Source organism: Hypanus sabinus, chromosome 18, assembly GCF_030144855.1.
Source record: "Hypanus sabinus isolate sHypSab1 chromosome 18, sHypSab1.hap1, whole genome shotgun sequence".
In the NCBI taxonomy this organism is placed as follows: Eukaryota; Metazoa; Chordata; class Chondrichthyes; order Myliobatiformes; family Dasyatidae; genus Hypanus; species Hypanus sabinus.
The window spans coordinates 38,369,550-38,493,917 of record NC_082723.1 but is presented as its reverse complement, the minus strand read 5'-3'; the positions used below and the strand labels follow the sequence as shown (position 1 = coordinate 38,493,917).

At 42.9% G+C, this 124,368-nt stretch overlaps 2 long non-coding RNA genes across 4 annotated transcripts; one reads left to right on the top strand and one right to left on the bottom strand.

Annotated features, from left to right (window-relative positions):
• Positions 1-38,225: 38,225 nt before the first annotated feature.
• On the bottom strand, positions 38,226-103,711 carry LOC132407521 (uncharacterized). Of its 3 annotated transcripts, none has more exons than XR_009516499.1 (6): positions 103,492-103,711; positions 86,474-86,635; positions 63,492-63,645; positions 53,191-53,286; positions 46,226-46,481; positions 38,226-44,576 (listed from the first exon to the last, which is right to left on the bottom strand). It is a non-coding gene; the product is annotated as an uncharacterized LOC132407521 (long non-coding RNA). The 3 variants fall into 3 exon arrangements; XR_009516497.1 differs by lacking the exon at positions 103,492-103,711 and adding an exon at positions 88,398-89,323; XR_009516498.1 differs by lacking the exons at positions 38,226-44,576; positions 46,226-46,481; positions 53,191-53,286; positions 103,492-103,711 and adding exons at positions 58,566-60,170; positions 88,398-89,323.
• A 116-nt stretch (positions 103,712-103,827) lies between these two features.
• LOC132407520 (uncharacterized) lies at positions 103,828-119,358 on the top strand. The gene is made up of 2 exons (XR_009516496.1): positions 103,828-104,003; positions 116,205-119,358. It is a non-coding gene; the product is annotated as an uncharacterized LOC132407520 (long non-coding RNA).
• Positions 119,359-124,368: the final 5,010 nt, after the last annotated feature.

Below are 124,368 nucleotides of genomic sequence, written 5' to 3'. Positions count from 1 at the left end.
CATCTCCCATCCAGCCACTATTGAATCCATTTTACTACTTCAACATTAATACCTAATGATTGAACCTTCCTAACTAACCTTCTATACGGAACCTTGTCCAAGGCTTTACTGAAGTCCAAATAGACAACATCCACTGCTTTACCCTCGTCAACTTTCCTTGTAACCTCTTCAAAAAATTCAATATTTGTCAAACATGACCTTCCACACACAAATCCATGCTGACTGTTCCTAATCAGACCCCGTCTATCCAGATAATTATATATACTATCTCTAAGAATACTTTCCATTAATTTACCCACCACTGATGCCAAACTGACAGGCCTATAATTGCTAGGTTTGCTCTTAGAACCCTTTTTAAACAATGGAACCACATGAGCAATACGCCAATCCTCCGGCACCGTCCCTGTTTCTAATGACATTTGAAATATTTCTGTCAGGGCCCCTGCTATTTCCACACTAACTTCCCTCAATGTCCTAGGGAATATCCTGTCAGGACCCGGAGATTTATCCACTTTTATATTCCTTAAATGCGCCTCTTTAATCATCTTAGTTTCCATAACTTCCTTACTTGTTTCCCTTACCTTACACAATTCAATATCCTTCTCCTTATTGAATACTGAAGAAAAGAAATTGTTCAAAATCTCCCCCATCTCTTTCGGCTCCACACGTAGCTGTCCACTCTGATTCTCTACAGGACCAATTTTATCCCTCACTATCCTTTTGCTATTAATATAACTGTGGAAACTCTTTGGATTTATTTTCACCTTACTTGCCAAAACAACCTTGTATCTTAGCTTTTCTAATTTCTTTCTTAAGATTCTTCTTACATTCTTTATATTCCTCGAGCACCTCATTTACTCCATGCTGCCTATATTTATTGTAGCTATCTCTCCTTGAAAACCATGGCTCTCTCAAACTTTTAACCTTTCCTTTCAACCTAACAGGAACATAAAGATTCTGTCTGTACCCTCAAAATTTCACCTTTAAATGACCGCCATTTCTGTATTACATCCTTCCCATAAAACAAATTATCCCAATCAACTCCTTCTGCATCTCCTCAAAGTTAGTCTTTCTCCAATCAAAAATCCCAATCCTGGGGTCCAGTCCTATCCTTCTCCATAATTATATTGAAACTAATGTCATTGTGATCACTGGACCTGAAGTGCTCCCTAACACATACCTCCGTCACCTGACCTATTTCATTCCCTAACAGAAGATCCAACACTGCCCCTTCTCTAGTCAGTACCTCTATGTATTGCTGCAAAAAACTATCCTGCACACATTTTACAAACTCCAAACCATCCATCCCTTTTACAGTATGGGCTTGCCAGTCTATGTGTGGAAAATCAAAATCTTCCACAATCACAACCCTGTGCTTATTACAAATATTTTCTATCTCCTTGCAAATTTGCTCCTCCAATTCTTGCTTCCCATTAGGTGGCCTATAATACACCCTTATAAGTGTTACTACACCTTTCCCATTCCTCAGTTCCACCCAAATAGTCTCCCTAGACGAGCCCTCTAATCTATCCTGCCAGAGCACCGCTGTAATATTTTCTTTGACAAGCAACGTAACACCTCCCCCTCTTGTCCCTCCAATTCTATCACACCTGAAGCAACGAAATTCAGGAATATTTAGTTGCCAATCACACCCCTCCTGCAACCATGTTTCACTAATAGCTACAACATCATATTTCCATGTATCAATCCATGCTCTAAGCTCATCCATCTTTCTTACAATGCTCCTAGCATTAAAATAAATGCATTTAAGAAATTCTCCGCCTCCTCCTCTCTGTTTATCTCTAACAGTACAAAGAACTTTACTGTCTTCTTTTTCTTCCTTCTCCCATACATCTGTTCCTATACTCTGGTTCCCCTCCCCCCCCCCTCGTATCTAGTTTAAATCCACTGGAGCTTCTCTAGCAAACCTACCTGCAAGAATATTTGTCCCCCCTCCAGTTCAGATGTAAACCGTCTCACTGGAACAGGTCCCACCTTCCCTGGAAGACTGCCCAATTATCTATAAATCTGAAGCTCCCCCTCCTGTACCATGCCTTCAGCCATGTGTTGATCTGCATTATCTTACTATTTCTAAACCCTCCTGCATGTGGCACTGGTAGCAATCCTGAGATTGCTATCCTGGAGGTCCTGTCCTTTAACTTGGCACCTAGCTCTCTAAACTCACTTTTCAGGACCTCCTCACTCTTCCTATCCACGTCTTTGGTCCCTACATGGACCACAACATCCGGCTGCTCACCCTCCCTCTTGAGAATACTGAGAACTCGATCTGAGGTATCGCGGACCCTGGCACCAGGGAGGCAACAGACCATCCGGGATTCTCAATCTCTTCCACAGAACCTCTTATCTATCCCCCTAACTATTGAATCCTCTATCGCTACTGCTCTCCTCTTTTACCTTCTTCCCTTCTGAGCTGAGGGTCCAGTGTCAGTGCCAGAGACACAACCACTGCAACTTGTCCCTGGTAGGTCATCCCCACCAACAGTATCCAAAACGGTATACTTATTATTGATGGGAATGGCCACAGGGATGCTCTGCTCTTCCTGTCTATTCCCCTTCCCTCTCCTGATGGTCATCCAGCTACCTGTCTCCTGACTCCTAGGGGTGACTATCTCCCTGAAACTCCTGTCTGTTTCTGCCTCTGCCTCCCAAATGATCCAAAGTTCATTCAGCTCCAGCTCCAGTTCTCTAACACGGTTTGTCAGGAGCTGCAGCTGGATGCACCTTTTGCAGGTGTAGCCATCAGGGACAGCTATGTTCGCCCTGACTTCCCACATACTGCAAACGGAGCACTCAACTGCCCTAACTGCTGCCTCCATTACCTACTCCTAAGCTAATTAAATTAATTAAAGGAGCTTACCCAGCCTTACCTCACCTGGAGTGAAGCTCGTACTCAGCCTCTGCTCACTATTTAAATTCTCCTGCTGCCTCACGGGCCGGCTTTCACAGGCTTGCGCAGTTGTGCCCCATTTAAATCTCGCCTCTGCCTGTCCTCGCTGAAGCCTGTTGAGCCAAAGCTGTCCCACTCTGCCTCAGTCCACTCCGACAATGGCCGCTGTATATGGCGGTCTTTCTTTTAAACCTTTGGCGCGCTACGTCACGTGCCTGCACAGTCTAGCCTCTTTGCCCTGATCAGTTAAAAAAAAGCTTCTCTCCAAGTTTCTTTTACCTCTTCCCTCTCCGCCTCTGACTGCGATTTAAATAACAGTTGAAAACTTCCTCTTCTTTTATTATCAGACATGTCAGCACATACAGCCCTGAGATTCTTTTTCTGCAGGAACACTTAACAAATCTATAGAACAGTAACTGTAAACCGGATCAATGGACAACAGACTGCAAATGCAGATATAAATGAATAGCAATAAGTAACAAACATGAAGAAAGATAAAAGAGTTCTTAAATGAGTGCAGTTATCCCCTTTCATTCAAGAGCCTGATGGTTGAGGGGTAGTAATTGTTCTTGAACCTGATGGTGCAAGTCCTGAGGTTCTTCAAGCACTGCTACAGGTTCTACAGCAGTGAGAAAAGAGCATGGCTTGGGTGGTGAGGATCTTGGGTGATGGATGCTGCTTTCCTACGGCAATGTTTCATGTAGTTGCGCTCAATGGTTGGGAGGGTTTTACCTGTGATGAGGGTCAAATCCACTGCCACTGATTTTACATTCAAAGGCATCGGTGTTCCCATACCAGGCTGTAGTGCAGCCAGTCAGCACACTTTCCACCTCACATCTATAGAAGTCTACAATCAGTTCCTTGGTCTTATTGACAACCTCTCACTCAGAGGTTGTTATTACTCCACTCAGCCAAGTTTTCAATCTCCCTCCTGTATGCTGATTCATCACCACCTTTGATACGGCCCACAACAGTGGTGTCTTGTATCCAGTGTTGGAGCTGCGCTTGGCCACACAGTCACAGGTGTAAAGCGAGTAGAGCAGGGGGCCAAGTACTTATCCCTGTGGTGCTCTTGTGCTAATGGAGATTATGGATGTACTGAGCCCTGTGGAGCATGGGGGTTTGAGTTAGGTAGCTGCAGATGATAAATTTGGATGTGCACCACTCCATCCCTTTCCAGGGCCTCTTGGCAAATGTTCCAGAAGTAGGTGAAGGATAGTCTCACCTGCAGCACAGGTACCTTGAAGGTAACACAGCCACTTGAGATAAAGACTTATGGAGAGGGACTATCTCATCCCCAGATAAACAAGGTCCCATTGCCTTTTTGGAAGTTCCGATGGTTAGACATGCTGCCAAATGACTTCAGCAGGCTGCTCAGATAATCAAAATGCTGGATCTGTCTTTTTATTCTGAGGCACCTTTGAGAACATCCTGTGCACCAGTGCCTGATGGACTGGTGACCTTTTCTGCACTAACTTTTCTACAAGTGACAAGTGATGCAGCATGTGGATAACAGAAAAATGGTGGGCTATGAAGGAGGGAAGGGCTCAATTGATTTTGGAGTAGGTTAAAAGATCAGCATAACATCATGTACTGTGTCGTACTGTTCTATGTTTTATGGTTCAGCTGAATGGAACACTACAACGACACGTCCAAGACCATCTCTGAGCAGAGGTGGAACCTCAGCATGTAATTAGAATCAGCACACAGCTTCTCGCAGCCACACATCAAGAAAGTCATCAGGAAAATGGCACTATTGAGTATATTTTTCCGCCACTTCTCTGGAGACTTGTACATCACCTCCCCATGGACCTCCAGAGGAAATGGATGATGGCTCAGGTGAATGTTGCACTGTCTTTCAGATAAGAGAATCCCAGAGTTTCACCATCCCCCGTGCGAATAAGTGTTTCCTCATTTCAATACTACACGGTTTTCCCCTTATTTTTAGACCATAATCCTAGTAAGAGAGGATCAATAATCCCTTTATTATTAATGCTCATCATCTCCACTCCTCCAATTCATATATCAGCCTTTATTGATAAATCCAATTGGTTTACTTCATGAATGAAGTTATAATGGGAGTAGACAATGTAGGTTGGGAGTTAAAGAATAAACATGAAAAATTAGTGTCAGTACTCCCATTGCAAACTACAAATCTTCAGAACTTTACAAACAATAAGTTGAAAAAATTAGTTACAGATATGTATGCTAAGATGTGAGATACAATGGAAGATCAAGGAGCGGTGCCTCAGAAGGCGCTATCCATTATTAAGGACCCCCATCGCCCAGGGCATGCCCTCTTCTCATTGTTTTACTGTTAGGAAGGAGGTACAGAAGCCTAAAGGCACACACTCAGTGATTCAGGAACAGATTCTTCCCCTCTGACACTCGATTTCTAAGTGGACGGTGAACCCATGAACATTACCTCACTTTTTAAAAATTACTTCTGTTTTTGCACTACTAGTTTTAATTTTCTGTAACTATTTAATATACATAAACTTACTGTAATTCAGGTTTTTTTCTATATTTATCTTGTATTGCATTGTACTGCTGCCACTAAGTTAACAAATTCCACGACATGCTGGTGATATTAACCTGATTCTGACTCTATTAAGATTACTAAAGCCCCACTTTCACATTGAAGACACTGTGCCTTCAACACGCTGAGGATCAGATGAATCCTGATTCCCTCTGAGGATCTGTCTTCTCTGAAGGTGCTCCTTAGTAGATTTAATAACTGTGAATGTATTCAGGTTAAATTAATATTTGCATTGAATTTCACACTGAATGATACAATCATTCATTGCAGAAAGAAGCCACTTGATCAATTATGCTTGCCCTATCTCTTTGTGAGTGTTATCTAAATAGTCCCAATTATCTGTAGCCTTGGAAATGTTTCCTATTCAATTATATTCAATTTTATTTAGAAAGGTGAAATTGAACCTTCTTCTCCAAAAATTTCAGGCAGTGCATTCCAGATCACAACAATCCATTGAGGAATAAAGGCTTCTTCTTGTCATTGCCTCTTCTGCTTTTCATCTTGACCTGTGTTCTTCTGATTGTGGTCCTTGTTAGTGTCACACGAGCGACAAAGTGGAAACTGCAAAAAATCATTACATTTGAGCCATGGCTGCCGAAATGGAAAGAGCATCATAATAAGGCTTCATGCTTTAAGAACATCCCAAAGACAGTCATGACTGCTGAACTCACTTTTAGTAATGTTGCATTAAAGTCATGCACATAAACAGCAATGAGATTATCTATAGTGACGCTGCGAGACTTCGATGTAACCCGCTCGTCCAAAATTCAGCAACTCCCGCGGTGCTTCACACCCAACCCTTCGACAGCTTGGTAGTCCTCAACACCCTTCCTTCACCAGGAGCTGTGAGCTCACTCTCCAGAACAGGAGCTGAAGCCCATGATCTGTTGACTCAACGATGAGAGTTCCTCTCCTGAGTTACAATCAGATTGAGGGCATAGAGTACAATGTTGCTCCTCCTACAGTGGGATGGTTAGGTGCCAAGCTGTTGTCAGATCTCCAGGAACTGCAGGTCATTTTTCAGGAAGAAGCTGCTGTAAGAAGAAATTTGTTGGAGTCATAGGAATGTGTACTCACAGTCGGGTTGCTAGAGGATGGGGTTATCACTTCGATGCATGTGGGCGTCAATTTGTGTCCAGACGTGTGGGTTCACATTCAAAGCACAATTCACCCCAAGCTCTATATTGGGAAGGATGCCTGCTTGTATGACACTGTCAGTCTCATGAATCAGAATCAGATTTATTATTACTGACAATGTCGTGAAATTTGTTGTGTTACGGCAGTAGCACAGTGCAAAACATTAAAAATAACTAGAACTTATAACAGGAAATTATTATATATATAGTACATATATAACAAATTAAAATAACTTGGAAAAAGAGAGCAAAAATAGTGAGGTAGTGTTCATTGTCTGTTCAGAAACAGACGCGGGCTCCATGATGTTTACTCTGCTGTGTGCTGAGGCAGTGGTCTGCTCCGGGCTTCGTCTCTGAGGACCCACTTTCATTCCAAATGTTTGTTACTTGCTTACTTTTACTAACTGCATGATTTGTTTCTTCTCTCCCTTCCTCCCCCCGCCCCGCCCCACTCCCACATTGGGTGTCCGTCAGTCTTTTTTTATATGGGGTTTCTTTGTTTCGTGGCTGCCTGTAAGAAGGCAAATCTCAGGGTTGTGTAATGTATACATAGTTTGATAATAAATGTACTTTGAACTTTAAAACATTTAAATCTGATGGCAGCGGAGAAGAAACTGTTTCTAAAACGTTAAGTGTGTGTGTCCAGGCTCCCGTACCTCACCTCTGATGCCAGCAATGAGAAGAGGCTATGTCCTGGATGGTGGGGGTTCCCTAATGAAGGAACCCACTAAGCAATCAGATTAGGAGTGACATCAGCCCGCAATGCCAGAGCAGTGAGACTAGAACTCAGCAATGTTGCAGTTACGTGCTCAGCAAGTTTGGAAGAGCTGGCATCCACCTGTAGCAAGGACCGTCTTCGCATCCCCACCTGCACTCTTTACAGCCTCCTTCACATGCCTGGCAACAGTGCCTGGTCCATTTCTACTGAGCATTGATTCAAATCGGCAAGTGCATGTCGTCTGATGCAAGAGATGTGGATTGATGAGCCAAGAGTTGACTTTGCCTGGACTTCCATGGCCAGAAATAATACTTTTCACAGCCATTCTTCCTGAAGTGCAAAGCGTTACCATAACAGAGCAGCTTGCTGGTAAAAGGAGGAAGATGAGCAGGGATCGTGATCTTCTACTAAGCGTCTTCTAGGGGCTGTTTCAAAAAAGTTGAGCGTGTGTCTTCACGTATCTGCACCTCATCTCTGACAAAGGGTCTCGGCCTGAAACATCGACCGTTTCCTCTTTTCCATGGATGCTGCTGGGCCTGCTGAGTTCCTCCAGCATTTCATGTGTGTTGTTTTGACTTACAGCGTCTGCAGATTTTCTCTTCTTGTCTTCAAGGAAAATGTCTCTTGTGTGTACCTTGATGAGTAAAACTGGGCAAAAAGACTGATATTTTAATTTCAAATCTATTAATTCATAAAATTTACAAAATACATAGTTTGGTACATTGGTATTTCTCAGTTTTCAGTACAAACTATATCACTCCATCTATATTATGTCAAACTTGGTCTGAGTTTTGGCTCATGAATCATCTGATTTGGAAAGCTCCTTGCACTGGGGACATCATTAAGTCTGGACAGGCCACTGATCAAATGGAACTGATCCTTTGGCAGATGACCGTAAGACAGAGGAGCCAAATTAAGCCATTTAGGCCATTGTGCCCCCTCCACCTTTCATTCAATCAAGGCTGATTACTCCCTCTCAACCCCATTCTACTGCTTTTTCCTGTAATCTTTGACACCTTTCCCTGTCACGAACTTATCAACCTCTGCTTTAAACACAGTGGATTCCGGTTAATTGGGCTATAGGTTAATCAGGAAATCCACTTTAATTCTTAAAGAACAAAAACTAATCAAGTAAACAGTCCAGATTCCCTTTGTTTATTTGGGACGCTATGCTGCTTAATTGGGACGGGAGACTTGCGGAAGTTTCGAGCTGGTGATGGTCACGTGCACTTGTGGCTGTTAGACACTACACTGTGCTTGGAGTGAACACTTTTTAAATAGCATCAGTTGTGTGTGTTTATGTTCAAAAAGTGGTGATTTTAGTCACTAATAATCAGAATCAGAATCACCGGCATGTGATGTGAAATTTGTTAACTTAGCAGCAGCAGTTCAATGCACTGCATAATATAGAAGAGAGAAAAAATAAAATTAATGATAATAATAAATAAACAAGTAAATCAATTACACTATACATATATTGAATAGATTAAAAATGTGCAAAAAACAGAAATATTATATATTTTAAAAAGTGACCTAGGGTCCGAGGGTTCAATGTCCATTTAGGAATCGGATAGCAGAGGGGAAGAAGCTGTTCCTGAATTGCTGAGTGTGTGCCTTCAGGCTTCTGTATCTCCTACCTGATGGTAACAGTGAGAAAAGGGCATGCCCTGGGTGCTGGAGGTCCTTAATAGTGGACGCTGCCTTTCTGAGACACTGCTCCCAGAAGGTGTCCTGGTTACTTTGTAGGCTGGTACCCAAGATGGAGCTGACTAGATTTACAACCCTCTGCAGTTTCTTTCAGTCCTGTGCAGTAGCCCCTCCATACCAGATAGTGATGCAGCCTGTCAGAATGGTCTCCATGGTATGACTATAGACGTTTTTGAGTGTATTTGTTGACATGCCAAATCTCTTTAAAGTCTTAATGAATTATAGCCGCTGTCTTGCCTTCTTTATGACTACATCAATATGTTGGGACCAGGTTAGATCCTCAAAGATCTTAACACCCAGGAACTTGAAACTGTTCACTCTCTCCACTTCTGATCCCTTTATGAGGATTGGTATGTGTTCCTTCAGCTTACCTTTCCTGAAGTCCACAATCGGCTCCTTCGTCTTATTGACTTGAGTGCTAGGTTGTTGCTGCAGCACTACTCAACTAGTTGACATATCTCACTCCTGTATGCCCTCTCATCACCACCTGAGATTCTACCAACAATGGTTGTATCGTCAGCAAATTTATAGATGGTATTTGAACTATGCCTAGCTACACAGTCATGGGTATGTGCAGTGGGCTAAGCACACACCCATTCATGCTATTGGATTTCACTTAGTAGGAAGTAATGTCTTGCAAACCCTGCCAGAGATGCCGGACATCTGATGTCGCTTCCAAACTCCTTCGAAATTGCCTCTTGCCCTTGAAATAGCCCTCTGCAAATCATACCTGGTTTTCTGGTACAGGTCTGGGTCGCCAGACTTGAATGCCACAGATCTAGCCTTCAGCAGACGACATACCTCCTGGTTCATCCATGGCTTTTGGTTTGGGAATGTACATTATTGGCACACACTCATCCACACAGCTTTTAATGAAGTCGATAACAACTGCAGCATGCTCATCCAGGTTTGTAGATAAATCCCTGAATACATTCCAGTCCACCGATTCAAAGCAGTTCTGTAAGCTCCCTTGTCCATGCCTTCCTGGTCCTCATCACTGGTGCTGCAGTCTTCAGCATTTGCCTAGAAGTACAGCCGGGTGATCAGACTTCCTGAAGTGAGGGTGTGGAATAGCACTGTAGGCATTCTTGAAGGTGGTGTAGCAATGGTCCAGTGTGCTGTTTCCTTTGGTATTGCAAGTGATCTGTTCATGGCGGTTGCTTAGTGACTGGCCTGGTTATGAAGGTGTTAGGGTGTGCTGTTTCGTGCATGTTGATCCCATTATTCAGATCATCTAAAGCCTGATTGACATTGCACTGAGGTGGAATGTATACTGCTACCAAAATGACCCCGGAGAACTCCCATGGTAGGTAAAAAGGACTAATAATTGGTGAGAAATAAGCAGTAAGACAATTCAGAACTGTTTCGCTCACTGTGGTTTCAAGTATTCAGGCTTGGAGATGCCAGAAATGGCTGGGAGTGAAAATGGAATGATTTCACAACTTCAACAGGTAAGGAACTATGAAGAATTTGAAAGTATCAATAATCATTTTGAATGTTACAATGAAAATAAAGATTTGGAGGATGCAATCATTGATACCGTTGTATGAAGGCAGTCCATTATCTGCACTAGGTGTCTGCACTGATTCTGTTCATTTACAGTCAAACAAAAGAACACAGCAGCGTACTCTGGTTGAATTCCTCTGTCCACAACTATTAGGAACTAATACACAGTTTTATAGTACTGGTAGTGTTCTAATTTGTTCTGTATTTCATTTAAATACATAATTTGTTACTCAGTTAAACAGTAGTTTGTCTTTATTATACCTTTTTAATTATTTCCATTAAACTTCAGCGAATTGGGGCAAAAAGTACTGATCTTGATGTTTCCCAATTAACCAGAGTCCACTGTATGCCCAATGACTTGGCTCCCACAGAAGTCTGTGGCAGTGAATTCCACAGATTTACCGTATTCTGGCAAAAGAAATTCTAACTCACCTCTGCTCTATAGGAAGTCCTTTTATTCTGCCGCTGTACCCTATAGTTCTACACTCTCCAACTACTGGAAAAAACCTCTCCACATCCACTCGATCCATGCCTTTCAATATTCAGTAGGTTTCAATGAGATTCGCTGCCCCCCCCCCATCCTTTTCATCTTTTTCTCATCTCTTAGAAAGTAACTGAAACCTCCTGCAAAAAGGGGAGTCTGCCTCCCAGACAGCTGGAATTCATTCTCTCGCCCGACTGGACAGTTGGGTGATGATGCAGGCTACCTTGGCTCAGTCAGATGGAAATGTCGTTGGTTGCAATTCAAAAGTGAGGGTGCACTGGGAAAGAAAAGAGCGGCAGGTACTGGGCTCACCTGGGTACTTTTCTGGAGGAGGCATTACTACCCCTCCAGCATTATTTCCCAGTGGCCTAATGTCCACTTATGCCTGACTTTTACTCTTCATTAATCCGAAAAACAGCTTTTGGTATTCCTCATTATATTATTTTTTTTATTAGTTTTTTAATACATTTTCTACATAACTACAGATAAAAAAAACAGATCAAAATGAAGAACATTGATACAGTGCAAAAATAAACATACAATAACAATATGATACAAAGAAAGATCATTGAAAAAGCACCCAAATTGAAGACAAGTAAAATTAGTATCCTCCCCAAGCCCCACAACACAAAAAAAACTCCAGACCAACCACAACACAATATAGAGAATATAAATCAGGACAATCAAACCCCCAAAACTGTGAATACAACAGAAGATATTAATGCCTACTACCAAAAGAAAAAGGAGCTGAAAGCAAGGGACCGAAAGAAAAAAAACCTTAGTTAAGAGGAAGGTTATGAAAGTACTCAATAAAAGGCCCCCAGACCTTATGGAACTTTAAATCCGAATTAAGAACTGAATAATGAATTTTTTCAATGTCGAAGCAGGACATAATATCATTAAGCCATTGAGCATGCGTGGGCGGGGCAACATCTCTCCATCTAAGGAGGATTAAACGTTTAGCCAGGAGAGAGGCAAAAGATAATATTCGACACTTAGTCGAACTCAGACATAAATCTGTCTCACCCAAAAAACCGAACAAAGCAATTAAAGGGTTAGGTTCTGGGTGGTGATTCAGAATATACGATAACGTTATGAAGACATCTTTCCAAAATTTCTCCAAGCTAGGACAAAACCAGTACATATGAATGAGAGAGGCCTCGCCCCTTTTGCATTTATCACAAAGCGGACTAATGTTAGGGTAAAATCGAGATAATTTAGATTTAGACATATGGGCTCTATGAACAATCTTAAACTGTAAAAGGCAATGGCGAGCACAAAGAGAGGTTGAATTAACTGATTTGAGAATCGAGTCCCAACTCTCATCAGATAAGGAGGTATTTAAATCATGCTCCCATGCCATTTAATTTTATCCACAGGGGCACGTCGTAAGGCTGCTAATTTATCTTGAATAGATGATATTAAACCTTTACCTAGTGGATTAATGGAAAGAAATAAGTCCATAACATTTTTCTCAGGGAATTCAGGGAAGTTAGGAATTAAAGGATTAATAAAGTGTCTAATTTGGAGATATCTAAAAAAATGAGCATTGGGCAGATTGAACTTAGCGGAGAGCTGTTGAAAAGAAGCGAAGCGATTATCAATAAAAAGATCTTCAAAATGTCTAATGCCCTTCCTATACCAATCATGGAATGCTGAGTCATACGTAGTAGGTAAAAAAAGGTGATTATGTAAGATAGGGCTAGAAACGGAAAAACCATGGAAACCATAAAATTTCCTAAACTGAGCCCATATACGCAAAGTGTGTCTAACAAGAGGATTAACTATTAATCTGGACAAACTACTAGGGAGTACAGAGCCAAGAAGTGCAGAGATAGATAATTCTTGAGTGGAGCTCAACTCCATTGCCACCCAATTAGGGCACTCGGGTTGGCCATGGAAAAAAGACCAAAAGGAAGCGCAATGTATATTGGCTGCCCAATAACATAAACAAAAGTTAGGTAAAGCCATGCCACCCTCTTTTTTAGGTTTTTGGAGATAGACTTTATTAATTCTAGAATGCTTATTCTTCCACAGATATGACAAAATAATAGAGTCTAAGGAATCAAAAAAAGATTTAGGAATAAAAATTGGGATTGATTGAAATAAATATAAAAGTTTAGGGAGAACATACATTTTAACAACATTAATACGACCTACCAAAGACATAGATAGAGGTGACCATTGTAACAGACTCTATTTTATAGTATATGAAAGATTGGCAAAATTTTCACGAAAGAGATCTTTAAACTTCCTTGTGACTGTAATCCCAAGATAAGTAAATTGATTACGAACTACTTTAAAAGGGAGATCACGAAATGTTAATTCTTGTGCTTCTTTATTAATTGGGAAACGTTTGCTCTTATGTAAATTAAGTTTATAGCCAGAGAACTGGCTAAACTGGTCAAGAAGTGAAAACATTGGAGGTAAGGATGTAGATGGATTTGAAAGAAAAAGTAATAAGTCATCAGCATAAAGAGAAACTTTATGCTCAACACCCCCTCTCCAAATCCTGGTCAATTCAGGACAATTTCGAAATGCATGAGAGAGGCCTCGCCTCTTTTGCATTTATCACAAAGTGGACTAATGTTAGGGTAAAATCGAGATAATTTAGATTTAGACATATGGGCTCTATGAACAATCTTAAACTGTAAAAGGCAATGGCAAGCACAAAGAGTTCTATAGCCAAATCAAAGAGAAAGGGACTTAAAGGGCATCCCTGACGGGTGCCACGTTTAAATAACTGGGATTTCTGAAAATTAGTTAAAACAGAGGCAGTAGGACACAAATACAGCAATTTGATCCAAGAGATAAAACTTTGACCAAAGTCAAATTTTTCTAAAACTGCAAAAAGGTAGTTCCACTCTATACGATCAAATGCTTTCTCCACATCGAGGGAAATAACACATTCAGGAATCCCAGTTGGAGGTGAATATAAAATGTTAAATAAATGCCACATGTTAAAAAAAGGAAGACAGTTTTTAATAAAACCAGTTTGATCATCAGAAATAATACAGGGAATAACTCTAATCTATAAGCCAAAACTTTAGCCAACATTTTAACATCAACATTAAGCAAAGAAATTGGTCTATACGAGGAACACTCTGTTGGGTCTTTACCCTTTTTTAATAAAAGAATAATAGATGCCTCATTAAAAGAGGGTGGCAATTGGCAGTAATTAAACGAGTCAGATAATACTGAGAGTAACTCAGTTTGAGTTATTCAAGTCCGGAAAAAATAATTTTACTATGAGAGGTACTTATCCACCATTTTAGAAGGTCCGACCGGGTTCCGAAGAAGACTGGACGGCCAGAAGACTTCCAACAAATGCCTCAGCCTCCTTCACTGATTTAAACCACTTATATTCTCCAGTAGTAAGCGTAGTTCGGAGGTCGGCTGGATTTCGAAGGGAGGGTCTAAGTCCATGATCAAAAAACACTTTCATTACACCTTTAAACTCAGCACGCATCTTCAGAACCTGGGGGGCAAAATCCTCCACAAAACGAATGACTGAATTTTGAAAAGCAAAAGTACCTCTGCGGCGTGCCTCCATCATCAAACGGTTTTTCACCTGGTATTGATGAAAGCACAAAATTACCAGTCGTGGGCGGGAACCCAGAATTGCGCGGGGAACGTATATCCTGTGTGCCCTTTCAAGCTCAGGTGGATTCGAAAGAAATTCTTTCCCAAAAATCTCACAGAGAAAATCGGAAAAAAAATTCACGAGAGAACCCTGTTTGGTGGCCTCTGGCAAACCAAGAATTCGTAGATTGCAATGTCTGCTCCGGTTTTCAAGATCCACCATTTTGGAAAAAAGTTTACAATTCTTCTCCTCTAGACTGGAGCAGAAAGTTTCAAGGTATTGAACACGGCGTTTTAAATCTTCAGAAGTCGAGTCGATGCGAGATAAATGTTCAGCATGTTCATCCACTCTAGCGTTGATCCGATCCAATTTGACATCCAGCTGGTTGAAAGAAGTTCTAAATTCCTTTAAAATATCTTCCCGATGCTGTTCCAAAGCAGCGAGAATATCAGTCGGCAAAGCCGTAGTTTCCTTTTTCCCGGTTTTAGTACTTTTGGTAGACATTATAAGATAGATGTGTTCGCAGGCAAGTAAAAGAGACCTAATAAAATACCTAACTAAAGTTTAAGAATGGAGACATATAGTGCAAAGATAGGGAGAATGACGGAGCAAAAGTTTGGAGCAGCTAAACAATCGCCATCTTACCGGAAGTCCCCCCCGCCCCCCATTATATTATTAACTAGGCCAGCTTCATATTTCATCTTTTTTCCTCATTCCTTCTTTAGTTGCCTCCAGTGGCTTTTCAAAGTTTCCCAGTCTTCAATAGTTTTTGTGTCTTGCATGTCCTCCCTTTTGCTTTCATGCTGCCTTCGATTCCCCTTGTTTGCCAAGGTTGCTCCATCCTTCCTTTAGAATGTTTCTTCTTCTTTGGGATGAAATGATCCTTTGTCTTCTGAATCACTCCCAGAAACTCCCACCATAGCTGCTCTACCATTATCTCTGCTAAGGTTCAATTTTGGATCAATTTTGGCTAACTCCTCTGTCATGTCTCTGTTAGTCCTTTACTCAGTTGTAATACCGATACATCTGATTGTAGCTTCTCACTCTCAAACTGCAGGCTGAATTCTATTATATTATGATCACTGTCTCCTAAGGGGTCCTTTACCTTAAGCTCCCTAATCAAATCTGATTTATTGTGCAACACTAAATGCAGAATGACCTTGTTTGTCCCTCGTTGGCTTGATTACAAGCTGCTCTTAAAAGTTGTCTCATAGGCACTTTACAAATTCCTTCTCTTGGGATCCAGCATGGACCCAGTCTACCTCGGTGCTTAAGTCCCCTATAACCACTGTAATATTATCTTTTTTACATGCTCTTTGTAATATATCCTGTTGTAGTTTGTACCCACAACCTAGATACTATCTGGAAACTGTATGTAACCCCCATTAGAGTCTTTTCATTTTGCAGTTTCTTCATTCTTCCCACTCTGATTTGACATCTTGGTGATCCTACGTCTGTTCTTGCTAAGGATTTGATTTCATTTTTGATGTTTGCCTTCGTACGTGTCCCTGGGATCAGCTTATACAGTGTCTCATCGTGTGTCCTGAACTTGTTCAGGATAGCCCGGATTAACATTTACTGTGTTTCTTTCTGGCTATATTGACAAAAGCATTGTTCTATAAGTATTTGAATACTGGTCTCAACCCCAGTGCAGTCACCTAAATTGAAATGTACAGTCATGAGGAGAAGGTCTGATAGGAAGGACCTACTGAAAGGAGTCTTTAATAAGGACAGCATCACCGAGATATGCCGCATCTTTGAGCCAGTTGTTGTGCAGGTTTGTAATCAATTTCTTCATTGCTAAGTAGGTGGGCTTCTATTGACTTCTGTTTATTGGGTTCAAACCAGACCGGAGCTGGAGATATTACAACATTTTATAGTCCATACACTGGTAAATCATGAATACACTCACTCAGTTCGGAAAGGGCAGAAAACTCATCATTCTGTTTATCAGTGACCAGCAGGTGGAGTCAGCATACGGACTCTCAGGAATCAGGTTTCACTACGGTGCAAGGTGCCATTAACTTCACGCGGGCCACGTATCAGCTTGCAGGTAAACCGGATCGGGAAAGATTTCTGCTTCTTCAATGCAACCATCCACAGTACTGCATTCAGGCCCTGTATTCCTAAGCACAGCTCCTGTGCCATATTAAAATTGGCTGACGGCACCACTGTTGTCAGCTGAATTAAAGGTGCTGACGAGTCAGCATTTGAGAGGGAGATTGAAAATCTGATTGGGTGGTGCCACAACAACGACCCCTGACTCAATGTCAGCAAGACCAAGGAGCTGATTATTGACTTCAGCAGGAGGAAACTGAAGATCCATGTGCCAGTCCTCATCAGAGGATCAGACGTGGAGAGGGTCAGCAGTTTTAAATCCCTTTCAGAGGATCTGTCCCTGGCCCAATGTGCAAGGCAATACCTCTACTTCCTTAGAAATTTGTGAACATTGGACATATGATGAAAAATCTGACAAAATTCTATAGAAGTGTGTTGGAGAGTATATTGACTGGCTGCACCACAGCCTGGTGTGGAAACACCCATGCCCTTGAATGGAAAATCCCACAAAAATTAGTGGTTATGGCACAGTCCATCACGGATAAAGCCCTTCTCACCTTGAACACATCTACATGGAGTGTTGTCACAAGAAAGGCCCCCCTCCATTCAGGCCATGCTGTCTTTTTGCTGCTGCCATCAAGAAGAAAGTACAGGAGCCTGAGGAATCACAGCACCAAGTTCAGAAATAGTTATTACCCCTCAACCATCAAGCTCCTGAACCAGACGGGATAAGTTCACTCGCCCCATCACTGAAATCACTCAACTGTTCTCACAACCTATGGACTCACTTTCAAGGACTCTTCATCTCATGTTCTCAATATTTATTGATGATTTATTTATTATTGTTTTTTTTTCTTTTTACATTTACACCGTTTGTTGTCTTTTGCATGTTGATTGCTTGTCTGTCCTGTTGGGGGCGGTCTTTCATTGACTCTATTGTGTTTCTTGTATTTACTGTGAATGCCTGCAAAAAATGAATCTTGGGGTGGTATATGGTGGCATACATGTACTTTGATGATAAATTTACTTTGAACTTTGAACTTTGGAAGCGGGCTTGACTCCTCTGCAAATCAACACCTGCAACGTCATCATACAATCTAATAGAAGAGACCAGTCTTTTCCATCACTTTGAAAGCTGCCTAACCAACAATCCTGCTTTCCGATCCATTCTGGAGGAGGTCAGCTATACTCAGCAGTTACCTATCTACAAATTTCATGACCTTTATGTGTCTATATGTCCTTGAAATCTATTACTCTCCCCAACATAATTCAACACACCTCCTAAGCTTTGTATCATCTGCATATCTAGAAAATGTGATGTTAATGACTCTGTCATTCATTTATATATTTAGAAAAACAATGGTCTTACATCCAGCCCCGGGAAACTCTACATTGCTCCATCTTAAAAATAACCTTTCACCACTGCTCCCTCTGTTCTGTTCTGCTAAGTAGCCTCTTTCTATTCATGCTGTTACAGCCCCTTTCGTTCATGGCCTTTCATCTTGATGAAAAGCCTGTTAGAATGCACCATGTAAAATGTCTTTGGCAAGGCCTGAAATATTATATCAACTGTATTTCCCCTGTTGACCCTCTCTGTTACCTTATCAAAATAACTGTATCAAGCTAGTTACACACACACACACACACACACACACACACACACACACACACACACACACACACACACACACACAAATGCTGGAGGAACTCAGCAGGTCAGGCAGCGTCTATGAAGGGGAATAAACGTTTGACGTTTTGGGCCAAGACCCTTCATCAGGACTGGAAAGGAACGGGGAAGAAGCCAGAGTAAGAGGTGGAAGGAGGAAGGGGAAGGAGGACAAGCTGGCAAGTGATAGCTGAAACCAGATGAAAGGGGTTGGGTTGGAAGGGGAGGAAGGATGAAGTAAGAAGCTAAGAGGTGATAGGTGGAAGTGGTAAAGGGCTGAAGATGAAGGAATCTGGTAGGGCAGGGCAATGGATCATGGGAGAATGGGAAGAAAGGGAGTAAGGGAAAGGCAAGTTAGTTATACATAATTGGCCTTTCACAAAAGGCTGCTGACTTTCGCTGATCAATCCACATTGGTCCAAAATGACTGTAAAATATTTGCAATTGTTCCTTCAGCAACCATTCCCACATTAAAGATGAACCCCTGATCTTGCACCCTTCTCCGTCGTGGTTCTTGCATTCTCTCTGTTTACCTGCACTGCACGTTTTCTACAGCACCAACATCACATTCTGCATTCTGGTGTTATTCTTCTTTTCACTACCTTGTAATTTATGCATGGACTGATCTGCCTGGATGGTCACACAAACAAAAGCTTTTCACTGTATCTGGTGTCAATAATAACTCTTATACCGTCACTCAGGTTAAAGTGACCAGAGTGCAGCTCCGTTTTGAACTCTACACTCTGCAACTCTGCACTCCGATTTGAACTAGGATGTAACATCGGTAATTTTCCAGTCCTGAATCACTGAGGCTGAATCTAAAGATGCTTGAATGGTTACAGCCAGGGCCTCTGCAATTTCCTCCTTCTGCAGCTACATCAGTGCCTCCATCTGGAGCCAGGTGATTTTTTTCAACATTAAGTGCATCTAGCCTTTCTGGAACCTCCACTTTATTGGATCTTAGCCCACCCTGGATGCCAATTACGTTTTCATTTGCAGAGGCGTCTAAAGCATCTTCTTCTTCAGTGAAGAATGATGTACTTCACTCATTTGGTTCCTCGGCTGTGCTGCTGACCGAGCATTCCTGTTCTAGATGTTCCTCCACTTTGAGATGAGATGACAAGTGCTGTCCTCCTGAGAGACGAGGATTCGTGCTCGTATAAAGAAGGCATGCCAGGCAGTTATATTTCATTAGGAGTTTAAGGAGATTTGGTTTGTCACCAACGACTCTAGCAAATTTCCACAGACATTTCCACAGGGAGTGATGCACCATCAATAACTCACACTGAGACGTAGGCGAGATATCGGCTTTTATTGACTGGAAGAAGGAACCAGGAGTGAGTGTCTATCATACAAGGTCCTGGAGACTGAGGCCGAGCGTCAGGCCGCAGGTCTCCTTTATACAGGGGCCTGTGGGAGGAGCCACAGGAGCAGTCAGCAGGGGCGTGTCCCGACAGGCACATAGTTCACCGCAGGGAGCATTTGCACTAGTTGCATTACTGTCTGGTATGAAAGTTCCAAAGTACAAAATTGGGGGAAAAAGGTCGCTGAGGGTTAAAATTCAGTCAGCTCCGTCATGGGCACTAGTCTCCCCCACATCATGGACAACTTCAAATGGCAATGCCTCAAGAAGGCGGCAGCCATCATGAGGGAAACTCACCCTCCAGGCCAAGCCGCCTTCTCATCAGGGAGGAGGTACGTGGGCCTGAAGACGTACACTCGGTGTTTTAGTTTCAGCTTCTTCCCTCCATCATCAGATGATGGAGGTCCATGAGCCCGACCTCATTATTTGTCTCTCTTTCTGCATTATTGATTTATTATTTACTCTTACTGTGATTTACAGTCATTTTTAGGCACTGCACTGTACTGCTGCAGCAAAATTTCACAGCGTTCATGTATATCAGTGAAAATAAACCTGATTCTGATTCCAAACTGGTGGAATATGGCATCTACTGTATTCATTCACCTTGACTAAAGTCAATGAATTGCTTGTGGCACGGAATCCAGCTAATGTCCTATTTTGGGTGTTTCTGGGGAACATGCTGAGTCTCTAAAAATGCATCACATTTGGTCTAATCAGAAGAAATGAAATTAGGAGGCAGCTAAATGGCCTCTGGAGCCTGAACAAAATTCAGTAAAATCTTGACTGATCTTCCACCCTAAATAGGCTTTCTTACCCAATCTCCATATCCCTTAATGTCAGTGGAATCCAAAAACCTCTTTATTCAACCTTGACATTACTCAATGCATGAGTACCTATAGTCCTTGAGTAGATAATTCCATAAAGTTAGATCTCTCTGAGAAATCATATTCCTCAGTTCTTCCTCAAACATCCAGCTCTCGATCCTGACACTACGAGTCCCCTCTTCCACCATCCCATCCTCCACCCTTACCTCCCAATTCTACATCTCCAATCAGAGAAGGCAGCCTTTTGTCATTACCCTAGTGTAATCCTCTCACAAGTTGGAATATTTTAATAAGATCACCTCTCATTCTTCTGAACTCCAGGAAGGGCAGGCTAATCCTATTTAACCTCTCCTCATAGGATAGAGATCATGAGATCGTAAAGGGGATGAGATTACAGAGAGAGACATCAGTGATTGTGAATACTCCAGTCTCCCAAAGGGTTAGCTATTAACAGCATAAGACCATCAGACATAGGAGCAGAATTAGACCATTCAGCCCATCGAGTCTCCTCCACTATTCCATCATGATTGATTCATTATTCCTCTCAACCCCATTGTCCAGTCTTCTCCCCATAACCTTTGGTGCCCCGATTAACCTAAAAAACCCTGCTTGGCCTCCATTTGTGGCAAAGAATTCCACAGATTCACCACCCTCTGGCAATAAAAAAGTTCCAGACGGATGTCCCTCTATTCTGAGGCTGTGCCATCTGGTCCTAGACTCCCACACTATAGGAAATATTTATCTAGGCCTTTCAATATTTGATAGGTTTCATTGAGATCCCCCCTCATTCCTCTAAACTCCAGTGAATTCAGGACCAGAGCCATAAAAAGCTCCTCGTATGTTAACCCTTTCATTCCCAGAACCATTCTCATGAACCTCCTCTGGACTCTCTCCAAAGCCAGCACATCTGTTCTTAGATAAGGGATTCAAAACTGCCGACAATACTCCAAGTGCAGTCTAACAAATTCCTTTTGAAGCCTTAGCATTAAATCCTTGCTTTTATATTCTAGTCCTCTTGAAATGAGTCTGAACATTTTATTTGCCTTCCTCACCATTAATGCAACCTGCAAGTTAACCTTTGGGGAAACCCTGCAAAGGATTCCCAAGTCCCTTTGCACCTTTGAAGTTTTGAATTTTCTCCCTGTTTAGAAAATTGTTTCTGCCTTTCTTCCTTCTATCAAAGCGCATGACCATACATTTCTCTCCACTACATTCCATCTGTCATTTCTTTACCCATTCTTCAAATCTGTCTGAGCCCTCCTGCAGACTCACCGCTTCCTCGACACTACCTGCCCCTCCACCTGTCTTTGTATCATCTGCAAAGTGAGCAACAAAGCCATCAATTCTGTCATCCAAATCATTAACACATAACATGAAAGGAAGTAGTCCCAAAACCGATCCCTATGGAACACCACTAAGTCACCAGCAGCCAACCAGTGAAGGCTCCCTTTATTCCCACTCTTCACCTTCTGCCGGTCAACCAATCTTCTATCCACACTCGTGTCATTCCTGTAATAACATGGGCTCTTATTTTGTTAAGCAGTCTCATGTGTAGCACCTAGTCAAAGGCCTTCTGAAAAGCCAAGTAAACAGCATTTGCTGACACTCCTTCGTCTATCCTACTCGTTATTTCCTCAAAGAATTCCAACAGGTTTGTCAGGTGAGAATTTCCCCTTACTGAAAACATGCTGACTTTGACCTATTTTATCAACTGCATCCTTAATGATGGACTTGAACATCTTACCACAGCGCCACGGTAGCGTAGCGGTTAGCTGAGACTGCCACATCTCGGGGCACCCAGAGCTCGGAGTTCATTTCCCGTCCCGTTCCGTAAGGTACAGCTGTACATCCTCCTGGTGGAACGTGTGGGTTTCCACCAGGCCCTCCGGTTTCCTTCCAGAGTCCAAAGATGTACCAGGTAGTTAGTTTGTTATTGTCTGGTGATCAGATTAGATTTAATCTGGTTTGGCAGTGGCTAGGGTGGCGCTAAGCCAACAAATAAATAAGCAGATAGATAAATAAGCATACAAACGAATAAAGAGATAGAGAGATAAATAAATAAAACCTCAAGAACCACCAAAGTCAGGCTGACTGGCCAATAATTTCCTTTCTTCTGTTTCTCCCCCTTCTTAAAGAGTGGAGTGATATTTGCAATTTTCCAGTCCTCCGGAACCATTCCAGAACCTAGTGACTCTTGAAGGATCATTACTAATGTCTCCACAATCTTTTCAGCCACCTCCTTCAGAACCCCGGGGTGTAGACCATCTGGTCGAGGTGACTTATCTACCTTCAGACCCTTCAGCTTCCCAGTCACCTTCTCCTTAGTAATAGCAACTACGCTCACTTCTGCGCCCTGACACTCTCTAATTTCTGGCAGTCTGCTAGTGTCTTCTACAGTGAAGACCGATGAGTCTGCCATTTCTTTGTCCCCCCATTACTATCTCTCTACCGTCACCTGAGGTCCAGCAAAGTGGATAGTTTTTCCTTTCATTATTCCATTCCCATCTGACATGTCAGTCCCTGGCCTCCTCTACTGCCACGATGAGCCTTCCCTCAGGTTGGAGGAGTCGCACCTCGTATTCCACCTGGAAGCCCCAAGCTGACAGGATGAACGTTGATTTTTGTAACCTGATACTGCCTCACCCCCTCCGCTTCTCTTTTTCCATTCCCCACTCTGGCTCCCCTCCTCTTCAGCTCACCTGCCTATCACCTCCCTCTGGTGTTCCTCCTCCATCCCTATCTCCCATGGTCCACTCTCCTCCTCCTTCAGCCCTTTATCTTTACCACCTATCACCTCCTGGCTTCTCATTTCATTCACCCCCCCCCCACTGCCCCCTTGCCTTGTTTCACCTATCCCCTCCCAGCTTCTCACTTCATCCACCCACCCCACCTGACTTCGCTGCCATCTGCCAGCTTGTGCTCCTTTCCCTCCCCCCCACTGCCTTATTCTGACTTCTCCCCCCTTCCTTTCCAGACCCGGCGAAGGATCTTGGCCCGGAACACCAACTGTTCGTTCCCCTCCATGAGGGGACCTGCAGAGTTCCTCCAGGCTCCTGGGTGTTCCTCTTCGGTGCTTCCTCCCTTCCCTATTGCCACCAGTGCTCACCTCTTCTTGACTGTATGTCCAGCAATCCCTGATCCTCTTGAATGGTGCCGGAGCTTTCCTTGCATTCATTGTTCTCCAGCTGTGAACCAGGACTCAGGACAAACTGATGTGAATGAGGTCCTGCAGCTAAATTTGATGGCTTTGTGTTCCCCATGTTTCTATATTTTCTAACCTACCTAGTATCATGCCAGGACAGACTACAGTAGGAATTGTAGTGAGGGTGAGGGAAGACAAATGTATTGGATTGTAGGGTGCAGAAAGGCCACTTGGGACATCAATGCCACTTAGCCCCTTTGAAAACAGTTCTCTGTTGTCACACTCTTCCCTCCTTTCCCCAAATCCCTGCATTCTTCCTTATATATTTAAATTCTCTTTGAAATACTAGTATTGTATCCAACACCCTATCAGGCAGAATGTTCCCAATTCTAATCTAAGTTGTATAAAATTATGCTTATCATACTTCAGGAAGGGGACGTCGAGACAACACACACCAGGCCTTATCGAGGGTTTAGCAGTTTCGAATTCCTGGCTGTCAGCATCTCTGAAGATCTATGCTGGGCCCAACATGTTGATGCAATTACAAAAGGGGCACACCAGCATCTGTATGTAGGAGTTTGAGGAGATTTGGTGAATCACCAATGGCTCTAGCAAATTTCTACAGACATATTGTCGAAAATATTCAAACTGGTATCAAGGGGCCACTGCACAATATCAAAGAAATGTGCAGACGGTTGTAATTTCAGTCAGCTCCATCATGAGCACTAGCCTCCCTGCCATCAACATAAGAACATAAGAGATAGGAGCAGGAGTAGGCCAATCGGCCCCTCAAGCCTGCTCCGCCATTCAACAAGATCATGGCTGATCCAATCTTAACTCTAGTTTTCACCGAATCCCACAAGGCAACAGTGCCAACCAACAGGGCACCATGACGCCCATTTTATTTTATTATTCATCCAGCCCAAACCCATGTGATCACCCGGGGAAAAAAAAACGATTTGCCAATTGAGGAGGAAAAACCTGGAAAATTCCTCTCCGACTCATCCAGGCTATCGAAAACTGGTCCAGGAGATCACATGGCTGATCTAAACCTAGCCTCATGTCCACTTACCTGCTCGCTCACCGTATCCCCTAATGCCATTTTTATCCAGGAAAATGTCTATCTCCGTTTTGAATTTATTGAGTGTAGTAGCTTCCACAGCTCTCTGGGGCAGTAAATTCCACAGCCCCACTACCCTCTGAGTGAAGAAATTTCTCCTCATCTCAGTCCTGGAGTGACATCCCCTTATTTTAAGATTATGCCCCCTAGTCCTAATTTCACCCATCATTGGGAACATTCTCCCCGCATCCACCCGATCAAGCCCCTTCACAATCTTATATGTTTCAATAAGATCGCCTCTCATTCTTCGGAACTCCAATGAGTAGAGTCCCAATCTACTCAACCTCTCATCATACATCAACCCACCCATCCCCGGAATTAACCTAGTGAACCTTCTCTGCACTGCCTCGAGAGCCAGTATGTCCTTTCTTAAATATTGTCACCAGAACTGCACGCAGTACTCCAGGTGTGGTCTCACCAATACCCGGTACAACTGCAGTAAGACCTCCCTGTTCTTATACTCCATCCCCCTAGCAATAAAAGCCAGCATTCCATTGGCCTTCTTGACCACCTGCTGCACTTGCATACTAACTTTTTGTGTTTCCTACACCAGGACCCCCAGATCCCTTTGTACAGAAGCACTTTCCAGTTTCTCTCCATTTAGATAATAACTTGCTCTATTATTTTTCCTGCCAAAGTGCAAGACCTCACACTTGTCAGTATTATATTTCATCTGCCAAATGTCTGCCCAATCACTCAGCCTATCTATGTCCCCCTGCAGGGTTTCAATGTCCTCCGCACTCATTACACTCCCTCCCAACTTTGTGTCATCAGCAAACTTCGATACGTTGCACTTAGTCCCTTTCTCCAAATCATTAATATAGATTGTAAAGAGTTGGGGTCCCAACACCGACCCCTGCGGAACACCACTAGTCACCAACTGCCAGTCTGAGAATAAACCATTTATCCCTACTCTCTGTTTTCTGTTAGAAAGCCAATCCTCCACCTATGCCAGAATATTATCCCTAATCCCATGATTTTTTACTTTAAGTAATAATCTTTGGTGTGGCACCTTGTCAAATGCCTTTTGGAAGTCCAAATACACCACATCCACTGATTCCCCTTTATCTACCCTATATGTTATGTCCTCAAAGAACTCCAACAAATTTGTCAAACATGACTTCCCTTTTGTAAAGCCATGCTGACTTTGTCCTATTAAGCTATGTTTATCCAAATGCCCTGTTACTGTTTCCTTAACTATCGATTCCAACATTTTGCCAACCACAGATGTTAGGCTAACTGGCCTATAATTCCCAGCCTTCTGTCTATTGCCCTTTTTAAATAAAGGAGTTACATTAGCATTTTTCCAATCTGCTGGGACCATTGCCGAGTCCAGCGAGTTTTGAAAAATTATCACTAATGCATCCACAATCCCGACCGCCACTTCCCTTAAGACCCTAGGATGCAAGCCATCTGGTCCCGGGGATTTATCCACCTTCAGTCCCATTAATTTATCAAGTACCATTTCCTTGGTGATTTGAATCGTAGTTAGCTTCTCTCCCCCTAGAGCCCCCTGTTTATCCAGTGTTGGGACATTTTGAGTGTCCTCTACTGTAAAAACTGATACAAAATATTTGTTCAGCGTTTCCGCCATCTCCATGTCCCCTACCATTAATTTCCCGGTCTCATCTTCTGGGGGACCAACATTTACTTTAGCCACCCTTTTTCTTTTTATGTAACTATAAAAACTCTTACTATCTGCTTTTATGTTTTTCGCCAATTTACTTTCATAATCTATCTTCCCCTTCTTAATCAATCTTTTTATTATTTGCTGCTGATCTTTAAAAGCTTCTCGATCTTCAATCTTCCCACTAGATTTAGCTACCTTATATAACTTTCTTTTTAGTCGTATACTTTGCTTTATTTCTTTACTTAGCCACGGATAACTATTTTTTCTTTTACACCCTTTTTTCTTCAGTGGAATATATTTTTCTTGATAGTTGTAAAATAACTCCTTAAATATACACCACTGATCAAGTACCGATCTACCCTTTAATCGATTTTCCCAATCCATCTTAAGCAATTCCGCTCTCATACCATCATAGTCTCCTTTATTTAAGCTCAGTACGCTTGTTTGAGATCCAACCCTCTCATCCTCTAATTGAATATGGAATTCGACCATGTTATGGTCACTCGTTCCAAGGGGATCCTTTACTAGGACATTTTTTACTAGTCCTGTCTCATTACACAGGACCAGATCTGAGACTGCTTGCCCCCTTGTCGGCTCAGTAACGTATTGTTCAAGGAACCCATCCCGAATACACTCAATAAACTCTTCTTCAAGGCTGCCGTGTCCGACTTGATTAGTCCAGTCAATATGAAAGTTAAAATCCCCCATAATTATAGCTGTTCCCTAATTACAAGCCCCAACTATTTCCTGATTTATGCTCCGACCAACTGAGTTACAGCTGTTTGGAGGCCTATAGACTACTCCCACCACTGCTTTTTTCCCTTTACTATTACTTATTTCTACCCAAATTGTTTTGTTATCCTGATCCTTTGAGCCAATATCATTTTGCTTTATTGCAGTGATTTCTTGCTTTATTAACATAGCCACCCCACCTCCTTTTCCCTCTTGCCTGTCTCTCCTAATTGTCGAATACCCTTGTATGTTTAATTCCCAGTTCTGGTCACCCTGCAGCCATGTTTCCGTAATTGCCACAATATCATAACCATACGTAATTATTTGTACCGTCAACTCATCAATTTTATTCCTAATACTACGTGCATTCAAATAAAGGACTTTCAAATATGTTTGACACTTATTTCCTACCTTTTCCTTTTGTAGAACTTTAGGCTTATCTCCGTACATTCTTTCCCCTCCTGACACACTCTGTCTTTTTATTCCTCCACTTTTACCTACATCCAAAACCTTCTCCATTGTCTTTTTAATTATTTGCTCTCTAGAATCCTCCCCACCACTAGTTAGTTTAAAGACCTCTCTGCAGCCCTAGTTATATGATTCACCAGGACACTAACCCCAGCCCGGTTCAGGTGAAGCCCGTCCCTCCGGAACAGTTCTCTCCTGTCCCAGTACTGGTGCCAGTGTCCCAAGAAGCAAAACCCCACTTCTCCCACACCAGTCTTTGAGCCACGCGTTTAACTCCCTAATTTTATTTAACCTAGCCAAATTTGCTCGTGGCTCAGGTAATAATCCAGAGATTATTACCCTTGAGGTTCTGTTTTTCAATTTGACCCCTAGCTGCTCATATTCCTGTAACAGAACCTTCTTCCTTGTCCTATCTATGTCATTAGTACCGACGTGTACTAAGACAACTGGATCCTCGCCCTCCCACTGCAAGTTTCTCTCCAGCCCAGAAGAGATGTCCTTAACCCTGGCACCAGGCAGGCAACACAGCCTTCGGGACTCTCGCTCTCGGTTGCAGAGAACCCTATCTATCCCCCTGACGATACTGTCCCCTATTACTACAACATTTCTATTGACTCCCCCCTCTGGAATGGCCCCACTCCATGGTGCTATGGGCAGGTTGCACATCCTCCCCACAGTCCCCGCTCCTGCTCTCACAGGGAGTTAAAGCCTCGAATCTGTTGGACAAGAGCAAGGCCTGCATCTCCTCCAGCCCTACTCCTGGATTCCCCTACTTTCCTCACTCATAGCCACACCATCCTGTGCTTGACTGCAATCTACATTAGTTAATCTATTAGGTGTGGCTATCTCCTGGTACACAGAGTCCAGGTAACTCTCCCCCTCCCTGATGTGTCGCAGTATCTGAAGCTCGGACTGCAGCTCATCAATATGAAGCTGGAGTTCCTCGAGCAACAAACACTTGCTGCAAATGTAGTTGCCGTGTCCCTCAACAGGGTCTACCGGTTCCCACATCTCGCAGCAGTAACACATCACCTGCTCCATGCTATATAGTTAATTTAATGTACTAGTATTAGTTATGCAAGAACCCTTTGCCCCAATATAGCTAACTATCACACTATTTAACAATACTTTTAAAGTTATAAGCGTAAAAGGAAGCAGGACTACTTACCAAGCAACTAGCTGTGAGAGCTCTGCAGCTCCGGTCTTCCTCACCTCACCCGGTTCCGCCGAAGCCCGTTGAGCCAAAGCCCTTAGGTCTCCACTCTACTCCCGGCTCACTCCACTGCCCGCAACGATGCATTGTCAAAATGAGATGCCTCAAAAAGGCCGCATTCATCAATAAGGGCCCTCACCGTCCAGTACGTGCCCTCCTCTCGTTTCTGCCAGCAGAGAGAGGAGGTACGAGTGCCCGAAGGCACACAGGAACAGCTTCTTCCCCTCCAATATCAGATCTCAGATTGGACAAAGAACCCACGAACACTACCTCACTATTTTTTGCTCTCTTTTTCGCTACCTAATTATTTCAAAATACATCTCTCACTGTAATTTATAGGATATTTTATGTATTATACGGTACTACTGCCACAAAACAACAAATCTCACTGCATATATCAGTGATTAATAAATCTCATTCTGCCTCTTCTTTTGCTCATCTCCTCACACCTGTGATCTCTGGTATCGACTCTCCAGCCGTCCGTAATCACAATTTAATCCTTTCATGATATTCAAAACTCCGTCACCCCACCACTGCTGTAAGGGGAACTATCTCAGCTTCTCAAGTCTACATAACTGTCAGATCTCCTTCCTGGAACCACTCTTGTGATCTTCCTACATCGCACTGCCCAGGAATAGACACAAAGTCCAGCTGTGTTTTAGCATAAATTGCCATGTTTTATGATCATTACCTCAACTTGGAAAGTCCTGGCTCCAACACACTCTATTAACTGTTTTGTTAACCCATGTTACCAGAGATTTCTGCACAAGGTTTCTTCAGTATTTCACTATTTTTGAAATTGCACAGTGTGGTTTATATCGTACAGTGTGCCCACCGATATGCATTGTCTAATGTTTGTGGTGAATTTCATCTCCCGTGTGTATGCTCATCCCGCCAGCCTGTCTAACTCCTTTTGAAGTCTAGCACTACCTTTCTCACTGTTCCAAGTTTCAGCATGTTCCCTGCGATGAACCCCTCCCAGAGTAAACCCAATCAGCATTGGCAACTCAATCCTCCAGAAGGAATCAGCCGTGAGAACTCATTGACGGGCTGTGGAATCAGGTGCACTACTCCTAATGCAGCTTAGAGACCTGAAAGTACAGGTGTCACACCAATATAATGCGGGAGAACAGTTGTCCTGACTCACCAAAACCATAAACATTAGAAGCTGGATCCTGTTGATAATTATCACTTATTATATTTTGGAAATAAACCATTGACTTTAATTCTCTCCAACTTTTACCCCAGTATATACATATTTGTCTCTGCTACTGGTTTCCTTTTTTCATGTAACTTGCAAATAACAGTAAGAATTGTTCTTGCATCGGACTTCATTGTGAATAGCAGGGCCCTGTAATGGAACATAAGCCTAGGGGGCTCTGCCTGCTCGGGGAATGATATCAGGAATAATATCTTCACCCAGAGTGCTCACCTGCAGCTCCCCGTATTGAGACTGGAGTTCATTTGCCAATTTCAGTTCATTAGTTATTGTTTCAGGGTCTGTGGGGCCAGACTCAGTGTCCCAGGATACATGAGGCCACTGGGTAATTGATTGGTGGGTCAGATCTGAGGGGTAAATAGCCCATTTCTGTTTGATCCTATAGAATTGGGGAATTTCCAAGTCCGAACTTTGAGAAAGATGTCCTCTTTCCTGCACTTACAGCACAGCCCTGTGTTTTAACTTCAACTACTTACCCAATTCCCTTTTGAAAGTTACAGCTGAATCTATTTTTGCTCTTTTAGCTGGAGCATTCCAGATCATAACAACTTACTGCATGAAAAACATTCCCAGCTCCACTCTGCTTCCTTTGCCAGTGATCTGAATCTGCACCCTCTGTTTACCAACCCCCTTGCTAGTTCGAGCAGTTTCCCTTTCTGCATCGGACTCTTGACAACTTTCAGCACCTTAATCTTCTCTGACGTCCTGCAGTCCCTTTGCTCTTCAATCTCCTGGCAGTGTATTCTGCGCTGTGCTCCTGCCGTGTTTTCCATTTCATTCAGAATTTGTTTCTGCTCTTCATAGCCCTTCTTGGCAGATGTTATCCCACCCAACACGTCGAGAGAAGGAGCCCAAAGCTGGAGCACAGTGCTTCTACCACCTCCAGTTTGAGATAGCAGAGAGATTAAAACCCACTCCTTTTCGACTCTGAGGTTCTCAGAGGTAAACTCGGAGATCTGCCATAAACACCATAGTTCATTTAACCATAAATACCCCATGGACAGACCCCAGCCCAGATGTTGGGCATGAGGCTAGCAACCCCATCCCATAAAAACTCAGAGCTGCGGAAATGCCAACGGAAGCTCCAAAGATCTCATCCCGAGGATCTTTGTCTTGAAGAACTGTGAAGCCGTGTGGGGAAACCAGAATCACAGGGCTGACTATCCTAGGACAGAAGACTCCAGCAAGCTGTGATTGGCAGCCGATGCCCAGTAGGGGTGATAAGTCATTTAACTTTGGAAGTCAGCTATGAATTGTGTAAATGGCTTGCTTTTATATAATGTCTTTAAATCGTCCGAAGGCTCTTCATCGCAGTGCGACAGGACGAATTCTCTAAGTCTACCCACATACAGGGCTGTTGGCCAAAAGGATAAGCTTCATGAAGAATTTTAAAGAAGGAAAGGTGGATGTAGAAGTCAGAGATTTTAACGAGGGAATAACTGAACCTTAGGCTGAAGGCATAGCTGTTGATGGTAGGGTGAACAAGTATGTGGTGTATGAGAGCCCAGGGAAGTGCAGTGATTGGGGAGGTTGTAGGACGGGAGGCGGACTAAGCCCATTTGAACCCAAGGACAGACACTACCAGTGTCAATGACCTGACAACACGGGCTTACACTGACTGAATATTCTCTTGGGTTTTCTCCTGTTCTGCTGACCACCCTCTCATTATAAGAACATTAGACTTGGGAGCTGGACCTCTGTGAGCTTGACTGGCTTTTCATCAAGATCGTGGCCTGCCTCCTACCTCAGTGACACCTTCCCGTACTATCCCTCAATATCCAAGAATCTATCAATACCTGTTTTGAATGAACTTGTTGTCTGGGCCTCCACAGTCCTCCAGACTCTATAGACAACACTATAGATTCATCGCCTGTGAATGTCAAAATGTTTCCTCTCTTTAGCCTTTATTCTGAGAACAGCCCTGGCTGTAGAGTTCTCTGCTGGAGAAATAAACTAATCTCCCTACCTCCACTCTACTGAGCCTGCAAATTGTATTCCCAACAAATCATATTCTGCTAAACTCTGCAAAATGCATGACACCATGACGCAATGTCACTCAAATGCAAACTTGTCACCACAAGAATCTTCATGGGATCTTCATGGAAACCGTTTTTCAGGTAAGGAGACCAAACTGTACACAGCACTCCAAGAGAGCTCTCACTAAGGACCGATATAAGTGCTGGAAGACATCCTTACCTCTGTGGTTAAATCCTCTCATAATGAAAGGTAATGTAACCCAATCATTTGCCACATCTGCATATTTGCTTTCAGTGAACTGTGATGAACATCAGCATTTCCCAGTCTTGTGCCATTTTGTGTTCTGTGAACCGAAGTCGATGACCTCACGTCTTCCCACTATGTGCTCCACCTGCCCCCACCCCAGCTCTTGTGGGGCCTCGGCTCTCATCCCTGTTGTGTACCTCTAATCACAGAGGAAAACCCATTTGATTCCCACAACTTTAAATCCTTGACAATATATTAGCCCAGTTCCACATGATTTAAGCTTGTTGATAAGACTCCTATTTGGGCCTTTATCAGAAGCCTCCTGAAAATCAGAATCAGGTTTAATATCACCGGTAAACGTCATGAAATTTGTTGCTTTGTGGCATCAGTACTTTGCAATAAATAATCATAAAAACTAAATAAAAACAATAATCACAATAAGCATTAAATAAATAATAATGTGGAAAGAGAGGGGAAAATTCTGAGGTAGCGTTCATGGGTTCATTGTCCATTCAGAAATCTGATGGTGGAGGGGAAGAAGCTGTTGAGAGTGAGCCTTCAGGCTCCTGTACCTTCTCCTTGATGATAGTGATGAGAAAAGGTCACGTGATGGGGGGTCTTTAATGATGGATTCTGCCTTTTTGAGACCTCGCCTTTCCAAGGTGTCCTGGATTCTGGGGAGGCTAATGCCCATGAAGAAATTGGCAGAGTTTACAAGTTTCTGCAGCTATTTTCAATCCTGTGTGGTCCCTCCATACCAAATGCTGATGCAATCAGTTAGAATGCTCTCCACGGCACGTTTGTAGAAAATTGCGAGTGTCTTTGGTGGCATTACAATTCTCCTCAAACTCCTAATGAAATATAGCTGCTGTCGTGCCTTCTTTGCAATTGCATTAATATTCTGGGCGCAGGACAGATCCTCAGAGATGTTGATACCCAGGAACTTGAAAATGCTCATACGTTCCACTGCTCATCCCTTGATGAAGACTGGTGTGTGTGTGTCCCCAACTTCACTTTGCTGAAGTCCGCAATCAATTCCTGGATGAGGGCAAGTTTGTTGCTGTGACACCACTCAACCAGCTGATCGATCTCACTCCTGTATGCCTCCTCATCACCATCTGAAATTCTGCCACTCAAATTCTAGTTGTGTCCTCAGCAAAGTTATAGATGCATTTGAGATGTGCCTAGCCACGTAGTCATGGGTGTAGAGAGGGTAGAGCAGTGGGCTAAGCACACATCCTTGACGTGCGCCAGTGTTGATTGTCAGCGAGGAGGAGATGTTGTTTCTGATTTGCACAGACTCCAAGTGAGGAAGTCAAGGATCCCATTGCAGGGGGAGACACAGGGCCCAAGTCTTGTAGCTTGTTGATTAGAACTGAGGCCATGGTGGTGTTGATTGCTAAGCAGCAGCCTGACGTAAAATTTACTCTTGTCCAGGTGATTTAAGGCTGAGGGGAAGCCGGTGGACTGCGCCTGCTGTAGACCTATTGCAGCAATAGACAAGTTGTAGCGGGTCTGGGTCCTTGCTGAGACAGGAAATGATTCTAGCCATGACCAACCTCTCAAAGCACTTCACTGCAGATGTGAGTGATAGTTGCTGAGGGGGTTAACCCTGAACTTCTTGGGCACTGGTGTGAACGTTGCCCTTTTGAATCTCAACAGCAGCAGTGAGGGATTGAAGATGTCCTTGAACACACCCACCAGTCGGTTGGCACAGGCTTTCGGAGCCCTACCAGGCACCTTGTGAGCGTTCACCCCCTTGAAGGGTGTTCTGACTTCGGTCTCCAAGACAGAGATCACTGCATCACTAGATGCTGAAGGGATTCACACATCTAAGTACACTACATCCACTGGTTCTCCCCTACCAGTGATACGGAACTCTTGTGCCAGTGCAAACGGTCCTCCCTTATTATCTACTTGGACACTTCATTATTTATCATGAACACTATCCATCTCACCTTAACCCCTACCGTTTAAGAGCAAACTCATTTTCTTCAGATAGCTGGAGTTTCTCTACATCCTTTCCAAGGCCCTGACACCCTTCCAAAAGTGTTGGACCCAGTGTGTCTTTTTCTTTCAAACTCATACAAGCTTCACTGGCAAAATCAGCGTTTATTGTCCACCCTTAACTTGCCAGATGATGGGGCTGGACTTGCACATAATCCAGACAAGGTAGAAGACAGAATTCCTTCCCCAATGTTCATTAATGAACTCACCATAACTGACACGAGCTTCTTTAAAAAGTTCCAGATGAACACATTACTTAAACTTCCCTGCTGTCTTAGTACAACTTACACCTCTGAATCAATCAACCCAGCCCCCTTCATGCTAGTTCATTCGCCTAACTACCACACGCTGTAGCCCATCTTGACACTAACCAGTGATCTGTAAAGGTTTAACATCACTTCCTTGCTTTGTACTCTTGTTTTGCATTGCTCTCCTATAATAGGGCAAGATGGACTCCTGACCTGATAACCTCCCTCATTATCATATTGTCTACCTCACTGCACTCCCTCTGTAGCTTTACACCTCATTTGCAACACACACAGAATGCTGGAGGAACTCAGCAAGTCAGGCAGCGTCTATGGAGGGGAGTGAGCAGTTGAAGGTTCTGTTGTAAAAGGCAGGCTCTCCTGCTGACCACCCACTTCCCACTTCCATTCGGAGATGTCTGTCCACCGCCTCCTCTACTGCCGTAATGAGTCAAACTCAAGTGGGAGGAGCAACACCTCATATTCCGTCTGGGTAGCCTCCAGTCTGATGGCGTGAGTATCAATTTTTCCAACTCCCCCCCCTTCCGTTTCCATTCCTTACTCCAGTTACCCTTTCACCCCTTCTCCTCCCGTGCCCAACACCTCCCTCCAGTTTCTCTCTGCCTTCCCGTTTTTCCATGGTCCACTGTCCTCTCCTATTAGACTTATTCTACTTCAGCACTTCACCTCTTCGTCCTGTCACCCCTCCCCCACCCACCCGCCTTCTGCCTCACCTGGTTTCACCTATTACCTGCCAGCTTGTACTCCTTTCCCTCCGCGTATCAGTTGTTCTGGATTCTGCTCCCTTATTTTTAAGTCTTGATGAGGGGTCTTGAGATGAAACATTGTCTGTTTCTTCCCCTCCATAGGTACTGCCTGACTTGCTGAGTTTCTCCAGCATTCTGCGCGTGTTGCACAGAATTTCCAGCATCTGAAGAATCTCTTGAGTCTGTGATTCATAGTCTCCCCTTTCCTAGTCGAATGTCTACTTTCTGCAAACTTACTGTTGAATCATTAAACTACTGATTTAAATGTAAATTGACTCGTGTTTTGCCAGCATCTACGTGTTTACATGTGTGTATCCTTTAAGTACGTGTCTGCCCACACTTGCATGCCTGTGGGTCTTTCTGGGTTTATGTACAAGATGCTGGAAATTTTGAGCAACACTCTCCGAATGGTGGAGGATCTCAGTAGGTCAGTCAGTACCTACGGAGAGGAATGAACAGTTGGCGTTTTGGTTTCAGAGCCTTCAGAATCAGGTTTATTATCACTGACGTGTTGTGAAATTTGATGTTTTGTGGCAGCAGTACAGTGCAATATGTTTACAAAATGTTCTAACTTGCATTAAGAAATATAAAAATAACTAAATAAGCAGAGAAATAAAAGAGCAAAATGGTGAGGTAGTGTTCATGGACCATTCAGAAATCTGATGGTGAAGGGAAATTGTTCCTAAAACACTGAGTGTGTATCTTCAGACCCCAGTATCTCCTCCCCAATGGGAGTAATGAGAAGAGGGTGTGCCCTGGATGGTGAGGACTGAGGGTACTATTTTTAGTTGCCACCTTCTTGAGGCACTGACTTTTGAAGGTACATGTGTATATTTATGTACATGTCTGCCTCAGGTAATGTGTGTCTCAGATGTACACGTGTGTGTGTGCGTGTGTGTGTGTGTGCACACTCAGTGTATGTCTGTGTGTCTCTGTGCTTGTCTCAGTGTGCTTCTGTGTGTGTATGAGTGTGCGTATCTGTGTGTCGATATGTGTGTGTGTGCATCTGTGTGTGTATGAGTGTGTGTCGATGTGTGTGTGTGTGTGTGTGCGTGTGCATCTGTGTGTGTATGAGTGTGTGTCGATGTGTGTGGGGGGTATAGGAGTGTGTGTGAGAGAGGGAGAGAGAGTGTTAGTGGTTTGCGTCTGTGCGTTTGGGGTGGGGGGGGGGACAGAGGGAGGAGTCTGGCCAAAGGTTGCAATCACTCAGCAGCAATGTAACTCCGAGTTGGAGGGGGAGGGGAGGAGCGGGGGGGGGGGGGAGAGAGAGAGAGAGAGAGAGAGAGAGAGAGAGAGAGAGAGAGAGAGAGAGAGAGAGAGTTCACATTCTGCTGTGTCTGTGTAATGGAAAATCCCCTCTGGGTGGGATGTGTGCAGCTGTATATCGAGTTACAGCGTCTGATTACAGGCTCAGCTCTGCCTCCATCCCTTCTGTCTCAGGCCTTTGTCAAACCTCAGAAAGCTGCTTCCTTTTGATCAGGGGATGGAGCAACTCCCCTAACCTGTACTTTAAAGATTAGAATAAAAACTAACATTTAATATTGCTCAGTGGCCAAGTGAAACTAATGTGGCAAAGCAGACCATCTGTATGTGATTAAGAATCAAGTCCCCCGCATCTAAAACCCGGGTGCTAGCAGAGGAAAAAATATTTTTGACTGGTTGAGTGAAACGTAAAATTGTTTTTTTTACGCTTGCTGTGACCTGGCATCTTTTCTTTTCTGGCCTTGAGGCTTGCCCTCTTGCAGGGTTTGATTTCCCTCTCGTGAGAATTCCGACGCCCCTCTGACCCACCCCACAGGACGGTTCCCATTCTCTCCCGAAGGTGTCAGCTCCCGCTGGGACTCTGGTCCCCTTCTCATCCGAAGGTGCCATCTCTCACTGAGGGATGGGTTTCAGGTGGAGCACACCTGAAAAAGCAGAGATATTTAGCTCCAGAGAGCCAGAATCACCGGCATATGTCATGAAATTTGTTAACTTATGGCAGTATTACAATGAAATACATGATAATATCAAATAGTTAAGCTAAAATATGTAATAAAAAAACAAATAAAAAAGTAGTGAGGTAGTATTCTTGGGTTCAATGTCCATTTCAGAATTGGATGGCAGAGGGGAAGAAGCTGTTCCTTAATCGCTGAGTGTGTGCCTTCAGGCTTCTGTATCTCCTTCCTGGCGGTAACAGTGAGAAGAGGGCATGTCCTTAATGATGGGATCCTTCACAATGGACACCCTGCTCCTAAGGCACTGCTCCCTGAAAATGTCTCGGATACTACAGCGGCTGGTAACCATGATGGAGCTGACTAATTTTACAAGTTTCTGCAACTTACTTAGATCTTGTGCAGTAGCCCCTGCCCCCACATGATGATGCAGTCAGTCAGAATGCTCACCGTGGTACATTTGTGAAAGTCTTCAAGTGTTTTAGTTGACATGTCAAATTAGCCCTGGACCAGTCACTGCACTGTCCAGAGGTAGGTTCAGCATTGGACACCAGAGCTAACTACGGTCTCCCACACCTGTTTTCCCATGACCAGCTAACTCAGCCTGGGAAAGGACTGAGCAGCTGAACAACAGTCTGTACTTGCTAACACGATAAATCATCGCAAGGCCTTCAACAGACAATTTTTGTCATCAAGACTTGTACATGTCCACACCACCATGTTCAGGAACCAACATGGATAACGTCACTCGCCTCAACTCTGAACTCACTCCACAACCTACAGATTCATTTTCAAGGACTCCACAACTCATGTCCTAAGATAATTTATTGACTGTTACTATTTGCCTGATTTGTCTTCTTTTGCACATTGTTAGTCTTTACATGTAGTTTTTTTAATATATATATACATCCTATTGTATTCATGTTCCTGTAAATAAATGCCTGCAAAAAAGTGAATCTCAGGGCAGTATATGATGACATATGCATTCTTCAGTAACAAATTTACTTCGAACTTTGACTTTGAAGTGGCCGGAACTTGATCACAGCTCTTAAAGGAGCAGAGTTGGAGAGCTCCAGAGATCGAGTCTTTGTGTTTTTCGGCAAGGCTGATAGTGGTTGGGGAACGTGAACGAGGATGATGAAAATACTGGAGTGGCTGGAGGAGTTACTGAGATGTGGAAAACCAATCAATGCCACAGGCAAGATCAGCATTTATTGGCCCCCCCTCGTTGCTTTGAGAAGGCGGTGGTGGGTTTTTCCAGAAAGCAAATTGGACAACTGAGTGGATGATTAAAGTCAGAGAGCCTAGGATTGCACATAGTCCCCAACAAGGCAAGGACAACAGCTCTCCTACAATTTTTTAAAAAGCAAAACTGAATTAAAATTTGTAAATTTCCTTTAAATTGAATGAACAAGTCATCCCATTAGTCATTACACAATATTTAATTGTTTTATATCCATGAAATCCTTTTGCTCCTCAGTGGCCACATCTGCCTCCATATGTAAGTAAGTTAACATTCCTCAACACGTCAATTCACCCCATCACACTGTCAGTCTGGAAGGAATCACTTCTAGTTCAGGTCAGCCTGACCTAAATATTCCTCTCTTTTGTGCAGAGGTGGATTACACTGCCAAAAGTTAAACTGGCAGAATCAAATTTCCATTGGCAATAAAAACAATTCTCCTCAGGAAATCCTCTTGCATTGAGACGTGACATGAACTCTCCTCTCCTGTGCTTATTGCCATCCGCTACTAACTCATTTGGCAGAACGTAGAGACGATATCCAGGAGGATTCAAAGCTCAAAGTAAATTTATTATCAAAGTACATTCAAATCTGGCTGATTGCTGCCACAACAACAACTTACTCAGTGTCAGCAAAACTGAAGTCCTGAGTATTGACTGCTGGGGGAAGGAGCTAGGGATCCATGAGCCAAGTCCTCTTTAGGGGATCAGAAGTTAACTTTAAATTACTTTGAGTCTACAAATCAGTGAGTTTGAATGAATCAAGGACAGTGGCAGTAGACAAACCAACTGTCTGTGTTCTTGCCATGAGATCGAAGGAATAGAGGCTCCCATTTCATGAAGCTACTCTGTATCCTCCATTTTGTGAACTGGTTTTGCTTGACTGAATGAGTGTTTTAGAGTAGACACAATGATGCTCCAGGTAATCTGCTGGACTAGAGATAATTTCCAAATAAGAAGTTATTTGTGAGGTGTTCTTTGGTAGGATATAAGATGCAGGTTTGTGAATGGTGTGGTCTGTGTCTGCCCTGAGTGACTCAAGCTGGTTACTGGTTTGGTAACTGATTTGGAACAAAAGGTCATAAATTACCAGTTGTCACTCGTGGAAGGGGGCAATATACATATGCTGGCTTGGAGCAGAGCCAATAAGTAGGTGACACAGCTTAATCAGATGACCTTGAACCAATGAGATTGAAATACAATATATGAACTGGTAAGGAAAGTGTATGAAAATGAAAGGCTTCAAATGCAAGACAGTGACAACTCTCTGGAGACCAACCATCGTGGGTGTGGAGGACCCTACGTTGCAGCGTAGACTCCTTTCCTCGGTATAACCTTTTCTATTCTTTGACTGTTCATGGAGGGACAGGGAAACTTGGTGAGCACGTAGTTGAGTAAATTCATGTGCTTTTTAGTTAAGACAATAAAGGTAGTAGTCAGTAAATAGAGATTCTCTCTCTGCCTAATTGATCATTACCACCAAGGGGTCATCCTTGTAACAACATATAACCCGTAATGACTTATTTAAATGAACAAGATTGCTGAATCAAACATTTACAATATTACTTAAACACTTTTGAAGTATTAAATGCACAACGGTTTTGAAGGGGAGGATAGTGTTGAATGCTGAGCTGTAGTTAATGCTGTAAGCATCTTCACTGTCCAGTTGTTCCAGAGCGCAGCAAAGAACCAATGAAATAACATCTGCTGTTGACCTGTTGTGACTGTAGTCAAGTTAGAGTAACCATAAGATATAGGAGCAGAACTAGGCTTTTGGCCCATTGAGTCTCCTCTGGCATCATGGCTTCCATCATGGCTCCCGTTCAACCTAATTCTCGTGCCTACTCCCCATAACCTTTGACACCCTGATTAATCAAGAACCTATCAACCTCTGTCTCAAATGTGCCCAAATGAACTGACCTGCACAGCTGTCTGCGGCAATTAATTCCACAGATTCACCACCCTCTGGTTAAAGAAAATTTTCCTCATCTCTGTTCTAAATAGGCGTCCTTCAATTCTGAGACTGTGCCCTCTGGCGCTAGGCTGCCCAACTATAGAAAACTTGATCTCCACATCCCTTTCAATATTCAATCAGTTTCAATGAGGTCCCCTCATTTTTCTAAACTCCAGTAAGTATAGGTCCAGAGCCATCAAAAGCTCCTCATATGTTAACCCTTTCATTCTTAGGATCATTCCCATGATCCTCATCTGAAACACCTCCAATGCCAGCTCATCTTTATTTTAGATAAGGGGTGTAAAACTGCTCACAGTACTCTGTGCAGTCTGACTAATGCCTTATAAATCTTAGCTTCACATCCCTGCATTTGTATTCTAGTCCTCTCAAAATGAAAGCTAACATTGTATTTGCCTTCCTTACTACTGATTCAACCTGCAAGTTAACCTTTAAGGAATCCTGCACAAGGTCTCCCAAGTCCCTCTGCACTTCTGATTCTTGAATTTTCTCCCCATTTAGAAAAAAAATCCATACCTTTCTTCTTTCTGCCAAAGTGCATGATTATGCATTTCCCTACACTATATTCCATCTGTCACTTCTTTACCTATTCCCCCCAATCGGTCTGACTTCTGCAGACACCCTCAATACTACCTGCCCCTCCACCTATCTTCATAATGTCTTCAAGCTTGACCACAAAGTTATCAATTCCTTCATGCAAATCATTGACATACAATGTCAAAAGAAGTGGTCTCAACACTGACTTCTGTGGCTAACCAGTCGTCACTGCAGCCAACCAGAGAAGGCCCCTTTTATTCCCACTCTTTGCCTTCTGCCAGTCAGTCAATTTCTATCCACTGGCACATTTCCCGTAACGCCACAGGCTCTTACCTTGTTAAGCAGACACATGTGCAGCACCTTGTCAAAGGCCTTCTGAACATCCAAATAAACAACATCTACTATGCACCCTCATTTATCTACTCTGCCTGTTATTTCCACAAAGAATTCCAACAGATTTGTCAGGCAAGATTTCCTCTTGAGAAAACCATGCTGACTTTTGCTTATTTTGTCATTTACTTCCAAGTGCTCTGAAACCTCATCCTTAGTGATGGACTCCAACATCTCTCCAACCACTGAAGTCGGGCTAACTGGCCTATAATTTCTGCCTCCTTCCCTTCTTGAACAGTGGTGTGACTTTTGCAATATTCCAGTCCTCAGGCACCATTTCAGAATCTGGTGATTCTTCAAAGATCATTACTAATGCCTCCATAGTCTCTTCATCTTTTTGTAGTCTTCAGCTTCAGACTTCTCAACTTCCCAAGCACCTACTCCTTAGTAATAGCAATGACACTCACTTCTGCTCCCAGATGCTTGCATTTCTGGCATTTTGCTCATGTTTTCCATTGTGAAGATGTTTCCTTGTCATTTCTTGCCCCCCCCCCCACACTACCTCTCCAGCATAACAGTCTGGTATCCACTCTCGTCCCTCTTTTACTTTTTATATACCATATCCAAAAAATCTTTTTGCACCTTCTTTTATATTATTGGCTAGCTTACCTTCATATTTTATCTTTTTTTTCTAATTATGACTTTTCTGTTGGTTTTTAAAATCTTCCCAATCTTCTAACTTCCGAATCATTTTTGCAATATTATTTGCTATGCCCTCTCTTTTGCTTTTATACTGCCTTTGTCCTCCCTTTTCTGCTACTGTTTCCTCATCCTCCCTTTAGAACATTTCTTCATCTTTGTAACGTATCTATCCCGTGCCTTCCAAATTTCCCCCAGAAACATCTGCCATTGCTATTCTGCCGCTATCCCCGTGAGTGTCCCCTTCCACTTAACTTTGGCCAGCTCCTCTCTCATGCCTCTGTAATTCCCTTTACTCCACTGTAAAATGGATACATCTGACTTTAGCATTTCCTTCTCAAACTGTAGGGTGAATTCTATCATATTATGATCACATGCTCCTAAGGGTTCCTTTACCTTTCCCTATTCAAATCTGAGTCTTTAATCACCTGTTTCTCTAGTGGGCGCAACCACAAGCTGCTCTTGAAAGTCATCTTGTAGACATTCAACAAATTCCCTCTCTTGGGAGCCAGTACTACCCTGACTTTCCCAATCTACCTGCATACTGAAATCCCCCATAATGATTGCAACGTTGTCTTTTTTACATGCCGTTTCTATCTTCTGTTGTAATTTGCAGCCCACATACCTGCCAATCTCTGATGCACTACAAGGTCATTCGAATAGAACACCATCAGTCCTGTATTCATCATTCTTTTTGATTTTGGCCCCTGTTATACTATAACTCATCCCACTGACTGCACTTTGGCCCTATCATCTGCCTGTCCTTCCTCACAATCTCACTGCATCTACTTGTATACCAACTGCACCATCCTCAGCCTTATCACTCTGGTTCCCATCCCCCCAGCCAAATTTAAACCCTCCCCCCACAGCTCTAGCAAATCTGCCCACAAGGATATTGGTCCTTCTTGGATTCAGGTGTAACTTGTCCTTTTTGTTTCAGTCATATCTTCTCCAGTAGAGATCCCAATGATTCAGAAATCTAAAACCCTGCTCCCTACACAAATTCTTCATCCACCAAATCATCCTATTCTTGCCCTCACTGGCACAGGTAGAAATGCTGAATTACTACGCCGGAAGTCCTGTTTTTCAGCTTTCTGCTTAGAAACATAGAAAGCCTACAGCACAATACAGGCCCTTCAGCCCACAAAGCTGTGCCGAATATGTCCTTACCTGAGAAATTACCTAGAGTTACCCATAGCCCCCTATTTTTCTGAGCTCCATATACCTGTTCAGGAGTCTCTTAAAATACCCTATCATATCCACCTCCATCTCCATTGCTGGCAGCCCATTCCATGCACTCACCACTCTCTGAGTAAAAAAAACTTACCCCTGATATCTCCTCTGTACCTACTTCCAAGCACCTTAAAACTATGCCCTCTCATGCTAGTCATTTCAGCCCTCAGAAAAAGCCTCTGACTATCCACATGATCAATGCCTCATCATCTTAACTCCCTAAATTCTCTCATCAGGACCACCTCCCATTTTCTGTCTACGCCGTTGGTACCAACGATTTCAGTCTGTTCACCCTCTCCCTTAAGAATGCCATGAACCTGATCTGAAACATCTCTGACCCTGGCACCTGGCTCTCTTTCACATCCACAGAGTCTGCTTTCTGCTCTTCGAATTATGGAATTCCCTATCACTACTGCACCCCACTTCTCCCCCATTCCCTTCTGAGCCAGAGAGCCAGACTCAATGCCAGAGACCTGGTTGCTGTGGTTTCCCTCTGGCAGGTTGTTCCCCCGCCCCCAACAGTATCCGAAGCGGAATACTTATTATTGAGAGGAATAGCCAGTGGAGTACTCTGCACCGTCTGCCTATTCCCTTTCCCTCTCCAGATGGTCACCTCAGTACCAGCCTACTGCAACTTGCAGGGTTGACCACCTCCCTGTAGCTCTTAACTATCAGCTCCTCGATTCTCATATGTCAAAGTCCACACAGCTGCAGCTCCAGTTCATTAACAGAGTTTCTAAGGAGCTGGAACTCAGTGCACTTCAGGTAGATGTAATTATCAGGGAAACTGGAGGTCTCGCAGAGTTTCTACATCTCTCAGGGCACTACCTCCAAACCCGTTCTCAGCACACTAGCTACAGTATCTATTAACAGTAAAAAAAATACAGCCTGCTTCTGTGCTTGTCCAAGCCTGTTCTCGTTCAAGCTTGTTGAGCCAAAGCTTGACCTCTCTAACACTGGACCACTCCAGCATGGCCGCTCCCACAAATGCTGCTCTCCCTTCTTTTTATCGACCCCATGCTGCTTGAGGCCCGTCAAAAAGAGCCAAAAATACTGGATCTCTTTTTAAACGTCACGCTGTGTCACCGACGAATGACCTTTTGTGCTGATTTCAGCCCACCAAAAGCAATAGGCCTCTTTTCAAACCTCACGTGGCGCCACCAACGAACAACCTTTCACGTTGATTGCAGCCTGACGAGTGGATCCCAGTCACTCTGCAGGCAGGGGCTGATGTACTTCATGTCCAGCCTCTCAAAGCTCTTCATCACAGAGGATGTAAGTGCTGCTGGAAAAGTCACCGAGGAAGGTCATCATATCCTTCTCCGGCACCAGTACGATTGAAGCCTGCTGGAAGCTGGTGAGTAACTCAGCCTGCCAAAGTGAGAGGTTAAATATATCAGTAAACACTCCAGCCAGTAGATTAGCACAGGTTTTCAATACTTGGCCAGTGAGGCTATACGAGTAGAACCTAGCTATAAGGGAGAGTCTATCACTTAGCTAGTGCTAGACTATAAATCTCTCAATAGCCAATCAGAAGGACAGATATATAGGCAATTTACAGAAAGGTGTAGAACAGTAGGATTACAGATTCAAACTTTCTCAACATTAACTGGGTTTACCTTAGTGCAAGGGGTTTAGATGGGGCAGAATTTGTGCACCCACAAAAATTGTTTGAGACATGTAGAGAGTCTCACTAGAAATGGGGCACTTGACCTTATCTTAGGAAATAAAGTTGAGAAAATGTTGGAAGTGCCGTTGGGAACTTTGGGAACAGTGACAATCATTATATAACTTCAAGGTAGTTATGGAAAGTGGGTCCTCAAGCGAAGATCTTGAGTTGGAGGAGGGTAGATCTCAATAGCGTAAACACATTCCACCATGCATTTAGTTAGTCAAGGAGATCTGCATCTCACTTCAAGGTCATGCTGTTTGAATCATAGCTGATACAACAACACACAGTGTCTATGATGACATTTTGGAAGATCTACACACCTAGTCCTATGATCTAGTCCTTGCCTCTTGGACAGCAATTTTTCTTCCCTTTTCAAACAATATCCAATTCTTTTCTGCAAGTCAACCCTTGAAATTGCTTCAACCATGAAAGCATTGCACTGCAGATCATAACAGCCACTGTGGGGGAAGAAACCTCCTAAAATCTGCTCAGTCTGGTTACTGATCTCCCTGCCCGTGGAATTCTGTCCATGTTTTCTATTGAAGCCTCTAGTAACTCTGAAAACCTATTAAATCTTTGTGTTCTTGACCTTCTCTGCTGCACAGAAAGCAAATGCAATATCCCCAGTCCCTTCACTTTATGCGTGGCCCTTATTTTTGTAATTGACTGAGTTTGAAATATTCAAGCAGAGTTTTCCTGCTACAGCCCAGAAAGGGACTATTCGGCTCATTGTAGGTATGTGCGCTGGCTCTTTGGAAAAAAATACCTGGTGAGTTCCACTGCACCTGCTTCTTCCCCGTGGCCCTGCATAAAAAGAGGCCTGATTTCATTCTCCATTAAAATGGAGGAGGCAAAAAGTTCCATTTAAGCTGCCATTTAGTAAGAGTAACAGTGTGGTTACAGACACCAGGGTCATTGTAACCCAAACTCTCCGCAACTTCTGTGCTTATCTCCCTCTCGTACTTCTACGTCCAAAAATAATACAGTATTGGCAGATTACGATTTGAAGAATGTTCCATTTTTAAACAGCAGGAGAGAAATACTTCAGTCCTTAATCACTTCTGAAGCTGTCCTGTCGCAGGGTTAAAGTCTTGGAGGCAACTTTCACCATCATAGAACATCTAAGAGACAAAGTTCAAGTTCATTGTCATTCAGCCATACAGCTATATAAAACATCATTCCTCTGGGGCCAAGGAGCAAAACACAGTACATATAGTCACAAAATAATGTTAGCACATGTCTTTGAGTGGCAAGGCCTGAAGATAGACACACAAGATCAACAAGATGAGTGTTGGCTATTCATCTATAAAGGCATCACACCAGTTCATCACTTTTTCCAGATTCTTACCTTTATTTTCAATTTGTTCTGAGGCCTCATCCAATCTACTTTACTGATTTCTGTCTCTTCATTCCTGCATAGATCTCCCCTCTCCAAACTCCTGGTTACTCCTTTTCCACTACTGCTCAACAGCACCTCCAAGTTGGGTTCATGTTGTCCAATGTTGTTTCCCTTTGTTTCCTCTGCATGGCCCCCCTCAGGCATCAAGAAACCATCTGGAAATGCACAACTCCTGGTATCACTTCAGGAGGAATTTGTGAAGGGGCTGCAAAAGGTGTAGCAGAAAAATCTGAGCATTTCTATGGAATATCTCCACAATCCTCCTGTTTTAAGGAAAACAATCCCTCATCTTCCATACAAATCATTCATCATCCTGACCCTCAAAACCCCATTTTGTTCCTTTTTGCAGTACGCACAAAACACTGGAGGAACTCAGCAAGTCAGGCAGCATCTATGGAGGTGAGTGAACCGTCAACGTTTCAAACTGAGACCCTTCATCAGGTCTCGGCCTGAAATTTCATCTGTGTATTCCTCCCCACAGATATTGCCTGATTTGCTGAGTTCCTCCAGCATTTTGTGCGTGTTGCCCAAGATTTCCAGCATCTGCAGAATCTCTTGTGCTTATGAATCATAGTCTCGCCTTTCCTGGTCTGGTGTCTACTTCCTGCACGCCAATCTAAATGCAAATTGACTCTTGCGTGTTTTACCTGTCTGTATGTGCTGACACGTGTGGACCATTAAGTGTGTATCTGCCTGCACTTGGCATGCCTGTGGGGTTTTCTGAGCTTATCTATCCAACAGATTGCAAATGCTAGACATCTTGAGCAACACACTCACATACAAACAATACTAGAGGAACTCAGCAGATGAAGCAGTATTTATGAAGGGAAACAAACAGTTAATGTTTTGGGTTGAGAGTCTTCAGAATCAGGTAATCAGGTTTATTATCACCCTTTTGATTTCATTCCTTTTGTTTGTGCAGAACCCCCAACCTCATCCCATTCCCTCTCATCGTACAGAATCCCATTGACCCAAACCCCTTCCAATTTAGTGTTTGTGGGTTCACCAAGGTCCAAAAACTCCTCCATTCTTGCCGATTATACCAAATCCAATCAATCTAAGGAAAAAGTTAAAAGCTGGTGATGCTGGAAATCTGAAATTCAAACAGAAAATGGTGGAAATACTGCGTAGCATCTGTGGAGAGTGAGACAGTCAACATTTTAAGTCCAAAACCTTTCATCATTCAGTTGCCTTAACCCTTTTCCATTACTATGTAGAATTCCAAATATCCAAATTTCTCAGAGCACAGTGTTTCCAGAAGATGTTCCCAGCTAGGAAAGGAGACAGAGACAGAGAAGTTAGAGCCTATTAAAGAGGTTTGAAGAAAAGGATGAGTGTTTCAAATCTGAACGATCTGACCAGGAGCTGGTGATGGGCAGCAGAAGGGAGAACGGGGACGCTACAAGTTTCGGTGGGAGAGGAGATACGAGAGTTGAGTCAGGAAGTAACAGGGCACACGGTTGAAAACTGGCTGCATTAAGGGAGCAAATGTGGAATTAAAAGCACAGGTTTGTGTTGTTACAGCGAGTCAAGGGTGTCAGGAATGCTGCACTGAACCAAAATGGATCAGCAGCGGCACAGAAGAACACAGAGGTAGAAACAAAGAGAGGCTGCAGTCAGAGCAACTATCACGCTGATGTTAATTGCAAGCTGGCAGGTTGTTTTGTGTTAAGGCTCAGTTAAATGCAGAGTAACTAACCCCTGGTTAGCTGGTGAGTGGATTCTGTGATATCCCATTGATACCATTACCCACCCTTGTGTCATTCACATTGACTGCACTCCGGGGAGAGTCCTGGCAAACTTCCCAACTCTCCTCTTGGTTCAGCTTGAAGCTGACTACACGATGCTTGACAGCTCTGGCTGACCTACAGTGTTTGTTTTAGCAGCATTCTCGGTGCTTTAATCGGAACTGGGGTACTCGGTAACAGTCTCTCAACATTCCACTGCTCGTCATGCTTGGATATCTCCGCCAGGCAGCACCAGGTGTTTTTGGGTGTGGAGCACCTGTGGGCTCTGATACTGGTGTGTCTGCATCAGGCCAGGCAGTAAGCTCCATCCTGGATATGGGCCACGACTTGTATTTATAAAGCAACTTCAACATACAGTACTGTGCAGGAGTCTTCAGTTAATACATACACACAAATATACTTTTGTACAGCACCGCAGCAATTTTATGCATTGCACTGTACTGTTGTCACAAAAAAACAAATTTCATGATGTGTGAACTTTGATAAACCTCATTCTGATATGGGTCTCTATCGTGGACTGAGAGCGGGAAGGGGGCAGGGAGAGGGTGATCTCGGTTGGGAAATGGGGAAGGGAGAGGGGAGGGAGCAGAAAGCATCAGAGAGACATCCTGTAGTGTTCAGTAAACCAGTCGTTTGGAATCAAGTGACCTTGCCTGGTGTCTCAGGGCTGGTTGTATCTGCACCCCTGATACTCCCACACCCCTTCCCCAGCACTCTGCACTTGGCATTCCTAACATGCTTTGCACCAGCCAGATTTACAAACTTGCTCTGCTCTTCACATTCACAAGTATAGTACTGTCCAAATGGGAGTGAGAAAGTGTGAGAGAGAGTGAGAGTGAGATCGTGAGATTGTGTGAGTGTGTGAGAGAGAGAAAAATGAATTACACCAAATTATTAGGACACATGACCAAAATCTTCGAGGAGATAGAGGGTACTAACAAGGCAAAGTGATTTCAGAGTGAATTTCACATCTTAAGGTTGCCAATTGTGGAACGATGGAGACGCAAGGAAACCCAGAAACAAAGAATTAGAAAATTTCACAGATCTTATAGTGCAGTGAGAGGTTCTGGAGATATCTGAAATTCTCAACAGATCAGGCAGCATCTGTAGTGGCAGAACCAGGGTCAATGCTTTAGCTTAATAACCTTTCTTCGGAAATGAAGTATTAACTCCATTTCTCTCTTCATCATTGTTGCCCGACCTGCTGAATATTTCTAGCATTTTCTGGTTTTACTTCATATTTAGAAAGTTTTGCTCCTTGATACGAAAGTGGTGAGTGAGATTTGATGCAAAGTGCGGGAGGAACTCAGCAGGTCAGGCAGCGTCTATGGAAATGAATAAACAGTCAACATTTTGGGCCGAGACCCTTCTTCAGGAATAGAAAGAAAGTGTGGGTGGTGGGGGGGGGGAGTGGGGGAGAAAGATACCAGAAAAAAAAGGTGGTGGGAGGGGAAGGAGGACTAGCTAGAAGATAAAAGTGAAGCCAGATGGGTAACAAAGGTAAAGAGGACTGGAGAAGAAGGAATTTGGTAAGAGAGGAGGGTGGACTATAGGAGAAAGTGCAGAAGGATGGGCACCAAGGGGAGGTGACAGGCAGCTGATCAGAAGAGGTAAGAGGCCAGTGTTGTTCAGGAGTTTCAGCATCCGCAGAATCTCGCATTAATAAAATTTGATGTGAGTTCCAGCAACGGTATCGGAGTTATGAAGGAGCTCAAGTTTTCCAACGATGAATCTCCCTCATCCCTTAACCTTCTCCACATTCCATCACTCCAGGCTGCTGCCATGTTCAAGACTGGTTTTCTCACATTAGGTATTTTCAGATGTGAGTTTTGTTCTCTGTCTGTCCTCTTCCATTTGGAGCTCGAGTGCCCTGTAGCAGGTTCCCTCTTCTTAAACCCTAAAAATTTAAACTCTCTCTCGCTCTCATTGGTCTGGTGCCGATTCTCAAGTTGGGGAACTTGGAAAAAAGCGATGCAGCGGACTTCATCATTGCAAATCAGCAACTCATTTTGTTATGTTTCCCCTCTTACTATGAAAGGGGGACACCTCTCTGTCCTTTTATTTGGGAGAGTGAGAGCTTGTGGTGAGAAATATCGTGGGATATTGGTATGTAAGCCAACATTCTGAGGAGACAACACCCTCAAGTGCACTCTGGCGATGGCTTCTCAATTGGAGCCGTAACGTCTGCAAACGTTTTGCCAAGCTCGGTGATCAAACGATTTTCCAAACAACTAGCCTGTGGTATGTTGAATTGGTGGAGCGAACGGTTAGTCTTTGTTGGCTGGCAGATGCTGGTCTTTCTCGGGGGCTTTGCTATTGCTTGCTTGGTGCTGATGCTTTTTTTTGCTGAAGTAAGTGGGGAAGGGGGAGGGTCATTACTTTGCTGTTGCTTGCATGTGCGGGGTGGGGGGCCTTTGGGATTCTAGCGTTTTTACCGTCTCTCATTCTATGGGGCACTCGTCAGTTTTTGTGGATGTCTGTGAAGAACAAGAATTTCAGGATGTATGTTTCTCTGATATTAAATAGAACTATTGAACTCTGCTCTGCATATTCTGACTTGCATCATTGACAGAGCAGAGACACAAAGGCCAATTCTTGGACCCCAAAAGAGACCTAGGTTCATGGAATAATGAGCGAGCTTCACATACAAAAAGAACCTGCTCCTTGGCCGAGGTTTCATCTTAAACTGTAATTGCTGAGTGATGCTCAGAAGTTAGGGCTCTTTTTCTTCTAAACCGAAATGTCTTCCGGAAACACTGCAGGGACCCAAGATGAGCCTTCAGGAATCATAGGATGGGAATGTCTGCAGGAAGCACACCTCAAGAATTTCTCTGCAGGTCTCCTACCGAATGATGAAAAATGTATGGTGTAGAAGTTCAAGTTCGCCATCCTCCTGTTGCCATGAACCAGGCCAACAGGAACAATTGTCCCTTTTAAGCAGGCATTCATGTCTTTATGTTTAATTTTAATTCCAGGCACATCATTGCTTCTAATAAAAAAATCATGAGCCTATATTCAGACTGCCATTCCCAGTCCTACACTATTTTGCTGGTATTTAGAAGTAGAAGATTTCCTAACAGTATTTTGAAGAACATAAAAAAGTATAGCACAGAATGGGCCCTTCAGCCCATGATGTTAGCTAACCTTTTAAACTACTCCATGATCAGGCTAACCTTTCCCTTCTTCATATCCAATAACTATTTTGCTTTCACCCATGTCCCTTAAGTGTCCATAATGTACCTGCCTCCAGCTGCACCCCGAGAAGTGATTGCAGGCACTTGCACTTCCTTTGCAAAAAAAACCCACCACTGGCACCTCCCTTAAACTTTCCTCCACTCATCTTAATAGGATGCCCTCTGATAATAACCATTGCTGCCCTGAATAAAAAGCCTTTCCATCTGTGCCTCTCGTTGTGTTATACACCTCTATCAAGTCACCTCTCATCCTCCTTCACTCCAAAGGGAAAAGCCCAAGCCCAACCATCCTTTCCTTATAAGACATACTCTCTTATCCAGGCAGCACCCTAGTAAAGAAAATCAAGAACAGCTAAACACAAGAGGTTTTGCAGATGCTGGAAACCTTAAGCAACACATGCAAAATGCTGGAGGAACTCAGTAAGTCAGGCAACATCTTTGGAGGGGAATAAACAGTTGGCATTCCAGATGAAGGATCTTGGCCTGATGTGTTGAGTTCCTCCAGCATCTTGTGTTTTGTAGAACTCCACTACATCTTGGGGCTGGAAACAGAAGCTACCTAGTTTTGGCACATTGCTCTTTGTGGGCCCTGCTGATGGCAACTTGGGAGAATGTCAGGAAGTGGAGCCAATCAAAACTGAGAGTCCTTGTGACCCCCAGCAACTTGACTGTGAAAAGGGGTAAGCCATGGAATGCATAGAAAATACATGTCCTGCCCTCCTGCTGGTGAGGTCCAGCCCAATGAAGTAGCCCAAGTCCCTCTCCTCAGACGTCTGAAGCAGCTCGTAGTTGCTCAGAAACCAAAGGAAAAGCTGCTGTCACGAGGGAAGTCTCCTTTTTTGGCAGTCTCAGGTGGACCAAAACCAGGAACTGTTTTGGACAGAAGGCACAGAGCTTATTCACCAGGACAAACTAGAAAAAGAGCCAGGAGTACAAAGCACAGATTGATCAGGAATATTACAAATTACTAAATCCCTGCCCAATCACCATCAGCATATAATCTGCAGCAGCGGAGGTCCTAACACACCAGACCGCGGCTATACTAAGAGAAGGAATGCTTACCGTTCCAAGTCCAGACTGCACTTTGGGAAATCTGGTCACTTGGGTGTTCTTCTCTGACCTGCACATGATCAGAGCAAGGATCCAGCGACTAGGACAATAAAGAGGTGGCTGCGGGAGGCAGAGGAGTGGCTACGGGATTGCTTTGGGTTGGTGGACTGGGTCGTTTTCAAGGATTCATCTGTGGATCAGAATGAACGTACCACAGTTGTCGCGGCCTTTATTAAAACACCTGTAGACGAGTGTGTCCCCACAAAATCATTCATAGCCTTCCCTAACCAGAAACCCTGGATGAACCATGAGATCCACAATCTGCTGAGGGTCAGATCAGAGTCAAAGTCTGGTGATCGAGAAAGTTACAAGAGGTCCAGCTATGATCTCCGGAAAGCCATCTCTCAGGCAAAGTGGCAATTTCAGACTAAACTTAAATCAATGAAGGATGGCCGACAGCTGTGGCAAGGCTTGAATGTCATCACCTCTTACAAAGTGAAACCAGGTGACATAGGTGACAATAGGGCTTTGCTTCCTGATGAGCTCAGTGCCTTCAATGCTCACGTTGACTGTCAAAACACAGAGGAACCATCACAAGCTCCTACAGCCCCTGATGATCCTAAGATTCCAGTCTCTGAGGGGGACGTGAGAGCATCCTTCAGGAGGGTGAACCCATGGAAAGCATCCGGCCCAGATGGGGCACCTGACCAAGTACTAAAGACTTGCACTGATCAATTGACTGGTGTGGTCACCAATATCTTTAAACTCTCGCTTCAGCAGTCTGAGGTACCCACCTGCTTCATTTATACCGGTGCCTAAGAAGAACGTGGTAACCTGCCTCAATGACTATCGTCCAGTGGCATTAACGTCGACAGTGATAAAGAGTTTTGAGAGGATGGTGATGAAACATATTTACTCCTACCTGAGGAACAATTTGGATCCACTCCAATTTGCCTACTGTCACAACAGGTCAACAGCAGATGCCACTTCACTGGCTCTTCACTCAACCCTAGAACATCTAGAAAGCAAAGATACGTACATCAGGATGAACTTTATCGACTACAGCTCTGCACTCAATACCATCATCCCCTCAAAACTGATCAGTAGGCTTCAAGACCTTTGTCTCAATACCTCCTTGTGCAAAAGGATCCTCAATTTCTTCACTTGCAAACCCCAGTCACTCTGAATTGGCAAAGATATCTCCTCTACAATCTCCACCAGCACAGGTGCACCACAAGGCTGGTCTACCCTGCTCAACGCTTTTCACTTATGACTGTGTGGTTTAAGCACAGCTCCAATGCCATATTTAAATTTGTTGATGACAGCTCTGTCATAGGCCAAACCAAAGGGGATGATGAGTCAGCATAAAGGAAGGAGATTGAAGATCTGACTGAGTGCCGCCACAACAACAACCTCTTACTCAATGTCGGCAAAGCCAAGGAGCTGATTATTGACTTCAGGAGGAGGAAACTGGAAGTCAATGAACCAGTCATCATTTCAGAGGCCCTGTCCTGGGCCCAGCACATAAGTTCCATTATGAAGAAAGCACAGCAGTGCCTCTATTTCCATAGCAGTTTGCAAAGATTCAGCATAACATCTAAAACATTGACATGGTGTATGATGTGTGATGGAAAATATATTGATGGGTTTCATAACAGCCTAGTATAGAAACACCAATGTCCTTGAACAGAAAACCCTACAAAAAGTAATGGATATGGCCCAAACCATCATGAATAAAGCCCTCCCTACCTTTGAGCACATCTTCACGGAGCACTGTCACAGAAAAGCAGCATCCTTCATCAGGGACGCCACCACCTAGGTCATGCTCTCTTCTCGCTGCTGCCATTGGGAAGGTACAGGAGCCTCAGGGCTCACACCACCAGGTTCAGGAATGGTTATATCCCTCAACTATCAGGCTCCTGAACCAAAGGGGATCACTTCCCCCAACTTCACTTGTCCCATCACTGAACTGTTTCCACAAGCTATGGACTCATTTTGAACGACTCTTCGTCTCATGTTCATGATAATTATTGCTTGTTTATTTATTAATTATTATTATTATTCATGCTATTATTTCTTTTTTGCACAGTTTGTTGTCTTCTGCATGCTGGTTGTCCACCCAGTTAGTGTGGTCTTTCATTGATTCTATTATGGCTTTTGGATTTATTATGACCTTTGACACATCAAGGTTCAAAGTAAATTTATTATCAAATTACATATATGTCACGGTATATTACCCTGAGATTCATTTTCTTGTGGGCATACTCAATAAATCCATAATAGAATGAATAATAGCCAACTTGTGCATTGAACCCAGATGCAAAAAGCAACAAACTGTACACACACAGAAAGAAATAATATAAATATATGCACTTTGAAAATAAATTTACTTTGAACTTTGAAATTTTGTAATTTTCTCACTGGCACATGGTCTATTCGCATTAGTTCCTGAGGGAACAGGGAGGTAACATTCCTGAACTGCTTCGTGTGGTGAAATCACCCTCAAGTGGCGTACCAGTGGAGCCACACTAACCAACCGGCTCCAGATACAACCTTCATCAGTATTGACTTAAGTCTGGGCTTTATGTGCCATGGTTTATGGATGGGGAAAACTAATGTGCCCTTCCTGTTGCCGGCCACTGGTTTGCCCTATGAAGCTAAGTGGAACTCACCATATCATAATCAGGACCTCTGAGAGCATTTAAAGTGCAATTAATATCCTGAGGAAGGGTCTCGGCCCAAAACGTTAACTGTTCATTCATGTACTTGCAATGAACATCGATAGTACAGATACTATCAGCCTGGGTGGTGGGGTTCATTGTAGGAGCACAGCAGCACAATGCCAGAGCAGTTAGTGGTAATGCTTTACAGCTCCAGATGCAAGATCAGGGTTCAATTCCCATCTCTGTTGGTAAGGAGTTTGAATGCTCTCCCTACAACTGCGTGGATTCCTTCCGGTGCTCTGGTTTTCCCCACGTTCTAAAGATGCACCGGCTAGGGTAGCGGGTAGTGGGCATGCTATGTTGGTGCTGGACACACAGCGACACTGGCAGCTGCCCCTCCCAGCCTGTTCTCAGTACAAATGATGCATTTCATTGTGTGTTTCGATGTGCATGTTACGAATAATCTGATCAAAGCGAATCCAGTTTATGGAGAACAAGATATACAGAAAGGAATGAAACAACAGAGCATATGTTTTTTTTTGCTGATATTGGGTGAAGAGGTGCAGGCCAGGGTACTGGGGGAACCACCTAAACTCAACTCCTACCTGACACAGTCTACTCTTCTTCTTCAAAAAAAAACATCTACTACAATGGCAGAACACCCTCAGTTCCATCCCTTTTGTAAAATGTGACCCTCTTGATGGTGCTACACGCTCTCAGCATTGGGAGTCAAACAGAACGATGGGCTGAAGGCACTTGAATGCTTTGCTTGTTTGATTCTGAGGCAAAAAGTCTCGTTGGCTTTGGGCTGGAGATTCATCCTAGCTTGCTGACAGTCATTATCAGCTGTTGTCTGGATACACCTAGATTCCCCGTCCTGACCTCTCTGCCTCTCCGATTCCTCAGGTGCCCTTTAAAACCAACCACATAGAGCTCATGTTCTAATATTCCCAGATATGGCTTGGTGCCAAATTTTATTGAACAACATTCCTTAGGATGTTTCATTACAGTAAAAAAAATGCAACATAAATGCAAATTATTGTTGTTTTGGCATGTGTATCAGAGGCCAGTTGATATCTGTTGAATCAGATTCCAAAGCAAGTTATCACGTCGAGAAGACTGGCAGAATACAGTAAAAACCAAGTCGTGAAACCAGGACTGCAAGGGTTAAAATTCTTTGTAAACCCGGGCAGCAGAGAGGGGTTTTTAAAAATCTGTTCCCACAGCTTGAAGCCTACTCTTTCACCTTTGCTCCTTGGATCCCGGGAACTGGCAGAAATTACCAGAGTCTGAGAACAAGGGAAAGAGGCCCTAAACCTCATTCCAGACAGTGTCTAGACAGGTTGCAATTACTGCCAGCACGAAACAGTCAAGCACAACTATTTGAAGTGAAGGGAAACTCAACAAGAATTAAGGAGCAGTGCCGGCCCACTCAGGAACTTCTAAGCCTGTTCATTTTTCTTTCTGACTCCCCTCCTTCTATCACCGCCATTCTTTCGGCTACATATTAAAACTCTAGCTGCACACTAAATCATTGTAAGCAGCTTATATCAGGATGCCATAGACTTCAGTCTTTATTTTCCCACTTTGTTTCTCCTGTTGAGGTGCCTTGGTTCAATTCCCTCTCCTTCCATGGAATTCCAATGGTCAAACTTCTTCCCATTCACATCCACACCACTGAATCCCAATAGATTTGCACGGAACCCTGACCTCCCACATCTCTCCCCATTCCATTCTTGTTACATGGTCACCTGGAAAGCATTCTAAAACAATGCAATTATAAATCATGCCCCATGAATGGAATAGTTCTCCGTGGTTTAGTTTGGTCGCTCAGCATTAAGCAGCCAAACCGGAGCCACGTCTCAGCTGGAGGCAGCAGCTAACTCTCAGTGCATTAGCTCAATGCTCTCCATATTTTAATGTGGTCAAGTTGCTGTTTCAATGATCCACTGGGCTGGGGGACGCAGGTTTGTAAACTTCTGGTTGGCTTTTTAGGTCCTTCACCCAACTCAAACATATTTGGGGTAAATTAACTTTTTTTTAATCTCAGTGATATTTCAAACACGTTTAAGACTAATCTCAGAAAAGAGGCAGATTCCTCACTTCACCGACCCATTTTTTTCTGCTTAGTTTTCCCTGTCTTGGTTTGGCTGGTGGTACTGTTCTGTGGAATCCAAAAAAAAACCCCCTCTTGGAGCACTGCCAAGGATGTAGGAGATCGACAGTGATAATCTACAGCTTACTTGGTCATGAAAATTTCACAACAGGTCCTAACTTCCCCAAACAAGTTCCTTAATTGAAATCAAGAGGGAGATCTGGACCAAGGCCTTACCTAATACTTTTCTAATGCCAGGAATGCTAAGACAGGATGTTGCTTTGGCTAAGATCAGCGGATGTGTTAGCTTATTCTGTGTATAGCCCAAACTGATGTATAGCCACTGGGCCACCAAGACAAGTCATTAGTCACTTGAGAACCCATTGGTTGCAGCTTCGTAGAAAATTAAACCGAGAAGCAATGTTATGTTGTCCAAACTGCTTTCTGTCCGTGCTCATTTGCAATAAGTTTCTTCTACCCTTGATCTCCCCATTTTTTCCAATTCATTCTTAATTCATGAATTTAGGTTCATTCCAAACCTCTGTTTTTCAGCTGCTGTCGGTTCTCTGTTGCATGCTTCATTTTCCTTATTCCTCTCTGCCGTTGCATTCTTTAACCGTTCTCCCTTTTTCCTTTGGTCTGTCCTTCCATTACCTTTTCAACTCATAGTTCTCAGTCTTCCAATGCCTCTGCCTCCTATTTGGACTCATGAAAAATAATTCTGTTATTCACCGCTTCTTCAGCAGCGGCTTACAGTTGAGGATGACTTGTTTTTGGTCCAGCTTTGTGGGGTCTGAGGTGGCTGATGAGGTTATAGTGGGATCTATAGACCCTGTCGTAGATGGAGCAGAACGTGTTCTAGAGGACAGGCAATTGGGTAGTTTGGGAGTTGTTGTAATCTTCATTGTTTGCATTTTCATCTGAATTGAAAAGCTTTTCATTGCTACTCTGAATGTTTCATCTCTGTTCTGAGGGGTCCAATGAGTCAATGGGAAGGCTTTACATTTGTTCAAGGAAGCGTTTGAGAACAGTCCCTGTAAGGTAACGTTGTAGCTCTATAAAGGTCTGCTGCGACCACACTTAGAGTATTGTGCGCAGTTTTTGGTCACCTCATTATAGGAAAGAGGTGGAAGCTTTAGAGAGGGTGCAGGGGAGTTTTACCAGGATGCTGCCTGGATTAGAGAGCATGTCTTCCGAGGACTAGTTGAGCGAGCCAGGGCTTTTTGCTGGAGCAATGGAAGAGGAAAGGTGACCTGATAGAGGTGTATAAGATGATAAGAGACTCAGACAGAGCAGGCAGCCAGAGATTCTTGTCCATGGTGGGCAAGAACAGCCTAATATGAAGAGACATAATTTTAAAGTGATCAGAGGAAAATATAGGGAGAAGTCAGAGATAGATGTTTGTTATGCACACACACACAGCCCTGCCAGGGATTGAGGGCAGGTACATTAGGAGCATTAAGAGACTCTTAGATAAACATGGATAAGTTTAAATTGAACTTGGAATAGGTTAAAATATCGGCACAACACTGCGGGCCTGAACTGTACTACACTGTTCTATGTTCAATACCTGAACTGTACTACACTGTTCTATGTTCCATTCCTGAACTGTACTACACTGTTCTATGTTCCATTCCTGAACTGTACTACACTGTTCTATGTTCCATTCCTGAACTGTACTACACTGTTCTATGCTCCATACCTGAACTGTACTACACTGTTCTATGTTCCATACCTGAACTGTACTATACTGTTCTACGTTCCATACTTGAACTGTACTACACTGTTCTACGTTCCATACCTGAACTGTACTACACTGTTCTATGTTCCATACCTGAACTGTACTACACTGTTCTATGTTCCATACCTGAACTGCTTTCGCCATCCATTTGCTGACTTCTTGGTGTAATAGCGTTCAGTATAGAGTATCTGTTTTGGGGATTTGGTATCAAACATGCAAAGAACCCGGTTTATGCTAGGAATGTTGGCCTGGGAGAGAATGCTGATGTTAGCTCCCTTATCCTTGCAGATGCAGCTTTGCTTGTCCCTCCCTAGAGGTTTGTAAAGCCCATGTTTGGTATTCCAGCTCAAACAGGTATAGGAGGGCAGGGAATTTACCACCGTACAGAGCTTTTTAAAACAGGGAACAACGCTGAATTCTATTGGGTAAGGACTTTGGGATTATAAAGAATGTCTGCTGGAGAGGTCATTGCAGAACTGGCCAGGAGGATATCGATAATCACTGGTCATGTCACAGAATCAGCTTCTGGTTAGCAACTCCACACAACGAATTCCAAATGTCTTCCTTGCTCTGACACAACCGATTTTGGAAATGATGGGGTTGATCTTACTGCCTTTCCACTGTTTTGGCTTGACAGAGGACAGGATTGACGTGGGGGAGTGGAAGGTGGAGATCACCTGCTGTCCTGAGATGATCACGTTCTAGTTTAATTGTCATTCAACCATACACGAACACACGTGAATACGGCCAAACAAACCGGCGATCTTCCAGGCCCAAGGTGCAAGGTGCAAAACTCCCTACCAACAGTCATACACAGCACAAGGCACGTATAAGATAGCAGTAGGATACAGTTGTGCAAAAACATACAGTCCAAGTCCCCGAGTCCATGGGTGTTGCAGCAGTCTGCAGCCAAACACAATACTGCTTGCTTTGCCCCCTCCCATTGGAATTTACCTCAGAACAGGCACCAAGCGAGCACCCCAAGAGAGACATCACACTGAGAAGCCCAGCCTGCTGACATCACCAACATGGTGGTGACACTTTCACTCATAAGTTCAGGGGTCATACAGGTATTCAGGCCTTTCACCCCGCCAAGTCCTCACCAACACTATTGCAAAGATCTGACACTAATCGCATTTTGTATTCTTCCATCCTCCACTTCCCCCTGGCCTTATTACTCTTCTGCCAGGCACCAGGGGTTATTTATAGTGACCTGTTTGTCTTTGCAATGCAGTGGGAAACTGGAGGAAAATGAGGTCATAAAGAGATCACACAAACTCCACACAGATTGAACTCAGCATCAGGATTGAATTTGGGTCTCCCGCGCCCTGGGGCAGCAGCTCTACGAGAGATGCCCTCATGCCACGAGCGTCCAATTCCTATGAATCCACGACCGCACGAATCTGTGTGTGGGAGTGGGAGGGGGCGGTAGAGGAGCACAAGCAATGTTAAAACATTTTATTTTTATGCAGAATCTTTGAGAGATATGGGAGGGTGACGTTCTCCTTCTCCTTAAGCCTTCCTCAACCCTGGACTTATTGCCTTCTCCATACCTCTATTTCCACCAACCCTTCCTGGGATTAAAACCCTTTCTGTTCTCCATGAGCCTGGGTTTCTAACCCAATTTTCTTAACTGCCTGCCTGCCCACATCATACTCATTAAATCTGGGCAACAGCTGCAGTAGAGTTAGGATATTTGAAGTTTGTTATTAAAATGGTTTGTCCAAAGGCTTGGTTTCCCCCTCAACTCAAATGCATTCTCAGTAAACTTATCCCCATTGTTCCTGCCATACATTTTTCACTCATTTACTGAGAGGCTTCCTGAGTAGTGGCCACAACTCAAAACCGAAGGGACAAATCTCTTGTCTCACCTTGTAATCTGACTCTCAGACAATGGGCAGCAAAAACTCCCCTTACATTTCAGTGACCTGAATAGGCTCAGGTAGTGATTAGAATAAATCCCCATGTTGCTTGAGTAAGTCAGTATCCTGCTTTGGTCATGATGTAAAGATTCACATTCTCTTAATTTTAATGACACTATTTCACAGTCATTAGGTGAACAATCAGATTATGTCATTGTGTAGAGATATGGAGCAGTACTGTGTCAAACTAAAGCCCTTATTTATTTCAATTAAATCATGATCAGAAGGTTACTGACACATCTTGTTCTCTTTCAAGTACTTCTTAAATATATTAATGGTTTCCGTCTCTTCTATTCTACCTGGCAATGAGTTCTAGATCTCTACCATCCTCAAAACATCTCTAAACTTTCTAATTATCCGCTTAAAATTATCAGCCATAGTTGCCCTTCCCCGATCAGTCCTTCTCTCCCACTCTATTGTAGCCTTATCAGTATCTTACACCCTTCAATTTTCAAAATACTTACTGTAAGACACTAGAATGATAAAAATCCTCTGTCTCCAAGGGTGAAGACAGCTGCTGCATAGTAACACCATCATTTGCATACTCCCCTCGAGGTCACCCAATCCTCCCTCGGAAATATGTTCCCATTCCTCCATGGGTCTGTCTCCTGTCACTCCCTCTGCAACAACACTGTGGAGACCTTCACCAGATGGACTGCCGCAGTTGTCGAATGCAGCTCACCACCAGCTTCTCAGGGGAAATCAGGGATGAGTAACAAAAGCTGGCCTTGCCTGTGAAACTCACATCCTGGCAAATACAGGAACTTTTAAAAAAAAACTTAAATTTCCATTCAACCTCATGCTTCTGATGAAAATCAATCCTGCCTAATCAATCTTTCCTCAATTCTCCAGCCCTGGTATCGTTCTCGGAAGCCCCCCACCCCCCTTTGTATCTTCACTGCTGTCACGTGCTACTTGTAATATACACAGAAATTAGTTGAGCAAGTTCAGACTAATCTTCAATTCTATGCTTCAGATATTAAAAAGAGTGCACTCCGTTAACTTCCTCACCAATTCAGCTGTCTGTCCAACTAATTTCAGGGACAGACATGTATTCCCGGGCCCATCTTCCTTTGCACTTCTCGTCACTCCATCTGTTCCACACTCCCATGCCTTGCTGCTGTTTCCAAGAGCACTACTTCAGTTTTTAATGAATTTAATTATATTTCTGTCCACTTTTTCTGTCCACTGGCCAATACAGTCAATAGGTTTTTTTTACCCCTTCACTATCATCTACATGGCTGATTCCGGTGTCGTCTGCAAATTTCTTAATTACGTCCTGTAAATTTAACTCTAAATTACTGGCATGCACCATAAAAAGCAATGAAAAATACTGCAGAACCTCACTGTAAGCAGCCTTCCCGATACACAAACAGCTGTTGACTCTTTGCTTCCAATCAGCGTCACTTTTGGCCGGAAGTTTCTAATTTCCTTTAAAAAGGTGGTTTTACCTTTACCACCAGCCTGCCATGCAAGAGTCTTTCTAAGATACCTGCAGACTGCATATAGCAGACTACCATCATCAACGTTGTTCACAAAAAAACTCCACCCTCCCTTTCCCCTACTTGGCTCGATCTGCCCTCATCTTCAAACCTCTTGGATGCTTGCCTCTTTACACTAGCTATCTCCTCCCTCCACACTTAGACCCAAAGCAGGATTTCGATTGAAACGCCATCAGTTCCTTTCTTCGCATAGTTGCTGCTCGACTAATTGAATTCCTCCAGCAGATTATTCACTGCTCCATACTCGCGCATCTGTTGTCTCTTGTCTTGCAGTTGTTCCTGATGCTTCCTTAGTCAGGTTGCTGCATTGAGAGCCTTAAGGCTCTTCATTTGGAAACCCAGTGAAGATGGAGAACATAATGTCACAAACTAAACCCCCCCTCCCAACTCTGCTACCTTTCCACCAGTGGCACAGTGTATGGGTGGGATGACGTCCTTATCAACACCCAGAATCAAAGGTTCAAAGGTTCATTTTATAGTCAAAGTATGCACGTACAATGCAATTCTGATATCCGTCTTCTCCAGACAGCCACGAAGTACAGAAAAACCATGGCAGTTGTTGAAAGAAAGGACATCACCCCACCCCTAGCACAAAAGGGAAATAAAACTCACAAATCCCAACCCCACCCACCCCCACCCATTCCCTCACACAACAAAACTAACAGATAGCCCACATGGAAACTGATAGCTGGGTCATAAAAAGCATCAAACCCCGAACCCCTTCCTCCCAAAAAAAACCATTGATAATGATATAATAACAGCAATAGTGATAAAGAAGCAGTTCCTTCTTGATTCTGAAGAACTGTCTAATAAGATACAGGTCACCAATAGCCTCCCCCAGTGATGCCCAGTTTGGTTTCAGCCAGAACTAATTGGCTCTAGACTGACTGACCAAATATGGACAGTTTGCTGAGTCCCCGAATGGAGACGCAGGAGGCTACAGATGCTGGAATCTGCAGCAACACAGAGTCTGCCAGAGGAATGCGGTGGGCGGAGCAGGGTCCGTGAAGAGAAAGGAATTAACTGACCAGCCTCCGAGTCCTGATGCAAGGTTCTGCCCCAAACCATTAATTCCTTCCCACTGCCCCCCACCAATCAGTACAGCTCAGCCCACCGAGCTCTGCAGCAGAGTGCTTGGAGCTTGGGATGAGAATGAACGGCCTTGACGCCGAGGCAACTTCTGATTGAGTGTACCTTAGTGAAAACAAAATCAATAGGAATCAATGGAAAAAAAAACTTCCAATGGCTGGAGTTCTCATAGAATAAAGGATTGTGGGTGAGGTTGTTGGAAATTAGTTACCTTAGCTCCAGGATCAGAGCAATCCCTTGGGGCCAATCATCTTCAAGCTGCTTTATTTATGACTTTACCTCCGCCACAGCGTCAGATGCAGGGATGCACTGTGTTCAGGTCTGCTCACAACTGCACGTATCATCCAGAAGGTTGTACCAGAATGCTGAAAGAGTCAGGTTACAGTCAACACCGCACATAGTGCCAATCTAAGCTCTGTTGTTGCCTGTTTGGAGCTTGCACATGCTCCCTGTGACTGTGCGGATTTCTCCGATTTCCGCTCTCATCCCAAAGGCAAGCTGGGTAATTTGGCACTATCAGTTGACTCTAGAGGCGTGACAGGAGAATGAAGAGGGCATTAAGAGTCATGTGTGAGGAAAGGGAGGTTGTAGGGAAGCGTGAGTGGGAATGCAGTTGATGTGATCGCTTCCTGAGAACTGGTGTTGACCCAATTGGCTGAGTAAGAAGTAAGTATGAGGAAATAGCATCGAGCCACCCAGTTCCAGGTAATGATCATCCCCAGCTGGAGGTGAACCATTTCTCCTGGACAGTCAGGTGATTATTGGGGTAAGTGTGGAGGAGGGAGAGGGGAGGTTCACCACTGTCCTTAAATGTACCTGCACCAGCCAATATCAAAGGCCGGGTATCTAGTGAAAGGTCACTCCAAGTGCCCAATTTGAGATGGGTGACAGTCGTCAACTCTGTCTTGGGGGAGATCACGCCTTCCACCTTCCTGAGCGTTCATTCACTCCACCAGTCTAACACCGTGCCTGCAATGTCAGCCATCTACAAGGCAGAGTACTTCAAACTGCCTTCCAAACCTAACGACCCCTACCAGCCAGGAGGACTAACAGCAGCAGCCTCAGGGAAACACGCCCTACATCTCCGTCTCAGTCACTCCGCCATGGAAACCTGGAATTATGTCACTGCTCCTTCCTCGTCGTTTGCTTTAGATGCTGGAACCACCCCCCCCCCCCCCACAAGAGCACAGTTAGGTCACCACGACAAACCCCACAACAGAGCACAAAGGTGCCCTGCCAACAACTCCTCAAAGCCATGCGTGATTAGCCCAGCCCGCAATGCCACATCCTGCGGACAAATTCTAAAGAAAAATTCAAAATGTTTCAACGTCTATTTTTTTGCTCCCTTCCTGACTCTTCCCTTTTCCTTTTTCCACAGCTTCGTTTGTTTTTGTTGTTGGCTCAGAATCCTGTAGCAGAAAGTAACTGAAATTTCTGTGAAACAGCCATTCTTGCTTCGTTGCTTGAGGCTTCCTGTACCAAGCCACACAGCCGACTCTGGAGAATTCAGTCCTTCACTCCCAGCTCTTGGTTCCCAGCTCCCATACGGAATATTTATTCCATAACTTCACCCATCCCTCCCACCGAACCTTTCTGCGTTACCACTGAAGCATCTGTTAAATTAGCAGCCTCCCTTTCCAAAACACTAGCACTTCACAGAGGACGGAGCTTTTAACTCTTTCTCTCCCTCAATGATGACGATCACATAGGCACTTGGTGAAAGATCCCAAAGCCCTTCGTGAGTGCATTACCAAGCAAAAGTTGGACATTGAACCGCACATCAGTGATCAATATCCTCAGAAGGGGAGTGGGTTTAAGCATTTTTAAAAGGAGCAAGGAGAGCGAATTCCAGGCCCCAGCACCCTGGCAGCTGAAGGCACAGTTGCTAGTGTTGGAGCAAATATGGGAGTGATCAGGAGGCCAGAAATAGAGAGGCATGGAAACGTTGAAGGCTGCAGAAACTGGAGGAAATTACAAAAATAAGGAGAGGATTTGAAGACAAGGAGGGGATTTCCAAAATCAAGGCGCTTTTTAACTGTAGCATAATGAGGTCATCAAGGGCATGATGAAATAAAGACTTGCATTTATAAGAAATCAAATTCTGGGAAAAGGAAATGGACAATGCAGGCCTTTGATCCTGCTCTGCCATTCAATAACATCATGGTTGATCTGATTTTTGGCCTCAGCTCTGTTTCCTGCCTGATGCTCGTAGACCTCAGCTCACCCGCAGTCCAAAATTCACTCACAGCCTCCCACATACTTAACGACTGAGATCCAGAACTCTCTGAGGTGGGGGTTTTTTCCAACCTCTGGATGTTGCAAAGCAATGTCACTGCTACATTGTAGGAAAATGCCTTTAGCAGGGCCTGACTGGTCTCAAGTTTACAGCGAGTGGGTTCAGGCAGTGAGTTAGATCTGACAGCAACAAAGTATAAAGTTCAAGGTACACTTTCGAAGCGTGTATACTATATAGAATCTTAAGATTTGTCTCCTTATAGGCGGCCACGAAACAAAGAAACCCAATAGAACCCATTATAAAACAAGGAAACTGTCAAACACCCAACCTGCAGAAAAAGGAACAAATCATGCAAACAATGTAAGTAAGCAAATAGCATTCATAACTGAAGTTCACAAAAGTGAGTTCACATCCATGAAGCCAGTCATCACTGCAGCTTATCTGGGAGCCCGTTAGTTAGAGGCCACAGCATTAGAGGTCTGTCATCAGACAGACAAGTAAATCCCCTGCCTTGATTCAGCCTGTACCTAATCTTTCCAATCCACCCTGGAGCTTAAATCCACCAGACACATCCTCGCCTTGTTTTGGCGACTTTGAATCACCTCGAAGCAATGGACAAACGTTGGCTTATTCCCCTTCCTTGTGCCTGGGCCCTGCCACCTCAGTTTGGTTCTTACCATCCGTCATCTTCAAGACTTTAGTTCACACCGCAAAAAGGCCGGTCGTACAGGCGGTTCAAAAGCTCAACCCCGAAAGGGAAGTTTCAGGCCACTGATTGCTGTGATCATTTCTGTGATTAATTAAGTAGTTTATAGTTTTGTTTCCTGCCAGAAAGCCGTCACTGCACTTCAACAGCGCCATCTTAAACGGGAGATCTTAAATCTTAAAATCATATATGAAGGTTTCAGCAAAAGATGAGCTGAGGCAGGGACGAAGTCATATCATGATATCAAAGTGGAACTGTGTGCATTTAGTTAGAACATTGATATCTGGTGCAAAGCGACTGCAACTGGCAAGGAGAAGGAATTATGTTTGTGGTAGAGATCAAAAATCAATGCTCCAAATATTTAGTATGAAGAAATGTCTGCTGGTACAGTACTGAATACTGGACAACCAATCAACCAATCCACAGTGGAGGGGTCCAGAGAGGCATTATCCAAACAGCAGAGAAGCTGTGAATGAACTGTGAAAACTGGCAAAGTAGTTTTCATCAAGGGGTAGTGTGGAGATGAGAGAATGTGTAGGTTGAGAATAAATCCTTTGGAAACACTGAAGATCAAGCTAAGAGAATTTAAAGAAGTGCCATTGCAGGCGACCACCTGGATGGATAGATTGACCTGGGAGGAGAATGCTGCTACAAAACTGGAAATGGTGACAAACCAATGGAGGACCATGTTGTGCCAACCATATCAACGGTCGATGGAAGTCTGAGAGGATAGGTTGGCTGATGACCTTCAACGAAAGTTATGTAGGACAAAATTTGCAACTTCTGAAGAGCTCCTCTGAGGCAAGGGCAGAAGCACTTGGAATTCTGGGAAAGGGAAACACTGATCTGGAAGATAACACCACAGTCAAGAATTTTGAAGAGGAAAGGCTGGATTCAGCAAAAGTTTGCAAGGAGAAAGAGCACAAAGGTGTCTTCTTCTGATCTCCCATCAAATGGTGGTAAATTTGAAGAGAGGGAGGGAGAATTGAAGATAAAGAACAGTTGACATGGTTACAAGTCAAAGGAGTCTTAGCTCCTTTCGTTTTGGAAATGGATAAAGGTTGCTTCTGCATGTAAAGCTGTTAGTTCTCACTGAGCCATGGGTCCCATTCACTGCTGAAGGTGATGAAACTAGCCAAGCTCTAAGTCTTTTTGTTTTTTGATGGCACTGACTCTCTTGAAGAAAGTGGCCTGGAATAGATTCTCATAGAGGCCATTCTTCATGCAGCATTCTGGGTGTGAACACCAACAGATTACGTGGCTCAATGAAGTAACATATCTCCAGCTAATTCCAACAAAAGATGGCTCCTTATCAACCTTCCTGCCTCAAGTTCAAGTTTAATGGTCATTCAACCATAATGAATACCCATGAATGCAGCTAATTGAAACAGTGATATTGTGGAACCAAGATACAAAACACAGCACCAACAGTCATACACAGCACAAGGCACATATAGACAGCAATCAGTAAAATACAGTCACACAAAAACATATATAGTCCAAATCCCTGAGTCCATGAACGTTGCAGCAGTCTGCAGTCAAACACAGCTTGTCTTCTGCTGAGTGAACACTGGGGGGCAGTGCTGAGTCCAGCTTGGACACTGCACATCATCACGCTCGGCACTGACTCTAACGCCTCCCTCCTGGGTGGCACTATGGCTTTCCGCCTAGCTCACTCTACAACGGAGGCCATACTGCAGCCCTACCATCCGCCAATAAATCAGTGAACTGGACTTGCAGCATTCTACAATAATAACATCCAACAGGGCCTTGCAATCACAAGAAAAACGACCTGCTGTTAGACTGCACACCTCCGCCTCTCTGCCCCAGGCAGCAGCACGATCTGCATCAAGCCCGGCTACACTGTCAACTGCCAACATAGAAGGAAACCATTCAGCCCTTGAGTCAAATGCCAGCTCTCAGAGCATTCAAACATGTCTGTCTCCCAAACTACTTCTCTCTAAACTAAGGGTCCCCAACCTGGGGTCAATACACCCCTTACTTAATGGTATTGGTCCAAGGTGCAAAAAAGGTTGGGAACCTCCGCCCTAAACTACTTTCCCTTACCTGCACATCAACGCCCTGCTAATTCTCCTGCCATCCTCTAGTGCCAGTTTACAGACCACCAGCAAGCTTTGGGGTGTGGGAGGAAAGCAAATGCCCCTGAAAGGAACCCAGTCTCAGTGGGAATGGGCATGAATTCCACACAGAGAACACCAGAGGTCAGGATTGAAGCTGAGCCACGACGTGTGCACAGCAGCTTGAACTGCCGAGCCTCTGTGAGACCGCATTGCTCTCAAGGACTCTGCTCCATAGCAAACATGACAGAGCCCACATTTTGCAAAACATACCTTCAGAACTTAAATTGTTTTGATATCTCTAGATGACTTTTTGTGCCTTCTGAATTTCCTCAACTATGATATCCTGCTTCATCCATTCAGGTAAATAATGGGTGCAAGAAATTTGGGGGGAAAACTAATTCCCCAAAGAGAGCTGAAGTAAAAACAGGAACTGCTTCTCATACTTATCAGATGAGGCAGCATCTGTGGAGAGAGAAATAAAATCAATGTTTCTTCAGAACTAGAATAAATTAGTAGGCAAGCGTGTTTGAAGTTGCAGAGAAGGGGAGTGCTGGAGAGAACAAAGAGGATGTTTGTGACAGAGTGGGGAGCGTGAGAGGCTGAATGACACAGATGGCTGTGGTGCTGACTGAGAGAGGGAAGTGAAGGCTGGATCACTGCAGCAGAATTATCTGCAGAGACCCGAATAGGAGATAAACAAGAAAATCATTGATCGTGTGGATAGCCAGAGGCTTTTCCCTAGGGCTGAAATGGCTAACACGAGGGGGCATAGCTTTAAGGTGCTTGGAAGTAGGTGCAGGGGTAAGCTATTCACACAGAAAGTGGTGGGTGTGTGGAATGCACTGCCAGCGACAGTGGTAGAGGCGGATACAATAGGCTCTTTTAAGAGACTCTTAGATAGATACATGGAGCTCAGAAAAATAGAGGGCTATGCGCTAGGGAAATTCTAGGCAACTTCTAGAGTAGGTTACATGGACAGCACAACATTGTGGGCCAAAGGGCCTGTAATGTGCTGAGATTTCTATGTTCTATGTTGTAAAATAACAGTACTAGACTTGTGAATTACAGAACACTGTAGCTGAAAAATCTCAAATAAGGTGGCATGCTGGAAATACTCAGCAGGTCAAGCAGCGTCTATGGAGAAAGACAAATGGAGTTACACTGATAACCTTTCATCAGAATTAACTAGTTCTGATCCAAACTGGAAAGGCAGGCTATTTGAAATCATTTAATTTAGAGTTGCGAGGCCTGTAATATGCCATTAAAGGATGAGAAGCTGTTGTCTGAGCTTATATCAGGCCTCATGGAAACTGTATATAGACCTGAAGCAGAGAGGTCAGAATTAAAGTGTCAGGGTGAAAACTCAAGGTCACCCTTGCAGACTGACAGAATCTGGAAGTGCTTTGCAGACGAAGCAGCAAGAAACATTTATGGTCTCTTTCGTCAGAACTGTTTTAATGTTTCGATATCAACACCATTAATATCCATCCTTCAATGTGCTGACAATCTGAGCTCTCAAGGTTAATATGATTGAGAGCGAGTCAGACTGAAGCTTCCACTGTGCTGACCCATAAGAAAGTAAGAATTAGGTGCAGGTGTTGACTATACAACCCCTGAGCCTGCTGTCTACTATCCAATACGTCATGGCCTCAATTCATGCATGAACCCCACTACTCCTACAGCCCAAAGATCTGTCGCAGCCTTCAGTATTTTCAATGGCTCAAGCCTGTGAGGCAGAGAATTCAAAAGATTCTTGAATAGGTAACCACTCATTCTGAAATAATATCTCCAGTTCTAAATTCCCCCAATGAATGGAAAGATCTTCTCAGCAGGAAAGATTTCTTAGAGGGTATTGCACATACAAACCATGGAGTAAAGCTTCTAAACAGTCACATCAAATGCTCCCTGTGTGGTCACATCACTGATGAGAAAGCCCTTCCCACTGTCCCTTCAAACAATCCAAGGATGCTCATGCACACTGTCTAAAGTTTCCATCTAATAAGCAATGATCAAGAATAGGACTACATGCAGACTTAGACTTATTCCATTCTTAGCAGGGAACATATTTCCATCTCTTCATCATTGCTAGGCCAAAGTACTAGAACTTCTGGCCCATCTAAACACAACCAGAGGGTACTTTCAAGACAAAGCCTGCAGAAGTCCACAAAAGTAGCTCACTAGCACCTTCACAAGGGCAATTAGGGAAAAGCAACAGTAAATGTTTATGATTCTTAAAAGTGGCATACATTTACATATTACATTCCATGTATAGCTACAAATCTTTGCCAGCATTTATGCTGCACTCAAAATTCTTTCCATCCTTTCACTTCTAACTTTCATAAACATGAGAACGTCTGCAGATGCTGGAAATCCAGAGCAACACACACAAAAGCTAGAGGAACTCAGCATCTATGGAAATGAGTAAACAGTCGACGTTTCAGGCCAGGACCCTTCTTCAGGACTGAAATGAAAGGGGGAAGACTACAGATTAAAAAGTTGGGGTAGCGTGGGGGGAGAAGAGGAAGGAGGCTAGCTAGAATTTGATAGGTGAAGCCAAGTCTATCCTCTGCTCCCTTCTCTCTCATTTAGTGACTTAGTGTCCCCTAAAATGCATCTTTCCTATTGATTGTTGACTCTCTGTTGTAACAAGTTCCATTTATTCACCATTTTCTGTGGCAGGGGACTTTTCAGGACTTAATCCTGAACTTTAGTCTGGTTCTAACCTCTATGTGGACTGGTATATTATGTTTATCCATTCATGGAAAGTGGACATTAACGGCAAGGTCTCCATTGCCCATGCCTGGTTGTCCTTCAGGAAGTGGAGATGAGCCGCCTTTGATAATTTTGTGAACAAGGAGTGGACTGGGGTGTAGGGAGGTGTCAAATGTAGACTGAGCCTGCTCTGACAAGTGGACATAAATTATCCTATGGCACTACTTTGGAAATGTGCATCAAAGTTACTGGCCAATATTTAATGTTCAATTATATTTAATCAACATTTTGAAATACATAAAACAACCCAAATGGACATAATCTCATTGTTACACATAAAAGCTTGCTGTGTTGAAATTGCTTTCTGCATTTCACATCACTAATAACATCTTAAAAGTAATTTTGCCAGAATAACTTAGGAATGATCTGAGAGGGATTCAAAGGAACTAGATAAATGCAAGTCTTTCACTGGAGTATCTGAAAAGGCTTGTTCCAAACACTGCCATATTCAAGCGTGCATGTGCGTGCGCACACACACACACACACCTTTGTTTCTTTTAAACATGCCTTTTTATAGATTATCAAGACATGGTCTATCATAGAATCTTATAGCACAGAAAGACTCCGCACACATCCATGTGTGAGCCAGCTGTGTGAAAAGGCTATCCCACCAGTCTAAATCCCACTTACTCTTTGTCCATAGTGTAATGTATTTTCTATTTTTTAAAAATCCATTCTCTTTTGAAAGCTATATTGGAATCTACTTCCATACTTTGTGTCATTTCAGATTTTAGAAACAAGATGTTTTATGAAGAAATTTTCTGCGTGTGGAGGAACAATTGCACCAGTGTATCACAGTGTATACACACTGAGTGTGTTAGAACTCAGAATGGTGTCCTATACATTTCTGTATATCTTGTGGTGGAAGACATCTCCAAGTACAGTATTTACAAATGCTTTAATATATTGTAGAACAGTAATGCAGGCCACCTTTCTCTTACTCTCCCTCGCTCATATTCTCTCACCCTTTGTATCTTTATCATCCCTTTGTCCTTCCTTCTCTCTCTATCCCCCAAATGTGAAATGCGAGGAAAAGGAGTCAGAACACACGAAAGGAGAATATTCTCCACTCCAACCCCTGCTAGCATTTTCTCTTTAAGTCACTCCCATTCCTTTCCTCTTTAGTCTCTTTATACTCCCTCTAATCCTATATTTCTCCCTCTTATTTAATTCCTTTCACATTCTCTCAGCTTCTACCTTTAATTCCTAATGCTCTCCCTTTCAGTCTCTCTCGTGTTTGTTTTTGCATTTCAGATATTCTCGCCCTTTCCACTCCTCTCAAATTCTCTCTCCAACCTCCCACATACCTTTCTGTTTTTCTTTTTTTATATACATATATATTTATATATACACACACACACACTATCTTACTGCCTCAAATCCTTTCTCCAGTTCTCTTCACTCTCCTGTGCCCTCCCTCCCTCCCCTCCCCCGCTTGCACGGCTTCAGTCACCACCTTGCCTTTCATCCCCGCCTTCTCTTCCATAATTCAAACCCTGTCAGGCCTGTTCCAGACGAGTGGCGCCAACAGCTCACAGACACTCGTCAGGAAGAGAGGAAAAAATGAAAACGTATGAAGAGACAAAGACCCAGGGAAATAAAGCAAAAAAAATTTCAAGATTTAAGTCGTAAAAAGAAATGTGTAAAAGGATTAACATCCAGCATTTTCTCCGAGACTAATGGAGATCAGAAGCTGATTTACACAGAACAGAATTTCTGACAACAAAGTTCTTTATTGGGCTTGAGTTGATAAATTGATTTCTCAGGAGAGCTCTCGCTCTCTATTCTTTCACACAGCCTCGCTGCTGCGCTACCAGCCAAACTTCACTCGGCTGCAGTCCCCCCTCCCACCCACCCTGCTCGCTGCCTCTCACGAACTGCACGTTGAGAGAGCCTGCCACCTCAGATCCCAGCTTCTCCTGGTGACGGAAATCTCAAAGCGAAGAGAAAAAAACTTGCAATAAATAAGAAATGAAAAAACGCGCACTTATGATGCACAGCCGACACGACCCCAGAATGCTGTCGCATAACTCATCGCAGCCAATGAAGTCTGCTGGAAATGTGGACGCTCTTTTAACGTGGGGCAGGCTGCATCCAAGTTACGCACAGCACGATCCCACAAACAACCTGATAACACCAGAAAATCTGCAGATGCTGGAAATCCAAAGCAAGTCAGACAAAATGCTGGAGGAACTCAGCAGGCTAGGCAGCATCTGTGGAAAAGAGTAAACAGTCGGCATTTCAGGCCCAGACCCTTCACATCAGGACATAATAATGACCACATGATCTTTTTTAGTTATGAATACGGGTCCTGTCATTTTAACTCTTTTGCCTTCCATCCCATCACAAAACTTCTCTCCTCCCCTTTCTCTGCAGCTTCAGACTTGTTTATGCACTGCGAGTTGTGATGTGACTGAAATGTGAACTCCATATCTCTCAACACAGGCCCCGGTGGTGGGTCTCCACCAGAAACATCAACCATTCCTGGACTCCACAAATGCTACTTGATCCAGTGAATTAGTCCATCAGTTTGTCTTGCTTTTTGCTCTATCTCCAATCAGGCACATCCTCTCCACGACCGACTGAGTCAGCAGCACAGAACCCTTTCGAACAGACTCATTCAGCTCCGCCGTCATAAGGACCGTCACAGAAAATCTTTCCTACCAAATCCAATAAGCATATACAACAGTTCATCTCTGTATGACAGAACATACATCATAGTACAATAGTCTCTTTTATTATTTCGTACATTATTATTGCACTTTGGTAAATTATTATTGTGTCTATTATTATTCTGTACTCCATTATTAGTTAAGGCTGTTTTTAAATACTGCTGCTGTAACAAACAAATTTCCCACTCAGGATCAATAATGTGCATATTATTAAGACCTGGTGAGTACTTCTAGCAATTGTATTTTTTTAAATTTCAGATTTCTAGCATCTGCAGTTATTTTACTTTACATGTGGGAAGAACTTCCCTGCTTTTAGTTTTCAGCAGTGGTGGGACCTAGGCATTCACCTGAGATGTCAGGCTTCGGTTTAATGGGTCATCCGACAGCACAGCCCCTTTGCTGGTGCTGCATTGCAGATGTCACAGTCACAGAATTGTACAGCATAGAAACAGGCCCTTTGACCCATAGCATCTTTGTTGATAAACCTCGCTACCTACACAAACCTGCTTGCCTGCATTGACTCCATTTTGCTTTATGACCTGCCCAATCACCTACCTGTCCAGATGCCTCTCAACTATCGTCACTGTTCTTTTTCCATCATCTCATCTAGAAGCTCATTCCAGATACCAAGTACTCGATAAAGTTTAACCCTCAGCTCCTCCCCAAAGTCTTCTAATTTTAGGCACCCTTACTTGGTAAACAGACTTTGGCTATCTACCCGATCTAGTAGGCAGCCGTCGATCCTAGGGGGTCATGGGTTTGTGCCTCTGGTGGACTGTGTCCTCTCCAGGGGGCAAACCTGGGTGGGAAGAACCGGCTGTTGCCCACGCAGTGCGTTCCCTCTCTCCACGTCACTGACGTAGTCCAAGGGAAGGGCGAGCACCGACAGTGCCTGGCTACAGTGTCATCGCAGAGGTTGCCAGAGTGAAGTTGTAAACGACATCAAACTGCCTTAGGGACCCCAGCTCTGGATTTCTTCCTCAGGGTTTACTCCCAAAGCCTTTCCCGTGGGTGGGTATGGCCACAAGGCAGCGGAGGTTTAATATCATAGTTTTCCTTCTCCTAAGCAGGCTGCCGTCCAAGGCCGATGAGTCCCGAAGCAACTGGTTTTGAGGCAGCAGTGGTCCACCATTGCCCCTTCTCTTGTCAGTAGAAACAGTTCCGCTGGGCCTTGTAGCTAAGACACATGTGAAGGCCAAGAGTTGGAGGCTGTTAGAGTCGCACGCCATGTGGAGCATTTAGTAGGCAGTGGGAGCTTATCCCCACTACCACCCCCAGCTATGACAACCTTGGGAATCCCATCCTATCTACATTTCTAATAGTGTCTCATACTTTTACCATGTCACCTCTCAGCCTTGGAAAACAGATCCCGCCTGTTCTATTTCTGCTGATAACTCAAGCCTTCCAATCCAGGCAACTTCCTTGTGCATCTTTTCTTTACCCCCCTCTAACCTAATCACACCTTTCCAGTAGTGCAGCAGCCAGAATTTCACTCAATCTGGAAGGGCAACCTAACTAATATTTTGTAGAATTGTAGCGTTGTTCCAATTCTTGTACTCAGTGCTCCAGCCAATGAAAGGAGATGTGCAATTTGCCTTTTTCAGCTTGGTTGCTACTTTCAAGGAGGTGTAACCTGTTTAACCAGAGGTCCCAACACACTAGGCCACTCCTACACTATAGAAAGGGATGCCAATCGTTGCTTCCCGAGACTGCATTTTGGCAAGTCGGATCATTTGACTGTACTCCAATTACCTGCCTACAGGCAGAGCCTAAAGAGCAAGGCTCCAGAGATCAAGACAACGAAGAGGTGGTTGGTCACAGGAGGCTGAAGAACAGTTACAAGATTGCCTTGAGTCAGTGGACTGGTCTGTGTTCAAGAACTCATCTGAGGACCTAAATGACTACACCAGGGTCATTACAGACTTTATTAAACCAGCTGTGGATGAGTGTGTCCCCACAAAATCCTTCAGGGTTTTCCCCAGTCAGAAGCCCTGGATGAACAATGAAATCCGGAACCTGCTGAGAGCCAGGTCAGAGGCATTCAAGTCTGGAGATCAAGAATGCTACAAGAGGTTCAGGTATGATCTCTGGGAAGCCATCTCTCGGGTGAAGTAGAGTTTCCAGACTAGACTGGAATCAACGAGGGATGCTCGACAGCTGTGGCAGGATTTCAATGCCATAACCTCCTACAAAGCTAAATCTTGGGACATAGGAGACAGCAGAGCTTCGATTCCAGATGAGCTCATTGCCTTCTCTGCTCACTTTGATCACCAGAACAGGGAGGAACTATTGTGCACCCCCATGTCTTCAGTTGATCTTTTGGTCTCAGTATCTGAAGATGACGTGCAGGCTGCCTTCAAGAGAGCGAATCCAAGGAAAGCAACCAGTCCGGACAGAGTACCTGGCCGAGTACCAAACACCTGGCTGATGTACTCACAAATATCTTCAACCTCCTACTCCAGCACTGTGTGGTACCCACCTGCTTCAAGCGGCTTCAGTTGTTCCAGTGCCCAAGAAGAGCGTGTGACCTGTCTAAATAATTATTGGCCAGTAGCACTTACATCTACAGTAATGAAGTGTTTTGAGAGGCTGGTGTTAAAGCACATCAGCTCCTGTCTGGATCTACTCCAATTCGTCTACCGAAGCAACAGGTCTACAGTGGATGTCATCTCGTTGGCTCTTCACACAACCCTGGGACATCTGGACAGCAAAGAAGCATGCATCAGAATGCTCTTTATCGATGACAGCTCAGCATTTAACACCATCGTCCCCTCAAAACTAACCAGTAAACTCCAAGAACTGGGCCTCAATACCCCCTTGTGCCATTGGATCCTGGATTTCCTCACTTATAGACCTTAGTCATTTCGGATTGGCAAAAACATCTCCTCCCCGATCTCCATCAGCACAGGAGAACCCAGGGTGTTTACTTCGCCCCCTGCTCTATTCGTTTTACACCTATGTCTGTGTGACTAAGTACAGCTTGAATACCAGATACAAGTTGGAACATGGAGCTTAGAAAAATAGAGGGCTTTGGGTAACCCGAGGTAATTTCTAAAGTACGTGCGTGTTCAGCACAGCATTGTGGGCCAAATGGCCTGTTTTGTGCTGTAGGTATTCTATGTTTCTAAGTTTGCTGATGACACCACTGTTGTGAGCTGTATCAAAGGTGGTGATGAATCAGCACACAGGAGGGAATTTGAAAACTTGGCTGAGTGATGTAAAAACAACAATCTCTCACTCAATGTCAATAAAACCAAGGATCTGATTATAGACTTCAGAAGAGGGAAACCAGAAGTCCATGAGCCAGTCAGAGGTGGAGAGGGTCAGTAACTTTAAATTCCTGGCAGTCACTATCTCAGAAGATAAGTTCTGGACCCATCCTATAAACATAATTGCAAAAAAAGCATGACAGCACCTCAACTTCCCCTGCGGAGATTCAGCGTGTCATCAAAAACCTTGCAAATGTCTACAGATGTGCGGTGGAAAGTGTGCTGACTGGCTGCATTACAGTCTGGCATAGGAACACTAATGCCTTTGAGTGGAAAATCCTGCAAAAGTTAGTGGATTTGGCCAAATACATCACGGGTAAAACTCTATCAACTGTTGAGCGCATCTACATGAAATGCTGTCGTAGGAAAGCAGCATCCATCATCAAAGGCCCTCACCACCCAGGCCATGCTCTTTTCTCACTGCTGCCATCAGGTAGAAGGTACAAAAGCCTCAAGACTCGCACAACCAGGTTCAAGAACGGTTACTACCCCTCAACCATCAGGATCTTGAACAGGAGGGGACAATTCCACTCATTTAAGGACCCTGTTATATTGTTATTTCATGCTCATTATTAATTGCTATTTATTCAGATCTGCACTTGCATAGTTTGTTTACAGTTTACAGTTCCTGATGTTTACAGTTTACAGTGACTGTTCTACAGATTTGCTAATTGTGCCGGCTGAAAAATGAAACTCAGGGTTGTATGTGGTGACATGTATGCACTCTGATAATCAATTTTACTTTGAACTTTGGACCCTACCATTCACTGTCTATATCCTCTCCTGGGTTACTTACTTACTGCCCATTATGCCACTGGTGTTCAGGGCAGCAAAGGAGGTCCACCATCTCTGACGGTGTTCAGAGCTTCCATCATTGTGTCAGTAGCTTCCTCTTGGTTTACTGTCAAAGATGCAAGCCCTGCATGGGGAGTCAGGAATACCGTTGCACTCAGATGTAGAAGCTGTTTCTGTAACAATTTTGTTTTACCAGTCGGGGTTGTTAGCCCCGAGCTGAACCCCTGAACCCGGAGGACCGGTGGACCACTCTTAGTCTGGCCTCTACCCTTTGACCTGTTTGACCCTATGAAGAGCCAAAGCATAAACTCCAACCGACATAACTCTCCGGATCATTGAGGCTCTCAAGCCTCCAAACCATGTCAAGATTGTGGTCCTCTTAGAGGTATCCTGGTTCAACTTCCCAAAAAAAATCACTTTACATTTGTCCTAGATACATTTCATTAGCCAGTTTCCCATTAGATCCATGACATAGAGTCATGGATTTATAGAGAGTGGATGGTCAGAATAGGCATAATTAGGGTAGACAGCCAGAGTAGAAATCGTCTAGAGGACATACATTCAAGGTGATGTTGGGATGGAGGTGGGGGTGGAACATTTAAAGGACATGGCAGGCCAAGTCTTTTTTTTAACACGAAGGATGGGCTGCCGGAATTAGCGGTGAAAACAGATACGATAGTGATATACAAGAGACTGTTACCAAGACACATTAATACATGGAGAAGGAAGGAATACCAGAAGAGATTTGGTTTGCCTTGGCATTGTCTTTGGCACAATCATCATGGGCTGAAGGACCTGTTCCTGTTCTATATAGCAGTGAACCAGGCCATTCAGCCCATCTTATCCATGCCATTTGCCCGCATTTAGCCCATACCCTTCTGAATCTTTCCCATCCATGCAGCTGTTCAAATGCATTTCATACACAGTAACAGCATCTGACTCTACCTCTTCCTCTGTCAGCTTGTTCCATGTAATTACCACCCTCCATGTCCCTCTGATCCCCTTTAAATCTTTTCCTTATCACCTTAAACCTATGTCCTTTCGTTTAGTGCAACATACACAAAATGCTGGAGGAACTCTGCAGTAACTAATAAACGGTCGACATTTCAGTCTGAGACCCTTCCTCAGGACTGGAAAGAAAGGGGGAAGACACTCTTAACCACATAACAATGACAGCACAGAAGTCGGCCTTAACCCCAGGAAAAGACTGTGACCAGCTACCTTATCTACTTACTTGTCATTTTATAAAGTTCTAGGCCAGTCGTCGGCCTCCTATGATCCAGGGGAAACTGTTACAGCAGCGACTCTTATCAACCTCCAGTCCCAGCAACATCTTTGCAAATCTGTTCCGCACACCTTAATCATTCTCTCTTGGTGGAATACGATGGCAACCTCAGATTTAGACCCTCAGACATCTTCTCCACCGTACCAGCAATTTTGGTGTTACCCTCTGATTTTCTAAGCATGCCACCCACAGTCTCTGTATCAGATTTATTGGTACTGATGTATGATGTGAAATTTGTTGTTCTGCAGCAGTAGAACGCAAAGACATTGCAATCTATAAATTGCAAAAATAGGTAATTAGTGCGTGAACATATACGACAAACAACAGAGGACTCAGCACCGATTCTTGCAGCACACTGCTGGCCGCAGGCCTCCTGTCTGAAATTTACCCACCTTTATGCCTTTGATGACCGACAACTCAACTCTTCAGCATTATTGCAACACACACAAAATGCTGGTGGAACGCAGCAGGCCAGGCAGCATCTATAGGAAGAAGTACAGTCGACGTTTTGGGTCGAGACCCTTTGTCTGATGATCTTTGGATCATCTTTGGACCCTTTGGATGATCAGCCATGATCATACTGAATGGCGGTGCAGGCTTGAAGGGCCGAATGGCCTGCTCCTGCACCTATTTTCTATGTCAGGCCTAACTGAAAGAAGAGATAGTAAGAGATTGGAAAGGGGGAGGAGGAGACTTGAAATGATAGGAGAAGACAGGAGGGGGAGGGAAGAAGCTAAGAGCTGGGAAGTTGATTGGCAAAAGGGATACAAGTCTGGAGAAGGGGTGTATCATAGGACAGAAGGCCTTGGAAGAAAGAAAGGGGGAGGGGACACTAGAGGAAGATGGAGAACAGGCAAGGAGTTATTGTGAGAGGGAAAGAGAGAGAGAGAGAGAGAGAGAGAAAAGGAATAAATAAATAAATAGGGATGGGGTAAGATGGAGAGGAGGGGCATTAATGGAAGTTAGAGAAATCGATGTTCATGCCATCAGGTTGGAGGCTATCCAGATGGAATATAAGGTGTTGTTCCTCCAACTTGAGTGTGGCTTCATCTCGACAGTAGAGGAGGCCATGGATAGACATATCGGAATGGGACGTGAAGCAGGAACCACCCAGCTTCACTCCAGGCTGAGAACTGTGGAACGGCACTGGAGAAACAGTTGGTGAGCTGTGCATTGAATAGGGTTGGCAGCATTGATTATTGTCCCTAATAGCACAGAGCCAAGGGGTGGCAGGTATCATACCGACTTTTCCCTTGGGGAGGGGGGTGTGTGTGTACTTTGTTCCCACACAATTTCCCCACATTCATTATTAATTGTCCGTGTGTGCTTTATTGCCGATCCAACTTTTCCCATGACTGCTGTAAATTGTGCGTGCGTGCATGTTGCTTCTGTTGCCATTTTCCCACTTTTGCCTTCTGTAAATAAAATCCTTTACTACCAAGACTGTGTGTCCAGATGAGACCAACCAAATCTGTCTCTTCACTTACAACAATTGCATTGTTGATTACTCCACAATATCCCTGAGCTCACCACTTTATCCATGGCAAATACAGATAAGCACCATTCATTTAAGGCCTTCCCGTGGCTCCACACACAGATCACCATGTTGATCCTAAGGGAACTTCCTCTGTCCCTAGCTATTCTTTTACTCTTAATATAATTATAAAATCTTGTAGGATTCTTGAAACTGGTCATTGATCCCAAAGTGCTTGCCCACTGCCATATTAACTATTTTTTTCAGCCTCGTTGCCTACAGGAGGTCAAGCAAAGGGCTCTTCCCCTGAGGGGCCACCTACATATTGTTTCAGAAAACTTTCCTTGAACTACTTAACAAATTCTGCCTCATCTAAATCATCGATACCAAAAAAGCAATCCAAACTAGGGGAGTTAAAAGTGTCTACTATTATAACTATTATTCTAGACCTATCTGTGCTATGGAATCATACAAAGGTACAGCACAGAAATAGGCCAGTCAGCCCATCCGGTCCATGCCAAACCATTTAAACTGCCGACTCCCATCGACCTGCACCCAGACCATAGCCCTCCATAACCTTCCCATCCATGTACTTGTCCAAACTTCTTTTAAGCATTGACATTGAGTTTGCATGCACCACCTCCACTGGGCATGTTCTTAAACTGCTGGAGAGGAACTTAAATCCATGATTTTCTGACTCAAATTGTGACCCATGGCTGAGAGAGGTTATCCACAAGGCTCTCAAATATCTAAATAAATAGACATGTACACCATTTAGTGTAGAGTGCAATAAAAGTGCTGAACTATGAGTCAATGCTCCCAGGCTAAGGGAGGACTGGTGGGTGCTGGAACAAGGGCAATGGGAAATCAAGGCAGTATGGTAGCGCTGTGTTTAGCGTAATGCCTTGTAGCACCTGCAATCCGCAGATGGGGTTCAACTCCTGCAACTGTCTGCAAGGAGCTTGTATGTTCTCCCCGTGACGGCATGGGTTTCCACCGGGTGCTCTGGTCCAAGTATATGCAGCACAGTTAGGGTTAGTAAGTTGTGGCTGTGCTCTGTGTGCACGAGAAGCATGGTGACACTTGCGGGCTGCCCCCAGCGCATACAGACGGGACTTGGCTCGAAATGTTGACTGTTTACTCTTTTCCATTCACCCTGCCTGGCCTGCTGAGCTCCTCCAGCAGTCTGCGTGTGTTACTTTGATGTCCAACGTCTGCAGATATTCTCGTTTGACGTTCAGACTGTGTTGGTCATTGATGCAGATGACGCATTTCACTGTTTGTTTCGCTGCGGTGGGGCCCGGGTATAATTGCGGGGGATGAGCCGGTATCTGGACAATTTAAATGACAGGCTGGAAGGATGGAAAAGGCAGGGTGTTCGGACCGGAGGCGAGGGTCAGGCTGGTTCTGCTTGCTGCTCCGCGATGTTCACTCTGCTCTCCGCAGCTGACGCTGTGTCCTGCTCCGGGCTCAGTGTCTGTGAGCTTCACGGCTATTTGCCCCGCTATGTGATGAACTGAGGCTGTGGGCCTGCTCTGGACTATGTGTCTAACGACTCACTTTTCTTCTAAACGACGTAGCTTGTTTTTATTGTTTGCACGATTTGTTTTTTCCCTCTCTATCTGCACATTGGGTGTTTGTTGGTCTTTTTGTTTAAATGGGTTCTTTCAGGTTTCTTGTTTTGTGGCTGCCAGTAAGCAGACAAATCTCAAGGTTCTATAATTTATACATACTTTGATAATATATTTTGAACTTTGATGTACATGTGACAAGTACAGCTAATCTTTATCCTTTAGAACTGATAAATGATGATCCATTCCGGAGAGTGGATACCGGACAGGAGGGTATTAAAGATGGCATTGGTTGTGATAATGACTACAGCCGAGTAGCTGGTGCCACTCACTACATATGTCAGTCTAATGGCACTTTATCGCTTGGACAACTGCACAATCACTGTACGGGTTACAAAGCAAGTGGATAATGAAGGGAGGAAGCACATTTCACGTAAAGCCACATAATAAACTCAAGTACAGCCACATTTATTACTCGGGCAAGGTGGGTGGGAGGGGGGACTGCAGCCGAGTGAAGTTTGGCTGGTAGCGCAAGGCAAGCTGCAGCAGCGAGGCTGCAAACACAACGTGGAAGAAAACCTCGCTGGGGCCAGGATTTGTTTCCTTGAAAAGATAAAGGTGATCGCACAAAGCTGTTAGGATGAGAATGCCAAAAAAAAAAATTTCTTTGGAAGACGAGAGAAAAATCAGATTGAGACTGAGTTCAGGGACAGGGCAGTAGGCCTGTGGAGAAGTCTCTTTTGGTGAGCAAGAATTAACAGAGGTAGAGAAGGCAACAAGCAGAGGCTGCTGAACAGATAATCTCAATGTTAATGAAACAAATCCTCGAGATTCTGCACTGATTAAAAACTTTACCGTTGTATATCATCCACCTTCCAATATAGCTTCTTATACCTTGCTTCACAACTCATTCTCTTTGCTAACTCATTTACTGTATGTCAATTACCTCATGGATAAAGAGGAGGTCCCCACATACATTTAGTGGCCACTTTATTAAGTACACTTGTTCGTTAATCCAACTGGCTAATCAGTAACTCAATGTGTTGGCATGTGGCCAAGTGGTTAAGGCTTTGGGCTAGTGATCTGAAGGTCCTTAGTTCGAGCCTCAGCCGAGGCAGCGTGTGTGTCCCTGAACAAGGCACTTAACCACACACTGCTCCTGCATGTTTATAGCCCAGTGGCGGCTGTTGGTGCAGTATGGACAAGACAAGACAAGACAATGCATAAAGGCATGCAGACATGGTCAAGAGGTTCAGTTGTTGTCCAAACCAAACTTCAGAATGGAGAAGAAATGTGATACAAGTGACTTTGAATTGCTGGTGCCAGATGGAGTAGTTTGAGTATCTCAGAAACTGCTGATCTCCTGGGATTTTCACACAAAACAGTTTACACCGAATGGCATGTAAACCAACAACACATCGAACCTTGAAGCGAATGGCCCTCAGCAGCAGAAGACCACACTGGATTCCACTCCTGTACCTAAAAAAGTGGCCACTGAGAGGAGAACCCTTGGGAACTCCAACCGCAGCATCCTACATGGAATGGAACTGTGCATTATATTGGCCTTTGGAATATGGGCAGGATAGGTTAGTTGGCGTGTGGCCTAGTGGGCAAGGCATCAGACTAGTAACCTGAAGGTCACTGGTTCGAGCCTCAGCTGAGGCGGCGTGTTTGTGTCCTTGAGCAAGGCGGGTCCTAGTGCCCTTCCCTTGAACAACGTCGGTGGCGTGGAGAGGGGAAGGCCTGCAGCTTGGGCAGCTGCCGGTCTCCCATACAACCCTACCCAGGCCTGCACCCTGGAGACTCCAGGCGCAAATCCATGGTCTCTCGAGACCAACGGATGCCACCACCAGGATAGGTTAGAGAGAAAATGAATATGGGATGCTCTAAGAGGCAGAATCAACTCAGTGGGATGAACCCACAAACAGAGATCAAGAGAAATAAATAGCAGTCTTAACTTTGCTCTGAAAGATCTGATGCAGCAGTCCAACTTGAGGGTGTTGCTGGATTTTGCATCAAGAGATAACTGCGTGTCTGATTAGTGGATAAGCATGTCTATTCTAAGTTACTCAACAGCCAAAATTTAATGATTGAATGGACATGCAAGATAGCTATAGTTTATGGAAATTACCTCGGAAAATGGGAGGGAATTACAGACTGCTAGCATAAACGCAATCCAAGGATTAATGAGTCCAAGTCACGTGAGCATGAGTGATGAAAGACAAGTCTGCTGGGATTTTTTCGTTCCATTGAAATGGGTTATTCAGCAAAAGAACGTCAGATTAGAGGACGGTGTTTCAGTTGCAGAAACCAGAGGAGCAGGATCTCTGTACAAGTTAAACAAGTTACACAAGACCAGACTGTACCAGTTAAGAAATGTCCCCATTCAATGGAAAACAAATAAGCTACAGAAGAGAGGTTTACACAACATTGAAGTGAATGATTAATGCAGGAACGAATATTGACACAACCACAGACTGTTCCGCCAGGGGAAGGGACAACCAGACATCTGATGCCATTAGCTGGAAGCACTTTAAAATTGAGAATGTACTCAGACAAAGCCCTGAGAATATTAGAACTAATGGAATGTTTAATTCTCCATAATGGGCAAAAGGCAAGATTACAGGGGCTACTTCTGTCGTTAGGACAACTCTGCTAATTTAAGTGGTTGGATGAAAGACTGGAGGATTGATTGGGAAAATACATTCACCATCAATACATCAGTTTAAGTAACAGCTGGAACAATGTGGTGTTCAAGGATTTATAGATGGGATCAGGAGATAAAGATCATAAATATAGAAAGAATTGGCAAGTTGATTTAGTGTAAACCCGGGGCAGTTCTCAAAATACTGAAACACAGGCAGATACAGATGTAAACAGACTTGATTGTCATGGCACACTGGTGAAAGTGGGACTGAGTAATTGGGTGACATCTCTGGAGATGGCATCTTAGCCTGATAAAACCATTTGACTTTGAGATCATAAGTGACCCTTAAAAACCAGTAGATGATCAACAATACGCCCTCCCACTCCTCAAGATCGATATGCCAGTTGATAGGAACAAAATGGTTCTCTCCCCTACTTACACTTAACTCTGTTTCAAAGAAGACAGTCAAACACAATTTGGCAAATAATATTCACAAGCAGTTGAACTTGTATATCAAACAATTGTATGGGGAAAATTTCTTTAAGAAAATGTTCCAAACAACAATGGTCTGGATGCTACAATGGGCCCAGCATTGTTTGTGCAAACAGGGTGACATTCTATTTGCAACAACCACAGAGGAAGAAAACATTCAGGGACTTAAAATATTTAGAAAGCTTAATTAATGTTATGTGAAATTTAAGAGAAGCAAATGTGCTTTTGTGCAAGAGGAAGGGATTTTAGTTTGAGATTACAGAAACAGGGCTGGAGTCGGTTGAGGAGAAAGTTAAAGCCGTCATCAGAAAACTTGGAAATGTTACTGAGGGCCGGTAGAATCCAATTCTAAATTGGATTTCTACCAGCTGTTGACAAACTCTTGATTCCATCTCACTGCTTTAAAGAGAAGTGAGCATTTTTTCCTCAAATATGACTATGACAATGAGTACAGAGTTTGAGTCAAATGTTACACCTAGTGCTTTATCAAGCTTGGTATTTTATTAACTTATGAAAAAGCCTCAACAATCCTGAAGAACAACACTTTTCCTCCCTGTAGCAAAACATTATTTCCCTATCAAGCAGCAGAAATTGGTTGAGCAGCAAATAAAGATCCTATTTTGAAGTAACTGCATGATTAGCTATTAAGTGAATGGATGAATTCAAATTTGAATGAAGAAGGGATATTGTTTTACTAAGGATGCTGTTGCTGCGTGAATGAATTCACCAGAGAAAACTGCTGGTAGACACAAAGCAGCTTCTTCATTGGACAAAACAAAATACAGCAGGTATCATATGGAGAAGCTTTCGGTCAAAAGGTCTCGCTGGCCCAACCTGGGACTCGATGTCTTATGTGCAAATATCAAAAGGGCAATTCCATGTCTACAATGAGTGGACAATGCTTTCTTTGAAACTACATGCAACCTTCACACCTCCTGATTTGCATCCACATCACAGACATCCAAATGAATTTTAATCAGCATTGTCTGGTCTGGGATTCACTGCTTTCAGGAACCCATTGTTCAGATCTGCACTGCAAATTAAATCCACAATACATATTCAGATGTGAAGACTGGTAGCCAAAGTCAATTGCTAAATGTATATGTCCTCAACCCAAAAATCACTCTTATAGACTCTTTGAATTGTTAACAAATTGGCAATGATGAACTGATAAAGGAAAGCTCTGGACCTACTCCGTGCTGCAGACTCAAGGACTCTGTCTGGTTTGAAATGTTGTTGTTCACTTCAAATGTTTGCATGATTTGCATATCTTTTCTTTCTCTTGCGCACCCAGTGTTAGTCTTTTATTTTTTCTCTTTAATTGGTTTCTTTCAGGTTTCTTGCTTTGTGGCTACCTGTGAGCAAACAAATCTCAGAGTTATATAATTTATACATTCTTTGATAATAAATGTACTATGAATCTTGAATCTTTGATGTATAGAAGGAGGGAATAATATCGTGACTCCTCACTTTGCAACAGGACTACTCCTGATGAAATATTAATGAATATTAGAGTTAAAACACAGTTGTGTCTCAGCTAACAAATTTGTAAGAGAAAGCAAGGAAAGAACATCATAACTAAACCCACAAAGACAAGTCATTTAGCCTGAATGTAGAGGTTGTGTATTGAGACCACTTGACAGGTTGGAATGTGATGTTAGGAAATGAGGAGCATACAGATCGAGTAATTATCTTGTAAAAAAAGGAGAGAAATTTTAAGGAAGTCCACACTGACCACTTAATCCCTGCAAGCAATTTCTAGGAAAATAGCAGAAGTAGTAGGATCGAAGACATTTCTGAAACAAGTCCAACTATTGATCAAGAGGAGTCAACATGTGATGTTTCTAGTAAGCATCAAGGTGAATCGAAGTCTAGAATGGAGGCTACTTCAACAATATCTGACGAATCTATGACATCAACACAAGTAACATCAGCACCACTGTGAAGATGCAGACTGTAGAAATGCTGACTTGACTACACTTGCTAAATTTGTAAATATGCCAGATCAATTTTTTTAAAGTGTAGTCTATGTGATATTGATTGTACACAACGATTATTACTTTGATGCTTTCACCCCTTTAAGGATTGTGTCATCCAACTGACTGCTCTCTGCATTGCAAACAATGCTTGCAGAAAGTTCCAGAGACAGCCAGTCTACAGAAAACACTTGAATAAACCACATACACTTTGTTTAAGCCCCTTGCGTCTCTTGTGGATAAATCTATACATTCTGCAGTGGGGGTTAAGAACCCACAGAGCACACATTCCTTACAGGGACCAAACCAGGATCCAGGCAACATAGTCTGGAGGGAAATCAAGTTTACAAAGGTTGGAATTGCCTCTGGCCAGTGCCCACACAAGTCAGGTTTAGAGGTAACTTAGATATGGTCCAGGTCTGTTTCTTCTATAGCTGGCAAATTTGTAATATGCAAAGATGGTGACATGTATTTTAGCAGCAGATAATATAGAAATAGGCAGGAATGTTCCAGGGTAGTTCATGGGAATAAGACTAATCAACTCCTGGAGTTTATTCTGCCAGTTATTTCACAGCTGATCAGTGTTTTAACAAATTGTTATCTTTGGCTAACATTTATTTGTCTCAACAACAATTCTTGCAATTCAGCATCTTTAAATTTTCTCATGATGCTTTATAGAAATATTACAAAATTATATAAAAATAGGCTTGGTCAAAGAGAGAGCTTTATAGAACACTGTTAGAGGAATGAGAAGGAGGATAATGGAGAAGTTAGAGAGGGAATTTTATTGCATAGGGCTTTGGAGATGACAGTAGAGTGATTTAAAAACTGGGATTGTTCAAAGCTGCTTGAGGACAGAGTTTCAGATTAATACCATGTTGTATATGAAGTGCCGGTTTTTAATTGCATCTGTAAACCACACCCAATGTTCTTGTACAATACGTACCAGCTCACCCAGTTCACTCTCCTTTCGTTCATTATTTCCATTAACCCCTTCCCCCAGCTAGTTCCATCTGCCCATCATCCACACACTGATCTACCTAGGTTTCTTCTCCCTTGGCCAACTTTTCCTATCCCCTCCCCATCTGGTTACCCCTTCCCTAGCCCCAGCCCCAACCCCTGCCTCATGCCTCCCTCTCACCTCTGGCCTTCTTGTCTTTACCCTCTCATTCCTGATGTAGAACTTGAAACGTCGACCATTCCTCTTCCTCCACAAATGCTGCTTGACCCACTGAGTTCCTCCAGCTGTTCGTTCTTGTGCACCTGTGAACGTTTTAGCTGTAGTTTTATGGTTAAGCCTGTTCTCAACCACCACTTCTAACCTCCACACAGCTTGAGAAAATGATTTACAATAACCCATCAAGTCTTAGGATTGTCTTAAACACGAGACTTGTAACTTCTGAATAACTTTCCATGCTTAATTTAACCTGTTCTATCTTAACCATTGTGTTGCCAAAGAGCTGCAAAGACCAAAACAAATGTGAACTCAGAAAAGATTTCTTTTTACACAGTTGACCATAGACTTGCACAAGGAAGGATCTGAGAGGAGAAGATGAAGGGAGAGAGAAAGAAGAGATTTTAAGGTTCATATCTCGGTAGCTGAGGTGATGGTGTGCTAAAGGGTTTGGGAAAAACTGCACAGGCAAGGCCCAAGGCAGCATTCCTGCCCGTCAGCACAGCCTGGAGACCTGGTGTGCGGGAGACACATCTGGATCTCATCTCTCGCACACTTACTGAACTGGAGTCAACTGCACTGATGGTATTTTCCTCTATTGTAACAAAAAGGGAAAAGGCCACCAACCCTCTTAACAAGCAACTCTGGAAGGAGCCTGAAAAATCCAAGCTGACCAAGGCAAGCTCACCAGAACTACCTCACTTGCCCACAGTACAGTTCACTTTGTACCATATGTCAAACTGGAGAGGAAAAAAAGGAAACATTTTACGGATCGCTGAGAACATATTTTCAATTTGACCTAGTTACTTTCTAGGGGTGGTGCAGCATGATGTGACACAACTGGTGCGACTTGGATTTACAAGCACAGCATGTTGTTTATTATGCGTAATCTATGCATCAAAATTTAATTTAAAACATTTTACTTTCTATAATTTCCTTCTCCTCTGATGTTCCTGAATCACAATTAATTTGAAGATTCCAGACAACTTCCAGTATACTTCTTGTTATGGCTGTGTCCAAAATACTTATCAGTGTCAAAATACATAGCTAGGAAAAGGGATTAGGTCCTGAAGAGCTAATATAGGGAGATAGGTACGAAGGTATAAAACAGGACCTCAAGAGTAGTAATCTCACTGGTGCCTGTGCCATGTGCCAGTGAGGGTAAGAATAGGATGATATGGCAGATGAATGTGTGGCTGAAGAATTGGTGGAGTGGGCAAGGTTTCAGATTTGTGGATCTCTTCTGGGGAAGGTATGACCTGTACAGAAGGGCAAGGTTGTATCTGAGCTCAAGAGGGATCGATGTCCTTGGGGCAGGTTTGCTGGAGCTTTGGGGAGGGTTTAAGTTAGGTTGGCAGGGGATTGGGAGCCAGAGTATAAATCAGATGATAAAGCAATTGGTGTAAAGATAGATGCAATGCGTTGAGAGACTGTGAAGAAGGATAGTTGACTGTTTATTCATTTCCATAGATGCTGCCTGACCTGCTGAGTTTTGTTTGTTGCTGGGATTTGCAGCATCTGCAGATTTTCTCTTGTTAAGGGTAGGTTGTGGAGAGGGCGTAAATGCAGCCAATTGGAGGGATTTACTTTAATGTAAAAAGTACCAGGATCGGTGTGGTGAACTCACGAGCATGAATCTGTAAATGGAACTAGATATTGTGGTCATTACAGGGACTTGGCTGTCACAAGGGCAGGAATGGCTGCCCGATGTTCCAGGGTTTAGGTATTTCAAAAGGCACAGGGAGGGAGGTAAAGGAGGCAGGGGAGTGACGTTGCTAATGAGGGATAGTACCATCACTGTAGAAAGAGAGGACATCGTGGAAGATAGTCTACTGAGTCAGTGTAGGTCAAGTCAGAAACAGGAAGGGAGTGAGCATTCTACTGGGAGCATTCTCTCAACCCCCAATAGCAACAGAGAATCTGAGGAGCAGATTAGGGGGCAGATTTTGGAAAGGAGCAAAAATAACAGGGTTGTTGTTAATGGTGACTTCAACTCCCCTAATATTGACTCAAACATTGGAACGCTGGCCTTTATAAATCAAAGCATTGAGTACAGAAGTTGGGATGTAATGCTAAAGTTGTACAAGGCATTGGTAAGGCCAAATTTGGAATATTGTGTGCAGTTCTGGTTACCGAATTATAGGAAAGATATCAATAAATTAGAGAGAGTGCAGAGACGATTTACTAGGATGTTACCTGGGTTTCAGCAATTAAGTTACAGAGAAAGGTTGAACAAGTTAGGTCTCTATTCATTGGAGCGTAGAAGGTTGAGGGGGGATTTGATCGAGGTATTTAAAATTTTGAGAGGGATAGATAGAGTTGATGTGAACAGGCTGTTTCCATTGAGAGTAGGGGAGATTCAAACTAGAGGACATGATTTGAGAGTTAGGGGGCAGAAGTTTAAGGGAAACACGAGGGGGTATTTCTTTACTCAAAGAGTGATAGCTGTGTGGAATGAGCTTCCTGCAGAAGTAGTAGAGGCCAGTTCAGTTGTGTCATTTAAGGTAAAATTGGATAGGTATATGGACAGGAAAGGAGTGGAGGGTTAGGTGGGACTAGGTGAGATTAAGGGTTCGGCACGGACTAGGAGGGCCAAGATGGCCTGTTTCCGTGCTGTGATTGTTATATGGTTATATGGTTAAACAGCCTTAGTGCAAAATACTTAGATCGGGAGGAATTTGTTAAGTTTTCCAGGAATGATTCCTTATGTAGAAAGGTGACTAGAGGAGAGGCCATGCAGGATCTGGTACTAGGCAACCAACCTGGTCAGGTGACATCTCTCAGTGGGTGAGCATTTCAGAGCCTGTGACCACAATTCCCTGACTTTTAGCATAGATTTGGATAGGGATAGGAGGAGAAAGTATGGGAAAGTAATTGGGGGAGGGAAAATATGATGCTACTATGGAGGAACTTGGGAGCACAAATTGGGATATAGTCAGGGAAATGTGTAATGGAAACAGGGAAGCTGTTTAGGGCATGCGAGCATGGGATTCTGGACTGGTTTGTCCCATGGCGTCGGAGAATGGACGATAGGGTGCAAAAAAAAACATTGTTGACAACAGACATGGGGCATCCAGTCAAGAGGAAGAAGGAAGCATACTTAAGAAGGGGCTTGGGAGAACTAGAAGAGCTCTTGGGAAGGCCTTGGTGAGTAGGATTAAGGAAAAACCCAATGCATTCTACACATATGTGAAGAAGGGGGGAATGACTAGAGTGAGGGTAGGACCGATCAGGGATAAAAGAAGAAACGTGCTTGGAGTCAGAGGATCTAGGGGAGGTCCTTTAAGAATACTTTGCTTCAAAATTCACAGTGAGAGGGATTGTGACGAACACGAGCTCAGTATAGAATAGATGTTTATTTATTTAGGGAGACAGGGTGGAACAGACCTTAGCCTTGTACCTTCAAGCCCCTGGAGATATACCCCATGTTATGACAGAAATTGAGGGAAGAGATTGCTGCTCTTTTGGCAAACGTCCTTGCATTCTCACTGGTTGGCCACAGCAGTAATACCAGAAGACTGGAGGATGGCAAATGCTATTTCTAAATTCAAGAAAGGTAATATAGATATTCCTAAAAATTATAGAGCACTGAGTCTTACATTAGTGATGGGAAAACTTTTGGAGAGGATTGTTAGAGACAGGATTTATAAGCTTTTGAATAAGCATAGTCTAACTAGGAACAGACAGCTCAGCTTTGTGAAGAGCAATTCATGTCTCATGAACCTAATTGAATTTTTCGAGGAAGTGACAAAACAAGTTGCAGGTAGAGCAGTGGATGTGTGGTATACAGATTTTAGTAAACATTTGACAAGGCTCCCCATGATAGGCTCATTCAGAAAGTCATGAGGCATGGAATCCAGGGCAACATAAAATCAGAATCAGGTTTATTATCACCAGCATGTGACGTGAAATTTGTTAACTTAGCAGCAGTTCAATGCAATACATAATCTAGCAGAGAGAGAAAATAATAATAATAAATAAACAAGTAAATCAATTGCAGATATTTAATAGATTAAAAATGTGCAAAAACAGAAATACGGTATATAAAAAAGAGTGAGGTCATATCCAAAGCTTCAATGTCCATTTAGGAATTGGATGGCAGAGGGGAAGAAGCTGTTGCTGAATTGCTGAGTGTGTGCCTTCAGGCTTCTGTACCTCCTACCTAATGAGAAAAAGGGAAAAGGACATGTCCTGGGTGCTGGAGGTCCTTAATAATGGACGCTGCCTTTCTGAGACACCACTCCCTAAAGATGCCCTGGGTACTTTGTAGGCTAGTGCCCAAGATGGAGCTGATTTACAACTTTCTGAAGCTTCTTTCAGTCCTGTGCAGTAGCCCCTCCATACCAGACAGTGATGCAGCCTGTCAGAATGCTCTCCACAGTACATCTACAGAAGTTTATGTGTGCGGATTTGGAATTGGCTTGTCTGCAGAAGGCAGAGGTTGATAGTAGGAGGTGCATATTCTGCTTGGAAGCCTTGTTCCACAGGGATATGTTCTGGGACCCCTACTCTAATTTTAGAGTTTTACAAATGACTTGGATGAAAGAAGGGTGGGTTAGTAAGCTTATAGATGACATGAAGATTGGTAGTGTTATGGATAGTGTAGAAGGGTTATTGATATGGTGCAAAGCTGGACTGAGAGGTGGCAGATAGAATTAATTCAGGAGAAATATGAAGTGATACACTTCGGAAGGTCAAATTTGAGGTGCAAGGTTAATCGCAGGATTCTTAGCAGTGTGGAGAAGTATCTTGTGGTCCACGTCTATATATCTCTCAAAGGTGACGAGTTGATAGGGTGGTTAAGAAGGCATATGATATGTTCACCTTCAGTAGTTAGGGGATTGAGTTCAAGAGCCACAAAGTAATGTTGCAGCTCTGTGAGAGTCTGGTTAGACCAACTTGGAATATTATGTTCAATTCTAGTTGCCTCTTTATAGGAAGGATGTGGAAGCTTTAGGGAAGTGCAGAGGAGACTTACCAGGATGCTGCCTGGATTAGAGAGCATATCTCATGAGCTTAGGTTGAGTAATTTAGGGCTTTTCTCTTTGGAGTGAAGGAGGATGAGAAATGACTTCATAGAAGTGTATAAGATTTCAAGAGGCATGGATAGAGCCAGTGCCTTTTCCCCATGGCAGCAATGGATAAGATGAAGAGACATAATTTTATGGTGATTGGAGGACAGTACGGGGGGAAATGTCAGGGTATTTTTTTAAAACAGAGCAGTATGTGTATGAAACACACTGCCAGTTGTGGTGGTAGATGAAGACCCACTGAGGGTATACAAGAGTCTCTTCGATAGGCACATGGATGAAGTAAAAATGGAGGGCCCTATGGAGGAAAGGGTTAGATTGATCTTGGAGTAGGTTAATAGGACTGTGCTGTGCTGTTCTACGGCCTACTTTCAGTGTGAAAAGTTTGTAATCCTAAGCCTACTCTAGAAAGTTAAATATCAAAGCTCAAAGGTTTGGATAAGATCGTGACAAAGATCGTGGACTGGTTAACAGATAAAAACACTTAGGTTACCTTCAGCTTGGGAGGCTGTATTAGTGGGGTACTACACAGATTGGTTAGGGAAGGGGGGTGAGGCTCAACTGTTTACAAGCTATACAAATGAAATGAATGAGAAGGATCAAGTGTAATGCATCTATATTTGCTGAATATGCAAAGTTGCAAAGTCACGAGTAGCGTAGAGGTTGCAGAGGGTTTTGGGGGAACATAAGCAGGTAAACTGAAGAAGGTCAAGGCAGATGCAACATAACATGAAAAAATGTGAAGTTAAACTGTGGTATTATAAGGTTAAAGGTGTTGGCATACAGAAGGACCTAGATGATCTTGTATATGAATCACTGGAAATTAGCCCGCAGGTATAGTGTAAGAAGGCAAAAGGTACATTAACATGAGAAATTCTGTAGGTGATAGAAATCTAAAGCACCACACACAAAATGCTGGAGCCAAAGGCGCATAGGTATTTTAAGGGGATACAAAGCTACAATAATATAGTGCCAGGTGAGATTAGGGCTGGAAGATTATGAACATCACATACAAAATGCTGGAGGAACTCAGTTGAGTCAGGCAACATCTGTGGAAATGAATAAACAAAATGCACTTCAGACCAAGAGCCTTCATCAGGATTGAAAAGGAAGGGCGAAGATGCCAGAATAAGAAGCTGTGGGGGAGGGGAAAGGAGGACCAGCTAGAAGGTGATAGGGAAAGCCAGGTGGGTGATGAAGTAAGAAGCTGGGAGGTGATAGGTGAAAAAGGCAAAGTCCTGGAAAAGAAGGATTCTGATAGGAGAGGAGAATGGACCATTCAAGAAAAGGGAGGAGGAGGGGCTCCAGAAGAGGAGATAGGCAGGTGAGAAATTGTGGAAGAGGCCAGAATGGGGAAATGAAGAAGGTTGGGGGTTGGAGAAAAGATTACTGGAAGTTTGAGAAATCGATGTTTGATCCATCAGGTTGGAGGAATACAAGTTGTTGTACCTCCACCTGACAGCACCCTCATTGTGGCAGAAGAGGAGGCCATGGACCAACATTTTGGAATGGGAATAGATTCAGGAATTCAAATAGTTGGCCACTGGAAAACTTTGCTTTTAGTGAATGGAGTAGAGGTGCTTGACAAAGCAGTCCCCCAATCTAAGTCGGGTCTCACCAATGTAGAGGACGATGCATCAGGAGCACTGGATACAATAGATAATTCCAACAGATATTTGCAGGTGAGATGTTGGCTCACCTAGAAGGGCTATTTGGGGCCTTGAATGGAGGTGAGGGAGGAGATGAATAAGCAGTGTAGGGAAATGAAGAGGGGGGGACCACTTCTGTTGCTTACAGAGTAAGTCCCAAGAGGGAGATTAGTGAGGACAGATGAATGGACAAGGGAATCAAGGAGCGAGCAATCCCTGCATAAAGAATAAGTGGTGGGGGGGAAGATGTGTTTGATGATAGGATCCTTTTGAAGATGGCGGAAGTTAAGAAGAATGATGTGTTGGATGCAGGGACTCATGGGATGGTAGATGAGGACAAGAGGAACTTATCCCTGTTACATTGGCAGGAAGATGGGTTGAATGTGACTGTCCAGGAAATGGAGGAGATGCAGGTGAAGGCAGCATCAATGGTGGAGGAAGGGAAACCTTGTTATTTGAAGGAGGACATCTCTGATGTCCAGGAAAGGAAAACCTCAAGGAATAAAGTCCAAACCTATTCAATATTTCCTTATAACTCAGGTTCTCCAGTTCCAGCAACATCCTTGTAAATTTTCTCTGTACCCTTTCAACCATATTTACGTCTTTCCTGTAGGTAGGTGACCAAAACTGCAAACAATACTCCAAATTAGGTCTCACCAACATCTTTTACAACTTCAACATAACATTCCAATTCCTGTACACAATAATGTGATTTATGAAGGTCAATGTGCCAAAATCAGAATCAGAATCAGACTTTAATCACCAAGTACCTGTGCACATACAAGGAATTTATTTCCGGCAGATGTTGTCTCTCTGCTCACAACGATAATAATGATAAATATAAATGAAAATATAGATTATACATACAAGTAGTGCAATCCAAGTAATAGTTAGCCGACAGTTAACCGGCAGTTAACTGTTCAGCAAAGTGACCGCAGTAGGTAAAAAACTTCTCCAGTGCCTATTAGTCGTAGTCTGGAGGGATCTGAAGCGCCTACCAGACGGAAGCAGTTCAAACAGTCCGTGCGCAGGATGGAAGGAGTCCTTTATGATGTTCCCCGCCCTCTTCTTCAACCTGGAAGAATACAGGTCCACAATAGAGGGCAGGGAGGCTCCAATGATGCGCTCGGCAGTCCTCACTGTGCGCTGCAGTCTGGTTCTATCCTGCTTGGTGGCGGCTCCAAACCACACAGTGATGGAGGTGCACAGGACAGACTCAATGACTGCAGTATAGAACTGCAGCAGCAATTCCTGAGGCAGACCATATTTCCTCAAGAGCCGCAGAAAGTACATCCGCTGCTGGGCCTTCTTCAGGATGGAGCTGATGTTCTGCTCCCACTTCAGATCCTGAGAGATGGTGGTTCCCAGGAACCTGAAGTTCTCCACGGTGGACACAGGGCTGCCAAGGACTGTGGGGGGGACATAATGGGGGGGATGTCTCCTGAAATCCACTATCATCTCCTTTGTCTTGAGCGTGTTCAGCTCCAGATTGTTCCGACTGCACCAGAGCGCCAGTTGGTCCACCTGCTGTCGATATGCAGACTCATCACTGTTCTGGATGAGTCTGATGACGGTGGTGTCGTCTGCAAACTTCAAAAGCTTTCTTTATGACCCCATCTCAATGAATTTTGGACTTGTATTCGTAGATCCCTTTGTTCTACCACACTCCTCAATGCCCTCATAGTGGAAAATCTGTCCTGGTCAGTCCTATTAAGAGCAGCACCTTGCACTTGTCTGCATTAAGTTCCATCTGCCATTTTTCAATCCATTTTTCCAGTTGGGATAGATCTCACTGCAGGGTCTGATAGCCTCTTCACTGTCCACTACACCCCCAAGTACTGGCGTCATTCCCAAATTTGCTGATCCAGTTAACCACATTGTCATTCAGATCATTGACATAGATGACAAAGAACAACTGACCCAGCACCGATCCCTGTAGCACTCCACTAGTTACAGGCCTTCAGTCAGAGATTCAACCATCTACTACCACTCTCTGGCTTCTCCCACAAAGCCAATGTCTAATTCAATTTACCGTACTACCTCATCTTGAATGCTGAGCAAATGAACCTTCTTGACCAACCTTCCATATGGGACCTTGTCAAATGCCTTTCTGAAGTCCTTGTGGACAACATCCACTGCCTTACTTTCATCAACTTTCTTGGTAAATTCCTCAAAAAACTCTTAAGATTGGTTAGACACAACCTACCATGCACAAAGCCACAATGACGATCCCTAATCAGTTAATGTCTACCCAAATACTTAAATATCTGGTCTCTTCCAATAACTTTCCCACTCTGATGTCAGGCTCAACAGTCTATAATTTTTTGGTTTGTTTTAGAGCATTTCTTAAACAGCCGAACAACATTAGCTATCCTCCAATCCTCTGGTACCTCACTTGTCACTAAGAATGATTTAAGTATCTCCGTTAGGGCCCCTGCAGTTTCTACACTCACCACCCACAGGGTCCAAGGGAACACCTTGTCAGGCCCTGGGGATTTATCCACCCTAATTTACCTCATCAGCAAAAACATCCTCCTCCTCTGTAATCTGAATTGGGTCCACAGCCTCGCTGCAGTTTTGCCTCACTTCTATGGACTCTGCTTGCTTTTCCTGTGTAAATACAGGTGCAAAAAATCCATTTAAGATCTCCATCTCTTTTGGATCCACACATAGATTACCATTCTGATCTTCCAGAAGACCAAAAGAGATGTCCTCCTTCTTCAAAATATGAAGTTCCCTGGTGCTCTCCTCCTTCACTTTTTCTCATGGCCCACTGTCCTTTCCTAACCCATTCCTTCTTCTCCAGCCCTTTACCTTTTTCTCTTCCTCCTCCCAGCTTCTTACTTCATCGTCCCTCCCCCACTCACTCGGTTTCACCTATCAACTTTTAGCTTGCCCTCCTTCAATTCCCCCAACTCCCAAGGCATCTCATCCCTTCCTTTCCAAGTCTGATGAAGGGTCTCAGCCCAAAATGTCAACTGTTTACTCATTTCCATTGATGCTGCCTGACCTGCTGAGTTCCTCCAGCATTTTGTGGGGTGGTGCTCTGGATTTCCAGCATCTGCAGAATCTCCTGTGTTTATGACATTATGAACATGCCTGGTTTCTCTACCCAAGAAAGAATATGCAGAAAAGATGTAAGCTCATTTCCAGTCCTGCAAGAAATATTACACATTGAATCCTTTTGATCAATATTTGGAGTCATTTCAGAACCAGCTTCAATCTGAAAACACACTGTGATTTTCCAAGAGATCATTTACAAACATTTAAGTGGTCATCAACACCAAATAGAATGGTTACAATGGAGGTTCACTAGACTGATTTCTGTGACAGTAGATTATCTTATAAGAGTTATTAGACTGTAAACAGAGATAGTAATCTAACCACAAACAAGAGAAAATCTGCAGATGCTGGAAATCCAAGCAACACATGCAAAATGCTGGAGGAACTCAGCAGTCCAGGCAGCATCTATGGAAATGAGTACAGTCGACATTTTGAGTTGAAACCCTTCAGCAGGACTGGAGAAAAAAATGCTGAGGAATACATTTAAAAGGTGAGGGGAGGGGGAAGGGAGAGAGAAGCACAAGGTGATAAGTGAAAACCAAAGTGGAAGGGATGAAGTAAAGAGCTGGAAAGTTGATTGGTGAAAGAGACAGAAGGCCATGGAAGAAAGAAAAGGGGTAGGAGCAACAGAGGGAGACGATGGTCAGGGAAAGAGATCCGGTGAGAGAGGGAAAAGGGGATGGGAAATGGTGAAGGGGAGGGGTGGGAGGCATTACCAGAAATTTGAGAAATCGATGTTAATGCCATCAGGTTGGAGGCTACTCAAACAGAATATAAGGTGGTGTTCCTCCAACCTAAGTGTGGTCTGGACATAAGTTTCGATGGTGCTTCCCCTGCCTGGGCTGCCATGAACCACAACTCACAGACACAAATGTGATCAGCTATTTAAGAAGGAGATTTCTTCACACGTAAAATAATCGCATTTGGACAGGAACTAGTAGGATGGGAAACAGCTTCTTCCTCCAGGCCATGAGCCTACCGATCTCCCTGTCACCACCCAGGTCTCATCACCTATGAAGCACTAGTAGTGTTATACTTTTAAAACTTGTGTCATAAATATACCTGATGTTAAATGTCAATCTTATGGAATATAATTTATTTAATTTATTTGTGGTAATATTACTTTTTTGTGGTATGGGAGTTAAACATACTGTGTTGTGCACCTTGGTCCAGAAGAACGCTTTGCTTGGCTGCGTCCATGTGGTGGTGAATAACAATAAACTTGAAGTTGAACTAATGAAGTTTGGAATCCTCTATCCAAGATAGCTTTGGAGACTCATTTACTCGGTATAATCATCCCAGATAGATGGATTTTTAAAAAAATATTTGAGGAACAAAAAGGATTGGAATTAATGCAGGAAAGTGGAGTGTAGGTAAGAGATCAGACATGATTTTAATGAATGGTGGAGCAGGTGTGAGGGGCCAAACCTACAGCTTCTATTTTTCATATTCTGAAGCTCATAATGCAAACTTGTGCTACAACAAAGTACTGAGAAAGTACAGTAATCTCAGGGGTACTATAGTTTGGAGCAGTTATTAAACCAAGGCAGATGTTAAAGATGCAATGCCACAACTTCACAAAGGAGCAGAGGAACCTACCCCCAGTGTCTTGACCAACAGTTACCATCAATGAGAAACTCATCCATCTTGTGAGAAAATGGGTTACAGTATTTATCTTACATTGCAACAGTGACTACACTTTGGATGTCAAGTGCTTTTGGGATCTCAGAGTTGTAAAAGTAGTTTGTAATGCAGATTTTCTTTTTGCGCATCCTCCAATTCAAGGCATTGCCAATTTCAATAAGATGTAGTTATATGCTTCCTTCACTACTCATATCTATAGTAACTTAAATAGTATCAATATGTGTCCTTTCCATTGATCTACAAATTAAAAGCTGTGTGTGATAAGTCTAAATATAAATGTCCAGCTTTATTTTACATGGTATATATACCCAGCGGCCACTTAATTAGGCACACCTGCTTGTTAATGCAAATATCTTATCAGTCAGTCATGTGGCAGTAACTCAATGCATAAAAGAATGAAGACATGGTCAGGAGGTTCAGTTGTTTTTCATATCAAACATCAGAATAGGGTAGAAATGTGATCCAAGTGATTGACTGTGGAATCATTGTTAGTTACAGAGTGGTTTGAGTATCTCAGAAACCGCTGATTTCCTGGGATTTTCACTCAAAACAGTCTCTGGAGTTTACAGAGAATGGTACGAAAAACAATAATTGGATCCTCGACCTCCTAACCAGAAGACCACAATCTGGTCTGGTTGGTGATAACATATCCTCCTTGCTGACGATCAACATTGGCACACCTCAGGGGTGCGTGCTTAGCCCACTACTCTACTCTCTATATACCCATGACTGTGTGGCTAGGCATAGTTCAAATACCATCTATAAATTTGCTGACGATACAACCATCGTTAGTAGAATTTCAGGTGATGACAAGAAGGCATATAAGAGTGAGATATGCCAATTAGTGGAGTGCTGCCGCAGCAACAACCTGGCACTCAACGTCAGCAAGATGAAAGAGCTTATTGTGGACTTCAAGAAGGGTAAGACGAAGGAACACCTACCAATCCTCATAGACAGATCAGAAGTGGAGAGAGTGAGTAGCTTCAAGTTCCTGGGTGTCAAGATCTCTGAGGATCTAACCTGGTCCCAACATATCGATGTAGTTATAAAGAAGACAAGAGAGCGGCTATACTTTATTTGGAGTTTGAAGAGATTCGGCATATCAACAAATACAAACCTAAACTTCTATAGTTGTACCGTGGAGAGCATTCTGACAGGCTGCATCACTGTCTGGTGTGGAGGGGCTACTGCACAGGACCAAAAGAAGCTGCAGAAGGTTGTAGATCTAGTCAGTTCCATCTTGGGTACCAGCCTACAAAGTACCCAGGACACCTTCTGGGAGCAGTGTCTCAGAAAGGCAGTGTCCATTATTAAGGACCTCCAGCACCCAGAGCATGCCCTTTTTTCACGTTTACCATCAGGTAGGAGGTACAGAAGCCTGAACAGCTTCTTCCTTTCTGCCATCCGATTCCTGAATGGATTTTGAAGCTTTGGACATTACCTCACTTTTTAAAAAATATACAGTATTTCTGTTTTTGCACTTTTTAAAAATCTATTCAATATACATAATTGATTTACTTATTTATTATTATTTTATTTTTTGTTATTTTCTCTCTCTGCTAGATTATGTATTGCATTGAACTGCTGCTGCTAAATTAACAAAATTTCACATCACATGCCGGCGATAATAAACCCAATTCAGATTAAAATCCAGCGAGCGGCAATTCTGTGGGCAAAAGTGCCCTGTTAATGAGAGAGGTCAGAGGAAAGTGGCTGGACTGGTTTAAGCTGCTAGGAAGGCAACAATAACTAGCAGTGGTGTGCAGGTGAACATCTTTGACTGCACAGCACGTCAGAACTCTGAAGTGGATGGGCAGCTGCAGAAGACGACCACACTGTACCTAATAAAGTGGCCACTGAGTGTATATTGTTTATTTTTCACAGCCATTGAGTCCAAATCCCAAAAATCCCTATCCAACAGCATTGTGCGACTTCCTTCGGAGGCAATTTGACAAGGTGGCTCACACAATCTTTCTCAAAGGCAATTAAGGAGGGTATAATTGTCAGTTTTGTCAGTGATGTGATCACAGAAAATGAACAGATTAAAATAAAAACATATTAAACCTCCAAATGCATTTTCTAGGACTGGTATCAAACGCAAAGTCCCTTAGAAGAATTTAGGGCGTTGTGAGTTGTGAGGGAGGGAGGACATGTTAATTCTTAGAAATAGAGAGGTGGAGAGTCTTTGGGAGGGTAAGTCTAGAGCTTTGGTCCTAGGCAGTGACTGAATTCCAGGATGTAAAGAAGGCAGAAGTGGAGGAGCACAACTATCTTGGAGAACTGAAAGAAGTTGTAGAGTCATAAAAGGATTTGAAAAACAGTGATACAAAGGTGAAAGTTGGGGTACAGTGCAGTGAAAGGTAGAAAGTGATTGCTGTGACATTGTTGTCTTAAAATACCAAATCTACTCACAGTTCAAACTACTCAGAACTCACCAATCTATTTGAACCATTACAATACATCAAAGTAACAAGAATTTAAATAACCAAAACACTCCAAGCAATTCAAAGTACCGATAAAGGCTGTCTGAATCCAAGAGTCACAAACCACTGAAAGTGTAAATATCCAAAATATACAATCTTACAAAATGCATATCACCAAAAACTCACCTAAGATCACCAAATCATCTGAAAGTTGCTAATAGGGAGAATAAGCAACCCAAGGAAAATACACAAAATACTAGAAGTTCACCAAAACAATTTGAAAATTGGTAAAATGTGAAATTTACCAAGCCATCAAAACCCTTTAAACCTAGTGAGTCATAGATTAGAATATCATTCAAATCATTACAATATACCAAAGTAACAAGAATTAAAATACCAAAACACTCAAGCAATTCAAAGTACCGATAAGGCCATTTCAATCCAAGAGCCACAAACCAATTATGGACAATCTGGCACATCCTCTCCATGACCAACTGAATAAGCAGCAGAGAACCCTTTCGAACAGGATCATTCATGAGAACACACATCCTAGCACAATAGTCTGTTTACTATTTGGCACATTATTATTGTGTATATTATTCTGTACTTTATTATATTAATATTACTAAGTGTTTTTAAACGTTGCTGTTGTAATGAAATAATTTCCCACTCAGGATCAATAAAGTATCTATTATCAACAAAATATCAAAATTTATCATTGCCATTGGAAAAACTGAAACTAACCAGAATTTATTTAGTAGAAACTTACTAATTTTTTAAAATTAAAAGCCAATACAAATTGTCAACAAAGCATCAAAACTTTGCCAAACTTGTTTAAAAAAACTATAAACATTGAAACTCTCCAAGCAGCTGGGAAATCATTAAGCCATTGGAAACTCACTAGAGGTCAATGGAAACACATTGAACTATCACAAAAATCCCCAAATTACTCCCAAAACTGACTAAACCATTGGTAATTTACCAACGTAAGGGAATAAAATTCTCACACACAAGGCCACCGTAAATTAAGGAAAACACAAGAAAATTAATCAAAGCACCGGAGAATTGTGACCTCAAAGGGGATTTAAAGGCATCCAAACAATCCCCACACAAAAAGCGGCTACACTATCCATCAATTTCCAGCTACTTTGTAGAGTCCCTGGAATGTACAAGGGATGAGCAGAGAGCCCCAACCGTCCCAAGCTCTCGAGTGCAGTTTTACATCTATAAATAGAGGGTATGAAGTCAGGACCTGCGAGCACAATGCTGCACACCCCTTGCCTTCAACGTGCCTCACTCCGCAGACCTCAAGGGGTTAATATGGGCCGGTGCGATGCCAGCCTGACAAAATAAAAATGGAAGAGCGTGAATTGAAATGGTAGCGCACATTCAAGGCCTGGCTGCGGGGGGAAAAAAAAGCGATTCTTCTCTCTCGCTCTCTCTCTTTTCTAAAGAGTAAACACAGCGGCTGCCGGGCCCTCCAATTCCATCTCTCATGACTAATCATGCTCTTTGTTGTGTTGGATGGGTGCCCGGTCCAGGCACGTGACGCGGTTACCGGGGCAACGCAGCTCTGACTAATCATTCGCGCGCTGACCTTTATTCCCCGGGGGAGGAGGTTGTTGGCGGCTGCCGGAGGAGTGCGGCAGCGCGGCGGCGCTTCTCGCTTTAACTCCTTCAGCGCGATGGCAGCCAGCTTCGCCCCAGCCGAGCCGGACAGCAGCGATGCCAGTGCGCCGACCGGCAGGTGCTTGCCATGCCAAGGTTAGAAAGGTTACCCCGGGGGGGGGGAGGGGGAGAGGAGAGGAGAGAGAAAAAAATGATTTAATAAAATTACTGCCGTGTCGAAATGGCACAAGGTTGAAGCACCAAAAGCAAATACTGTGGATGCTGGGGGTCTGCAGTTAAAAAAAAATAACCGTGCTACAAGCTCAGTCAAAGAAACAGGGTTTATGTTTAAATGAGTTTTAAATATCATCAACCATGTTACTGCTTCCCTCATCACAGACGCTGCCTGGCTAATTGAGACTTTTCCAGCATTTTTGCTTTACAACTGATTACTAGGTAAATCCGGAAAAATACAGTCTCCAAGGGCTGTTTAAGAATTTTGACATTTATTGTGTTGCTTCCAATTTATTATTGGGATAGGTAGTTTCTAAAATCACAAAAACAAAATCAGATTCCATCTTTAATGAACAGTGACTTGATTTCACTGAAGACACACTTGTACTATCTTCACATGGTCTGGAAGCTCAGGACTGCTGCCAAAGTCTAAAGATGGAGCCAGAATGTTAACAGGGTAGGTTAGACACCCTTCTGCACAAGGGAAGGTACACATTGGCAGCACTCTTCCATAATTGTAGTTGATGCTATGTTAATTTTTGTGTACTTCAGGTTTGAGAGTGTTAGGTTTAAATAAAAAATCAGAGCTTTTAAGGTTATGGAGGGAGATTAAAGATCACTCTTGAACAAGTTCCAAAGGCTAAATGCCTTCTTGGTCTATTTTCACTCATGCTCCCATCCCCACAGCTTCAAGACAACTTACATTAATCTGGAATTTTAGATGTAGGAAACATGCCAAGGCGTTTCAATGGAGTATCAAATATTGAAAGGCTGAGATGAAGTGGATGTGGAGAAGATGTTTCCCATAGTGAGTGAGTCTAGGACCAGAGGGCACAGCCTCAATAAAGGGACATACATTTAGAACAGATGAGGAGGAATTTCTTTAACCAGAAGTTGGTGAATCTGGAATTCATTACCATAGATGGCTGTGGAGACCAAGTCATTGAGTATATTTAAAGCAGAAGTTGATAGGTTTTTGATTAGTCAGGGTGACAAAGGTTATGGGGAAAAAGCAGGAGAATGGTGTTTAGAGGGATAATACATCAGCTACAATGGAATGGTGAATAAGACTTGATGGGCTCAGAGGTCTAAGTCTACTCCCGTGTCTTAAGGAGAGCAGGAGAAGATTGCAAAGTCAAAAATGCAAGTCGTTTTGAGATGCTGGAAAATTCGAGCAACACACACAAAATGCTGGGGGAGCACAGCAAGTCGAGCAGGATCTATGAAGGGAAAAAAACCAGTCGATATTTCGGGCCGAGACCCTTCATCAGGACTGGAAGGGAAGGGGCAATAGACAATAGGTGCAGGAGTAGGCTATTCGGCCCTTCTAGCCAGCACCGCCATTCATTGTGATCATGGTTGATCATACACAATCAGTACCCCGTTCCTGCCCTCCCCCCATATCCCTTGACCCTGCTATCTATAAGAGCTCTATCTAACTCTCTCTTGAATGCATCCAGAGACTTGGCCTCCACTGCCTTCTGGGGCAGAGCATTCCACATATCTACCACTCTCTAGGTGAAAAGGTTTTTCCGCATCTTAGTTCTAAATGGCCTACCCCTTATTCTTAAACTGTGGCCTCTAGTTCTGGACTCACCCATCAGCAGGAACATGCTTCCTGCCTCCAGCATGTCCAATCCCTTAATAATCTTATATGTCTCAATCAGATCCCTTCTCATCCTTCTAAATTGCAGTGTATACAAGCCCAGTTGCTCCAATCTTTCAACATATGACAGTCCCGCCATTCCAGGAATTAACCTTGTGAACCTACGCTACACTCCCTCAATAGCAAGAATGTCCTTCCTCCAATTTGGAGACCAAAACTGCACACAATACTCCAGGTGGGGTCTCACCAGGGCCCTGTACAGCTGCAGAAGGACCTCTTTACTCCTATACTCAATTCCTCTTGTTATAAAGGCCAGCATGCCATTAGCTTTCTTCACTTCCTGCTGTACCTGCATGCTTGCTTTCATTGACTGATGTACAAGAACACCTAGATCTCATTGTACTTCCCCTTTTCCTAACTTGACTCCATTTAGATAGTAATCTGCCTTCCTGTTCTTGCCACCAAAGTGGATAACCTTACATTTAACCACATTAAACTGCATCTGCCATACATTTGCCCACTCACCCAACCTGTCCAAGTCACCCTACATTCTCATAACATCTTCCTGACATTTCACACTGCCACCCAGTTTTGTGTCATCAGCAAATTTGCTAACGTTACTTTTAATTCCCTTCATCTAAATCATTAATGTATATTGTAAACAGCTGTGGTCCCAGCACCAAACCTTGCAGTGCCCCACTGGTCACAGCCTGGCGTTCCAGAAGCTGGTCTGATCATCCACAATTGGATATCAGCCAAGCATTGATTATTTTAGAGATAGGTGAATGTTGAATGATGTGGTGAGATAGTATGGGATGTTGTCAGCCATGTTAATGCTGGGGCTGGTCAATTCTCTTAAGATTGCAAACATGATAGATGACAGTTATTTAACCCTTTGTGTCCATTCTACTTGAGAAAGTGTTACCCAACCTCATCCCTCCTTCCAGCACTTTGTCTATAATGTGCGGGTCAACTTCTCCAAGTACACACCCAAGCACTTTATAACAAGGTTTCCTGCTCAACTATCCTTTAGAGCAGTGAGTGCCAACCCAGCAGTGAAAACTTTCCCTTATATTTCTTTAAGGCTTTGGTCAATTACTTATAATCAATCTTGTTTTTGACACCTTTTCCACTTACTCCAGGTCCCATAATTTTATGCACCTTTTTTACAGTCTCCTTTCAGTCACCTTTGTTTCAAAGAAAACAACCTGTACAACCAATATTTACTTACAGCTAAAATTTTCCAGTTCTACCTGCATCCTCATGAATCTCCTTTACTTGTTCTCCTGGCCATTCACATCTTCCTTGTGATTTGCTAACCAGATCTGCACACAAGACTTAATCTCTGTGTAACATTCTAGATAACCGCCTTGTTCCTGTGATTTGGCAATAAAGCAAAAACCTTTTAATGCCACTTTATCAATTGGTCTTGGTAGCTTTACCCGCCCCCCCCCCCCCCCGCTTTACATCTCTCAGTATCCTCCCATTTCATTGCCCAACTGACCATACCATCTATATCTTCCCACAGATGGAAGATTTTCTTCTTACTGTCAAGCATGTACAAAAAATGTCTCTTCTGTAATGTTATTCTTCATGTTCCTATATTTAAATCTATAAAATTAATGCCAAAGAACTGGATATAGAAGCCCACTGGTCAAAAGAACACTTGTTTTTGCTTACCCTTTGCTTCCTGCCTCTGAGTTCCATTTGACTTTTTAATCATGTTTGCTTCCACCTATACCTATCTGTCCCAACTCCACCCATCCTCCCAGAACCATCTGCCCTTTGCCCGTCAACTCTCTTCAGTCAACCTATCACATTCTGGCCCTTGTCTCATCTTCTTCCCTTTCTTCTTTATCCTGGCCATTTTTCCTCCCACTCTCAGTTCCAAAACTTAACCCAAAACTTTGAAATAACCACACAAATGTTGCTTAACCTACTGGATTCCTGATTAATCTGTGTCTTTCTAAATGAAAATTTATTCAGTATGGCAGAACTGAACTCAATAACTTGCCCATCACTGAAGTTAGTGACTGATCCTTAATTACTCAATGTTCCCCTTACTTTTTAAACAATGCAAGGACATTAGTGAACCCCGGCATCATTCTTGCAGACAAGGGTATTGACAACTGATGGTCACCTCCTCCATGATGTCCTCCCTTGATTCTTTCATCAACCTGAAATATACATTCAATGGCCACTTTATTAGGTACACCTGTACACCTGCTTGTTAATACAAATATCTAATCAGTCTATCATGTGGCAGCAACTCTGTGCATAAAAGCATGCAGACATGGTCAGGAGATTCAGTTGTTGTTCAGGTCAAACATCAGAATGGGGAAGAAATGTGATCTAAGTGACTTTGACTGTGAAATAATTGTAGGTGCCTGACAAGATACTTTTAGTATCTCAGAAACTGCTGAACTGGGAGTTTCACGCACACCTGCCTCCAGAGAGTTTACAGAGGATGGTGTGAAAAACAAAAAAAATAGTGAGAAGCAGTTCTGTGGGTGAAAACGCTTTGTTAATAAGAGGAGTCAGGGGAGAATGGCCAGACTGGTTCAAGCTGACAGAAAGGCAAGGGTAACTCAAGTAACTACGTGTCACAATAGCAGTGTGCAGAAGAGCATCTCTGAACGCACAACACGTCAAACCTTGAAGTGGATGGGCTACAGCAGCAGAAGACCACAAACATACCCTCAGTGCCCTCTTTATTTGGTATTACCATCAAGATCTGCACCTACAGCAGCTCCAACCTGTGCCCTGGCCTTCCTTTCTGTGTATTTCATCTCATTCTAGGGATCCACTTTCAAAATTATTAACTCATTAGTACTTTATTATTATGTCATCCAATATTTCATAGTCTTCCTCTAGTTTCAACATGAACCTTCTGTTGTGAAGAGAGCCTCAAAACATTTATTTTTAAGGACCCACGTATTAGCTCTAAATATAGAATACACAATAGTCTCTGCTCTTAACTTAGTTATCTTCTACAGGGAGCCAGAATGTTTATAACAATTTTGAATATTTGAAAACAATTTCTTAATGACATATATGTATAGTATCTGAAATACATCTTATGGAAATGTTTGCTTGATGATGAACTTCAATAAAAAATAAATAACAAAAAAAATGTTTCGAACCCCTTTTCAACTTTACCTATTTTATTTTTATTGTCTGTCCTACATTTTCAATACTTTTTGAGTAGTACCTGAGGCTTCCAGTAATCAAGGATCAATCTTTGCTATGAGCAAATCATAAAACGGGGAAGCAGTTTTTAAAAAATGACTTAACTTATTAGCGTTCAGGTTTAGAAAGCTGTGTGTATCAGCTGGAGGTGAGAGACCCTGAAATTTAGGTATTCTCTTAATTAGCATTGGCTGCACCAATTCAAACAAGGAGGCCAATTCTGATTTTTTTAATCCTCCATCAATATTAACTTTGCTCAATGATCTCTTTGTTATTGAGAAGTTGTCAATGTCCAAATCCAAAATTGCAAGAGTATCAAAAAAATCAAATGCTTTGTAGTGATCAGGCAGCACCAAGATAAGATCTAAATGGTACAATCCTGCATTGTGTGAATCGAGGTGAAACATGGTATGATTGTGCATAGGGGATATACTTGACATAGCTTTGCTGAAAGCACCCTGGATGTTTGATAGAACCATGTAAATAAAGGCAGTGTTAATGCCTGTACAATGCTGTACCTTCTCTCAGCTTGTTTGGTAAGACAGAATAGAAACCAAAGCCTTCTCGAAAAATGCAATTTCACCTCTGACTTCTGACTGTCACCGGCCACGTTTGGAGCATTTTACTCAGCATTACTTCCTTTAACTTGCACAAGGATGAGAAGGAGCATTAATCACAATATTCAAACACGAGGAAGTCTGCAGATGCTGGAAATCCAAAGCAACACACACAAAATGCTGGAGGAGCTCAGTAGGTCCGGCAGCGTATGTGGAAAAGAGTAAACAGTCAACATTTCGGGCCGAGACCCTTCATCAGGACCTAATATTTGTGGAGTAGTTTTACAACAAAACTAATAAGACAAAGCAAATAAACTGAAGTAATCTTAAGGAGTAGGAGACCTTTTTGCCCACCATCCATGTCAGCTCTATCAAAAGATCTATTTACTAACCCCATAACGTTTTGTTCTTTCCCCATTACCCCACAGGCTTCCACATATTTATCTTATTCCCTCTTGAAAGTTATAACAGAATCTGCCTCCACTACCATTTTAGGGAGTGCACTTCCAGATCATTACTCGTTACTACATACATAAATTTTCTCTTTATCTCCTCTCTAATTCTTCTGCCAATTATCTCATATCTGTGTTGTCTCGTTGCTGATGCTCCAGACAGCGGAAATAGTGTCTCCCTATTTACCATAATTTCTAACATTTCTAATAACTCATATTTAACCACCTCTCTTCTAAAAGCATTTTTATACTTAAATTGATCAAGCCAATAAATCTCATCTTCCCCGCTCTAATACCTTGGCATTCTCCATGAAGTATGGTGCCCAGCAAAGGACACAATATCGACAAGAAAATTTGCAGATGTTGGAAATCCAAAGCACCACGCACAAAATGCTGGAGGAACTCAAGCAGGTCAGGCAGCGTCTGTGGAAAAGAGTAAACAGTCAATGTTTCGGGCCGGGACCCTTCAGCAGGACTGAAATAAGTGATGCAAAAAAGGTGAGGGGAGGGGAGGAAGAAGTTCAAGGTGGTGGGTGATAGTTGAAAACTGGAGAGGGGAAGGTGGTGAAGTAAAGAACTGGGAAGCTGATAGGTGAAAAAGGTAATGGGTTGGAGAAGGGGGAATCTGATAGGAGAGAGTACAAGACCATCGAAGAAAGGGAAGGGGAGGAGCACCAGAGGGAGGTGATGGCAGGTAAGGAGATCAGTTGAGAGAGGGAAATGGGAATAAGAATGGTGAAGGGGGGGCAATATTACTGGAAGTTTGAGAAATTGATGTTCATGCCATCAGGTTGGAGGCTACCCAGATGAAATATAAGATGTTGCTCCTCCAACTTGAGTGTGGCCTCATCACAGCAGTAGAGGAGGCCATGGACTGACATGTCAGAATGGGAATGGGATGTAGAATTGAAGTGGGTGGCCACCAGGAGATCCTGCTTTTTCCAGCGGATGGAGTGTGTGTGCCTGGCGAAGTGATCTCCCAATCTATGATGGGTCTCGCCGATATACAGGATGCCACATTGGGAGCACCGGATATAGTAGAACCAACAGATGACCCAAACAGACTCGCAGGTTAAATGTCGCCTCACCTGGAAGGATTGTGTGGGGCCCTGAATGGTAGTGAGGGAGGAGGTGTAAGGGCAGGTATGGCACTTGTTCCATACACAATATTCTAGTTGGGCCCTAAACTCGGAATTATGAAGATCCAGATTGACCTCCTTGGCTAAGAAAAAACAGAGTATAAATATCTGGTTCACAAAGGCAGTAGGAATTATTTATAACTCCTTTTCATTTCTAGAAACAGGTGTCTTACAAGAGACATTATGTATTTTTTTGTTACTGAAGCTCAGGCTTATTATTGACTTACCTTAATGTAGAGAGGACCAATTTAGACCCTGGTATAGCACCATACCAGGATCACTCTGATTACTGGAACAAAGATTCAAGCAATGCCTGAAGAATATCATAGTACTATTAAAATAAATTGTTCTATATACTTTTTAGTGACGTTGAAAGCTTTAAACCAGGGTTTCTCAACTGGGGTTCTGTGAGAGATAGTGATTTTTTAAAAAAATCACTTTTTTGAGCATAGCATAATGCACAATGCCAGCACTTGCAGTGGTGGGCAGTGACCGGGCAGCCCCAAGAGCAATCCTGTTAGATGTCTCTCAGCCCAGTATGGCAGTGTGCAGTGGGACTGTGTTTATTTAGTTGAGTGTACTCTCAGTTTTTGACGCTAGGAAGGGGAGGCCATTGATAATTGGTGAGGGCTGTATTTGCACGGAGGGGAGGACACTAGGCTGATGAGGAGTGTGAAGTGTATTTTCCGAGGATTGAATGTACTTGTCCAACTTGGGCTGTTATGTCAGCCTCTCCCTCCTGTATTACCTCCCCCCAACTTCCCCTTATATGCCACTGACTGACTTATGGGAGCAAACAAACTACCAGTGTGGTAGAAAATTGGAGGGAAATCTTTATTCGAAAGACTGTCCAGTGTGGTGATTTTGAAGAGGAGGTGCAAGATGGAAGAGGAGCATTCTAGGCCCAGGCCTACAGACAATTCTAACAAAGTCAATGATGAAGAATTACAATCTTCTGAATCATTTCACTGCACTAGTGCAACAACGGACACACAAAGAAGTCTGTCTTTACAATGAAAGCTACTTATCAATGGGTTTTACATGGACTGGTGATCCAAGTTGTCTTATTCCACTGTGCCTAGTCTGTGGCAAACAATTTACAAATGAAGCAATGGCTCCAGCAAAATTGAAAAAAACACAACTACAAATCATAGCCATATGACATGTAAAAGTGCTGATTATTTTAAATGACTATTGGAATCTCAAAACAAACAGAATTAAGCTTTTGAAAATAAAGTCACAGTCAATAAAAAAAAATCAGGAAGCAAGTTATTTAGTAGCTTTAAGACCAGATCACTGGAGAATGTTTAAAAACTTTGTGAAAACCTGGACAAAGAGCACACCAATCTCCTGCTGCAGTCAGAAATCTGGTGGCTTAGCAGAGGAGGAGTTCTCAACAGGGAGTTCGAGCTGAAAGGTGAATTGCAGGAGTACTTTCAAGAAAATAGTAGACCAGATTTTGCTAAGTGCTTTGAAGATGAAGAATGGCTGCAGAAACTAGCCTACTTAACAGACATTTTTCATCATATGAACCAATTGAACAAGCCCCTGCAAGGCTCTGGAGAAAATGTTTTGACTAAAAGTGACAAGATTCTTGGATTTAAAATGAACCTGAATCTTTGGAAAAATCATGTTGTAAAAGGAGATCTTGAAATGTTTCCACTGCTGTTTGGGCTTGAAAGTGAGGAAGGATATCAGAAAGTCTCAAGTCTTATTCATCCTCCCTTTCAACACAAGTGTATGACTTGGGCGAGGGACCCTTTCTTTGAATCTTCTGCTGAGAGTAAAAACTTGACTTTGAGAGAAGAGGAAGAACTTTATGAGCTGCAGTCTGATCATGCACTCAAGATGAGAATTACTGACCTGCAGGACAAGTTCTGGATTTCTGTGAAAGAAGAGTATCCTGCCATTCATAGGAAAACAATGAACGTTGTGCTCCAGTTTCCAACTTCTTACATGTTTAACAAGCATCAACAGCAAGGATAGAAATCATTACATTTCAGTTGAAGGTGAAGTCTGTGTGTGCTTACCTCAAGTTCGACCTTGAATTGAGAAATTTATAATGTTTGAGTTTTTAAAATTTATGAAAGGGAAAGAAAGATTAATTTTAAGAAAAGTAAGTTAAGCTTAACTCTTTTTTTTATTTCAAGAAAGGTTGCCTAAAAATTCATTCTCTATTCAAAAGACAATAATGGACAATTATTTTTGGATTATTATATCTACAACTTACTGATCATGCTAACGTACCATGAGCTGTAGATAAAATATTTTTTATGCAGGGGTTCCCTGAGACATGAAAATTATTTCAAGGGATCCTCCAGGGTAAAAGGGTTGAGAAAGGCTGTTTTAAACTGTTAGTTATATGAGTATTGGAAGTTCTAAGAACATAATGTTCCATTCTGTATAGCATACTTTAGAAGAAATGTTAACTTGGAATGGAATGGAAGAGGTTTACTTGGATGATAGCAAGAATATGGAGAAGTTGTGGTTGCTCTCCTTAGAGCAGAGAAGGTTGAAGGGAAATCTAATCAGAGTATTCAAAATTGGGAAAATATTTTGCTAGAGTTATCAGATTATAAACCATTGGTCTCCTCATTGGTAATCATCCAAGAAAAATGATAAAATAATTGACAAAACCATTATAAGCAAAACAATTTTTATTATTACAAAGAGTTGATATGATATGCACAATCTGAAAGAATTGTCAAATCAGAACCCATAGGAACATATAAAGCAGTTAGACATGTATTTGAAGAGGACTAATTTGTAGGATTAATAGGAAGAAGCTGGGGTGTGGGACTAAATTAGATAGCTCTTACTTACCTTATCTAAACTTCTCACGAATTTGAGCATCTGCCAAATCTTTTCTCAACTCTCTCTGCACTAATGAAAAGAGCTGCAATTTCTGCTCGTAATTAAAACCTCACATCTTTTTCTTTATTCTTTTCCACTTTCTTTATGGTTTTGACATTCTTCCTATTATATTGTCAACCATGACATAGTCAGTAACAGACTTTGCTTTCTGTATCAGAAGATTCTGGATGCAGGGCTCTTTAATGATTCTACTGCAAAAAGTATTTATTGCCTACAAGCACTTTGGGATATCCTGGAAGGTACCATATAAATGCTGTCATTTTTATCTCTATTCAGAGCACCTAAAACTGGATTTAATACTAAACCAGTGATTTCTGCCTGTTTGGCAGTAAACTTCTTTCTGTTTTTGCCTACATACAATACCTGAAATCACATACACTTTACACAGTCATTTTTAAAAACTTGTGTTTGTAACCCCTTTAACCTTCCTCTTAAAGTTATACACTGGAAGTTGCTTGGCTATTCGTGCTCTTCTCCTTGAAGCAGATGTCTGTGAGCACAAGTCCCACGCTGGTGACTTGGCACAAAATCCAGAGAGCTATACTAAGGGAGTGCTGCATTGTCAGAGGCAATCTTTCAGACTGAAGTCCTGTCCTTTGTCATAGTTCTTATAAAGGTTTCTATAGAATGCTGGTAAGAGCAGAGAAATTCTTTCTGCTTTTCTGGCTAATTAATTTTTTTAATCGCTAAATCAGATAATTTGGTATGTTTTGTTGGGATCTTGCTGTGCAAATATTTCCTACAATTGATAGAAGTAGTAACTGTACTTTAGAAGGTATTTCGTTGGCTTTAAAGTTTTGGGATATTCTTAGGTTGAGAATGGCGCCACATAAATGCAAGTGGATAGAGAGCTGCAGTGAGCTAGCCATTAGACTAGCAGTCAAACCTCTGGACGTGAGTTCAAACCCCTTCATGGCAGCTGGGAGTTTAAATTCAAATAATTAAATAAATCTGAAGTCTAAACAAAAAAGCTAGCCTCAATAATGGTAACCATGAAACCACCGGATTGTTGTGTAAACCCATCTGGTTCACTAATGTCCCTCAGGGAAAGAAATCTGCTGTCCTTATCCAGTCTGGCCTAAGAGCGAGGCCAGACCCACCAATGTGGTGACTTTTAACTGTCTGCTCCGTTCACGAGCAGTAACAAATGGGCAATGAATGCAGACTTTGACAGATATGTCCACATCCCACATCCTGTGGTTAAATAAAACTTCTTTCTTCAAATTGTACTTCTAAATTACCGTCATGCTGTTATAGAAAAGAATGCTGTTAAACATTGAGGTGTAAAAGCCTCAGTCTTGAATTAACAGAAAAATCAACAGCTATGTATTCTGTCTGCTTGTGTCTTTTCCTCCTATAACACACCACGTTTTGGTGCATGGCCTGTATTCAGAGCAACACGCACAGACACACACAGAGGGACTGAGCAATCTCCCCTCTAGCTGATAGATTAGACATTAACTAAATGAGTTGAATGCACAAAACCCCCATCCATCTGCTACTGACTTAGGCAAGGACCCATTCGCAAGACTCAGCTGCTTGCCTGGATCTGCCCAGATGCACTCCATGAAGAGGCTGCTGCTATGCTACGGGGGGGGGGGGGGGGGAACGAAACGAAATGAGAAAGCAGTCCCTTGATAGATGACAGGAGTTGAAAAGAACCTGTTAACCCATTCCCCGGTTAGCTGATGACAACATGCACATACAATACAAAGCCCAGGAAGATTCTGCAAACAGCAATGCTATAGTGGCCAAATAATCTGGTTTTAGCATAGCTAGTTGAAGCAATGAGCATAGGATAAAATACCAAAGCTACATGCCCTGCTTTTCTTTAATCTACAAATTTAGATATCCCTCCAGGAATAGGATTTTTAAACTCTGCACTAGGATGAGTTCTGCCAGTCCTGGATGTGTGAGATTAGAATGCTACTCATCCTAGTTGAAACTTGATAAAGTTCTTACCAAATAATTTTTGGGGGGTTTGTGTATGTGGGTCTGTTACGTTTTTCAAGCTATTCTTTCAAATACAGCTTTCTTGAGACAAAATGGTAATCCCAGTAGTGCCTCAGCTAAGGCAGAGATAGGGTCACTAAACCTGGTTTCAGTGCACCTGGACCAGAAATGAGAAATTCATTCAAGTTTCTACTCTAGATCACTACATGAAATGTGAAATGGCCATCATGCGCTCTCTGCTTGAAAAATATTTTCCACTGACCGTCAGGAAGTTCAAATTTCCAAATAAATTTATTATCAAAGTACATATATGCCACCATATACTAACTACACTGAGATTCATTTTCTTGCAGGCATTCACAGCAGAACAAAGAAGTAAAATGGAATCAATGAAGAACTGCGCACAAAAGACTGACAAGCAACCAATGTGCAAATGAAGTCAATCATTGTAAATGCAAAAAAATTATAATTCAATGAAAATACCAATTTCAGACAAATAAATGTGAAAAATATCAGAAATATGCTGAATTAAAAGAGGAAATTGAAAGACTATAGAACATGAACAGGGTATACATTATCTCAATAGTAATATCTACAACTGGTATCATCCCAACACCACTACATAACTGCATTAAACAATTAGGCCCACTGAGCAATATTTATGTTATCCTTTGCTCATTGCTCTATCTAACTGTGCTAAATATTTATGTAAATATTTATCAGAAAGTCACAATACTAAACCACAATCTGTAAGTTCATAGTAATTGAGAAATGAGTGCGCTTGGCTATGCCTGTACCTTAGGTTTTACCAGATTGAACTGAGAAAAAATAAAAATAATAAATAAACAAGTAAATAAACCATACTGAGAATATGAATTATCGAAGTTTTGAAAGTGAGTGCATTGTATTCAATGTTGAGGTGAGTGAAGTTATCCATTCTGATACAGGAACTACTTGTGATTAAGTAGTACTTGGTGATAGGGAATGTCGGCAATACTCGTGGCATTATATCTAATAGGAAGCTTCAATAGGTACATTTAATGTCAGAGAAATGTATACAATATAGATCCTGAAATTCTTTTAGTAGCTTTATGAATACCACTGTAAAATATGTTACCGAACCAACAAAAAAAGCATGGAATATGTGATGGATGCTGGATACAGTGGGGGGGGGGGTTGGTTAACTAAGGAACTGGATGATGCTAGAGAAGATCAGGAGAAGATGAAATAAATTTTTTGAAAATCATGTTTCCACTGACAGGGTCAATAATTAAAGGACACAGGTTTTAAGATATTGCCTCAAGAACCAGAGGGGAGTTGACAATATTTTTTTCACAGAGCAAGTCATTATGATCTGGAATTCATTGGTGGTGGAAGCAGATTCAATAATAACTTTCAATGGGGAATTAAATAAATAGATAACAGGAGAATAATTGCAGAGGTATGTTGAAAGAGTACCTTGAGATTACTTGAAAAAGCACCATGAGCACAAGAGTCCAAATGGTCTCCTTCATTGTTGAAGGATTCTATGCACTAAAAATCAAGAAACAAAGAAAAAAAATAAACATCAGTTGTTTAATGCAGCTGAATCTGCTATACAAGCATTTTCCAATTTACAACAATCTTTTAGGCAACTTAAAGACTGTCAGCTTGTTGTAATTTAGATGCAGGATTGCTCTTGGCTCAAAATTCTGAAACCACAACAAAAGGAGAGATCGAGAGACCAAAGAAAGCACTTTGCAGTCTGATCAAACAGCCAGAGACACAGGCAAGATAATGCAGATATAACAGTCTCCAAGCCCCAGTCAAGGTTCTGACTAACAACTCTCAGGAATGTGATTGCACAATGAGAATCATATGAAGTCCCACCAAACCCAAAAGTCTGAACATCAGAAGAGAGCCCAGACTGTATCTGAAGATTCAGGCTCTGCTTTCAGCCAATTGGATCACTGGATGGGAAAATAAATATTTCACGTGCAGCTTGCTAGTTTCTCTAGTGCCTTAGTTGGCAGAAAGGAATGCCTCATATGGTACTTAGCAAAGGATTTGTGGGCTGCTCATTGAGTCTAAAATCAATAGGCAATCCCTTGCCTTCTCAGGGATTTGCTATAGAGCCATACAGCACAGAAACAGGCATTTCAGTCCTTTTAACCTTTTAACTCACCTTTTAACTTATCTAAATTGGAAGACCCCTCAAACTCAGTCTCTAATTGATTTAATTGTACCAGAGACAGGTAAAGAAAAATATATCAGTCTGAACATTCCTGATGCTTCTTTTACAAATTGCTGATGTTTGGACACCCAGTGATAGTACCTATTATTTGTGTTTTTTTTTGTGAGAATGTGAGTTTGGAAGATGTTTATTGCTCTATCATAGTTGCCCTGAGAAGCTGGTGGTGGAACAAAAGGTTAATATAACTGATGGTTCTGCTGGATAACCTCTGAGAACAGTTATTAGACACTCATAGTGGGTTGGGATTCCAATCATGTTTTGGTTTGTTTCAGGGTAGAGAGCCAATTTACTACCTTGAAGCAAATTGATGAATCTGTTGCGTTTTAACAGTAATCTGACAGCTTCAATGTTCTGATTTGTTAATTTTGATTCTGGTTTAAACTGAATTCAAATTCTCAAATGACCATTGAGAAATTTACTTTCAAATGAATTTGTGTTCAGGAACCTGAAGAGTGACACAAGTTGGCTGACACCAAGGAGAGAATTCCGCCTGTCTTTTTGGCTCATTTGGTAGTAATTTTTAACTGTGTCAAAGGGCAGGGTGTGAGCTCATTATTCAGACCAACACTTTGATTGCAGTGGTTGAGTATACTGCTCTTCAGATGTTTCATTAAAGCAAGAGATTTCCTGCCAGTGAGCATTAGTTACACTGGACAACAATTTTTTTCAGAAGTGTTGCTTCCTCAGATTTTTTTAATTTATGATAGACTGCTTGAAGCTGTGTACAAATATAATTTCAGACTATTATTATCATGTAGGAATTTGGAGAAACAAGAAGAGAACTTTTATTGAATGTAATGTGTTTAATTGCATAACAATATTGATGGTTTGCAATGGTTCAACTAAGCTAAAAAGGTTCTGTTTTCATTTGTGCTCAGTATCTGAGACTTCTTGCTTAAGGGTCCAACAATAATTAGCTAGCATTGATGGATTCCAGTTGCCCTGATATGGTTTCTCCACAACTGCAGTGTCCTGGTGAAACATTTCACCATGCTTGTTACCGACTGTGCCAAGATTTGCAGGGAAGAAGTCTGAAATGAGAATGCAGTAAATGAATCTTTAGTGACTTGTTGCATTCATAGTTTTGTATGTGTGAAGCATGTTGTCAACCAGATGCATGTAGTTTGGAGCTCCATAGTTGCCAGAAAAATTTTCACATCCTTGAATACCTTCCATGTGATTCTGTCCAGTCCCACTAGAAGTTTTTTGAATTACCTGTCGTTGATGATGTGTTTGATTTTGTGGACCAACAAATAAACTTTTCTTAATCTTGCCATCAGTTATTCTAACTTGAATTATGAATTAAAATAACAAATACAGGTGATTTATAAAAACAATGTGATAGGGAAATTTCATGGTGATTTCATGATCAGCAGCTCAAAATCCACAAGATACACCTAAAAGTATTCAGGAAGCAAAATCTTTGTTGTTCAGTGCAATTAGTGACACTTTTTAAGACAAAGTGAGGGATACTTCCTATTTATGGGATTTTCCTCTGTATGAAATTGCCGCCAAATTTTACTTACTTGGTGCTTGTGACTACAGTTTATCATGGATGTCTGAGAGATGTGATGCATAAGCATCTTTCTTTCTCAAGAGGATGAAATGGGCTTCTAGAGTAACTTTAACCTAATTTTAAACTCTCCCACTAGATCACTGAAGCTAGTTTTTAGATTTCAGCCTACATAAATATTAAATTGACACTTCAAATGCAACTGCATAGATCATTATCCTGCAGTATTGTGTAATGTTTGATGCATTTTAATTATATTAAGCAATAGTTCACAGAAGAAATAAGCATTTTGACGACACCATCTGATGCTCTCACACAACAGGGGACATTGTTTGAACTGGGAGCAAACAGTCGCAACCTGATGTGACACAGTATGAAGGGCTTCGGGATTTTTTTTGCTAATTAATTGGCATAAGGCAAGCCACCTCCTAAACATGCATAAATTTAGCAATTCAGGACCCAAAGGATAAGAATGCGCAACATGATTGTATTAAAAGAGTTGCATTTCTAGAGTATCTTTGTCAACTTTAGGAGTGCCAAGTGCCTTACAGCCAAAGTATTTCTGACATTTAGTCACAGAAGCATGTTTTCAGTTCTTGCAGAGCAGAGCCTCATAATCTCCAATGTGAAAGTGAGTAGATGTCTGACACTGATTGGAGGAACTGCTTTGTCAAGCACCTTTGCTGTGTGTGCCGCTAAAGTTAAGATCTCCCGGTGGCTACTCATTTCAGTTTGACTTCCCATTCCTATTCTGGCACATCTGTCTGTGGTCTCCTCTACTGCCATGATGAGGCCAAACTTGGTTTGAAGGAGCAAGACCTCATATTCCATCTGGGTAGTCTCCAATCTGTTGTCATAAACATTGATATCTCTAACTTCTGGTCATTTCTATATCCTCCCTCCTCTTTTTTTCTATCCCATTCTGGTTACCCTCTCACCCCTTCTCCTCACTTGCCCATCTTCTCCATCTGGTTCCCCTCCTCTTTACCTTTTCTTGCATGTTCCACTGTGCTCTCCTATTAGAGTCCTTCTTCTTCAGCCTTTTACTGTTTCCACCTATCACCCCTCAGTTTCTTACTTCATTCCCCTTCCCCACCCACCCACCTTCCCTCTCACCCAGTCTCAGCTGCCAACTGCCAGCCTGTACCGCTTACCCTCCCCATGTTTTTATTCTGGCTTCTGCCCGCTTTCTTTCGAGTCCCAATGAGGGGTCTCAGCCTGAAACATTGATTATTTATTTTCCTCCATAGGTGCTGCCTGATTTGCTGAGTCCATCAAACATTTTTTATGTTTTGTGTAGCTGATACTGTTAATGGTTCTCTACCCTTAGATAGTATCCCATTCTCCTCCAAATCTGCAATCAGCAATGTTCTAAATAAATCAATCCATAAAAACAAACTGCTACTTTAGTTCTAACCACCCTTTCTTCTCTAAGTTAATTGAACATACAGTTCACCTCCTAAATACATGACCACCTTCCTTGGAATTTCATGCTGGGATTGACCTTGTCTAAAGCTTTTGTAATGGTTGACTACTTTTTATCTATTGTATTTATAGCTATCCAATCAGAGCCATTGCAATGGCTTCTATTCCAATTACCATTCCATTACCTCTGGTATTGACCAGTGGATTAATCCTTGGTTCCCTCCCCCCCCCCCACCCCCAGCCTCAGTATTATCCATTCACATGTAGTTCTTTCTCAAAATCACCAAAAATACAGATTCCATCCACCCAGTTCTGCCACTTCTGCCCATTCTTCCACTAACTCCAATGTCAATTTTTTGGCCTGCATCCACTTATGGAAAAACAGAATTCTTAATATTCTCTAACCGCATAACGAAAAGACAAGAAACTACTGTCTTTTATCCCTGCCACAAACCTGGTTGCATGTCTGAAGCTGCAACAGACTGAGATTATCCAAAACTAGCTGCCCACTTCCTCAACAAGCCCCATTTTCCCTTTGTGCTTTTTATCCCTCACTGGTTCCTTTTAAAGCAAAATCTCAATTTACTTTTTCACTTTTTGTTTGAATCCCTCCATGACCTCACCTCTTCTACCTCTGAAACCTCCTCAGCCCATAACTATTATAGAGTCTTGATGAAGGGTCTTGGCCTGAAACATCAACTTTTTATTCCTTTCCATAGATGCTGTCAGATCTGTTGAATTTTTTTTAAAAGGTACATCACAAGAATAGGCCATTCAGCCCACAATATTTTGGTGAATCTGCTAAGACATAAATCAAAAATGCCACAAAAACTAATCCCTCCTGCCTACACCATGTCCACATCCCTCCATCTTCCTCATATTCATGTGCCCATTTAAAAACCTCCAATGTATTTGTCTCTACCACCATACCAGGGAGCACATTCTAGGCATTCACCACATTGAGTAAAAAACTTACTCCTCATAACTCCTTTGAACCTACCCCCCCCCCCCCCTCACCTTCAATGCATACCCTCTGGAATGAGATATTTCTACCCTGGGAAAAAGATACTCCCTAAATAATCTGTCTATTTCTCTCACAATCTTACAAACCTTTATCAGATCTCTCCTTAGCCTCAGCTGCTCCAAAGAAAACAACCCAAGTTTGTCCAGCCTCCCATGATAGCACATGCCATCTAAACCAGGCAGCATCCTGGTAAACCTCTTCTGCTCCCTCTCCAAAGTCTCAATATCCTCCAGGTAGTGGGGCGACCAGAACTGTATGCAATACTCCAGACGTGGCCTAATCAGAGTTTTATAAAGTTGCCACATAACCTCTAGGCTTTTGAACTCAATGCCTCCAATAATAGATGCAAGCATTCTATAATCTTTCTTAACCACCTTATTGACCTGTGTAGGCACTTTCAAAGAGCTCTGAATATGGATCCCAAGATCTCTCTGCTCAGCAACACTGTTAAGGGTCTTGACCTTAACAGTATACTGTCTCCTTCCAATTGACCTACCAAGGTGCAACACCTCACATTTATCTGGGTTAAACCATCTGCCATTTCTGTGCCCATATCTGCATCTGATATATATCATACTCTATTCTTTGTCGGTCTTCTACACAATTCCACCAATCTTGGTATCATCCACAAACTTACTAACCCACCCATCTACATTTTCATCCAGGTCATTTATGTACATCACAAACAGCAAAGGTCCATGCTAAACTCCACTAATTACAGACCTCCAGCTAGAATAAGTCCCTTCAACTACTACTTTCTGTCTTCTATGCTCAAACCAATTCTGAATCCAAACAGCTAATTTGCGTGGATCCCAGGGATCTTGATCTTCTGGATTACCTGCTATAAGGGACTTTGTCAAACGCCTTACTGAAATCCATTTAGAGAACATTCACTGCTCTACCTTCATCAATCTCTCTCATTACTTTGTCAAAAAACTTAATCAAGTTGGTAAGGCACAACATGCCCAGCACAGAGCCATGCTGGCTCTCCCTTATTAGGCCATGGGTTTCCAAATGCTCATATATTTTATCCCAAAGAATTTTGTCCAGCAATTTCCCTACAACTGACACGAGACTCACCATTCGATAGTTCCCAAGATATTCCCTTGCTCCCTTCTTAGTAGAGGTATAACTTTAGCCACATGCCCATCCTCCAGGACCTCGCCTGTGCCAAGAGAGGACACAGATGCGGATCAAGGCCCAACAGTCTCATCTCTTGATTTCTTCAATAACATGCGGTAAATCACATCAGGCCCTAAGGACTTATCCATCTTAATATTCATTAGGAGACCCTACACTTCCTTCTCCTTGACCTCTAAATGCCCTAATGTATTTATACACTCAGCACTGATCTCCTGGTCCTCCATATCCTGTTCCTTGGTAAATACTGAAGCAAAAGTACTCATTAAGTACCTCATTCACATTCTCCATATCCAAGCAAATGTTCCCCCTTTATCCTTGAGTGGTCCTACCCTCTGTCTAGCTCTTCTCTTGATCTTGATGTATGTATAGAATGCTTTGGGATTCACCTTAATCCTACTTGCAAGGACTTTTCATGGCCTCTCCAGGCTTTCCTAATTCCCTTCTTTAGTTCTTTTCTGGCTTCTTTATACATTTCAAGTGCTCCATTTGATTCTAATATCCAAAGCTTCACATACTTTTCATTTTTCTTCATGACTAAATTCATCACCTCTCTGGACATTGAAGGTTCTCTTATCCTTCCATCCATGTCCTTCCTTCTAACAGGAACATACTTTTCCTGTACTCTGTGCAATTGATCTTTAAACACCTTCTACGTGTCTGATGTGGACTTGCCAGAAAAATTATGTTCACAATGAGCTCTTTTTAGTTCCTGCCTAATGCCCTTGTAATTTGCCCTACTCCAATCTAAAACTGTCCCGCAAGGACCATACCTATCCTTATCAATAGATATCCTGAAAGTTAAGGAGTTGTGGTCACTGTTCCTACTGTTCCTTAACTGCTCACCCACTGAAGGGTCAATCACCTGGCCAGGCTCATTACCCAATACCAGGTCCAGACAGATGCTTGTCTCATTGGACCATCTACATATTGATTTAAGAAACCCTGAAGTTCCTCCAGCATTTTGCATGTTTTACTACAGATTTCCAGCATCTGGAGAATCTCTTGTGCTTACCATCCAGATATCTGTATTCCTTCCTTTCTTGACTCTTATGTATCTCTGGGTTTAATTAAACCAGAAATTGTGGGAAACACAACAGATCAAGCAGACTGCATCTGTGGGAAGAGAAACAGAGGTTGCATATCCTTTGTCTGGTTTTATTTACATCGTCATTGTGGCTG